Below are 141,118 nucleotides of genomic sequence, written 5' to 3' on the forward strand. Positions count from 1 at the left end.
ACTTGAGAGTGTGTGAGTAAAAGAATGTTTAGCATTTTTCTTCTAAAAATACTTGAAGGAATTATTTGGTGTTGTGCTGCCTCAAAAACATGTACACGTATCAAAATGTGAATGGATATAACGTGCCATATGCCTACATATCATTGCTTTCCATATGGAGTGATTTGATAACAGTGGATGCCTTAAAAAGTGATTTGATGAGTTTTAAACCTTAAATTGAAAATTTGATAAAGGGTGAAAACACAAGAATCTGTTTAGTATTTTTTTGCCCCAACCCTTTTTTTTTTTTGAGCAATACAGAAAGGAGGGAAAAGAGGTACAAACAAGAAGAAAAAAAAGAATACAAGGGAGAGCTACAGGGTAGCATCTATAAAAATTATGAGCCGCAGCCCAATATGCAACTAGATGAGCTCTCTGGTTGGCTTGTCTTTGAGACTTTCTCTGCTTCCCAAACTAGAATTCAAGCAAGATTAAGAAGAATTCTGTGTGTGATAATTGGGACTATTTGCCAATCAAAGATGAGATTTGGCCTATTGATTTGCCAATATAATAGTAAGGGAGACAATCTCCTTTCAGAATGAGATGCCTTGTATCTAACGAAAGAGCCAAATTTGAGTGGAATTTGCTTCTGTTTTTTTTTTTAATCCAGGCCCAACCCATACTTGAATGACATAGAGACAATGCATGCCTTCAACTTTCTAGTATTTTGTTCTCTTCACGGCATGGACCAGTTGCGTCCATAAAAGCGAATGTTCTTGTTCCAGTTTTCATATTTAAACATTGGATCCACATAGGCTTATGGATAATGGGACTTTTTCTTTTCTTTTTTTTTTTTTTATAATTTTTTGATTGGATAATGGAATAGCCAAAATAGTATATGTTATTTATGCCAATTCCGACTCGATGCTTCAATGGGTTTGAACCAATAAATATTATCCAAACAAAGTTTTCCTTTAAAATTAGGGTAGAAGAATTTCCTTCAACCCAGTAATATGTGTTTAAAATACACGTAATTCTCACATGCATTTTGAACAGATATAATGGATTGGAAGGAATTTCTCCGGTCCAACATGAAAGAAAACTTTGTCCATTATAATCAATGAAAGACAACACGAATCAAAAGCAAGAACAAAATAGCAACACCATGGTCCAGGGAATAGTTGTGGAGACACCTTTTTCTCTTTCCTTCACTTTTTCAGTGTTTCCAACATTTGCAAGTTGGAAGGCAGACTATGACAAACCAGACCAGATCCATCTATGAGAATCCTTGCTCCTGGACCAAGGCCACATGACTTTGTTATCAACTAAATTCTACCTTTAAGCATCTTTCCATGTTTCAAATAATAATAATAATAATAATAATAATAATACAAGAAAAGAGGGAGGGCTACAAAACTGATGCAGGAAAAAAGAACTCTATTTTACACGGGGGTGTCAATAATTTACATGTTAGTCGCTTTATAATGTACCAGTCGTCGCGGAAAGCTTCTCTCAAAAATGTGTCATTCTCGCATACTACAAAACTTAACAGGCAAGAGTCCTGCAATCCTTTGGATCAAGACTGAAACCTGTAATGCACAAAGATCACAGCATTTGGAAATCACATGCTCTATATTCATGCAATCCTCATTTAGATTGGGAAATCACAAGGCATTACCATTCAGAGAGTAGCTGGCACAAACTGCAGAATAGATTGCCAAAACCTGTGCATCCTTAGCCGGCCAGGAATCCTAGCAATTGACATATCATATCCATTGAGTATTGAAATCAACCATGACAAGCAACTTGAATCATAGCTTGTGACTAATATAGCTCAACAATTTTTTATTTTTTTTTATTTTATTTTCTTTTTTTTAAGAAAAAAGAATATATCCCAAAGCTGGAGAGGAGCCTAAATTGTCAAGAGAGCCTAAACTGTGTTTCTTAAAAGTGAAGGCATGAGGATCACGAATAGATAGTAGTGTGTGCTCCTCAATGCTGACAAAGAGCTCTGTACTTTCACTTTTTTGGTTTTCCTTAATTAGATAATCATCAAATCTTTTATCTAACCAGCCTACCTCATTGGTGATTGCCTAGATTTTCAGGTCCCTTATTGGTGCGTGGCTTGCTACTACTTGGCTGGCCTAGTGCTTCATTCTGCAAAAACGAAATGGACAGGGCATGCCCAATAAGCTCCAATCATGTGGTAATCTACAAATGAATTTGACAATTGCTACTATTTTTTGGTAATAAGAAACAATATCAATCAAAAAGAAAATGCAAGGGTAACTCAAAGCCTGAATGACAAATTGCTCTTAACAAGATAGTGATCAGATATTTTATGTATAACAAGGTATGGTCACATACGACAGATAGACTGCTTTTAACAATACTGTAACCAAATATTTTCCAATTCAAAAGTTTAGCTGACGCATGACAAGAATGCAGTGAAGCAATCTTTCAATTTTTTTTTTTTTTTTTTGGTTTGTAGCAACCATTTGTGTGAACTGATAGTGTTTTGCAAATAACATGAATCCCCCATGCTGCCTGATTATTATTATTATTATTATTTTTATATGAGGGGCCTATAATTGTATTTTTATGTCATTTATGTTATCCATTTGACACAAAATCTTAACGAAGGTCTTAATTTACAAATATTCATAGTAGGGATCTTAATTTCATCAAATTGAAAACTGGACTTAATGTCAAAACACACAAGCATGAAGAGTTTGTGATATAATTTCCCTTGAATATTATAAAAAGGTGTCAAAAAAGTGTCAGAGACGCATCCAAACATTAATTGAGAGGCACAATTACGAGGCTAAAAATACCTGCGGTAGTGGTACCTGCATCTGGTGGGCAGCAACATACTGTTGATAAGGATCAACAAAATTTGGGAACCGTGGCTGGCTTGGAAGTTGTGCGCCAAGTGAGTTTAGCATCTGTTCTGGCTGGTTGGCTGCTTGCATTCTGGAAGGATCAGGTGCTGGAACTGGTAACATATGAAAAGCAGGCAATGGAAATCGTGGTCCCAGATGAGCTGCTGCAGAGGGGGTTGGCAATGATGAACCAGCTAACAGATTGGGAAATGGCATCATAGGCCGATTGATGCCCATTTCCATGCCCATGCCCATCCCAATTCCCATCCCCATTGTTGGCATATACTGCTGGACACCAGGAAACATCATGGGGACCATGCCACATCCCATGGACATCATCTGCAGAAATTGTTGACAACCTAATCTTCGTTATAAATAACGTATGAGTCCACAATTTTCCTTGTGAGGATATATAACTCATGAACAATAATTAAAGTATTGAAATACTGTACACAACAAACTTGTACACAATACACAGAATGAACCAAATCATTTTACACATGCATGCTCTTGAAACTACATGGACCATGCTTCAGGCTGGGAAAAAAAAAAAAAACTAAAAATTCAAGTCAGCTTTGGATTACTTCTCAGACATGTTTATGGTATTTCACTAAATCAGCTTGGCTCAGGCTGATTCCAGTGTGAATGGAAAGAGAGAGTTGGGAACTTTTTGGTGTATGGAAGATTAATTCCCAGTCAAGGACTCAACTTTCATGAATGTAGAACAAGATAATTTGTAAAAACTAGTGGAGGAACACAGCTCCACAAAAGAGTAATTTAAATGAACTGTTGTTTAAAACAAAAATGAAATCCTTAAGCAAAACATAAAATTCTAGGATCTGAAATGAATTATCAAGTACTAGTGGAGCAACATGTTTCCTTCCAGAATGTAGTAATTTAAATGGTCTGTCTAGCATTAGGAACTTTTCTCCTTGGGTAAATGGCTCAATTTTCCAGGATCAGAAGCATGAATTGTCAAAACTATTGGAGCAACACGTGTACCTCCATAAACTTACTTCAGAAGGAATTCCGAGTGGGAGGCTCAGGTTTAATGTTAGAAAGTATCCAAATTTAAGGAATGATCAAAGACTCATGCTAGCTCTAGTGTTTGAATGACACCTAATTCAAAAATCATCTCTTTTCACTTTTTTATTGCAATCTAGTTGCTAAACATTTACTAGTGCATTTAGAGTCAATGGTTGAAACTGAAAAGGCTCATATGTTCATTGTCCGGTTAAAGGAGTTTGGAAGATGCAACTATCAAAATCGAGATATAGCTCTGTTGGTAGCAAGGGTTAATGTTCGGAATTCTTTAGTTCTAAATTTACAATGCGTCGTCTTCAGATAAGTGGTGGTGTCCCAGGTAATTTGGGTGGTGTACAGTAGTACAAGATCAGGTTGGGTTCACAGGCTTACGGCAAGATTAAAAAAGAGTAAATGTTTTCAAGTACATTATAAACACGTCATTGTGACACCAATAGAGTTCATTAGAGCTTAAGGTATTATTTGCAAATCATCTATAATTTCCAAGTAATAGCATGTCAACAAAAGCAACTCAAATCAGGGATTTAATGATGCTTTCAAATAAATTCAACCTTTCTGGGGAAAATTCAAGCCTAAGTTGTCTTTAAGTGGCAATATCTTGGCATTCCTAGGATACAAAGACCAAATAATTTCAGAAAATAAACAAAGTTCACATCGCTATGCCTGCTTCCCTCTGTTCTTTTATTGGAAGATAATATACAAAGGATCACAATGCAACCTTATGATTCATGTTACCATAGAGAAGGAAGGAGGAGGTCGCACATTTAAGCCTCATCTTTTTGGTTCTTTTAATGCTTTATTTGTATATCAAAGAAAAAGATAATGATGCAGGCATATTGTACCACTATATGGCTGTACTAACAGGATTATCACTCTTGTTTTGTCCATAAAACTTCTAGAATAAGCATGACGCCTACAATTAAGTGAAACAACAATTTTCTTTAGGAATGGAGTTATATCCTCAATAACAGGAAATGTACTTCAACCCGTTCACATATAAAAGTATGATCAGGTAGTAATACCATCTAAAGAAGCATTTATATCTGAGAAAAAAGATAAGAATGACATACATGTACTTGCAACTGAAGTGATTTCAAGTACTCAATCGCCTCATCTAACATTGAAGCTTTGTCTGACTGAAATTTAGAGAAAAAAAACAAATATTACACAAGTCAATACCATATGCAAACAATCATCTATATTAAAAATAAAAAATAATAATAATAATAAAAAAAAAATTAAAAAAAAAAACTGTGGTCTCTCTATAGCTGGGAAAAAAAACAAACTTAAAAAATAAATCATATACAACCTTGTTGCATCGGGGAATGAGTTCTTGCAATGCCCTCATCTTCTCATTTATCCTATCTCGACGTCTCTGCACATAAATGCAATACATCACCATTTGAAAGAAGATAAACACATGAAATAGAGAGTTTGTCAAAATTTCTACTATAATAGTAAACTAACCCTCTCTGAAAGATTGTGGACCTCTGCAGCACGGGATCTCTTCGTAGTTGTTGATCCACGAGCGTGTTTCTTTGTATCCACGGATTCAAATTCAACATCCTTTTACAATAAGAAAGAAAAAACAATAAGATTATATAGTCATACAGGATGAATAAAGAGTATTAAAAAGTGGCAAACGATTATTTAACATAAAATAAATAAATAAATAAACAGGAAAAAGAAGCTGCAGAGTTCTTTAACCCAACAACACAAACCGCAACATAATGAACATAAAAATAAACAACGTCTCCTCACATATGACCATTTAATTTCACTGACACCCCTTATAAAATAACTCTTTATGCAGCAGCGCATTTAAATTCTCTTGAAACTAGCAGCACTAAATTGGTAGTGCACTTGATTGCATAGTAAAGGCTTTCCTTTGGCTCCCATATTGTTCAGCTTTCCCACCATACCTACTCTACTATTTAATACCTTACTGTAACTGAAACTGTAAGGGTTCTATCCTAAAATTCAACCCAAGTAAAAATAGTGTGGTGAAAAAATATCGGCCAATGAAAAAACAAAAGTTAAAAAGAAAAAACTAACAGCAAGCAATGCTCCAAACTGGACCATGAATTTGGCAAACGTAGACTCACTTCCATTCACAAACTGGAATTATAATCTCAACATGTAGCCACCCACTACTTTTACTTTCTTTTTTTTTCATTTTTTCTTCAATTTCTTAGAGCTACGCATACGCAAAGTATTAACTGATTAAACTTAAACTTTTAGGATATATGATTATATATATAGCAGTTTAAAATTATATCTGCATCCATGAGTGATACCCCATCCTCCACTAGTGAGAGACTCCAATTCCGTTGCAAACTATCTTGATAGTACATAATATGTAAAGAGTCCTACTATGCGGGCTGCCTAACGTAAGACATATATTAAAAAAAAAAAAATTGTATTTTTGTTTTTTTTGGTTAGTTAAATTTCTATAAATTAATATTTAATTTTTAATACTTGAAAACTTGTTTTTGGATTCAAAACTAAAATCTAGAGGTGGAAGGTTAACTCTTTGAGGATTTGTATAACATAAAAGGGATTCGATCATCCTAAATTTGGTGCTAATGCCTCAAATTTGGTGTTCATACCTCAAATTTAGTACTAATATTTTAAATTTAAATTTTCCTTTAATACCTCTCAAATTGGCCACGTCAGATGCTGGGATGACCCCAGGCTGCTGAAAATCTCAACTCATATGTAAAATAATTAAATTAAAAAAATCTTAACTTATCAATTTAGTTAGCTAAAAAAAAATTTAAAAAAAAATTATAATAAAATATGTAGTTTCCAAACATTTTCCCACAAAGAAAATGTGTATAACGACCTGAGCTTGTAACATGTGGCGTAGTAAATGCCCGACAAGCGTATAGATCTGCTGCCGCCGAAATATCTCGAAAGCATTTAATCTTAGTCTTAATAAATGACTCTCAACGACGAAAATTTGGAAATGACAAAGCAGGCAACCGGACAGGAAAGCAGTCCCGAGATACGCGCCGTCAACGCCAAAATAATCATTTTAATTTCGATAAACCACACTGCAGCCACTCCAGCCTACATCACCCACCAATCGTCCTTCATTAAAATTCTGTCACAGAAAAGAAAAAGAAAATCTCCTCTGCTCATCACATACGTGGCGACACCCCACGTAGCCCGTCCCTGCCACGTGTACGATAGAAACGGAAAGCGAAACAACACCCCGTAAACGGCCAAACACCCAAACCAAAAGGTATCCCGGGGATGGGGTGCTAACGTTAATCCACGTCACCCCACCTGCGCACGATAGCCGAGACCACCACACAGGTACACAGAAAGCGAGAGAGAGAGAGAGAGAGAAGTGGCTAAACTGACCTCGCTGTGGCACTCGGTGTCGTTGGCTTCTCGTCCTTTGCGCTTGCGATCCTCAGCCTGCGGCTTCAGAGCCGGCTCGGCGCTGGAGCTGGAGCAGCCGGGTGATGACGACACGGTCACCTCACACGTCGACATCTCCTTCACACCACTTACACCGCCACCTCCGGCAGACGACGTGCCCGCCGACGCGTCGCCTTTTGTGGCCGCGCAGCCTCGATCGCCGACGTGCAACTTGTGCCCCACCGCCGGCGTATCGCTCGAGTCCACCACTGTCGATTCCCTCACTACCGCCGCGCTCCTCGAGCTCGACGGCGCGTTTTGATCGAGCCCTTCTCCTCCGGCAACCTTCGCCTTGTGCCTCGAGAAGTGCACGAAGTTCTGCGCCTTCGACTCCGCCAGCTCCGTCCTCCTCGCCGGCGGTATCGGCGGCAGAGAAGTCCCCACCTCCGACGTCACGGCCTGATGGAGCTCCGTAACACCGTTGGTACGGAGTGTAGGGTTAGTACAATTGCCGAGATTGTTACTCGGATAGAGAAGGTCGGCGCAGAAATTGTGGTCCAAGGCAGGGTCGTCGTCCACGAGAGGGTAGTGAAGCCAGGAAGCCATTTCGTCTTCTTGCATGAACAGCTGGGAGTTCTGGTTGTGAGCGGCCGGTTCTTGCTCCGATCGGATCTCCCTGGCCGCCGATTGCTCGGCGGGGATCACGGCGTCGTCGTATTTGGACGGCGGAGATCTTCTCGTCGACCTCTGGTTCTGGCTGTGCATCACCACCTGACCGTTCTGCCATAGCAGCTCCATGATCTCGTCCTCAGGCCTGCGTTCTCACTCTCCGTCAAAAACCATACTCCAATCCCTCAAAATTTTGAAAAAAAACAAAAAAAAATTGAAATCAAACAATAACAAAAAACTCACAAAGACGATTTTCTTGGGCGAGCAACGCCATTCGATGAGGGGATTGAGTAATCGTCGTCCATTTCGAAATCCGGCACGCAGTGATACATTTTATAATAACTGAAACTACAGCTCCAAAATCTAAAACCCAAAAAAATTCAAAAAATTCAAAAAAATCAAAAAGAAAAACACAGCGATTGGAGGAGCAAAAAGTAAATTAAACAAAAGCTTATCACCCACTCACTGTGAAAACTTGGAATTGGTTATGGTGTGAAGGACATAGCCGCCAAAGACCGCTCGGTGTGTTTGCTCTGTTCAAGTGGAAAGCTCTGCGATTCTCTTTATTCACGGGTATCCGTGCAAGGGGAGGAAGGTGGGAAATGGAGGAAAAAAAAAAAAAAGTTCAGAAGATATTCTGTTGGCTGTATGTGAGCATCATCATCATCTTTCTTGCACTTGCCTTTTGTGCTCTCTCTTCACCTCTTGCTTGCAGCAGTACAAAGATAAGGTCTCTCTGTCTCTCTCTGTCTCTCACCGAATAATATGAAAGGAAGGAGACGAAATGGATTTTGACTGTTTGTAGGCAAGGCAGTGTACTTGCTTTCCCGAGCCACATTTTTTTTGCTTTTTGGGCGTAATAACACATTTAATGGCTTCATTTTAACCCGAAAATGCTGGGAAATTTTGGCCTTATTCCATCTCGGCCGCTCATCGCCTGCCCCATTAGTGATAAGAGTGTTGCATCTGCCACCCCCATTGGTGACCAGGACTCGTCTTCTTGTTGGGGCCCGCACCTAGATATTCTACCCATGGTAAAACGTAAAAAGTAAAAAGTAAAAAAAAAAAAGTAACTTCACTTTAGACTCTTAAGTTTCCAGCCTCCAACCTTCAAAACCTCTCAATTTTAACTCTTAAACTTTTAATTACAGTCAATTTAAACCCATCTGTCAGATTTAACGGTTAACTTTTAACGACAATACCTAAAAAGATCAAATTGACTGCAATTAAAAGTTTAAATGTTCAAATTAAGACGTTTTGAAGTTTGGGGACTTGTCCAATCCCGTGGTAATTTAAGTGTTTAAAGTGAAGTTACTAAAAAAAAAATCTTAATTTTTCACTCTAAAAAATGTTTAGAAAAGCAAATCAAATCTTTTTTAATTTCTTAAAATAATCCTATATATGGTGGAGTTATTAAAATCATAAACATTTATTTTGAACTAATTCACTCAAAATTTGTTTCTAAAGATCCTGAACTCATTATCTACAAAACATGGACCATTTATTTTACAAATAATGATTAGAATTGCCTTTAAGAACTTCCCAATAAAGTTATATATATCCCTCAATGAGAGATTGATAATGAGACGATTTGGTTTTGGATGATTTTTATGTTTAAAAGTTTAAGCCAGAAGATTCTCATTCAAACTAGATGGAACATCCTCTAAATGAAAATTAGGTTTTTCTGAAGAAAATAAATAATACTAGACATCTTAACATTTTTTTCTCAAATTCATTTTCCCAAATGATCTGGTGAATTTAATAAATAAATAAATTTATATATTTTTATTATTATTATTATTAAATGAATGTGAGGTCCAGATCATTTGGAAAATAAAATTTATAAAAAAATGTTGGAATACCTAGCAGCTCTCGAAAAAAATAGTTTGTTTATTGTAGACAAGCACATGGTATGGAGTAAATGTTAGCAAAGGTTTTAATAAAACAAGTTAGTAAATATTCTACCATTTTAATTATTTTTACATGCATTGATAAGTAATCTATGAACCTATAGTGATATTAATGTTTTATCATGCATAGCTTAATTAAATGTATGTTTGCAATGTGATTTCAAATAAATAGCTTTTAAAAGAAGGTTTTAAGAAAAGTATACATAGTACAAAATATATTTTTGTAGGTGAGAAAAAGGTATAAAGTTTTTTCATTTCGTTAACCCAAAGCAAGCTCATTTTGATCGGAGTTTATACAATTGAAACCCGATCGATGTTGAGCAGGGTTAGTATGCTCAATGTACCTAATTTGGATAGAATTAATCATTTGAATTAAGGTGCATGACCAATCGAGGCATGTGATCGCGCGTAGTGGACTTGAAAAACAATTTTGAAAATACTTTTCAATTTGATTTTTTTTAACATTTTCTAAAAATTATTGACAAACAATTTAAAACACAAAACACGTTTTAATTGTGAATCTTACTCCCCCCCCCAAAAAAAAAAAAAACTATTATATTTATATCCCATCCAAATATTTTTTTAAAAAAAAATCAAAATATAAAATAATAGTTTTGAAAATCAATTATCAATCTTACAAACTCAATGACTATTTTAGTCATAAATCCTTTCTCCATTTTTGTAAACCCTTTTCTTTTTATCTCTATTTAGGTGGTCAAAACCAAGGTGACACTCTTATATCCACTTTTGACTTCCAACGTTAATAATGCCCTTTAAAATTGGGATTGAACTTTTTAATTGACGAGGGTAATGATTGTAAGTTACCCCCAATATAAAAAATACCTTTAATCAATTGCGCGCGTGTGGGATTGGGATTATGTGGGAAAATGACAATTAACGGTAAACCGTCTCCAAAAGAAAAAAGTTACTCCGACAGGCGACAGTAAAAACCCAACACCTTTTGAGATCGTACGCGCTACGCGCCGACTTCGTGTGAGCCACTGACATTGTTGGTCCAATGAAAGCCCTCAATTCCACTACAATTGTGGACCGGAGAGTATGCCATGTCCTTGGTCGGCCCACAGTGTGATAGGAGTGGAGTTCCCCTCACCTCCACATATTTTTTCTTCAATAATTATTTGCTTCCCTAATCCAAGAGAAAAAAAAAAAAAAAAGCTATACGACTTCTTTTGCACATGCTTTTTAAATGCCAAAAAAAAAAAAAAAAAAGTGTTTTAATATGATATAAAGATGAAAGTAATTTAAAAGGTTATTTTATGTTTTTGGCTGTTTGTTAATATTTTTGTTTAAAAAAAAAAAAGTTATCAAACAAAGTCAATTGTAGCTACTTAAAAGTCTTTCTCCTTCTATCTCGTGAGTTCATTTTTGGGTTTTTTTTTTTTTTTTTTTTTTTATAAGTACATTACAAACCCGCAAAACTACAACAAACAAACAGAAAGATTATGTTCCTCTCCGCTAACAATCGTAGAAGAATTGAAAGGGGAAGAGGAAAAGGGAATGCTGCCAGAGTGAGATCTGGCTGCGGCCCAACGTGCCAAATAGTCGGCACAGAAGTTTGCACTTCGGTGAACCTTTCTAGCTTCCCAAGAGGAAGCAAAGGGAATAGAGTCTAAAATATCAGAGATGACAGAAGAGATCCTCCAGTCTGGAGAAGAATCTAAATGACGAAGAGCTAGAATAACCACTTCAGAATCTCCTTCTAGTATAAAACGATCAAGACGAAGCGAAGATGCTAAGGAAACCGCAAGACGGGCTGCCAAGGCTTCTCCCAAATTTGGAGAGCATGATGGACTGATCTGGGAGATCATTGCAATAATATGTCCTTTAGAATCACGACAAACTGCTGCCTGACATGAGAAAGAGTCCCGGATGACAGTATCAAAATTAATCTTGAACCAGAGATTTGGAGGGGTAATCCAATTTTCTGTTGAAACCTGTGTATCTGGATGCCAAGCTTGATAATGCTCAAGTGAGATTTTATTAATATGAGCTGAGACATTCCGAACATCAAAGACAGAATTGTCATGAAAAGCTTTGTTTCTGTAGAACCATAAGATGTCACATGCCACAGAGGCAAAGATTTGGAACTTATGACAGTCCTCTCGAGGGATACCGAGATATCTGCCTGGAGAAATAATCAAATTTATCCATTCCTCCATTGAAGAGAAATTGAAAGCTGTCGAGTCCAAAGGCCAGAAAGAATTTCGCCAGACAACACGAGCAAAAACACATTTGAAAAATAAATGATGCATGGAATCTGTGGCCACTTTACAAAGAGGACAAGAAGTATCAGCAATGGAAGGAAACAATTGACTTAATCTCTCCTTAGTCGGAAGAATATTCCAAGCTATTTTCCACAAAAACAATTGGAGCCTGTCATTGATATTAAGCTTCCATAAAGATTTCCAACAAATAGAGGAAGGATCTATATTGGAAAAGCAGTCAGAAATAAAATGATAGGCTGATGAAGTCGAGAAACATCCTGAAGTGGAAGGAGTCCATATATACTTTGTCTCGGGATCTGATGAAATGCGAATTTTAAGAATTTCATGAGCTGAAACAGGATCAAACAAAGCATGAATGGAAGAAAACTTCCAATTACAGGAAAAAGGATTAATAAGATCCTTAATTTGAAGAGATGGCAGATTGCGATTGTTGGGGAATTTGGGCATAGGCTTGAAAGAAGGAATAGTAGGGATCCAATTTGAAGACCAGATAGAATTGGAAGATGACCTTGAAACCTTTAAACAAGCTCCCACTGAAATATACGGTTTAATTTTTTGAATACCTTTCCAGAACCAGGAGGCAGAAGAGGGATTGGGGGAGGAAACAAAATTCCCATACTTGATATATTTATTCTGAAGTTGCTTTACCCAGAGACAATCAGAGTTTGAGAGCAATTTCCATCCCAGCTTGGCTAATAGAGACAAATTAAAAGCATGCATACGACGAAATCCAAGACCTCCTATATTTTTTGGAAGACAAATAGAGCTCCATGATTTCAATGAGAGATTTTTTGCTTTATCCTTTGGAAACCCCCACCAAAAGTTTTTGAAAGACCTATCAAGGGAAGAAGACAAAGAGGCAGGAAGAAGAAAAGTGCTCATAGCATAAGAAGGAATTGTAGCTGCAATCGATTTAATTAGCACTGAGCGTCCAGCTTGAGACAAAGTTTTAGCTCGCCAACCCTCTATCTTGCCAGAAACTTTATCTAAGATATCCTGAAAAGCTGCTTTTTTGGATCTACCAAAGAAGAGAGGAAGACCAAGGTATTTAGAAGTAGCCGAAGCCGATTTGTATGGGAATATTCCTTGGATACTGGTGATAGTGGAGGCAGCAGTGTTTTTGCTAAAGTGGACCGAAGATTTAGAACTATTGATAGCCTGTCCAGACCAAAGGCAGTATTTATCCAAGCATGATTTGATAATAACTGCTTCTGCAGAAGTGGCTTTAGCAAAAACAATAAGATCATCCGCAAACAAGAGATGCGTAATTGGGGAGCAATTACGAGCAATTTTGATTCCTTTAAGAAGATCATGAGATTCTTGGCGAAGGAGAAGCCGAGAAATGACTTCTGTGCCAAGAATAAATAAAAAGGGGGATAAGGGGTCCCCTTGACGAAGCCCTCTGGCTGGGCTGAAAAGACCAAATGGGCTTCCATTGATGAGAATGGAGAATGAGGGAGAAGTAATGCAGATTCGAATCCAGTTGATCCAAGTAGAATTAAACCCAAGCTTTGCTAGAATATCTAGAAGAAATTTCCATTCCATTCGATCAAAGGCTTTTTCCATATCAATTTTTATAGCCATAAGTCCACCTCGCCCTTTCTTAGAGTTGAGAGAGTAGAGAAGTTCATGAGCCAAAATAGTATTATCTTGAATATTCCTAGAAGGAACAAAGGCAGATTGATAAGGAGAAATGAAGAGATGAAGCAAACCTTTGAACCGATTGGCTAGGAGCTTGGAGATGATCTCATTTTTGGGTTTATTGAATGGATTGATGCGATAGATTGCGTTATTTTTTGGTATGTTAAAATTTTTCTCAACTAAATGCGTGGTTGGTCGCTATCAATTCAAATCACCATGTGGGGGCGGTGGTTGAGATCACCTGATTTATGATTGTAATTGCTGAATTAGACATCGGAGTAATCACAACTCTCTCAAAATATTCGGTTACAATGACTACTATTTTCATAAGAAAAATTGAACAATCTTTTTTTAAAAAAAAATTGATGTGACAGTACTAAGTCTCAAGTTGACTAGTATTTCCCTGAACCTAATCCCCATGATCAGTTTAAACAGAAGTAAAAATTGCTTTCACACTAATATTAAAAATAAAAACTAGGGTTAAATACTCCAAAATCCCTTGGGGTTTCCCAACTTTAATTTTTCCCTCATGCGGTTTCATTTTTATCACAGGAGGTCCCTGTGGTTTTGATAAGTGACCAAATTAGTCCATCCGTTAGTTGACCGTTAGAACTGACACGTCGACCAATCAGACGTCGACACGTGGCATATATTTAATTTTTTTTTAAATAAAAAAATGTATTTTTTTTTTAATTTTTAAAAAATATTAAAAAAAAAAAAACGAAAAAAACTGGGGGTGGCTCTTGGCAATTTGGGGGTGGCCTTTGGCCAGGCCACCCCCATCTGGCCGGATGGGGGTGGCCGAGCCACCCCCTGGGCGGCCACCCCCAAATTGCCAAGGGGGTGGCTCGGCCACCCCCAGTTTTTTCCGTTTTTTTTTTTTTTTTAAAATATTTTTTTAAAATTAAAAAAAAAAACATTTTTTTAATTAAAAAAAATTAAAAAAAAATTAATATATGTGCCACGTGTCGACGTCTGATTGGTCCACGTGTCAGTCCGTACAGTCAACTAACGGTCAACTAACGGATGGACTAATTTGGTCACTTATCAAAACTACAGGGACCTCCTGTGATAAAAATGAAACCGCATGAGGAAAAAATTAAAGTTGGGAAACCCCAAGGGATTTTGGAGTATTTAACCCTAAAAAATAATAATAAAAAAAAAAAACTATAGGTTATGTTTGGGAAGAGGCCGGACTGGAAAGAGGACCTATGACCCAAAACCCAAAAAAAAAATTTACACTTGTTCTCTCAAAATCAACTCTAACATTCTTACTTTTTACATCAAATCAGTTATTTTTTATTACCATTCAAATAAAAAAATCACTATAAAATAACTTTTCACTTTTTTATACAAAATATTTTTACTTTTTTTCTCTCACATCAATCAAATCTACTATAATACGGATCCGCTTCCTAAGTCCATTCCATTGCCAAATATAACCTATATATATCCTAGAATCTTACCAAGAGTTCATTATCTTCAAAGAAGTTGGAGTGTTTGACATGTTTTCCGGGAGCGCGTGGGTATCTCACTGTTCTCTATACAGAAGGAAAGAATTGCGGTAAATTTATGACATTATAATACTCATAAAAAAAAAAAAAAAGGTAAATAATATTACAAACATGAAAGTAAATATAGAATAATGTTATGATGCAGTGGGCCCGATTACTGTTGTTGGTAATTTACGGATATAAGGATGTCCGAATATGGTTATAAATAGTCCACAGGCGGGTGGGTCGAGGTAGTTGGGTGGTGTGCTTGGATGAGGAACATAAGTCTCTTGCCACATATGGACTGTCCCTCCAGATTGGGGCAACTAGGTATGACTAGACTTCTCATGCTTCTCCATTTCTTCAATTTTTTGAATTCCTCGGCTTCTTTTATTTATTTATTTATTTTCTGTTTCTATTTCTTCTTAATCAATGGGTCCCAATGGTTGTTAAACCAATGGCTCTGTCTGCCAATTGCAAAAAATAAAAAATAAAAAATTATACTATTCTTCTCAAAATAAATCTCTAACATTTTTTTTCTTGGTACACCAGTCACTTTTTATTATTATTTAAATAAAAAAATTATTATAAAATATATATATATAAGTTACATGCATGGTGGCTTGCTTGGCTGCAGTTGTGAGAGGTGGTCGGACACGTGAGCGGGTTGGAAGCCTCTTTCAATTGCCTGTTCCAATTGCAGAATTCGAGACTTGTTCGAACTCGTACGCCGAATGTTGATTTCATGGGTCTGTGAGTTATATATATATATAAGTTACATGCATGGTGGCTTGCTTGGCTGCAGTTGTGAGAGGTGGTCGGACACGTGAGCGGGTTGGAAGCCTCTTTCAATTGCCTGTTCCAATTGCAGAATTCGAGACTTGTTCGAACTCGTACGCCGAATGTTGATTTCATGGGTCTGTGAGTTGATTTTGCAGCCTGCATGCATGCGTCCTATATATGCGTACAAAATAAAGGAGTTGGCTCGTGTTCTCATACCCTTCGTTAACGTGCATGTACCGATGGATCATGGCTAGCGATGGAGCAAGAGAGCCGTGGCGGTGGCGCTGTCACCTTTAACATGTGCATAGGAGTAATCAAACGTACGTAAGCCTGAGCTATCCGCATATATATATATATAGGCAGGAGATGGAGATTAAGGGACAGTCACGTAGTGACAAGGCTCATCATCTTTTGGCTTCTTATCTTTATTCTCTATCCAAAACAATGAGATGCAGTCACAGAGACAACGAGTGACACCCGATCTCTTCAAACCCAAACCTCTGCTGCCTCTGCATGAAACCATGCAACCACTCGATTCGAAAGGATATAAAGTTTTCCTTTTATTATTCTAAAAGAAGTTCTACATGCACATCTCAAATTTTTTTCTTGGTTCTCAAATGATGTACTTGTCACCATTTTATGAAATTTATTATTTTGAAAAATATGTCACAAACTCATGGGATAGTGACACATCATTTGAAAATCAACTCTTTGAACAAAAATTTGGGATATTTAGTATTTATCTTATTCTAATTGGGTTGGACTTTTGGACAAAATTCTTTCAATTTAGGTTTAATTAGTTTGTTTCGGTGTGATATATTCTCTCAAGTTTCATTAGTTTAGGAAAATAGCTTTTGCTTTTAAAACTCAGTTTTACCTAGTAATTAATTAATGTGGGGCTTAACACTCATAAGTATCTTTCTATGAACCGCCCACTTTATATATAAGGGCAACCCCTCTTCCCAATATGGGATTAGGGTGTTACAAACTCCATTAATCGTCAAACCCCTGACATCCTCGTTAGGGTTATGTCATGCAATGTTTACAGTACCACATAATGTGTTAGTAAATGGCTTTGATACCATTTGTAACGACAAAAAAAAAAAAAAAAAAAGTTAGTCGCATCTCCACTATCACCCCTATTGGAATAGTTCATTTGAAGCTTCCTTAGAATCACTTATAAAGTCTAATTTCACATAATAAGTAGTCAATGTGAGACTTAACACCCATAAGTATCGAAAAATAGTCAAACCGAAAATAATAGTCATATCAAAAATATTTTCGGTTTGACCAAAAAAGCTTCTTTAGTTTATAAAAATGTTTTTGTTTCTAAATTTCGTAAACTATTAATTTTTTCGAGTTTGAGTTTCTCATCGTCAAAACCGTCGGACCATTGTTATACCACCATTGGGCCACGGTTGGACCACCAACCATCAATCCATAGCCGAAAAACCACAATTCCACCACTGGACCACCCCTGGTCCACCGTTGAACCTCCGCTGGGCCACTCTTAGACCACCGTCGAGCCACCACTAGGCCTCCAATAGACCACCACTGGATCACCATCGGGACACCATCAACCATTGCCGGAATTCAAATTTTTAGGTTAATTATTTTATATTAAAATTTTTATGTTGTGAATAAAAATTGATTTTTATAGGTTCATATGATTGTGTGTGTGTGTGTGTGATTTTTCTTCAAAAATGATTTTCCTAAAAATATTTTCCAATAGAAAATATGTTACGTCAAAATAAACGGAGCCTAAAATCATCAACAAGAACCAATTGACAAGTGTAATAAATTTTGTGACAAATGATAGTTCCCGTTAATTAAATGAAGGAAAAAGTTTGAAGTAATACAATTTTTACCACGATCTCCTTGCAAATTGATACGGCAATTCACTTGACACTTACCATACTAGTCACAATCAAATTGAATCGTTTAATGCCTGATGTGATAAATGTTACGAAAAATTACAAATTGATCGACGTAACAATCTATGTGACACTTATCACTTCAGTCATAATTAAATCTAATTATTTAATGGCTAATGTGGTATTAACATAATGAAATTGTAGTACGCCTAACAACCTTTTAAATAAAAACGTATCACCGTAAATGGGAATATCATCTTCATTTTTAGTAAAACAAAAATGAATTCATGATTTCATATTATTATATTTAACGATGTAGATGATGCCAAATAATAAATATTTTAGCTGTCATTAAAAAAATTTAAATAATGTGCCAAAATTTATTAGAAGCAATATTATTAAATCTTAGCCATAAAATAGTTATTTTCATTTGAAGTCGTTGTCCGGTACAATGAGGAAACAACGTGCCATTAAAAGACGTGGCAAGTGCAAGCGTGCCATGTTGACTAGATTATCGACATTGTCACATTTGGGATACAAATGCCAAGGCTCGGGGGACCCTTATCTTCCATGTCATCCACTATTTTGCCTTTAATGAGGGGTGACCACGGACCAGGTGGCCTCAAACCCACATAATTTCGATTAATCAAACAACCTTATATGCCTACAAATCCCAACGTAAATGGATGCCATTCTTTACTCCCTTTTCATTTCTATTTAATTTTTCTTTTATTTTCTCCTTTAATAATGTGAAACTTGCCCGAATCTTTGTATATTTTGTATATTTTATTTTCTCCTTTAATAATGTTATCCCATTGTACTGTAATAGGATAACATATATGAGACTATGGGTAAGTTTCACTTGCTCGAACAAGTGTTTAGACAATTTAAACCGCATTTACTCGGACTGTTCGAACACTTGTCCAAGCAGATGGAACCTACCCCAGTTCTCCCATGAAATAACTTTATTGTCTTGCAATAGAACAACTCTACTATTGCTTCACCGACCCTAATCATTGGATGAAACATAAACAATCTCCGCTAGCCGTAAATGCTTACTTCAGAGTATGGCCTGTCACCAATAATTAAGTGGCCTAACTCTCTTATTTATTTAACTATTTAATATTTACTAATGTCACTCCACAAGAAACTTGATACAAATGCTTGAAACAAAAATCTCTTAGACAACCCCACACTCACATCACACACATGGAAAACTCCCCACTCTTTAGACAAGAGATGTCCCTATTTTAATATCATTTTTGCATGTCAGTCCCTTTAATTGAATATTGTAAATAAAACTAAACAGAATATCTATAAACAAAAGTAGAAAGATGTAACCTTAAAATAAATATATATAAAATCTGTTATTGTAAATGGCATCTTTCACTTTCAAATCAAGTGTCCGATACTGATATCGAGATCCCCATCAAATCCAAAAGCTTAACGAAGGAAAATGTTTAGGATTTCAAAACTTTTTTATTATAATTCTTTACAAATTCAAGTGTCATGTAGATTGTACCGTGACCCTTTATATTTTAATAGTTAACGTAATAAGTGTGATATAAACTATCACGTAATAGTCCATATTTTTTTTATTATTGATGTGGTAAATATTACGCTAATTTAAATAAAATTTATAATACATTTAGCACCACTAAAAATCCCGACACTCACATGTAGGTCCAAGTTCCCCACTAATACATCAGCACGTAATCATAAACACATGATGGAACATATTATTAATATTAAAACACAAAAACATTGTAATTTCTATAAACAGAAATCCTATGTAGTGGTTGAATTGACAATGATGCCATATTAAATTATAAAGAAAATATGATAAAAAGTCGAAGTGAAAAAAAAAAAAAAAGTTGATATCAAGGAATAATAATTATATAAAAGTCTGCAAAAGAAGGAAGTCAACATTCTTAAAAACAAAGATACTATCATTGTGTTTACGTGTCCAACTTTCTGAATAGATGTGTTTGATTAAAACTATGCCTTTCCTATATGCAGAGACTCAGAGAGACAGTTACATCGTATTTTTACTCTTATGTCGGCCACCATGTAATTAATTAGTATACTTTTCTCTAATTTAGCCTGTTTAATTGAAATGTGTATAAAATATATTTTCCACAATATCCATTTTAGAATGGTGATTTTGGGCCTCAAAATATCACCTTTTCTTTTGGTTTTAAGCTTATTACAGATCTGTGTAATGAAGTAAACACACCATTTGGAAGAGTCCACAAGGAATTGGGCCTTGGAGGTGGGAGCATTCTTGAAATGACTTTGATGAATTGGGATTTAGTTGAAGTTGAATCTGCTATTGCTACATTTCAACACATTATTGGCAAAAAGAAAAAGGGCTATCTATGCTATTGACTGCATCAAAATTCAAGAGGTGGGGGGTCCAACCAGCCTAAATAAATAATTAGCTATGTAGCAAATCTCATGTTTGTGGCATCAGCTACTTGCTGGGTGAGAGTTTCAATAGCCGAAGCCACCGCCCATTCCGCCGCCCATAGCTGGGGTTTCCTTCTCATCCTTGGGAAGCTCGGTGATAACTGCCTCGGTTGTCGTCAACAGTGACGATACGCTACATAGAATGTAGTTGAAGAATGATGAATAATAAGTAAATGGAAAGAATAAAATTAGATTATCTTAATGAGGATCTGTGAATTACCTAGCAGCATCAACCAAGGCTGTCCTAATGACTTTCACAGGATCAATAATTCCTGACTCTATCATATTTACATATTCACCTGATACAAGCAAAGAAGGAAGAAATGCTCAAGCAAACTAACGCATCACAGGATTTATGAATCAAACAACCCTAATTGCTTTCGTTTATTTGTGGGAAAAAGAAGACAAACCTCTAGCTGCATCATATCCTTGATCAGGATCGTTTTGCTCCAACAGCTTGCCAACAACAACTGCCCCCTCAACTCCAGCATTAGAAGCAATTGTGTATACAGGCATCTACAGCCAAATGTAGGCGGAAAACATTAAAAACAGATCTTCAAGCAGAATCACAAACTTTCAGGCAATTCCTAGAACTAAAATATAACTGCATGTGTCATTCTGCAAAGAATACACGAGGCACAGACCCTGTATCCGATATAATTGGTCAGGCCTTCATCTAAACTAGCTATATAATAATCAAAAGACCCTAAACTCAGTTTCTAAATTATTCTAGTTATTGACAACAACGCTACAATGTCAGTAATTTCTGCCCACAAACAAAAGGACTCACATAACTTCTCCGCATATCTTTGTAAAATCTCACTTTCAAAAGATATTTATCCCGAAAGACGAAGTTTCATAAAGCTTGAAGCACATTTCTCTGAGGTTAGAGAAAAGATTTCAAGATTCTGCATCGGATCTTGAACCCCATAAGGTGAACAATTATATAAGAGAACAAAAGGTTGATACCTTAAGAGCATTCTTAATAATCTGTACGCCAATCTTTTGGTCAAAGTTTGCTGTTTCCAACTTGTCCAGCTCCTTTGAGGCATAGAGAAGTGCAACACCGCCACCTGCACAGAAAAAAACTCTTGATTTACAATTTAATGGCCTGAGTCAAAAATACACTCTGGAAAACTAGTTTACCAGGTACAATCCCTTCCTCTACAGCAGCCTTGGTGGCATTTAGAGCATCAGTTACTCTATCCTTCTTCTCACTAACTTCTGTTTCGCTAGCTCCTCCAATCTACAAAGAAGCAATCTTGTTAGTACTATGTTTCAAGAGGCTGTGTCCCAATATTGTGCAAATGGAAATAATGAAAAGCTTGCAAGATGTTCCAAGTTAAATAACATTCTAATTTCTAGGCCAACAAGAAGGAAAAAAAAAATGAAAAACTGCAATACATATATTCAAAATGAAAGCTGACCTTTAAAACAGCAACACCGCCAGAAAGCTTTGCAAGCCGTTCCTCTAACTTTTCCTTGTCATAATCGGAAGTGCTCAATTCAATCGAGGATCTCAGCTGTCACAAAAATCCGTAGGTCAGGAATCAAGTAATATAAAAACAAAACGCAAACCCAAAAAAAAATGTAAAAAAGAAAACGAAGTTAAGGACTGCAAAAACAGAGCAACATAAACCTGTTCACATCTTTCTGTGATGGCTTTCTTGTCGCCAGCTCCATCAAGAATGACAGTATCATCCTTTGATACCGTAACCTAAATTGCAGCCCACAAAAGTTCACCATATAGCAAATGTGAAGCCAATATTTCTCTCTTTCAACATAACAAGTTTAAGTATGCAAAAGGAGTCAGAAATATATCTCACCTTTTTGCATGAACCAAACACTTCTGGTCCCACCTTTTCAAGGTTGAGACCAAGCTCTTCAGTTATTATCTATAATTTAATGCAAGGAAAAAAAAATTAGTATTTCATGCATTACACATTAGTGCAAAGTCTTAATAGAAAAACAAAATTACCACTTGAACTTACCTCGCCTCCTGTGAGAGTGGCAAGGTCCTGCAGACCAGCCTTCCTGTTTTCACCAAACCCAGGGGCTTTAATGGCGCAAACCTTCAAGAATCCATGAGCCATCAATAGTATAATTTAATATGCTACCTTGATACCAACAGTCAATAATTATCTTATTCTGGCAAAAAATTTGTAGATGATAAAAAATAAGAAATACCTTGATTCCAGCGCGAAGCTTGTTCAAAACAAGAGTAGCTAGCACGTCACTTTCCACATCTTCAGCAATAATCAATAAGGGCCTTTGTGTCTGAGAAACCATAAGTCAGTCAATCAAACATAGACAGATAGACTCTGCCTTTCATTATCTCCTGAATTAATCACTTACCTTCAAGGCCAACTCCAATACTTTAACTATAGCATTTAAGTTTGAGATTTTCTTTTCATGGATCAAAATGATTGGATCTTCTAGCTCCTGCCAAAATAACAAAGCAATGCTGCTAAGACCCATAATGAAGCAGTTCATACAAAATAATACCCAATAATCCAAGATGATTTACATTGACAGGCGGCCTATTGAACGACCACCAAACAGAGGTCAAGTGCATAATATAATAAGAAAAAGGGTTTGTAAGCAATAAAAGATAAATGCTTACACATTTTTGATTCTTCTGATTAGTGATGAAATAAGGGGAAATATAACCCCTATCCAGCTTCATTCCCTCAACAACCTCCAATTCGTTATACAAGGTCTTTCCGTCCTGCAATGATAACCGGGAAACAAATCTCAAATATAGCATAGATACCAATGGGAAGGGTGAGGGTGAAGTGCAGAGCTTATAGAAGAAACCAAGTGCAAAGGCCTAATGCAAACCGAAAGGAATATATAACAATATCACTAATGCAAAGAGCATATCACAGTCCCCTTGAGGAAAAGTTTCTGCATTTATCTCATGACAAAAATGGGTAATATACTCGACATGGAAATTTACAGCAGATATTTGTAAAGCATCTAAATGCTCATGCCATAATGATAAAGTACAATGCTACTTGAATAGAAAGAAAACAAAGAAACAAACTGCACCAAGCCAAAATCAAAACTTATCCACTTCACTTGGAATACTAAGAACTATATCATATCCTAATTCATGAGGGCAGAACAGATTCTGCCTCATCAGCAAGTAAACAACACATGCTGGTCAACTTAGCTTAAAGGATATAAAGTAACAAATAGAAATATTAAGCTTTTGAGCCACTTGATGTTCCCAATAATTTATGAAAACAAAGCAATATAAGTTAAGATCAAGAATCCAATAAGCAACTTACAGAGATAGTAATAACACCCTCTTTGCCAACTTTCTCCATGGCATTGGCTATTAGCTGACCAATCTCTCTATCTCCATTAGCTGATATTGTTCCAACCTTTATAGGGGAAAAAAATGTCATATTAGTTTCCATTTGATTTTCTAACATTAAATCGTTTCACAATCCACACACATAAACATGTAGATATATTCAGTATATATTTACATTACTGAGCCCTTTCATTTTGAGACAAGATAAAACTCAGTGAAGCTAACCTGCGCTATTTCTTCAGATGTCTTAATCATCCGTGCCCTACTCTTCAAGTTTGTCACAACAGAGTCAACTGCCATTGAAATTCCACGTCTTAGGTCCATGGCATTCATTCCAGCTGCCACTGACTTGCATCCTTCAGCAAATATCGCACGAGTGAGAACTGTCGCACAAGTGGTGCCTGTCAACATGCATAACGGGCTTCATATTAGTAACTGTACGCGCACCTCCAAAAGTTTCCATCATTATAAATAAGTATACGTGAAACTTATTCCGTCTTCCCAAATCATGCTATGTTTTTCCTTATAAAGATACATAACAATACCAAAGAACATTATTCCAAGTAATACACATATATGGTCCTATTATCTCCTAAAATAATCGATGAATCTTTTAACTTAAGGCATGAGACACTCACCATCGCCTGCAACATCATTTGTAGCATTTGCAACTTGTTTTACAAGACTAGCACCAATGTTTTTGACTCTGTCTTGGAATTCCACACTCTTTGCTACAGTAACCCCATCTTTCGTCACTTTAGGGGCTCCAAAACTTTGTTCTAGAACAACGTTGCGACCCTATGAAAAAACAAGCACCAAAACCAACAAGTAAGACAACCATCCAAACACTATCCAATTGTAAGAAGGCACTGAAAATTGAAGCGAGAAAAAAATTAGCTACATTTACAAATTCAATAATGTGAAAATACCAAAATTTAAGAGAAGAGAACAAAAAAAAAAATAGAAATCTAATATTGGAAACTTCTCACATAAAAGATGAAGCAAAGAAAGAAATAGAAGCTCAGCAGCTTTCCAACATGTTATAACATTTACCAAGTGAAAGTTTCCCGAATACTGCTTCCTACACCTACGAATGGTTAAACCACATTAGGTCCAAATGACTGCCCAACAGCATGAATTTATTGGAAACTAATATAATACTTTGAAATAGCCATTGAACTGATGGTGTGGCACGTAACTAGTTGGTTCTTATTCAGAGGAGAAAGAACTTTACTAAAAATTAGCTGCAACAGAGATATATGCTGGGGTTTGCAGACATGAACAAGGGTTTTTCGCCCTGATACAACCCTGGTGTGCCACAGACAGGGACGCCTAAAAATCCAGACAATTACATTTTGATGTCAGTTTATTTGTGCACGTATTGGAAAGCACAACTATTTACCTATTAGGAAAAGCGTGTTTAGAAAGCAACATACAGGCTGGCAGCCAATTGTCAAACCAATAGTATAACCAAACCAGTCAAGCCTAGACATGTTTACAACAAGAGGATTTAACACGTATTAAACAATAAACAGTATGAAGTTGGAGCTATAACAAACAATGCTGCTACATGTGGTATTTTCATTTTGTTGACTTATAATTATTAAAGATGAAAACAATTACTCAATTTCCATTTTTACTGAGATAATAAAACTGGATATAGGCTATTTTGATTCGACCTGAATAGCTGCCATTTGCCAGATGTCAAAAAATTCTTCATAAGATAATTGGATATGAAAAGAGCTAGAAGATGAGGAGCCATAGACACGCAAAATATAAAGAACATCATGCAAAATTCCAAAATCATATGAATGCCAGCTTCAACCTATATACTTCAATTATCAAGGGCCCCCAAGATCCTTATCAATTCAAATAGTCCATAACAATAGACTATACTACCCAGCCACATCCTCAACTCACAGTTCTTTAACCATATGGTACCTTGTGTTCCGTTTCGTAGAGGTAATCTTAAGGCAATAATATTCATACCCACTTCACATAATTCTTTGAAGTTTCAATCTTGTTTCGCATAATACGACAATGGCACACTACCCCAACCTACAATTCCAAATAACATTCTATTGTGTTTTTACTACTTGACCAATTTTATGTATTTGCCCTCAAGACCTTGATACTGAAAACAATTACATTACCACAGAAATCAAAATGATCATTAAAAAAGAAGAATATAATTAGTGGATCAAGAAAGATAAAGCAACTCACTTTCGGCCCCATTGTCACTTTAACTGCATCAGCAAGCTCTTCAACACCCCTAAGAATCAATGCACGTGCGTCGACACCGAATTTAATGTCTTTCGCTGCATAGTTTCGGCTCCAACTCGATCCACTGCCAATCTAACACCCCCCCCAATATACAAACAAAGCACATTCAAATTCACATTAAAAAAATTTATTTAAAAAAAGCACGTAATAACACAATCAAACATTTTAATTATTAAAAAAAATGAAGATGAAGATGAAGAAGAAGATAAGCTCACCTTATTGTTAATGTTCTTAGCCAACCTGCAAACCAGAAGAACCAGAAACAACAAAAACAAAAACAAAAAGAAAACAGAGATAAATAAGATTGACCCAGAGGATTAAAAAAATTGAAATTTGTCAGTCATTGGAGTTCTAGATGGAGAGAGAGAGTTTGAATACCTAGCTTTGGAGGCAAGGCCACTGGCAAAGCGGTACATGGTTAAAGGTTTGCAGAGTAGACTGGTCCTGAAAGAGAAAATGCAAGTGGAGAGAGACAGACAGACAGACAGTGAACTATAAATCGGGGAGCAGAGAAGGGTCTAGAAGAAGAAGAAGAAGAAGGAGGGGTTTGCGCTAGGGTTTAGGGTTTTGATTGCGTGGGGGCTAAAGGAATTCCATCCAAACGACACGGATTCTGCGTTTCGACCTTTGGGTTCGATATTGGGCCTTTCGGTACAGATTTGGGCTTTCTTTAGTTAATGGCTTTATATTTGTCACCTATGCAGTATGCACTATTTTTTCATAGAATTTTTTTTTTTTTTTTTTTTGTCAATTATTATTTCATGGAATTGATAAAAAGTCTGAGCCAAGTTTTCTTTCAGTATATTAAATTGATATTTATTTAAAATATATGTAATAATTATTTTCCTTATTAATTACATGCATTTTTAGAAATATTTCAATTTAATAAACTAAATTTGAAGAAATTTCTTAACTCAGTTTACAAGAAAACTTTGATCTAAAATTTTTGGTTGAAATTATACTTTCACTCCAAAATTTTCAATGATTTATATGAATTTCATAAACAAAAGTGCTCTTTTTTATTTTTCGTCAATGTATAAATATGTCAGTGTGAATAGATAGGTGGGTTTGGGGGGGGGGGGGGGGGGGAGAGAGACGAGAGGCAGCCTATTTTACCGAGTAATTATAGAAGTCACTCATTTGTCATTTTAAGAATGAAGTGTTTTTTAAATTATTATTTGATTAAAATTCAATAATGATTAATCACATGACCAATGGTAATTTTAGAAGTCACTTTATTTTGTTTTTATATAATGTACCGTTTCAAGCTTTTAATAAACGATGTAAATTGTTTTTTTTTTTTTTTGGGGGGGGGGGGAGGAGTGGGTTTTAGTGTTTATCCCTCCAGCCAGAAACTTTGTGTTGAAGTTATCCTCATGAAGCAGCTTTCTTGGATTTGTCGAAGAAAATAGGGAGCCCTAGGTATTTGGATATCTTAGAGGGGTTCTTTTGAAAGGCAACAGGTCCAGAACAGCATCTATGGAGGAGTTGCTTGAGTTCCTACTGCAATGAACAATTGTAGACTTTCTTGAGCTAAAACCTCTTCTTTATCACGTGTACTAAGACCAGGTACAGTTGATCTACTGGACGTTTTTGTGTTAGCAAGTTGAAAATATTCCTATTCCAAAAAAATGTCACTATCTGATTAGACCATCCACAGCTAAACCATGGGCTTTTTGTGTTGGCAAAATCCCTTGGTTACATAGCATGAAGTAAGCAAATGCTTGATAGAATAGACAGGTTCCCTAGCTTTCTTGTATTAGCAGATGGACAATTGATGCTTTACAAAGTATATTGTATCTTTTTATAGGTAAGTTATGTAAAGATTCACTGGATTTTGAATTTAACCTCATCTTTCATTATGTTCTAATCGGGGCAAGTATTAGTACTTGAAGGATTGGGTTTTTTAAAATAACTCGAATCGGTTGGGGCTTAGAATTTGTGTCTGTGAAGGAAACCCTTTTTCACTTTTTTTTTTTTTTTTTCTATCTACTGAATCTTCACAGTTTCTTTGGAAACTTGTCAAGACTTAAGTTTTTTGGGGTTTTCTTATTCTAAATGGTTTTATCCATCATTGAGCGCCGCAGCTTTAATCGGCTGCATTCGCTAGTGCCTTTCTCTTTGATGGCCTCTTACCAGTTCATTAAGGTGTTAGAAATCTGTCTGGTTTGGGTTTCCAAATTAGCTTGTAATTTGTTTCTCTCTTGTAATCTCTTTTGATTGAATGAATGTTATTATACCAAAAAAAAAAAAAAAAAAAAAAAAGAACTGGTATCCAATATTGGCATATAGTTGTAGCTTTTTATCCAGCAACTTGACCCTAGCTTTGTGTACAAACTTGTAAACCAAAGTGACCCACTTGGCATTACACAACTTGGAAGCTTTCTATTAGATCAACTAAGCTAGTGGGCATTTTCTTTTGATAAGTAATTTTTCACTCCAAGGGGGTGCGGGAAATAAGAGATTTGACATAATCATGACTTCTGTGGTCCTAATCAATTGAGTTATCTCTTAAAGTCATTTGACAGGCATTTTCAAGGAATATAGTCGTATAATAATATAATATACGACTAGGAGCCTTTTAGGGTCTCCTCTTCACAAGGAGTACAGTGCATCTCAAGTCAAGAGACCGATTATTTTCCAACACAGCATAGAAGAATCTAAACTTTATTGAACTCACTATCCCTTTTCTCCACAACCCAAAAGAAAGAATAAAATCTTTAACCCTTGGGATTCCATACTGCTTTTTCTCTTCAGAAATTATTCACTGCAATGCTAGGAAATAGACCATACTATGAATTAATTTATAAGAAAATGCAAAGTGTCTCCTATATATTATTCAAAGATTTTTAAGCTAGGGGGGGAGACATATGTTGCTAGCTTTCCTTTGTAGTTCAACCATCTTTTTTGACCTTATGGAGGATTGAAGCAAGCTTAGTGGTAGTCAAAGGCTTCTCTTGATAGTCATCCAGGCCTGCTTCTATGAACTCTTGTTTTTCTTTCTCTGTTGAGCGTGCCGATACACCCGCAATCAAACTACGAATTCCCATGGTGCGGAGTTTCCTCGTTGCCTATCATTACAGTAATTAAGGAAACAAATTATCAGTAATAATAAAAGTAACAACTTAATTGGTAGGATATATATAATGAGAAATACTATTTTTCTCCTGTCCAACTCCGGTCCAAGATCTATCTATATTTTTTTCAAGAGACATGCTATGGGTTCTCTCCATTGGTCTTCCCCTGTCCAACTCTTGCAAATCCACCATTAGATTTGTGGGCTATCCGCCTGTCCCACAAATTTAATGATGAATTTGCAAGAATTGGACAAAGATAACCAATAAGAAAGAAAAATAATCATTTCTCTTTTTTCAAATCTACTTTGAATCAGGGCGGAACTACATGAGGGTTTCGGCCCCACAAACTCCCATGTTTTTCCAAAATTTTTAAAAGATTTCCTTAATTTTTTTTTTTTAAAAAAATAGAATATGCCCTCTCAATTTTTTTTATTTTGTACTTCCCCTCCCCCCCAAACTATGATTGCTAGTTCTGCCCCTGCATTAAATCAATGAAATCCACATATCCAATGCTTAGGTATATATATATATATATATATATAGAGAGAGAGAGAGAGAGAGAGAGAGAGAGGGGCAAAACATCATGATTTGAATAATTTTCTGCATTAGTGAGCATACCTCAATCCCATTCATGACAGGCATATCCATGTCCATCAAAATGAGGTCAAAGTTTTTTCCTGAACAATGGACATCAACAGCTTCTTTGCCATTCCCGACCACCTGGTTTTGTATGCCTAGATTGTCCAAGAGTCTGTGGTGAATCGTTTGATTGAGAGTGTTATCATCCACAACAAGAGCAGTTATCTTAGATGATAGCTCCAGCAGTGCAGGAGGCCCAGCTTTAACGCTATTTAGAAGTCCATCTTTCATCCCATTTTTACTCTTCAACATGTTTTCTCTCCTTCCCTCCCAAGTCTATCCACTTAACGTGTTTTCCTACAACGCACAACAAACAATATTGATGAATCAGAGACAGAACGATGATAGGAGAAACGAAAGAAAACAAACTCTTGAAAACAGGGACATTAGGATCGAAGATTGGCAGTAGCTGATTACTCTTAAATCATGTTAAATCACTGCTTGGTCCCATGCAAAATGAAGAATATAATAACAATATTGTAACATTCATTTTATGTCTAGTAAAATGAACATTTGCATTTTCTTGAGTTAACTAGGAAGGTTAACAAGATCTAAATGGCATTGCATCCAAGTGCATGCAACTATACATATATAGTAGTATGATTCTGATTTCTGATATATATATATATATAAACAGAAAATTAAGATAAATACTAGCTACATAAAAGCATCACATGATCAGTAATGATCTTCAGAGACAAAGGTTGGTACCTTGAGATGCAAGAGTGAGAGTGGCCTAGATGAATATAATTGCTAGCAGTGAGCAACAATTCTCCAAAAGCAATGTTGTAAGAATAATATTGTTAGATGGTGGGGAAGATATATATATATATATATATATATATATATATATATATATATATATATATATATATAATTGATGTCCTTCACATGCATGACAGTAGTACGGTTCTGGTGTACAAGGCTGCAGCAAAAAAAAAGGAGAGTCTAGATAGTGAGAGATATGAGGAGAATCACTTGGATTATGTTAAAATTCACAGAATCCACCAATGTGATTTTATTTCCTTAAATGGGGGGCTATCCATGAAAAAGGGTGCTACTAGGGGCACCTCTTTTCATTAGAAAGTGACAAGAAAAGTTGCGACTTTGCAGGAAAAAGGAGAAAAGAACATCCAGCTTCAGACATTTTCATAATTTCAATTACTAGCATGGCATTTAGATCTTCTAACTGAACTTTAAAATAGTAGAAACAAAAAACCAGATATCATATGATCCTACACGATCCACAATTTCGTTTGTTTCCAAGTTTATGACCCATGTTATAAGGACATTATTAATTGTAGCTTCTTAATTAAGTGGTGATTTTGCACACAATCTAGTGCAATTAATTTTTAAACCATATAGAAAATAAACATAATTTACAATATTCAAACGACTCAAAAGAGTTTATGAGTGTTGAAACATGCAGAGAAAGAGAAAATATAATGAGAGAGCTAGTGGCAGCAGACTCTGGAAGCTTTGCTATCTCAATTTTTTTTTTTTAAATGATGTCGGTTTTACGTACACCACATCCTGACCGAAGGTAGTCTCGTATGATTATTATATACCAACATTTTTTTAACTGTTATTTATGATTTTAATTCTGCCACTCAAATATCAAAAGCTCGAAATTCAGTTCTATCTAATTAGAATGCTCTCATATATATGATATAATATATATATTAGCAAATCTTAGATGTTTCTTTTTGTTTTACGCCCCGGCCCTTTGTATTTACTATTAGCTTTGTTAATTTATGAGACCACTTGATGATCAGTAGCCCTTCTTTGATGGGTTAGGGTGACGAAGATAACTACAATCGTTTTGAACTCAACTTTGTGAGAGATTAACCGGTACTCAGGTAGATGGATAAAGTTTTTCTTTCAAATTAGGTTAGAAAAAATTTCTCAAATTCGATTAGTCTATTAAATTGGTATATGTTCTTAAAGCTCGTGATTCTTCTATGCATTTCACATGCTCTTTTAATCATAATCACAATCTCTAAAGATAGACGTTAGATTAATATATTGAGTTCGAAGAATTTCTCCCAACCCGACGTGACGGCAAACTAGCCTGTTTTCCTTTTTAAATTAATATACACATCTAAAAAGAAGCAAGGCAAGGACAAGAACACAGTTTTAAGGGACAAACATCTTTACTAGTTTTAATTTGTTGCCAATTAATTTGCCACTAATACTACAATTGTACCTCAATTGTGCATGACAAATGACAACATTATTAGCTCAAAAGAACAGCGAAGGAAAACATTACAAGGAAATTAACTTAGAATGGTCCTCTAGTTTGGAAGGCTTGATATTGACGGATCTAGTTGTCCAGCTCCCTTAGCATGGGGACCAACCAATTGGGTGATAGTGGCTTTTCCTTGAAGTCGTCAACTCCAGCAGCAACAAATTCTTCTTCATCTCCTTCAAAATACAATGCAAAAAGACCTATAATCTTGCTTTCAACGCCCATCTCACGCATCTTCCTAGCAGTCTAACACATGACATAATAAGGAAGACCACATTAATTATCTTTTTTTGGTTTAATATTCATGGAAGGCAAATGGGAAAGAAAAGTAATATAAAGATATAAATATATAAATATATACCTCAGGCCCAGTCATGGAAGGCAGAAACCTGTCAATGACAATGATATCAAAAGTTGCTCCAGAAGCAACGAGCTCCACTGCAGCCTCCCCAGTCTCCACAGCTTGTGTTTCCACACCACACAAACCCATAATTCCCTTCTCCACAATTCGACACAATTCTTCATTATCCACCACAAGCCCTCTCAGCTTCTTCTTCCAGCTCGGATACTGATACCCTTTGTTCATCTTGTTATTCCCCTCAGATGATTCAATTGCAGGTACCATTCCTTCAATTGCTGGTGCCATTCCTTCTTAAATTCCAATTAATAACCTCTGCACAAGAAGAAGGTAGCCATGAACAAATTAATTGATGAGCTAATTTAGACGTTAAGGGAAATCAAGCAGTAGCCTCTATATATAACCAAGTGATGTATATTATACAGAAGACAAAAATTACAAATCTCCTCCACACCTTTTTTTTTTCTTCCTGATCAACAAACTGAAGAGCTTCATTTTACATAAAAATACTTCACAAGCACATGCAATTATTAGCTATATGTAAAACTTGTAGCTAATTAGTAAAATATGGGCAAAAGCTCTTTTTGGGTTATTACTTATTTTGCTTTGATATTTGATTCCCTAAAATTCGTTATAGAGAAGATAGGTTTGAGACCCAAATGCTCAGGGTTGCCTGAGGTTTGGGGCCCACTTGTCCTCTTTGTCGAGTTGCTTGATTTGCGTGTAATTCGAACAACAAATTTTAGAGATTTCAATCCTAATATTTTTGGATATATCAAGCTTGAAACCCACACCCTTATATACAAGATTTCAAATTTAGGATTAATCTTTCTATCCATAAGCCCTGTCTATCACCACCACCAAGGGTGGTGATCTAGTGGCACATGGCATACTCTCAAGTGGTTTGGTAGGTGGTAGGTCTTGGGGTTGAATCAGATTATTTACACGCCACTAACTAGATGTTCATTAGTGCCTTCGAAAGGATGGGTTAGCTTATGTTGAACCGATTTAAGGGAGTGCTTGTGGTCTCCCTGTCTATCCCACTCATGTTAATTCACAACAAGTAAGTACTACTATAATCATGGCTAGGTAAAAAAGCCACTATGGTTGCTTCGTCCTACCTTATTAATTTGTTCAAAAAAAGAAAAAGAAAACTAGATATGCAAGAACTTTATGATATAAAAGTGTTGAAAACTACTGTCTACCTGCATTTCTATATATGTAGTGAGGAAACAACAGTATTAGAATTCAAATATAAGAGAGGAAAAAAAAAAACCCAAGAACAACACAATTATAAGGCTTTAGAAGGACAAAGCTATGTACTGAATGGGACTTAATTACCACCAAAGTCTTAAAAGTTTGATACTAATAGCAATGCAAGTGCCCGTAAATTAGCTTATATATATATATATATATATATATGAAGCAGGGCTGGCATTTTTCTCCTTCCTTCTCCTACCAAGAAAGTGCCAAAAACCCGAGATACGCGGCGAAGTAATTGTAGCATTTAAAACACGATTTAGGTAATCCAGTAGCCAGATTTCTTCTTTTTCAAGGTAATATCTGAGATTTTCTGGCATCTGTGCCGTTTTATTTTTTTTTAATAAATAAGAATATAAATATTAATGACCGAAGCCTTACAAATATATTATATATGCTAATTTGTGATTTTACCAATGTTGTATAGTTTGCCTTGCACACTACCTAAGTTAAAACTTGACTTATTTTAAATTACCATTTATCTCAAGTATTTAAGCTAAAATAAAAAATTATTAATTCAATTATTTACTTAATATTCTAATACTACTCTTCACATATAAGCAATGACGGAACTGGGGGGTGGCCGGTGTAGGCCACAGCCCCCCCAACACAAGAAAAAAAAAAAATTGAGGTAAAAAAATTATAAGTTTTTTTTTTTTTTTTTTTTTGCCTATTGGCCCCTACCCAGTAAAATTTTTGGCCCTTGGACCATACCCATATCAAACTCTGCCTCAATTCCAGCACATAAGCTAAAATTCTTCCTCAATAAGTGAGACCAAACCAATGTAATATTCAACTAAAATTGTAGGTGAACAATATTCAAGTTCAGAACCTTTGTTATGATACTATAAATCACTACTTATTTTAAAAGTTTAAGCTAGTAGAAAATAATAAAGTTAATTATTTAAATTAATATTTTAACAATCTCTCTAAAATATTTCAACCGATAAAGATTTAACAATATTCGCTACCAACATATTGCTTAATTAGAAACCAATTACTATAATGTTTGCACATATCATCCAAAGTAGCTAAGTAGGTATGTAACAATTAGATTAACCTCAATGGTTGTATCATATCTCTCATTTCATGAACCGAATTTAAGAGTGATATAATGCATTACATGTCCCGTACATATAGGCCAAGGTAGATAGAGTATGGCTCGTGTCATTTGTACGTGTTTTGTGCACAAAAGATGTAAGTTGAAAATGTCTCATTAGTAATTGGGGACGTGTGGCACCTTTGCTTGTTTTTCACGTGAGTCTGTAAGTTATCTAACATTTAATGGTTACGGAAAGCATGAGTTTGCTTTATTGCTTGAGGTAAAAAAAAAAAAAAAAAAAATCAGGTCGAAGTTTTGTCTTGAACAGAGGATATCAACTGCTACTTTGCCATTTTCCGCCACCTGAGCTTGTATGCCTTGACGGGCCAAGAGTGTGCGGTGAAGCATTCGAGTAACACGTTCATCATCCACAGCAAGAGCAGTTGCCGTCTTGCTGTGGATGACGGGCCAAGAGTGTGCGGTGAAGCATTCGAGTAACACGTTCATCATCCACAGCAAGAGCAGTTACCGTCTTGGATGATGTCTCACTACAAAAAAATAATTTTTTTCTCACTAGAGTTTTCTGACATAGCGTTTCTGACGCACGTTGATTGTCAGAAGCATAGGTGACAGGAAAATTTTTTTCCTGACGTGCCAGTGCGTGGGTACAACGTCAAAATTTTCTGACGTTCTACTGTCTCACACGTCAGAAAATTTTCTGACGTGGTAGTTCTGACACGTGTCAAAAAATTAAAAAATTAATTAATTTTTTTTTTAAAAAAAAATTCTGGAATTTTTTTTTTGAATTAAAAAATTTATTAATTTAAATTATTATTATTTTTTTTGAAATTCCTCTGCACGGCAGCTCCCTCTCGCTGCCGTGCAGATCTGTGTTTCTCGATCGAGAAACACAGCTGCACCATGGTGCAGAGATGGTGCACCATGCTCTTCTTCTTTTTTTTTTTTTTTGTTCTTCTGCTTCTCTTCTCCCTTTCTTTTTCTTCTGCAGCTTCTCTTCTTCTTCTCTTCTCCCTTTCTTTTTCTTCTTCTCTTCTCCTTTTCTTTTTGTTCTCCTTCTTCTGCTTAATTTATTCGATCTGCCGTGGAGAGAAGGGAGAGGAGAGAGAGAGAGAGTGTGGGAAAAATAAATGAGGAGGAAAGAATAAAAAGAGGGAAAATTTTCAAAATTCATGTTTTTTTTTTTTTGTTTCTTTTTTTTGTTTTTTTTTGTTTTTTTGTTTTTTTTTTTTTTTCTGACGCGCAATATTTAGCATGTTAGAAAATTTCTGACTCACCAAATTGACGCGTAAGAAAATTCTGATGTGGCAAAAATTATGTACTGTTTGCCACGTCAGAAAATAGCAATTTTTTTGTAGTGGCTCCGGTAGAGTAGTTTTCTCCATTAATGAAAGAAAAACAGAGTAACAAAAATATGAAAGAAATTAAAAAAGAAGATATGGATGGGGATAGTGATGATCAGTTGGATTGTGTTAAAATTCAGAAAATCTACCAAATGTGATTAATTTTTTGCTTAAATGGGGGCTATGCATGCAAAAGGGTGTGATTAGGGGGCATCTCTCTATTCATTCGAAAGTGATCGACAACAAAAGTTACATCTTATATTTACAAAAAAAAAAAAAAAAAAAAAAAGAAAAAAAAGTTAGATAGAATATTAATTATCCTAGATGACCCATAATTTCGTTTGTTTCCAATTTTATGATCCAAGTTAAGGACATTATTGTAGCTTTTTAAGTGATGATTTTGCACAAAATAAGTGCAATTATTTGCTCTCTAACTCCTCCCCCAACCCACCTTCGTGTGAAAAGGAAAAATACATGAAAATGTCTCATATTAGTTGCCTGATAGTCTACTTGATCATTAAAATCTTTGATGTGTCACGTTTCTAGTGAGACCAGGAGAAAGTAGTGTCGATAGTGCGTGAGACAAATATCACTTGGAATATTGTGTTAAAATTCAGAAAATCTAGCAATGTGATTTTTTCCTTAAGTGGTGGTATCCATGCAAAAGAGTGTAATGGGGCATCTCTCTATTCATTGGAAAGTGATCGACAATAAAATAATTTAGAGCATGGTTTATTTTAATCCCATACAGTCATACTACTATATTTTGGAACGACAGGAAGGAAGAGATAGAGAGATTGGTGGATGTCAAAAGAGGAAAAAGCAATTTGAAGAGTTAGGCAAGGTGATAAGGTCAAAATTTGAGGTAATTAATTTAATTAATTGAGGACAAAAAAAATATAAAAAGACAGAAAAAAGATGATGGGTCCAAGCCTTGTAAATTAGTACGAAATGAGTCATTGAGGAAAAAGATGAAAAGTGCACATAGGGTGGATTGATTATTAAAAGTGACCACGTGATTCTTACATGTATTAATTTCATTAAAAATGTGTGTAAGAATCACATGCTCTAAGAACATATGTCAATTTAGTAGACTGAATTGAATAATTTTCTTTAACCCAATATAGAGGAAAACTTTGTTCTAAATAGATAGGAAGGGTCTTAAGCAGTGACAAAGGAAGGGGGTGACCAGTATAGGCCATGACCACCCCCCAACTCATAATGAAAAAAAAAATAAATAAATAAATTGAAGGTAAAAAAAAGTAATTTATAAGGTAATTTTTATTTTTGTATATCGGCCTCTAACAACACAATTTATTGGCCCTTGACCCCTGCTCATACTAAACTCTATCTTCATCCCTGGTCTTACGATTGGAGAGAACATTAAGGTTGTAAGAGACTCTTGAGTAATTAGGATTGTATGCGGGCTTTATATAGTTTTGGTGATTGTTGGAATTGTTAAGTTAAATAATGAAATTAGTTTCCTATGATCAATTTAAGTTTTTAAAATAATTAGTGATTTAAGAGAAATCAACCCAATTAATTCATATACTATTTTTTAAAACAATTTATCCTTTAAAGTCTTTGACTCTCCAAACAATTTACCAATTTCCTCATTATATCGTAGCCTATATAGCACAAGATAAAACGTTGATTGGAATGGTAGATATGACTAATTAACAAAAATGATATATGCATTATCACTAACAAAAATAAATAAATAATAATTCAAAGGCCCACATCAACCTAATGAGACGGAGTATAGTATGCGGGGGCGGAACTACTTGGCGGGCTTCAAAACCCCCAAGCCCCATGTTTTTTCAAATTGTTTTAAAAATGCCCTTATAAATTTTAAAAAAAAATTATAATTTTACCCTCCAAATTTTTTATTTTTAAGTTTTGCCGCCTCCCTCCAAAAAAAAAAAAAAAACTCTAAATGCTAGCTCAACCCTAGATCATATGTAACATTACTCATACATTATTCTGCGATCAACACCGCATATACGCACATCAAATCAGAAAAGGAAATAGGTATCCTCCCACTTTGATGTGAGAATCCTAGGTATACCTTTGAGATTTCTTCATTGTGTTGTGACTAATTTCTTGTTGAAGTCTTACGTACTAAAAGTTCATATTTTATCTTGCTGTATAATTTTTATATTACAAGAAACTTCAATTGAGAATTATCATAGAGGTAAGAAACTAAGAATGTATATATGTAGTTATATTTTTTAATATTTTTAATCTAGTTTTGTTCAAACTTTATTTGTTAATCTTGTATCCCGTGAACTAAGATACCAACTTAGCGCGCCAACGATCTATACTCATCTAAAAGAACCAAGGCAAGGACAAGAACACATGAGTTTTCAGGGACAAACATCTCTAGTACTCCTCCTGTTGCCAATTTGCCACTAATTAATACTACAATTGTACCTCAATTGTGCAGGACAAATTACAACATTATTAACCCAAAAGAACAGCATAGTAAAACATTACAAGGAAACTAAATTGAGTTACGATAGCATGAGAATGGTCTTCTAGTTTGGAAGCCTTGATGATGGATCTAGTTGTCCAGCTCCCTTAGGATGGTCCCAACCAATTCGGTGATAGTGGCTTTTCCATGAACACGTCAACTCCAGCTGCAACAAATTCTTCTTCATCTCTTTCACAATACAATCCAGTAAGACCTAAAATCTTGCTTTCAACGCCCATGTTCCTAGCAGTCTATCATATTGCAAGGAAGAGCACATGATTATCGATCATTTGGCTAAAGAAGAAAAAAGAAAAAAGAAAGTTGAATGGATGGTGCATGAAGAAGCAAATGTAAGCTCAAATATAACGAATCGTGAAAATGCTAGTCGCATTTACTCTATAACTATTAGCCAAATTGTACTTAGAGCTTATCTCTAGAATCACTTAGATCTTTCTAATAGAGGACTCATTTTTTAGAGTGTCACAATCTCCCCACTTAAATCATTGATTTCCTCATCAAGACCTATATCATAGGGTGAATGAGTGATACATGGTGCTAAGCCACCATGTGGGCAATTTATCTCCTCAAAAGTGTTAGAATATACTTGTAAAAAGTTGATAATGAAAAACTAGATAATGGAGCTTGGCCCTTGTGTTAATGGAAGGGCATGGGAAGAAAGTAAAATATATAAATATATACCTCAGGCCCAGTCATGGAAGGCAGAATCATGTCAATGACAATGAGATCAAAAGTTGCTCCAGAAGCAATGAGCTCCACTGCAGCCTCCCCAGTTTCCACAGCTTGTGTTTCCACTCCACACAAACCCATAATTCCCTTCTCCACCATTCCGCACAATTCTTCATTATCCACCACAAGTCCTCTCAACTTCTTCTTCCAGCTCGGATACTGATACCCTTTGCTCATCTTGTTATTCCCCTCAGATGATTCAATTCCCGGTGCCATTCCTTCAATTGCTGGTGCCATTCCTTCTTAAATTCCAATTAATAACCTCTGCACAAGAAGAAGGTGGCCATGAACAAATTAATTGATGAGCTAATTTTGACGTTAAGGGAAACCAAGCAGTAGCCTCTATATATAACCAAGTGATATACATTATCTAGAAGACAAAAATTACAAATCTCCTCCACACCTTTCTTTTTCTTCCTGATCAACAAACTGAAGAGCTTCATTTTACAGAAAAATACTTGGAAAGACTTCAAAAGCAGTTATTAGCTATAAATAAAAGTTGCAGCTAATTAGTAAAAGATGGGCAAAAGCTCATTTTAGGTTATTACTTTTTCTGCTTTAATATTTAATTTGAATCAGGACTGATAGGATAGGTCTGAGACCCACATGCTCAAGGTTGCTTGAGGTTTGGGGCCCACTTGTCTTCTTTGTAGAGCTGCCTGAATTACGTATAATTCGAAAAAACAAATTTTAAAGATTCCAATCCTGATATTTTTTGGGACATATCAAGCTTGAAACTCACACCCTTATATACAAATTTTTAAATTTAGGCTCAATCTTTTACCACCACCCTCTAGTAGCACTTGGCTTACTCCCAAGTGGTTTGGTAGGTTCTAGGTCTCTGGGTTGAATCCCAAAATGGTGAACTTGGGATCATTTTCATGCCACTAGCTAGGTGTTTACTAATGCCTTCGATATGGTTGAGTCAGGTTATGGTTTAACCAATTTGAGGGAGCATTTGCATTTTTTTGGTCTAGGCCACTCGTGTCATTAATTCACAACATATAAGTGCTACTAGTATTATATATATATGGTCATACCCATATAGGAAAGCTACTATGGCTGCTCCCTATTACTCGAAGAAAAAAAAAAAAAAAAAAAAAAAAAAGAGGAAGGGGGGGGGAGGGGGGTGGTGGTTGGGAGGGTGCATGTTGTGGCTAGAAATGCAAGAACTTTATGATATAAAGGTGTTGAAAACAATTGCCTACCTGCATTTCTATGTAGTGAGGAAACAACAGTATTAGACTTCAAATATAAGAAAGGAAAAATGAAAATAAAAAGCCCAAGAACAACACTATTACCGCCAAAGTCTTCAAAAGCTTGATGTTGGCAACAATGTAAGTGTTGGTAACAAAAGCTTGATGTTGGTAACAATGTTAGTGTTGGTAACAATGTTGGTATATATATATATATGAACTTTATGATATAAAGGTGTTGAAAACAATTGCCTACCTGCATTTCTTTGTAGTGAGGAAACAACAGTATTAGACTTCAAATATAAGAAAGGAAAAATGAAAATAAAAAGCCCAAGAACAACACTATTACCGCCAAAGTCTTCAAAAGCTTGATGTTGGCAACAATGTAAGTGTTGGTAACAAAAGCTTGATGTTGGTAACAATGTTAGTGTTGGTAACAATGTTGGTATATATATATATATGAACTTTATGATATAAAGGTGTTGAAAACAATTGCCTACCTGCATTTCTATGTAGTGAGGAAACAACAGTATTAGACTTCAAATATAAGAAAGGAAAAATGAAAATAAAAAGCCCAAGAACAACACTATTACCGCCAAAGTCTTCAAAAGCTTGATGTTGGTAACAATGTAAGTGTTGGTAACAATGTTGGTATATATATATATATATATATATATATATATATATATATATGAAGCAGGGTTCACATTTTTCTCTATCCTGCCACATCCAGTTGGCAAAAAATGTTTAGACACTAGCAATAACTCGAGATACGCGGCAAAGTAACCGTTGCATTTATAATAAAATCCAGTAGCCAGATTTCTTCTTTTTCAAGGTAATATCTGAGATTTTCTAGCATCTACGACTTTTTTATTAATAACTAAGAATATAAATACTAATTAATGATTGGAACATTACAAACATATATATATAGTTAGGGCCGGGGAAAAAATACAGTTATGATTAGCGGTTATTGGATAAAACCCGAGATAGGCGGCAAAGTAACTGTTACATTTATAATATGATCTAGTAGCCAGATTTCTTCTTTTTCAAGGTAATATATATATGAGATTTTCTAGGATCTGTGCCGCTTTTTTTTTAAAAAAAAAATTAATAAATAAGAATATAAATACTAATTAATCATTAGAACATTACAAACAATATATAGAGTCTACCTTGCACACTTCCTAATTAAGATAAAACTTGACCTATTTTAAATTACTATTTATTTCAAAAGTTGAAGCTACTAAAAAATGGTAAATTCAATTATTTACTTAATATTCTAACACTTCTCTTCACATGTAAGCTAAAATTCTCCCTCAATAAGTGAAGTCAAACCAATGGAATATTCAATTGAAATGGTACACGAACTACAAAGACAATATTCAAGTTCTTGTCTTGATACCATAAATCATCATTTAACGGTACTTGCGATCAATATGTTGCTTAATTAGAAAACAATTACTATAATATTGGGTTACATATCTTGTACCCTTAGATTCATCTAACGGCTAAGATTAAGAAAATGAGAAACTCATTTTTCTAAGTAATGGGAGGGGATCCGAATCCCAAAACAAATTTCAATGAAATTTCCTTTTGACCAACTTAGCTTTGAGTCAAAAGTTTCCTCAACATTTTACAAACTCCTACATCAACAAAGACAAGACTAACGAAGGTCGGAGAGCAAAAACTTCCTCAACTAAATCTAGCTAACCAGGTAAATCTAGTGAGACTTAAATCCACATAAAGCAAAAACAAAACTAGAAAATCAATACAATCACATGGAAATAACATAAATACCTCAAATGAAACTACAACAATATTGCCCTGCAACAACAACTGCAACTTTGGGGAAGGGCGACGAATTGGCGGATGAGAAGAGCACACGCGAGCACATGGATGCAGAAGGGAGTGTGAAAGCAAGCAACGGAAAGCTGAGAGGCCAAGGAGAATGATGAAGGGTGGAAGTGAAAAATATGGCAAAACTAGTTTGAAATTGAAGCAATTTCTTTCGATTCAGTTCGAAGTAAAACTTTTTTTAAAAAAAAAGTTTGACAAACAATTTTACTGTGGACAATCTCTCTAATTTAATGTTGGAATAACTCGTAATTGATGGGGTTTTCATCACCATTTCCACCCCAATCGTGGGTATCAAATGTCGAAAAAAAATCCTCTCCATTTCATTTCCGGTTAGTATTTTTTAGAGGAGTAAAATTGTCATTTTAATTTTTTAGACAATTTACCCCTATAAAATACACTAATTAACTGGATACAGATCCTTATTATTTTATAAATAATTGATGACTTTATGTTGAGATTATAGAGGACTACATGCTGCAAATATGGAAACTGATTGGGACGGTAAAATTCAAAGAGTTTAAACAAAACATTGATCAAATTTGGATGGAATAAATTTCTCGTTATATTTATGATATTGTTTTGTTAAAGTAATATACTATATTTTTATGAAATGAATAAAGAAGAAGCATTGTTGTCAAATATTTTGATTTTGATGAGAATTTGGCTCAAGTATTGTAAAACAAAATTACAGGAGATTTTGTCTCCAATGGGTAGCTCAATTGACTGGAGACCATGCCTTATGAAGCGGAAATCACTAGTTCGAATTCATCCTCCCCTCTCTTGTGTGGAAATATCAAAAAATAAAAATAAAAAATTACAGGAGATTTTTATAGTTTTTAAAACAGTCTATTTTTAATTAAGGTTAAATACTCTAAACCCCCCTGAGGTTTCCCAACTTTATTTTTTCCCCCATGTGGTTTCATTTTTATCACAGGAGATCCTTGTAGTTTTGATAATAGACCAAGTTAGTCTTCCGTCAGTTGACTTAACAGAATTTCACGTGGACCAATCGCATGTTGACACGTGGCACCTACTTAATTATTATTATTTTTTTAATTTAAAAAAAAAAAAAAAGTATTTTCAAAAAAAAAAAAAAAAGATTAAGGCCACCCCCATGGAGCCTTGGGGGTAGTTTCGGCCACCCCCAATCTTTTTTCTTTTTCTTTTCAGAAAATACTTTTTTTTTAAAAAAAAATTAAGTAAGTGCCACGTGTCAACATGTGATTGGTCCACATGGAATTCCGTTAAGACAACTAACGGTCAACTGACGGAGGACTAACTTGGTCTATTATCAAAACCATAGGGACTTCCTGTGATAAAAATGAAACTACAGGGAGAAAAAAATAAAGTTGAAAAATCTCAAGCGGGTTTAGAGTATTTAACCCTTTTAATTATTGATCCAGGTCCTGTCTGTTGACCTAAGCCTAGGTCAACAAAGCCCCTTTTCCTGTTGAGATGGAAAAAAGACATCCAATGAATCAACAAGTCCAAGCCCAAATCTTTTATTGAAGGAGGAATTGGGTCACCAGTTTGGTCAATTGGAGAAATGGCCAAAGTTATTGCCTGCACATGAGAAACCCATGACGTTGACGTCTCATATGCCACTACCTTCCATGTGTATTAGGCTATGTACTAAACATGTAAAGTGATGCGCAATTTACCTTATACTTCTCTTCTGTGGACATCTATCTAAAACCATCTTCGCCAGCTTTTGGAGATCATTATAGTTATACACTTTTTTTTCTAGATCATGTATTGTTACAACGTTAAAAACTTAAAATTGCCTTTTGCTCTTTAACAAAAACCAATATATATATATAAAAGCACAAAATACTCAAAATTATTTTCATCTTTATATTACATAACAACCATTTAGCAAAAAACACTATCTAAAAAGTTTTGTCAAACCAACACAACATACATGATCATCTTATGAGTATCAAACCAATAGCAGTGACTATGAAGGTCGAGGGGAGTCCAAATTTGAGATGGGTCCAAAAAGATAAATTGAACCCACGTGGAGCTTTGCGAGCCTGTTCACACACTATTAAGTTGGCAGCTGATCCCAGTAATGAGAGGTTCCCAGCTACCGTGCTAACCCAAGCTAAGATGAGCCATGCCTTCTTCCTATCAGCTGCAGAAATTGCGGCTGCCGATGCTGCCACTCGTGCTCCCAGCAACAAAACTACACAGTATAAGCATGATTTATATATAAGCGACCCTCATCCTCATGTGTTGGAGCAAAATCCTCAAAGCTCAAAAATTCATATCAATTAAGTAATTTAAACCACATCTAAATGCAGCCTAGGTTATTTTTATATGAAAGAAAAAACAAATCTAATCAGAGATGTAGATGGAAAGGAACTTTAGATTGCAGAGATATGTGGATGGAAAAAATCAAATTTATTCTTCTAGTGAGGGATGCAGTTTATTGAGAAAATGACCCAGGCGGGTGCCAACTTTTGTACAAAGGGCAGTTAAAGATACTTGTCAAACTTAAAGAACTGTTCAGTATACGATGGTGCAATCTCAACTTGATTAAGATTTGACCATGCATGAGAACAATTAATATCAAGTTGTCTCAAGTGCAGAAAGAAAGCTTGAGAACAAGAAAAAACCCATACTGGTTATACTTTGACATACCTAAGAGATCATATTCTGTATTCAAAGTCCAAACCATACCAAAATATATAGCATCCAGAAATCTTAATAAACCATAAATGCCAAAAAATGTTCAGATCATATGCATTCCAAATCTGCACTGCTAGCAATTTCTTGGCATCCTTGCAATTGCTAACATAAAGCTGCATAAACAGACTTTACAGCTAGGTGTTACTCTAGGAAGCTAATTTTATATATATGATAGATCCAAAAAAGAAATAGAATGATGACATATAATAGAAAAAGACATGGAAGAAATACACTAACATACCAGTTGGTACGTTTGAAGCCAAATTTGACAGGCCAAGAATGACAATGGCAAGAACTGCTATCCCGCTAACATGATCAATCCGTGCATAAGGCGCCATGAGGTCCCATAGAGTACTTGGGATTTCAGTTTTGTTAAAGCCAGCTACTGAGATAAACATTCCGCAAAAGAAAATCAAAAGCGAATAGGAGACCTGGCAAAGAAGAGAAATCAACTTAAGATATTTTAAACTCTCCAACAAGCCATCCATGTAATTCATAATCTCCTACAAGGTATGCTTTAGAGTTTTGAAGTCCCATTGATAGACAAAGGGGAAAACTAATTGAAAAAGGAGAAGAGCAGCATCATGTAAATTTGCAAATTATACCTTTTCAAGGCAAGGCCTAGCATCCTTGAAATCAAGAACCACAAGAGCAAGTGCAGCAGTAATTGTAGTCCATGACAAATTCAGCCCCATGAGCAAAGCAATCAACATTCCTATGGTAATAAGGTAAACACACGGCTTCCACAACATCCTTTGCCATCTAATGATCAAATCTTCCTTTCCTGCTGAAGACTCTATAGAAAGTGCATCTCTTAGTCTGTCCATTGATCTAACAACAGTCTTTGAAGGAATGATCTCCTCCCTTTTGGGAGAAGATACAACATCTTCCAGCTCTTTCGATGCACTAGAATTCCCTGCAGAATCCAACGTGCCACCAGGGACCCTGTGGATTTCATTTTCATTTGAACTTAACCGGTTTCTAATGGTCTCAACATGACCCATGTTCCCATGCACATTTGGAGAGCCTTGCACATTTATAGTTTCCAATCTAGAGTTACACTCCTGAGGATCCAAGGATGTGGCATGTGACATCGTGGCTGGTGAAAAGCGATGAGAATCCACACCCTCCTCTTCAACAACATCTACAGCTGCATCTGTTTCATCCTTCTGAATTGATAACAGCCTCCAATACATGGATAGAAGAATTAGAGCATTGACAACCACTCCCACTAGCATTGCAGGGAGAATTCCACTTAGAAAACTCCCAAAAGATATCTTACTCTGAACAGCTATAACCAAATTTTGGGGGTTGCCAATTGGAGTCGCTGAAGACCCAATATTTGCACTAGAGGCCAGGGCAAGAAGGAAAGGTTGAGGCGGGAGATTATGATGCCTTGCAATTTTTAAGACAAATTCAGTTAATACCACACAAGAGGTATCATTAGTAAAAAGGGCACTTGAAATGGCTGAAATCAGGCAGATTCGACAAAGTAAGTCCTTTGCTCCTTTACTCTTCCATGAGAGAAGATTTCCCAAGTACTTGAACATGTCTGCTTTTTCTAGATAGACACTGACAACCATTGTCCCAAAGAGAAGACCAAGGATTGGTAGATCAATTGCAGCATATGCTTCATCTGGAGTTAGGACTCGGAATACTACCATTAGCATAGCACCCAAGAGGGACCCAGCAGTCCTCCCAATTGGTAGAAAAGGAACGGCTGGGAAGACTGCCAATACCCAGAAGATTGCGAAAGCAAATGATCCCAGAACCACTTTTACAGAAGAAGCCAAGGCCATCTTTGCAGCTTAGTAAACCGTAGTCTTATTGTTATACAGTCCTTAGGGCTCAACGTATTAATGAAATTCCATAGCTGATGCCATATTATCATAAATCTACTTGACAGAAAAGTAACCTGGCCAAGAAAAACCAATTAAACATTATAATTGTGTGGAGATTCAATCTTCTGAATCTATCATAGATTTGATACAAAATTGTGATACTTGAGCAACATGATAGCAAAATTCATTGAAGCACAGTGTCCAACTGCTGGAGGGCAAATAGTAAGCATATAGCAAGTGCTAGGAAGATAGCATGCAGAAAGTTGTTGCATCTTTGGATTTATTATAAGGCATAATAAACTAACACAAAACAAGTACATAATCAAAATCAAGTAATATAGGGATTGACGAGTTCAGCTAACACTAACAATTAATCTAGTTTTTCTTCTTTTTCTTCTTCTCATTTTTCTTCTCTTATCTAGAACTCCCTAAGAGAAGAACCAAGATTGACATTAAAAGCAAAATGCAGCCAATATGAATTTGTTATTTTTATCTTTGCAATACCCATTAATATTGACATTAACAGAATGAATGATTAACTATTGTCAATAAATGTCACTTCCACAACAATCTCAGTATTCCAAACTAAATCTTAAAAAACCGAAAACCCAGATTCAGAAATTCTCTGCATATACAACAGATATGAAAACATACATAAGAACTGAATATCAACTTCAGAGAAGGTGTCAGACGTACCGCATGACCCCACAATCTTTATGAAGGTGCTACTTCAACAGTCATTTAATCCAACAGTCATTAAATTTAGAAATAAATATTCATAATGACATATGTGAGAATAACTTTTATAGTCAACGCATAAATCAAGGCCTTTATGCCCTCCGATAAGAAAGTGACACATTAGCGTGTAACACTATAACAAAAATGAGAAATGATAGGGACCCAACTTTTTTGCCCAACAAAAGTCCAACTTTTGCCTTATTTATTTTTAAAAAATAAAATAAAATAAAAAATGGAAAAAATGTTTGAAGCAACCCTATCTATTTTTTGTCTTTCTTTTATTTGGTATTTTTAAAAAAATGAAAAATGGTATTTTTTTCATAATAATGTCATTTTTTTCAAGAAAATGTCATTATTATGAAGAAAAATACTATTTTTCATTTTTTAAAAAATACTAAATAAAAGAAAGGTAAAAAATAGATAGGGTTGCTTCAGACATTTTTTTCATTTTTCATTTTGTTTTTCTTAGAAAAAAAATAAAGGGTAAAAGTTGGACTTTTGTTGAGCAAAAAAGTTGGACCTTTAGCATTTCTCAACAAAAATATAAGAGAAATGCTAAAGGCCCAACTTTTTTGCCCAACAAAAGTCCAACTTTTACCCTTTATTTTTTTTCTAAAAAAAACAAAATAAAAAATGGAAAAAATGTCTGAAGCAACCCTATCTATTTTTGGCCATTCTTTTATTTAGTATTTTTTAAAAAATGAAAAATAGTATTTTTCTTCGTAATAATGACATTTTCTTGAAAAAATGACATTATTATGAAAAAAATACCATTTTTCATTTTTAAAAAAATACCAAATATAAGAAAGACAAAAAATAGATAGGGTTGCTTCAAAGATTTTTTCCATTTTTTATTTTATTTTATTTTTAAAAAATAAATAAGGCAAAAGTTGGACTTTTGTTGGGCAAAAAAGTTGGGTCCCTATCATTCCTCAAAATATAATGTTCCACCTAATTTTTTTTTTAGAATACCTAAAACAACTCTTCGAATAAACTTTTCATATTTTTCTCTGCAATCATTCCAGCCACCAACCTGCCACCGGAGACAACAACGCCGGAGACGATGCCGGCCGGTACAGAGAAAGCCGGAGATGACGCCGTCGGGTACAGAAAACGCCGGGTAAGAACGGTGCTTCTCCTCCCTCTCTCTGGTGCCCCTCTCTCTCACGGGCGGTAGATAAGTTACGCCGGACGTTAGATGGTTAGAACCCCCGGCTCAGCGGAGCGGCCCCAGCTGGGACCTGACCATTTCCGTAATTTTCACCACCTTCGTGAGAACTCATTCAAATCCCCCAATTTAGTTGCCGGGAAGGTATCAGATAACTCAGGTCCTCTGCTTGTTTGGGCGTCGAGAAAATATAGCGAGAAAAAGCAACAAGACAAAAAAGACCCAACATTGAATGAATTCTATAGATTTTGATCAAAATCCAAACAAGTCACTCAGTACAACTCGAGAGAATTCTCTCTTCTTTTCCGTTTTTACTCGGCAACAAATTAAACATCTTTAGTCCCCAAATCTTTCCTTTCTCATCTTTCCTTTTCCCATCATTATCCAGGGAAAGAAACACAAACCACCCACATATAGAATCAAATAAATAAATCCAAAACTGGAGCGAAAACAATCAACAAAGAACAAGTATTGCACCGGGAGAGGGAGAGGGAGCACCGGCAGCAGAGAAAAAAAAATTTCTCTGTTGCCGCCGGTGAGAGAGAGGGGCACCGGAGAGAGGGAGGAAGAGCGCTGTTCTTACCCGGCGTTTTCTGTACCGGACGGCGTCATCTCCGGTTTTCTCTGTACCTGCCGGCGTTGTCTCCGGCGGCGTTTCCTGCGACCAACCAGTTTTGGGAAAAAATATGAAAACACCGCAGTGAAATGCTTCAATGCATTCTGTGGACCATCTCCCCACCATCTTCTCCCTTTAATTTTTATTTTTTTATTTTTTTATTTTTTTTTAGAATCAAAAAGTTAAAGGGAGAAAATGGTGGGGAGATGGTCCATACAATACATCGAAGCATCCCTCACTTTTATTAGAATATTACACGCCCTCCATATTTGGCGGAATGAAAAGGCCAAAAACTTAACACGTCAGGGACTCATGGTAGTTGGGTCAACTACGTGACCCTCTTACTTATTTACTTACCCCGATAAATACGTCAGGGACTCATGGTAGTTGGGTCAACTACGTGACCCTCTTACTTATTTACTTACCCCGATAAAGTATATATATATATATATATATATATCATTTTATTTTTTTAGTACCCTCTTCCTCTTGCAGTCTTGCTGATACTTGAAATTATACAGTTAAATTTATGACGGTTCCCTTCAATATCACAAAATCTGAATAAGTATAAACTCTTTAATAGACTCGCAAAACTCTCACTGATTTTATTAATGAAATAAATGAGAGTTGATAATATTTATTAAAAGAAAGAGTCATAATGATAACACCGTGGGACTATGATTTATGAAAATGATGAGTCATGGTGCAAGAGCATTCATATTTATTGAGCTTAATAAATAAAATTTAGTTACATTTTTTATATTCTAAGTGGTGAAAACGTGGGATTAATTAGTATTAAAATGTAAACGATAATAAATATTCAAAATTCGTCAATTGATTCCCATTCCATTTTTTTGTTTTTTTTTTAACGAATTATCTCTTCATTGATATAATAATTAAATTTGGTAAAATGCTCCATACAATGCGAATGATATAATTTAGAATCTTCACAACTCAAACATTATCTATGACATACACAATTATAGCCTCTCGAACTCTTATAAGATAATATTTATAAAAAGTTACTCTCTCAATCAGTTTCAGATCTATAGCAAATTTCAACGAATCACATCTCTATCCGTTGTCAGGTTCTTGATTCCCTGGCATTTTTATCTCCGCTACTAGTACTTTATCAATGGCAATCATCTTCATTGTCTTTACCGTAGTAACAATTTTTCTTTATACTTGATAACATATCCATCATCGGTCTATGGTTTGCTTTTCAGAAAATGTACCATAAGAAAACAAAAGATTGACCGAAAACCAAATCCGTTATTCTTAAGGATTCGTGAAAACAAAATCTAAGAAACGAACAAAATTTCACCTCATAGGTCACTACTAAAAGCAGATCTAGAGATAATACATTCTTATTTAAAAACAACGAAAATACAATAACAAAAACTCAATACACCATCACGCGTTCCACGCGCCACTGTCAGCCAACCACACGCCGCTAAAAGGCACCTTGAAGACCATTGTCACACGCGCCCTGATCAATTTACAGTGGAGGCGAGAAAAGGGAGATGGAAGGGGGAAAGAGAAAGGGGGCGGGGAGGAGGGAGTCGTAATTCCCTCCCCCCACTCTGCTATATCTCCTTGTGCTGTTCTCTTTTTAGGGTATGACGGCTCTCTTGTCTTGTCTCCTTTTATGTCTTAGGATTTTTATTCCCATTCCATTTTAACATTAAAGCAAAGACAGGATCGATGTAAGCTTCCGCATGTATTAAATATTGTGAAACATTATGCAAATGAAAATTCTATACATCATGATTAAAGAAATATTTGCAAAATCTATGGAGTCTCTTATAATATTGGGTAGCCAAAGGTTAATTTCGTTACACTTGAAGCAAGTTTGAGTGAAAAAAAACTCCTATACATCCCGCTATACTGCAATGCTTTCAGCAATGAAAGTCAACTAGTATATATAGTGCTTATAATTAGCTGGGTTGGCTCTCTCTCTCACAACACACATACATAGCAATTAGTAATTAAGGATAACAAAATAATAGAAAAAAGAAATTAATTTATGTCATCACTTATTCTATCAAAGTTAAGAAAGAAGGAAGCTGTGAAAAGAGTAGATACCTTGTATGCGCGCAGATGGTGTTAATTAGGGGTTGGTGAAGAGATGCATGTTGAGGGGGAAGAGATCAATGGGCATGCACCCATTTTGAAATTGGATAGGAAGAGGAATATCGTATGTAGACTGGCTGGGAGAATTGCAGAGACGTTGCCCACTTGCCCTATTTTGATAATAACATAATTTGATGGTCTGTAGAGAAGAAGTGCAGAGTTGCCCCCTTGTCCTGTCATAACATTGATGGGATATTTATGATGCATGTAGACTATGTAGTAGTGATTAATGACTAGGATTTCACTACCGCATTTTATTTCACTACCATGCATTTTCCATGAACGCATCCTCTCAATTTTAAATTAACTAGATAATATTTTTATTTTTTAATTATAATGAAAAGGTATTTTTGTTTTTTTACTTTTTGAGTGGACAAAATTATTTTTCCACTATAACTAACTAAATATTATCTAATTCATTTGAAATGAAAATGATCATAATTCATTGATCATGGAAATAGACCGACTATTCATGTTTTTTTTTTTTTTTGAAGGAATCAGTTCAGTCTCATTCATTGATAAATGAGCATAAAGCTCAAATAATACATAGCAAAAGCTCTGAAGCAACCATAGCCGAAGCTACGAGGTTACAAGCGTCAAAGATGACGTATTACATTCCAAACTCAAACAAAAACAGCTAACCTATGACTAATTTCCAAATTAAACAACAGATCTGCGCCAAACAGACTCAAACTAATGCATAAATAGCTCTTATTCCCCGGCACTGAGGGTAGAGAACCCCAAGCCAAAGCTCATCCTCCTCAACCCGAAAGCCAGGTTAATATTCACATCCACAACTCCAAAGATCTAGACCAAAGCAACAAAACCGAAGGACATCAAGTAGGTAGATCGAGAAAGAGGATTGAGTATTATTACAAGCAAAACAAAAACGATTATTGGAAAACAAAACAAGACAGAAAAAACAAAAAAACAAAATGAAAGCCAGACAAAATTACAGGGAAATAAACAACATAAAAAGCACACAAAGAGGATGACAGCAGCCGGAAAGAAGAGCCGATCGCGCCCTCGCCGGAAACCGAAAACAGAAGAGGCGTTAGAAGCTCATCGTGGTGGGGGAGTGAGAAAAGGCCTAGCAGAGGACGGTGGGCGGCGGAGCGCGCGGAGGAAATCGGCGGCACACTCAAATGGAGGGGGAAGTTTGAGTGAAACTCCAAGAGCATCACCCACAAAGTATACCTAAACAAGTAGAAAAAAACAACAAAAGTAAATACAGAAAGAAACAAAAACAACTGGGGACCAAAGGAGGGGGAAGAGGCGGAGAGGAAAGGAAAGGAAAAAAATCGCCCAAAGAGCTAGGGGCATCAGGTAAATAGGCTAGTTCGCTAAGTGAACGAGGACGATGGATATTAGCATGGACATCTGACCGACTATTCATGTTACCTTAAGGAGGGGGAAGAGACGTAAAGGAAGGAAAAGGAAAAAAATTGCCCAAAAAGTTAAGGGCATCATGTAAATAGGATAGTTCGCTAAGTGAACGAGAGTGATGGATATTAGCATGGGCATCTGACCAACTATTCATGTTACTTTTATTTGTCTGCACGCGCGCGTACACGCGCACACACGCACATACCCTTTTTCTCATTATCATATTCGTCGCACTAATGGCAATGGCGCATATACCCTTTTTTCATTATCATATTCGTCGCACACACAGTACCCTTTTTTCATTATCATATTGGTCACACTAATGGCAATGGCGCATATACCCTTTTTTCATTATCATATTCGTCGAGCTAATGGCAATGGATCAGTGGATCAAGCAAAAGCCAATCATTAACTAATCACTCACATGATGATGAGCTGCAATCTAGAATTTTACTGCAAAATGAATTTGAAACAATAATCTAAATATAACCTGGAAGAGTGGAGTTCATTTTAAAACACACATTATGGCATAATGGCTGGAAAGAAAATTAAAGAATGGAATATTTAAACTAGAAACTTTTTTTTTTTTTTTTCCCACTATTTCATCTGGTCAGTGTATATAGTAGTGTCAATTAACCTTTCATTTTTTTTTTCTTTCTTTTAATAATGTCTGGTTAATACTACCACGTCACACTTGTGAAAATGAATAGTTAAAATAAAAAGTGAGATGTAGGTATTTTGAAAAAATTAAAAAAAAAAACTGAACCGGATGTAAATACCCTAAGCTTTTAATTAACTTCAGATTAACTACATTTACCCTCTTCCAATTACCTTCTTTTTTTTTTGCAACGTCTCCACAATATTTTAATTTTTGCAATGTCCCCTCCCAATACCATTGGGCCGGAGTTGTATTGCTCTCCTTTTGTGACACAAAATGACAATAATATCCTCTATAAAATAAAAAGGAACTTTACTTTCTTTTCTTTCTTTTTTTATTTTATTTTATATATATATATATATATATATATATATATATATCTTATTGAGGTTTTTTTTTTCGGATGATTAACATTGCAAAAATAATAATAGTAGTTAAAGGGGGTTAAAAAAATGTAGTTTTCGTAGAGTTAAAGATTGCCTTATATATGAAACTGCTATCTTCTCTTGATCGAAATGAATTAAAACTGCTGTTTACTCTCCCTCGCATGAAAGAAAGAAGAAGAAAAAAAGGCCCGTGCAACACAAATTCGCAAGGAACGAGTTCACATTGAAAATTCAGAACATTAATTCACTTGTCTGAAGACTGCATCGATCCGATCGATCCCAATTAAGTTGATCAATCCACTAGCTGGGTTGATTTAATTGTTTTTTCTTAAAAAAATTATATATATTAATTTATTTAAAATCTTCAAACCTGCCCAAGCTACAACCTAACTACTGGCAATAGTCTGGCATATATCTATCCACGAAGGTGGAGGTGACAGATATATATATATATCTAGGGGTGCAAAGGCGGTTACGGTTAGCGGTTAGTGGCAATAACCGCTAACCGTAACCGCCCTAGCGGTTAGTGGCCGGTTAGCGGTTAGTGAAATAGATAACCGCCCGCTAACCGCTTTTTTAAAATTGGGCTTTTTTTTTTGGGCTTTTTTTTACCCTCATTTTTTTTTCTTGTATTTTTAATATCTTCTTGGGCCCAATTGCTATAAATATTTGAATTGTCATTGGATCATATGATTAAGTGTTGATCTTATAAACTTACAAACAAACAAAAATACTTCAATTGTAGTTATAAGTAACACATTGTTTAATCCAATGTCAATTACTTAATTTGATATTATATGAATCACATTGTCATTGTCATTGTACATGAATAATTGATTAAGTATTGGAATTGTAATTGGATCATATAGTTAAATATTTATCTTATACATTTATATTATTCAATATGCATATAATATAACTATATATATATATATATATATAATTCAAAATTGTTCAAAATTGTTAATTTTCTTTTTTTTTTTTCTTTCAAAAAATGATTAAATTTCTTTTTCTAAAAAATGTTCAAAAAATACATTAATACTTCAATTGTGATTATAAGTAACACATTATTGAATCTAATGTCAATTACTTAATTTGATATTATATAATCATATAGTCTCATTAAATTATATCATATGATTCATATGATTAATTATTTAAATTCTTATCATATTTACTTATAATCTTTTTTCTTTGAATTGAACTTAATATCTAATGGTAAATGGTAATGTTCAAACTCCTAAATCCTAAATTCCTAAAGTATCTAATAATGCTTTAATTAAATTGTAGACTTGTAGTTATAAGTAACATATTGTTTAATTCAATTGAATCAATTGTGATTATCATTGTACATGAATCATATGATTAACTTGTAGACTTATGACTTATGAGTTATGTCATATTATATATGTATTATTTATTATTATATAATCATATGATTTAATGATCAAGTCATCATGTGATATAATCATATCAATTATAGTGATAATATGTAAATTACTAAAATTATAATGATAATACATTAATACTTAAATTATGTTTATAAGTAACACATTGGTCATTGTTTAATCCAATGTCAATTACTTAATTTGATATTATACGAATCATATCATCATTGTACATTAATAATATGATTCACTTGAAGTCTTGAATAAAGTATTTGAATTGTCATTGAATCATATGATTAACTATTGATATTATACATTTATATTATTCATATACATATGTAGACTTATATAGACTTATAGGTTTATAACATACATTGGAAATAAGTCTCTAGATATTTAATTGTTGTATTAGTATGAATTAGTATACTTATGAGTTATGTCATATTATATATGTATAATTTGTTATTATATAATCAAATGATTTAATAATCAATCTCATGTGATATAATCATATAAATTATAGTGATAATATATTAATACTCAAATTGTGATTTAATTATTTTTTTAAAAAAATTGTGATTTAATGATCAAGTGATTATATGATATAATCATATAAATTATAGTGATAATATATTAATACTCAAATTGTGATTTAATTATTTTTTAAAAAAATTGTGATTTAATGATTAAGTGATTATGTTATATGTATAATTATAAAAATATATTATATAAAAAGGCGGTTAGCGGTTAGCGGTTACGGTTAGTAGACCCAATAACCGCTAACCGCTAACCGCTAGGCGGTTATGGCGGTTAGGCGGTTAGCGGTTAATGCGGTTAAACGGTTAGGCGGTTAGGCGGTTGGCGGTTATAGCGATTAGCGGTTAACCGCCTTTGCACCCCTAGCTTTGAATTATGATTTACGTTTAATGCCAAAAATTTAACTTATTAGAGTTCATGTTCAGAAACAAGTATTAGCATAACCGTTGCACTTGGTTTTTTTGTTTTTTTTACATGTCCCCACAAAAGGAGGGAGATGAGAAATTCGAACTAGTGACCTTCGTTTTATGAGGCGTGATCTCCAGCCAATTGAGCTACCCATTAGGAACTACACTTGAGTTTTTCATGTGTTTGCAAATGTTATTCCCTACTTTTTTTTTAAAAAAAAATAATAATAAAATCATAACTTCATTATTATTATTATTATTATTATTATTATTATTATTGAAGAGGAAACAGGGGGGATCATAACTTCATTAATAATCAAGAAGACTAAGTTTTCTTGGATGGTTAACAGATCGACTCGGCCTTGTTTGTTTGGGAATCTTCTTTTGAAAAACTCCAAATGTATTCAAGAACCACTTGCTTAACAGAGTTCCAGAAGGTTTTGTAGAAAAGGACAGTAAAACCATGGGGACTGAGATTTCTTCTTCAAAGAGAATGGAGCAGCCGGAGACCGAGATAATTGTCTTCCTCATTACGATTCCCATTTATACATTCAAAAGTTGTTGTTCAATCCCAATTGAAAGGTTCGAAGGATAAATTAAGTCTATTAAATTGATATTTATTCTTTGACCATGTAGTTTTCACATGAAATTTTAATAGGATTACTAGAAATATCCGGGGGTGCACAAACAGGGCGGTTATAATTACCCAGTAACCGTTAACCGCTTATAACAGCTAACCGTACAACAATGATTATAAAAAATCGCTAATCGCCTAAGGCGAGGCAGTTAGTGGTTTTAGGAGTAGGAAAAAGTGGTTAATAACCGCTAACCACCTACCCTTATATATATAATAATAAAAATATATATTTTATATTTTATATTTTATATTCAAAATATAACATTAAAACGACGACATTTTGGTGTTAAACACAAAATCATTGTCATTTTAAATACGAGTTAGGGATAGGGTTTCATCATATTCCTTGTTTTTTGGAACACTTTGACCCAAAACTATTTAAAATAAGCCCTAAAAATAGGCACAAAAAGCCCAAACCACCTCAAAAAGCCTATATTAAAATAGTAATAAAAAAAAAGGTTATAAAACCGCCGGTTATTCGCTTGTACACCCTTAGAAATATATATATCCATCTCACATGGTAAGATATTTTGATATGGGTCCTCATATAATCTGGATATATACTCCGGACAACTTTGGACGGGGTAGTGGCAACGATGGCACCGACAAAGTGATCATTTGGTTAAAAAAAATGCTGATAGAAGAATTTTGAAAAAATCTCTATATTTTCTGAGGTTAAAACCCATCCATATTATCTTGCTCCCTTATCACGTGTACTAATAATACCAAGTAAAATTTATGATCTACTTGACGTTTGTGTTAGCAAGTTGAAAATATTCCTATTATTCCAAAGAAAAGATCACTATAATGGTTGGTGTGGATGGCATTCAAAGACAACATGAGCAAAATCCCATGCATATATGGTTACATATATAACATGAAGTAATTGCAAATGGCATGCTTGATAGAATAGACAGATCATATATATATATGCACAATGGATGCTACAGATCAGTATTTATTGATAAGTTCTTATAGCTTTTTAACCAGCAACTTGACCCGGACACTTGGCATTATCAAGCTAATGGGTATTTTCTTTGGATGAGTAATTTTTGAAGTAGTGACGACCTCAACTTCATGAGCCGATTGAATAACCCGACCCTTGGGGTCATCAAATGGCCATTTTTAATGAATCTAGCTATAATTGGCATATGCAGCTAAGAGCCTTTAATTACAAGGGATAGAGTAGAGTGCAATTAATATCTCAAGTCCAACACAGGCATATATAGAAGAATCCAAACTTTATTCATAGAACCCAAAAGAAAGAAAGAAAGAACGAAAGAAAATCTTTAACCCGTGGGATTCCATACTATACTAGCATCCATGGGTGCATCATGCATGCATGCTTTTTAATTGTCTCTACAAAATTGCACACATGTAGTGCAATATTATTTTGCTAGGAATTAAGGAAAATGCAAACAAACAGTACTAGTCTCCTATATTATTATGCTGATGAGATCGATTTTGAAGGGAACTAACAAAGAGACTTAATTTGTAGTAGTTAATCAAGCAATATGGTTTTTGAACATCTGGAGGATAAAAGTGAGCTTAGTGTCATCCAAAGGCTTCTCTTGAAAGAGATCCAAGCCTGATTGCTTGAACTCTTCTTTGCCGCCCGCTGATGAGACTGCCGATAAACCAGCAATAAAACAATGAATTCCCATACTACGAAGCTCTTTGGTTGCCTATCATTAATTAAATATAAAGAGTAATTAATATAATTAAGTAAGTAAACAAAATCATGATTGGCATATAATTTTGGATAAGTGAGCATGCATTGCACACACACATATATATATATATACCTCAGTCCCATCCATGACAGGCATTTCCTTGTCCATCAAAATCAGGTCAAAGCGTTGTCCAGAACGGATGAAATCAACGGCTTCTTTGCCGTTCTCCGCCAACTGAGCTTTTATGCCATGACCGGCCAAGAGATTGCGGTGAATCAATCGAGTAAGCAGTGTATCATCGACAACAAGAGCGGTTAACTTCTTGGATGATGGCCCCGGCAGAGAAGTCCTCTCCATTGAAAGAAAAACAGAGTAACAGAAATATGAAAGAAAGAAAGAAAGAGAGAAGAAGAAATTAACAAGAGTGAGAATGAAGAATATGAAATCTTGTATTGCGTGATCGTTTGATAGTAATTACAGTGAGTGTATCAGTATTTATACAAACACAGAAATGAATGAATCAAATAGCAGCATCGATCGAGAAATCAAACAGAATAACAGAACTATAACCGAATACATGCCACCTCATCTCACTCACAATTTAACGAACACGTACAATATATATAAACATGATCTAAATTTTAGTGCATGCAAATATAATATATATATTATATATAGTATGATATGATTGATAGCATTTCATAATTATAAAAAAGCATCGCTTAAAGGGCAGAGGTACTGTTCTTTTATCTCATCATATATATATATATATATATATATATATATATATATATATATATATTGGTGTCATTTACATGCATGTGTCACGTTTCTAGTGAGGCCAGAATATCAGTTGGATTGTGTTAAAATTCAGAAAATCTAGCAATGTGATTTTTTCCTTAAATGGAGGTATCTATGCAAAAGGGTGTAATTAGGGCCTAGCTAGGGGCATCTCTCTATTCATTAGAAAGTGACAACAAAATAATTTAGAGCATGGTTTATTTTGATCCCATACAGTCATACTACTATATTTTGGTACGACACGAAGGAAGCGATAGAGAGATTAGTGGATGTCAAAAGAGGGAAAAGTAATTCGAAGAGTTAGGCAGTTAGCGGTTAATGATTTTTTCAAAACTTAAAACCGTAATCGCCTATGCAGTTAGCAGTTTTTCCTAATTGCCTTTAAATGCAGTTAATGCAGTTAGCGGTTACCGGGCAGTTATTCACCCCTACACATATACGCACATCAAATCAGAAAGAGAAAAAGGTATCCTCCTACTTTGATGTGAGAATCATATGTATACATTTTGGATTTCTTTATTGTGTTGAGATTAATTTCTTGTTGAAGTCTTACTACTGTATAATATTTATATATATTACAAGAAATTTCACTTGAGAATTATCAAAGAGGTAAGAAACTAAGAATGTATATCTATGTAGTTATCTTTTTTAATATTTTTAATCAAGTTTTGTTCAACTTTATTTTTTAATCTCGTCTCCCGTGAACTAAAATACCAACTTAGCGTGCCAATGATCTATGCTCATCTAAAAGAACCAAGGCAAGGACAAGAACACGAGTTTTCAGGGACAAACATCTCTACTACTCCTGTTGCCAATTAATTTGCCACTAATACTACAATTGTACCTCAATTGTGCAGGACAAATTACAACATTATTAGCTCAAAAGAACAGCATAGGAAAACATTACAAGGGAATTAACACTTAGAATGGTCCTCTAGTTTGGAAGGCTTGATATTGATGGATCTAGTTGTCCAGCTCCCTTAGCATGGGGACAAACCAATTGGGTGATAGTGGCTTTTCCTTGAAGTCGTCAACTCCAGCAGCAACAAATTCTTCTTCATCTCCTTCAAAATACAATGCAAAAAGACCTATAATCTTGCTTTCAACGCCCATCTCACGCATCTTCCTAGCAGTCTAACACTTGACATAATAAGGAATATTATGTTTTGGTTTAATATTCATGAATGGCAAATGGGAAGAAAGTAATATATATAAATATATATACCTCAGGCCCAGTCATGGAAGGCAGAAACCTGTCAATGACAATGAGATTAAAAGTTGCTCCAGAACCAATGAGCTCCACTGCAGCCTCCCCAATCTCTACAGCTTGTGTTTTCACACCACACAAGTTACAAACTCATAATTCCCTTCTCCACCACTCGGCTCAATTCTTCATTATCCACCACAAGCCCTCTCATCTTCTTTTTCCAGCTCGGATAGCTCGGATACTGATACCTTTTGCTCATCTTGTTATTCCCCTCAGATGACTCAAATTGCTGGTGCCATTCCTTCTGAAAATCCAATTGAAGGTGCATAATTTTTTAATTCATATTTGATATATAATCCAATGTGGTTGTGTTTGTTACGTTTTTGGGTTTTGATATTGAGTTATATATCTTGGACCCTAAGTAAAACTTAGTTATAGGATTAGCATTTGTTAAAAAAAAATCATAAGGTTGATTTTTATTGACATGTCATCCAAGTTATATGTACTAAAAAGCATTACTCAAAAAAAATAAAAAAATAAAAGAAAAAGAAATCCCAACCCTTAATTTGATGGTGCTTTATTTATTTATTTTGTGAAAACATAGCTTAGATAATTATATAGAAAAATCAAAATTGATGGTGTTTTAATCATTCACGTGTTTTGAAATTACTCTCTAAATTTTTTTTTAAAAAATCAATTAAGGGTATCGAATTTTTAATTTCTTTTAATTACTTAATTTCATTAAGATTTTTCATTAAATCTTGTCAAAATTTCTAAAATGTCTTTATTTTTATTATTTGGCGCCGAGAAATTGATGGTGTAGTATAAGTCTTTCACAAAAATTTTGATGGAAAAATATGACAAAAATTTTATCACTAAACAAAACTAAATTAAAATTCAGACCTTTAAGATTATCAAAATAGAAATTCAGACCTTTAAGATTATCGAAATAGAAATTCGGACCTTCTATTTGTTTACAGGGAAAAGCAGGGTTATTTTATTTCAATATTAGAACGACGTCGTTATCCTTCTCAGTCTCGAAATGTTTTTCATTTTCCTCTGCGCCCGTGCGCCGGTTTCTTCTTCAACGGGATAAGCCTGCAACCACCGCGCAAAGCTTCTGAAAATTTACCGGTGAGTCATACTTTATCCCAAAATTAAAAATTAAATTTAAAAAAATAAAGTCGGACTTCATTTATTTATTTATTTATTGAAGGGCAGCGATAAATCCAAGCTTAAAGAATGAGAGAGGTTCCATCTTTGATATGCTTATGCATAGAGGTACTCAAGGAAGGGCTCATCCTGCACGGTAATTTAGTGTTGTCAATCAACCGAATACGATCTATTTAATATTATATGATTTTTGTTTTAAATTGGGTGAATTCTGCGCTTAATTTGGGGTATGAAGGTGATAAAATCGACGAAAATGGCTGATTTTGATTGGTTAAGGAGTTGCAGGGGACATTGATGTTGTACCGGCTGTTGTCTACGAGCTTCCGTGCGATTTGTTCGATACCTTGGTTTCGAGGTTGCCTCCACTGGCCTTGCAAAAGTTGCAAACACACATGTACGACGAATTCTAGCTGTGAACTTGTTAATAATTACCACACGATGTTCATTTGAGTTCAGCTTTGTTGTTTTGATGGGTATACGTTTTTGTTAGTAAACATAAGAAAGTGTTTGTTAGTTCAGATGGTAAAGTGTCTTGGCGCAGTAGTAGAGACCTAGAATTAGTGTATAATAGTAAACTATTTTTAGTATTACTGTCATTGTTATTTTTAGAATAATAGTTAAGCAATTAAATTCACTGTTTCTCAATAGTTTAGACTTTTGGGATAAATGGTAATCAGTTATCTTAAATGTAAGAGTGTTTCTGGTGGGATAGGGGGCACATGCGTGAATGTAGTTATTTCACATGTTGCCTACTGTAACTAATTATTGACCTTTTTATGTACTGTTTTCTTTTTATTATTGCTTAACTCACTTCTTGTTTGTACAGGCCATTTGAGGATCCGAATGACCATGAGTTTACTGATGATTGCTTTAGAAACGGAAGAAAACGTGGAAGGTTTGGAAGAATTGAGAGTTGTGGTTTTCTTTAATGATGTGACATTCTATGGAGTCTTTATTTGATGTAGAGACATGTAGAAGAGCATAAATGCCTGAGAATGGAACTGATTTTTTTTCATAGGTATTGTAAATTCAACATGGCATGGAGGGCGTTATTCAAATTGCGTTGGCCTGACCTTGTTGACCGTATCAAACCAGTTGACTGGCAGCAGATGTATTGGGAAGTGCATTTGCAAAAGTATGCCCATTTGGTGACACAAACATCTGAGTGTGTATTATTATTTGTTCATGGCTTCTACTCATGATTTAGTCCTTTTGTTATGTTGAACAGTTGCCTAGATGAGGCTGCAGAGATAGCTTTGATTCCATCTTTTAATGGATGTATCGGTGACATACAGATTCCAGGTACTAAGTATGATGCTTTCATTTTCTTTTGTTAATATCTGAATATTCTGAGTGAAGGTGGATTCCTGCTTAGGTCATAAAGTCTCTTGAGCCTTGTAATACTAAATTGGGTTTAGTTTCCACCTGAGCTGGAATGGCATCATCACCTGCTTCCTTTCATATACATACAAAATTGTGTCTGCTATATCTTACTGGTGATAATGATTATGAAATTACTTCTATCACTTTGACGCAATCTATTTCACTTGTAAAGTAATTCGAGATTCTTTTGCGTGTTGGAAGCATATCTCAAACGAAATTGTTGAGAAACAATGAACAAGGTGATTTAGGTCTTCTTCCAGAATTAAATTTTGTTGCCTTGATATTGCATGGATGCATTCTTGCAGAAAGCTCAAGGGATGAGATTTGATGGTTAAGAAACTCCCCCCGCCACACACCTTCTGATTCCATTGCAGAACTGAGCTTTTGAATCCCACGTTACTAAGTTTCAAAAAGTGCACTTATGTTCAGTTAATACACATACATCACAACATCGTCTGCTTTGTTTGTTTTCTTTTGCAACTGGTAAAAAGAATCTACATATTACAAAGATTGAAATAAGAACTTTCTCCTTCTTCATGACGTTCTATTTTTGGGTATATTTTTGCATCTGCTGGTACCTTGCTAAGTTCGTAAACAATTTGTTTTTATCTTCTTCTTTTTTTCTTTCTGTGCAGACACTATATTGAAATGCATTGGTTGTGATGGACATACAAATCCTTTAACTTATGAGTATTCGAAGTTATCCGATCACTGCCAACATTTTGGTTGCTACATTAGGTAATATGTTACGTTAGTCTTTACATCATGAGAGCTTATGCAATATTCTAAAATGATTAGTTTGAACTTAGTTGCAATGTAACATATGTATTCAGCTATCTATCCCTGTGCATATTTATGCTCTTTTTGCCTCTACTTATGCTGATTGTATTAATAGATTTATTTTTGATTGCACTCCACATATTGCATCATAAATCTTTTCTTGTAAATGTGCTTAAACGAAGTCATAGTAATGTTATTTATGTTTGTTTTAGTTTAAATCTTTATTTCTCATACCTATTATTATTTTTGAATTATACTAATGGTTTAGGTGTTAGAATATGAATTAAATGATTAAATTAATCATTTCCTATTAATTTAGACTCTTGGGATACTTGATGATCTAACATGGTATTAGAATAGAGATGATGAGTTTTAGCCTTAACTCTACTAGTTACCCTCTAATTCATTAAATATTCTATGTGTTGGGCCTTACTTGTCAAGAGAGAGTTAGGCCTCATTTGTTTCGGTGTAAAACATTGGTCAACCTGAAAATGTTTTCAGTTGACGAAGAAAAAAAACATTCTCAAAGTGTAAAATGGTTTACGCTTCTTATCTACATAAACCATTTTATGTTGCTCTCCCACACCTCCAAGCAAGCAATTGTGAGAGGTTCCTTATGGGGCCTACCTGCCTGAGCAAGTCCCAAGTTTCCTGAACAACTGCCCGGGTAGGTGGGCCCCACAATGGTCCTCTAACAATTGCATGCACAAATTGCAAACAATTTGGGCAGGCAATTGCACTAGATCTCAATCACCCCCTCCCGAAAGTTTTTTATTCTCACACTCTTTTTCTCACTGCTCCTCGGATTAGATGAAAATATATGATCATTGGTAGTCAATATTTGTATATTTTAGTTTACCAATTACCATCAAAAAAATATTTGTATATTTTAATTAAACATAATTTTTAGGTTGATTTTTTTTTAGTTTCATATTAATATTTTTATGTTGTGATTAAAAGTTTTATTTATAGGTTAATATGATTGAATGAAAATATAAGAATATTTATGATTTTCCAGATGAGCCAAATGCCGGAAAGTGCAAAAACATGATTTCAACTAAAAACATTTTTCAATAGAAAACATTTTACGCCAAAACAAATGGGGCCTTAATGATTACTGCAACATTTCCTATCTACTTATAAGATAGACAAGACACTTGGTGATGGAAATCTTGAACGTTCTTGAAAATGAAATCTCACAGCTCCATAATACTATTCGGCATTGTTTCATAACCCAGATAATTTTTAGAAGCTGGATTTACCCCTTTAGTAAATCGTGAGTAGTTCTGGTGAAGTTTAAGGAATTGGTATCATAGGTGGTGGTGGCATGTGGGGGTATTCCACCCAAAAACAACGGAAGAGGTGCCCCCATTCTTTTGGGATGATTGATGATTTAGCTTAGGTTTTTACGTGATGTTTTTTCTTCATGCAGATGTCTGAGACTTCAAAATATACTTTGCACGACAGAAACTTGTGTAAGTTATTCATTTCATAGTTAGAAGGAACATTGTCTGTGACTTTCTAAGAGTTGGTTTTAGTCTCTAAATCTGAAATGAATTATCCCTGTTTCATTTGGTTTTTGACTAAATGTATGAGTTACATTCATTCTATAATTAAGGAAAACGATAACTGCGAAATTGCATTTCTATAGAGATACAATGAAATCTAAAATTTGGGAATTATCTATTTTTTTCTTTTCTTTTCTCTTTTCTTTTTTTTTTTTTTTTTTTTTTGAAAAAAACCTTTTTAAGAGACTTCTTCTTTGGGTCTGGGTAAAAGACTCTATGAACATCAGTAAAAGATTAGCTTTTCTTTAACTCGTCTCTTTAAAGATAAAAACATGCTTTTTTGTACCTATTTTAAGTTTTATATTGCCAAAGCATTGCATAGCATGTCATCTCTAGGAATCTAGTTGTACTACTCATCTATGGATATCCTTGTCTTGTTTGCTTGAAATCGTACAAGAAAGGTGACTTTAGGATCAATATAATGCTTGACCTCAGGATTGATTATATGTGGGAAAGGAATTTTAGCATTTTCTCTCTTCTTGTTAAGAATCGATCTTTGTTCGTCTTTGTAGCATATTTATTATAAAGCCAAGTTGGCAGCTTCTGCATCTTATCATGAATTATTTCCCTGTATTTTCATATTGCGTAACATGTAATAATATGTGAAATAATCTGAAAAGGAAATATCGACACATCAACACATTACTTACAACAATTCCCCCCACCCCGCCCGCCCAAAAATAAAACCTTACTAGTACCGTTCTTTTGTGTGGAGGCTGAGTTGTTTTATAAATTAGGTTATACTGTGTACCACTAGTATCATAAGAATTGGATCTAATTGACTTTTGGCATACTAACGCTCCCTTGAAGGCGGCCTTTTTTGCTTGGTCGGCGACCTTAAGAAAGATCCTTACCATCGAAAATCGTAGGAAACGACATGTCATTGTGGTCGATAGGTGTTGTATGTATAAAAGGAATAGAAAGTCCATTGACCATCGTCTTCTCTATTGTGAGATTGCTAGTGCCTTATGGAATCTTTTTTTTCCAGTTGTTTTGGGTTGTCTTGGTTATGCCTTGACGAATAGTTGACTTGTATGCTTGTTGGTGGACTCTGGAAGATGATGCCTCGTTCATTTTATGGTGTCTATGGAGGGAAATGAATGACAGAAATTTTGAAGACCGTGAGATGATATTGGAGGAGCTTAAGTCTTTTTCTTCAATACTCTATATCTTTAGACAGTTGCATTTGTTTCTCCTTTGGTGCTTAGTTATCATAATTTTCTTGTTCTTTTTTCTCCTTCTAGTTAGGTGTTTTCTTTTATATACTTCATGTGTACATGGGGCGCCTTACGCTTTTTTGATATCTCATTTACTTACTAAAAAGAAAATTAAATTGATTGTGTGTGTGTGTGTGTGTGTGTGTGAGTATGGTCTCGTACACATGTATTTATATGCTTACATAATGGCTTGATATTTGTTGGCACTTTAGAAACCTCTAATATTATTCTCATGCAGCATTTATTGAGAACTTGCAAGTTAAAGAGCTTGGTGCTAAGGTTGATCAGATCCAAAGAGCATGTAAGATCAATTCTTTTTCTATGTATTTTTAAGTTAATAGAAAACTTATATTCTTCTAATTATAGAGGTAGAGTGTGAGACTAATAACTTTGTTGCTAAAATGATGAAACTACTTACACGCATAGAAAAGAGCATATTGAAACAAGCACAACAGAGATGAAGAGAGTAAGCTAGCAACTTTTACCTTTTTGATTTTTGTTTGTTCCTTTTTTCCCGCCTTGTTTAGACTGCTTGTGCCACCATTATTGGTCCAAGCAACATTAGGTCATGTTTGCTCCTAGGCAGGGGCGGGACCAGGTTTTGTTGTGCAGGGGGCAACCTACGTAGGGTGGAGGGAAGAGGGTGAAAGATGACGTGGACAACAGAGAAGTGATAACATAGCTCTGCCACTACATGTGTGCAGTCCATTTGCTTCTGGCTTACCATTTGGAGGACTTACAAAAACATATTTTCGATCACTAGATGCACTGGACATCAAAACACATGCGTTTAAATTACTTCTATCTCCAAAAATGAATACCTTTAAGTCATAAAGTATATCGATGGTTGTGTGCTCACTCACTATATCGTCACGCCTAATTTTATTTTACTTCATATAAACAGTATTTACTTGTCCTGTCTGAACAACCAAAATTTCCAGACAGAGAAAACAAAGAAATTTATTGAGCTTAGTGCAGTATAGCAAGTCAGAAAGCATTTACATATTAAAAGAAGAAAATCTATATTATGGAATACAACTGCTGGAGGTAGTTGTTTCTTTACATTAGAGAATATAAAACCTTCCAAAGCTCACTCATTTACCTCTCATTCTCACCCACAAGCGCTCCCAAACTCTGCTCTTCGCTTTAGCCAAGGAAACCTAAGTTGCTTCACTTGAACCGTCCTCGGAGGTGGAATATATGCAACATTCCGAGGACGCAGATAACACTAAGCTCAGCCGGATTGTCAAGGGGGACAGTGCTATGGAGAAAGCTAAGGTATTTTGTGTCAGAAAATTAGGATATTTTAGAGAATCCATGGATTTTTCTCTTAGGTGAAAGTTCCTCTGATCCGTTTTGGGGGTAATAAGGCAATTTTTAGGGTTACTTCATATCAAACCTACCTACGCTATATAAATTTCAAAAAAAAAATTTGACCCCCCCCCCCACCCCCCCCCCCCCCCCCCCACCCCCCCCCCCCCCCCCCCCAACATAACTAGTTCCGCTCTTGCTCCTAGGTAACTGAGTAGAGATAAGGTAGTTCTTCTTCATTTCCTCTCTGACAGATCTCCTCTTTCTCTCTCCCCTATCCCTATCCAAAAAATTTGGGGACTTGTTGAACACCTATGCTGTAGCATCATCTTAGTGAGGATTTGTCACTTTCAACAAGCCTTTTCAATGAAAATGCATACATAATTCTATCCACCTGCAAGTTTGTGCGAAAGATAGACTAAAAGCATGATAAGAAAACATGCGGAGATAAGATCAATCCACCGTGTTTAGATAACATGGAAGGAACATATCATCCTAGAACATGGAGATCTCAAGATGAAATAAAAGAAAGGGAGTTGTTTTTTTAGAGTACAAGTAAGCTTAGAAGAATGACTAGTGGGGCTATAGGACACCACTTTCAAGGCAAAATCATCTTAGTGTGCACTCAATAACATGAGGGAAAAAGTTATTTTCTTAGGGTGGAGCACTCTCAAAGAAAATATAAATGGAGTCCACAAGAAAATCTAATCATTGCTAAGTTTTTTCAAGCTACTAGTCTTAGTAATGGCATGTGAGAATCTTGGTGGACCTGAAGATAGCAATCTGCTTCTTTTCCACGAGTTTGTAGGGGTTATGAGATGTTGGCTAAGTTGGTAACTCACTGTTAAAACAATTCTGGTTAAAATCCTAGAATTGCTGTCAACTTATTCAACAAAATTCATTCTGTATTAACCATGTATAGAAAAAAAATTTTTGATAAGTAACCATGTATAGAAAAATATAAAGTTTTGTCTTCATATAATGCTCGAGCTCCTTCCTGGCTAATGTTTTAGATGTTGTTACCAACTGCCAGATTCAATTTTTTATCATTGAAGGTTTTGGTTTACGTGAATGCTAAATGCTTCCTTCCAACTGCTAATATGATAATTTGCTACTCACAACTTTTCAGATTAATGGGATTTGCAAACTTCTGAACCAGAACAGTGAAACATTAACATCACTTGAATTCATTGACTGCAAACTGTCTTCAGATTCTCTCAATGAAATTTGTGATTCTCTACTCCTAAAGAGTACACTGACCCATGGGATACAAAATTTCTCATTCAATACGTCAAGCTTTCTTGAAAACCGCCTAGTTTCATTACCTGTTGGACTTGAATCATTTTTATCATCAGGAAGGTACCTCTTTTCTAATAATTGTTCATTTTAACCAACTTGTATACATATGTATTGTTTGATTGATTGAGGTGCTCAACATACTTATCAACATTGAAACCATTGTATCGTAATTACAACAACTGCTCCCTGCCGTTTTCAAAATTATGTTTCATTTTTGTTTTCTTTCCATCTTTTTCTTTTGGGCGGGGGGAAGGCTTTGCAAAATTCAGTCTTAAGCTTCCAGTGGCTAAGGAGCGTAATACACCTAACAAGCTCCTTTCGAGCCTTAAAAGTCTTGAACTCAATCCTGCAGCATCACCCCACGAGTAGAAAGCAAATAATCAGTTTCCCATTACCCTTGTGGGTCGATGGTGTTCATCTATAATGATACTTGGATTTCTTCTTGGTTTTTCAGAGAGCTTGGATCTAATTTTGTTCACTGAGATTTGTCAATGCCTTGCCTATCTCTAGTGCACTACACATGTCATTCTTGTGGGCTTTATATCTTTATTGCTTTTTTTTGTTGGGGGGGGGGGTGTTAAAAGAGAAAAATTCTTGTTTCACCAACGCTACAGAAGTTATATTGTACCTGGGAAGAATAATGCAAAAATCGGTCAGCTACTTCAATGTTTAATCTCTATGAGTTTAGATGAAGTCAAACATATGCAATTATTGTTACGTCACTTACATGTTTAATGTCAGACATTAAATTGCTCCAATAGTGTCTGCTCTCACTTGTGAAGTCTCTGTTATTTTTCTATTAGGTCCTTGTGTTCATTAAAATTCAGTGACAACCAACTTGGCCGGAATTTTGCAAATATGGTTTTTTGTACTCTTCTTGATGTTTCATCCAGCATATGTGTCCTTGAAATTTCGGAAAACAATGTGAGTTGTGCATTTCTATGTGATCTTTTATAGAGTTTGCATTCTTTTAAAACCAACAGAAAGCTTCATTAACACTTGCAGATATCAGGATGGCTTTCTAATATTAATCGGACATCCTCACGTGGCCCCTTCTCATCCTTTGGAATTGGCAAGTCCTTACAATCTTTACGCGTGCTCAACCTAAGGTACCACACTAGCACAGTAAAGTTATGACTTCTATGCAACACTATTATCCCCTGCAAGCAATTCATGGCGGTTGTAGTGTCTTGAAAAATTGGACACCACATGTTCTATCCCTTGGGTTTGTGCCCCAGTGCCTTAGAGGATGTGAACTGCCACACAAAAGTCACTGGTAAGGTTTTAGGGAAATTCCAAATAAACGTTTATGCACTGAGAGTTACTTCTCTGATTTTAGAGGTTGTAATCTACACAAAGAGGACGCGGCCTTTCTAAGATATGCTCTGGTTCAGATGCCTAACTTGGAAGTCCTGGATATAAGTGACAATTCAATTGAGGATGAAGGAATCAGGTGAATTGAATTTCCTTTCTCCACGTGTTTTGGATACAGTAGGCATTCATTCTCACATGCTATCTTTAAACTTGCAGGAGTTTAATCCCCCATTTTGTTGAAGATTTTGAAAGATGTTCTTCCTTGGCTGACTTGAATTTGGAGAGTTGCGACCTTTCTTGCGATGGCGTAACTGAACTTCTAAATACCCTTTCAACCTTTAAAGGACCACTAAAGTCTCTTTCTCTTGCTGATAATTTCCTTGGCAGGTTTGTCTGGTTGACACTGGTGTAGAAATTACTCTTTATCACTTATTTTTCATTCTTCAAATGTGTTTGGTTTGTTTTGATTGTCCTCCAGCCAGGTAGCAGTGGCTTTGGGACAATTTTTGCACACATCCATTGAAGTACTGAATGTTGGAGGTATTGGATTTGGTTCATCTGGTTTTCGGGAATTACAAGAAGGCATCATGGAGGAGAAGTTGAAGCTAGTCAAAATCAACATTAGGTTCCAATTCATACCTATATATCTTTTCTGTAATTTTTGTTGTTGCTCGTGGTAATATATTAATGAATTTCGTACAGCGAAAACCGTGGTGGGATTGAAACTGCCAAGTTTTTGTCAAAACTCATGTCATTGGCTCCTGAACTTACTGAAGTTAATGCAGCATATAATTTTATGCCTGTGGAATCCTTAACCATCATCTGTTCTGCACTGAAAGTTGCAAAAGGTAATTATTGTAAAACACCTTGTCATTTTAGAATAGATATCAATTTGTCTTGGTACTGCTAGTTTCATCTATTAGTATCAACATTACTAGATAATTTCAGAATATGAAATAGATCAAATGCTATCATTTGCGGATGTGAATCATGCCACCTAAGGTAAACTGCGTTTGGATTTGCAAAGCTTAAAACAAAGTTCTATTTACTCAGTTATGCTTCATATAGACTTCAGAAAAAACTTCTCGCTCAACCTTACATTAATTGAATTTAGAAAGATGATCAATTTGAGTTGTATCTTTCATTGCAATTTTGGTAGCTTTGTTGTACTTGTAGCTTTACCTCATTAAATAACATGCCAGTGTGATGCAACAGACTAATATGAAAATTCCACTGTTCAGAAAACAGTATATTATCATTTCCTTAATTTGATATTGACCACGGTACTGAAGAAATTTCAAATGCTGAATAAAGCTAAATATATTGTCCATTTGGAATGCTATGTAATGCAAAATTGAACAAATATTTGCTCTAATGTTGCAAATTCTTCCTCCCTATAGCACATCCCTACTATCCAGGAACATTTTGAAACTTTGACTATATCGTACTTGTTATTTAGGTAATCTTCAGCTTTTGGACTTGTCGGGAAATACTTGGTCCAATCAGCCGGCTCACATGGCCATGCTTAGTGGAATAAAGCCTGATGTGCGGTCCATTTTAATTCTTCCCCCATCATCAGCCTCAGATGCACCTTATGATGATGATCCTTAGTTGTTGATGCTTTCTCGTATTTACTTAACCAATGTGGCACTACATGTTGAAGTTGCCAGGTTTGCTGATCACTGCATTGAAGTTATGCCAGCATCAAGCATATTGAATGTAACTATGTGCATAACACTTGTTGGCTCTTTTTTCTTGCACGCTACACAATAGGTTGCAGTTGTTCAATACTCAACAACTGGTTTGGTTAGTCCTACCTCCATTATATATGGCCGATCGCTTAATCCCGTTCATCTTCGGCACAAGAGCGCTCAATTAGTGAGTTATTACGCACTCTTTCAAGGGTAACTGCTTCTAAGCAAACCTCCTAGTGATCTATTATGGTAGAAGATGCGAGGACGTGTAAAGGCCAACCCATATAGGCTGGCGGAGAGTCGTCTGGTAGAATCACAAGTGTACGATCAATGGAGGCAGTTAATTTGATTCAAGTTGTGCCAACCTTTTCAGCCTGTTGTAGCTGTATGAGATTTCTTTCTCTGGCATTCTGTTGCTATAATATTTATTTTCTTGTAGAGCCCCTCGGGATTTATTTATTTTCTTCTTCTTGCTGTACTTTTTGTCTTGGGTGATGATACTATTGGCCAAAGTGAAGCCCATGGGTTCAAAATCCTGATCTGCCTATATATATATATATATATTCCTCTTGATTGGATGATTAATTCATTTATTCTAATTGCCTTGATCTATTAATCTGCTGTGTAAACAGTGACTCAATGAGCGAAAATGAATTTTGGTCTGAGGACCAAGAGATGAACTGACTTTTTTTCCCCTGAAAAAATAAAACTTACAAGGCAAAAAACACAGAGACCTAAAAACAACAAGAACAAAGAAATCAGAACTAAGGGGGACGTCCATAACAGGAGGAAGAGACAACAATGAGAATACTTCCGCTTCGATCAGTACAAGCAACTCACTTGGCTAAATTCTGCACTGGCTAATTAGCATTTGTGATATACTTTTCAAAAAGGCTGGCTTGAAACAAGTTCCAAAAAGGCTCCAATTGCCAGTCAAGTAGAGTTGCTAATGATTCAGCTTGGGTAAGACATGAATCAGATGACATTATTATCACAATGTTTTGATATATTGTGATAATAATGGCTTAAGATGCATAGAATATTGTTAGCAATTCAGATAGTAAATGTGAGTGAAGAGGCTCACCTTTTTGAGCAGGTCTTGAACAACCCATCATCTTGCTCTGATATTTTATAGGAGCTCTCTCGTATTTACTATTAGATTGCTAACAATCCATTAAATAGTTGCTCAATTTCCAATTTAAGACCTTTCTACTTCAACCACATGCCTGGACGTCCCATTAAAACCGGGAGGTTTCGGTGTCTCATGATGAAGGCATGTAGATGTCTCATGATGAAGGCATATAGCAATCACATCGGTCACTGAAAATGAAACAAATTAGAAAAGCAAATTTGCTGCCAATGAGATAAGATGGTTACCTCCCTTTAGTTCTTTAGCCTTTAATGATGGCCTTTTGTGCATGAAATTGAACACCCACACGAGTGGCTTAAGGAACACCCCAATTGTGTTTGACTCCTTGACCTCTGCTCTGCACCATTCATATGGTGGATGGAGTTCTCCCCCATCATAGTTGTGGGGATAAAGGTGAAAAAGACATCCCATCGTTGAGGAGTTAAGACAAGATGGGGTTGTGATGGAATGCAAAAGGTGGCTTGTGCATGAAGAATGGTACTTAGAATCAAGTTGCATTGGTTACACGATTGCATTTACTTAACGCCTGCTTAGATGTGCGTTTGAAGGACTTAAAAGTGCGTTTGAAGGACTTAAAAGTGCGTTTAACACTCAAAAAGTCTGTTTGAAGAAAAAAGTATCAGTTTGATAAAAAAAATTGAAAACGCTTTTAAGTGTCTAAAAATGACCAAAACACACTTAAGCTTTTGCCAAAAAAGCGTAAAAGCTCTATTTCTCAAACACAATCTCAAACATGCTCTTAAGGTTTCATTCAATTACTATTAATTACTATATAACTTCTTTAGAGATTACATGATAATCTACGTAACACTGACTACGGCAACCATAAAATAATTAAAAATCAGGGGTTTTTTAAAAAAGCACATTTCAAATAGTTAAAAGCCAAGTGTTTATAACGCCTAACAGGTATAACACATATCAGTTACATCTGACAAAAGTTATGCATGACAGATGATCTGTGAAGTAACGCTTCATGTATCTCGCTGTACTATTTCATTTTTCTACCTAATTGTAAAAGGGTTATAGTAAAAGCAGGAGAGATGTTTCAATTCATTATTCTTTTAAAAAGGAGGCTTTGGTACTCTAAGCACAACCCCCTTTTTGCTTAGATGCACAAGTCATCCGAACAAACCTAATCTGCCACCCTGTAAAGATCATCAAACTATTCCTCACATTATGCAAAATCCAATTAATTATATATAATATAGTATTACCATAATCCTGACATTATCAAACAAAAGTGAAAGTGGGCAAGTCTTTTTTGTTCTTTTCATTTTTTCTTGAGTTGTGTCCAAAAGGAGTTGTTGGGTTGGCTTTGTCATGAAGTTACCCTTTTCATTGTTTGTGCTATGCCCAATCATCTCCTTTTGGAATTTATTCTTTCCCTAATCTAATTTAACAAACATTTTATTATGATGACTTGAATGACCTTTGAACAAACAATTTGTTAGCAATTTTTGTCTGGTGGAACTTGTTATCACTGTTGATTTTGGAGGATAATGCAATCATTTTATGGACCAGAAATTTCAATATGCCAAATAATGGGGGCCCATTTTCACTACTCATCATAATAGTAACAGTAACATATAATCTAAAACAATGTAGAAGCACAAGAATTTGTGATTTTCTTTGTCATTAGCACTTCATATTTTTCAAAATTAGTTCTTGTAGTTTACCTAATTTACAATTAGTTCCATGTGATATTAAAATAAACTCAAACACCCTTGAGTTATGCAAAAAAAAAAAAATTCCTTATAGTCAAATTGTGTCCACTAATTTAACAAATTGCATTAGTGTGATACTTATATAAGACACATGTAACAATTTTATTGGCTCTAACATTTCACGTTATCGAAATCTATTAAATCAATAGACAGAATTTGGCAGTAGGGACTAAATTTTGTTTTTGGCTTACCTTAGGAATCTCTAACTTCATTTTGATACCACAATGGGCTAATTGCAAATCAGATAAACTACAATTATTGATTTTACAATTTTTCCTAAAATAGGCAAACCAGGCTTGTTTTAAGGTCCTAATTGCGTACTAATAAACCTTAGACTCTTCTATTACTTGTATTTGTCATAATTATGACTAACAATCATGAGTCTACCATTTCATGTTAAATTATTTGTTGTTTCAAAAGTTTAAGTTGATATAAAGATGTAAATTCAATTATTTAATTGAATATAGGTGGGTTGAGCGTGTTGGCCTCACTTTCCTTTTTTTTTTTTTTTTTTTTTTTCATGTCTGCACAAGAAGAGGGGGAAGGAGATTTGAACTAATGACCTCACCTATTGATTTTGAGCCTACACTCGATGGAGAATGTTATAATAAGATTAAATTTATCATTTTTCTATTAACTTAAGTTTTTTGGATAAACAACGAATTTTAATTTTTACGCATTTACACAACATGGAAAAGAGTAACATCGAGAACATTGAGGAAATAAAAAAGAAACATAGATAAAAAACCCCACTATATATATTTTCAATTTTTGAAAAATCTAGTATGAGTTTGTTGTGTTAATTCAAAGTCGGGGTTCACGATCTCTGTTCTAATATCATGTTAAATTATTATTTATTCTAAAAACTTAAACAGATAAAAAATGATAAATTTAATCACTCTCTTAATACTTTAACACTTCGGGCACCAATTGTGATAACTAATTCATTCCTCAAAAAGGCAAAAAAAAAGCCTTCCGAAATTATGAAAAAAAAAAAGAAAAGAAAAATGAAGCTTATAGTTTGATGAACTCGTGGAAACAAAAATTCAGAAAATTTGAGAACAATTAGGAAAAATCGAGGATGTACTTTGTATGAATATTTTCCATATAGACGTTTCTTGTAAAAAAAGCTCATGAGAAAACAATTGAAAGTGGGGTGGGGAGTAACATTGATAAATACATGTGAATTTGATAGAATAAACGTTTCTTCTTGCTTTTGATTGAATATAAGAAAATCTACTATACCATTTTCCTTTTTAAAGTTAAAACTAGGTAATGTGTGATATTCAGACGTGACAAAATTATTGCCTTTAATGTGATTGAATTTCTCTTTCAATTTTAATGTAAAAATTGGGATTTTTTTTTTGTTTTCATTTCCAACAAATAATAGAATTAAATTTCAATAAAAGAACAATGGAAAACTATTTTTCGTTTTTGTTTTCAATAATACTTTTAGGGAAGCTACCTTTTGCCCCCATAAACTATAACACCTTGGTACTTCTTCTCATGAACTGTGAACTGTATTATTTTGCCCCCATGAACTACCATTTTGTGTCCAAAACCCCTTTTTGTTAGTTAAAGCTGTTAACTCAAACGGTCAATCTGTCACTTTGCCCCCATAAATTACAACGCATTGTCACTTTGCCTCCATGAACTACAACATATTGTTACTTTGACCGTCTGAGTTAACGACTTTGATTGACTCAATGGGGTTTTTGGTACAAAATGGTAGTTCATTGGGGCAAAGTAATATAGTTGACAGTTTTATAGAGGAAAAGTGCCAATGCATTATAGTTTATAGGGCAAAAGGTAGTTTCCCCATACTTTTAAGAGTAACAAAAAAAAAAAAAAAAAAAAAACTTCTTCAAATGTTCATTCTCGAAAAGACTCCACATTTAGCCCAATAAAATGATTAAAGATTTGCTGAGTTGTATTTGAGCAATGTACGTAGCTTACAAATTCTTAGCTATATTAGCAAAAAAAACAATCGTATTATATATCTTTTTTGGGAATAGGAAAAGTAGATAAATGAATAATATTTAAAATGGAAAAGTAAAAGTTGATAGCTAAAATGCTGAATTGAATGTAAGTACTTATAAAAATAGAGTTGATTAATCACTCTCTTAAGTTTCTTAAAAGTCTATTAGGGATTGCTAAGTGCTAACTCATGTTAGCGTATTAGGTTAGAGTAATGTCGAATCAAAGTACGAGTGTAAGACTATATAGGTTAACTTTAACCCAACTCATTTAGTTCAGACCATCAACCCTAAGGTGATGTATATAAAATTATATAGATTAATTATAACTCAATTTATTTAATTAAATGAGTCAAATCCTTTAATACTAACATTAAAATCCACTTCTCCTTTCCTTTTTCCTATTCTGAATTATAAAAAATAAAAAATAAAAACCCTTAAAATCCTTTACTTGAAAGACTCAATTACACTTCACTATCATCACCTGAAATCTGACGCTCTACAAAGACGTTAATTGGACCGCTAGTAGGTAAACTAATGTCGCATTTGTACAAAAGGCGTGTCTATTTCACCATTTGACTCAAATACTAATTAAATTTTACATATTTAATAAAAAAAATTATAAAAATACTCATTAGTGTTAAATTTTATGTTAATGTATTATTAGGTGAGACTATATTTTATTAGTGATTATAAAAAGTTCATATTATAATTTAATTAGTCTTTTTAAAGTGACAGTGCATGTGTAACTAATGTTTTCGCTACGATTTCCTACAATTTCTTTTGTTCTCAAATTACAAAATTTAAGCCGTTTCTTTACATTAAAACGCTCGAAAAATGTCACCTATTAAAAAGGAGACATGTTATCGGGTTATTGCTTTTTATGTTGTAAAAAAAAAAAAGTCTTTTGATTAATTTAAGAATAAGCGTCTCTGTCAAAGTATAATATGCAACATTTTTAATATGTGACATTTTTCAAGCGAATTTCATAATTTATAATCGTAGAGGATCTTAGTCCGTTGTTACATACGTAACAAAACAAACTTTTTGATTGTTAAATGAATGTTTTCCATAATTTAAGTTGGAGCAGTGATTTATATAACACCGGCGTGCATGAACAGTATGCACGCGGGTGTTATAATATTTTTTTTTACTGTTTAAATATTATTTTAATTATATTTTATAATATTATAACACCGGCGTGCACACTGTTGATGCACATCGGTGTTATATAAATCACTGCTCTTTATCTTGAATTAAAAATTTAGCAAATCCCAGTAGTATGCACGCCAGTGTTATAATATTTTTTTTTTTACTGTTTAAATATTATTTTAATTATATTTTATAATATTATAACACCGGCGTGCACACTGTTGATGCACATCGGTGTTATATAAATCACTGCTCTTTATCTTGAATTAAAAATTTAGCAAATCCCAGTACTTTCTCATTGATTGAGAATCCTCAAGAAAATATATTAAAAAATTAAGAACAGATTAACAATCTTCCTTAAATGACATTATTTTTATGCCATAACCACCATGCAGCACATGATATGAAATCAATATATATATATATAGCAAAAAACAATTATCATTTTTATATTACATCAGAAATCAAAATTGTCAATCACTTTTTTTCCCACCACATTTATAGATTTCATTTTTTTTTTTTTGGGTTATTCATAATATTTGGAGAAAAATACATATATTCCCTCAAATTAACGCTCAATTTATAAAGTCCTTTGAATTAAAGATTATATCAATGTTTCTCCAAAACTACTGCAAATTTGTATTATACCCTATAATATAAAACTATTAGATAAACAAAACTACAAATTTAGATAACCATTTTTTGCCCTCTTAATGTATTTTTTGTCTTCTTCTGTGCAATACACAAGAGAATTGAGTAAATGGTGAAATGACACTAGAGCTGAATATGAGAGGATGAGCCATAAATAGGACCCACAAAAAGTACCACATTCAGGCAATCGTTGACTTAGGGTCTGTTTAGAATTACGTTTGAGGGGCTTAAAAGTACTTTTAACACTCAAAAAGTCAATTTTAGAAAGAAAAAAAACTCGTTTGGTAAAAAAATTAAAAGCTCTTTTAATGGTCTAAAAAACTTAAAAATAGAAAAAAAAAACATTTGGTAAAAGCTTAAAAATAAAGTTTTTGCCCAAAAACTCTTTTTGACTTAAAAGCTTTGTTTCTCAAACGCAATCCCAAACATGCCCTAAAAGAAGACCCGTGAAACTTATAAACTCTTCCATCAACAAGGCCTTTTTTTTTTTTTCCTATGCCATACACAAGGAAACTGGATAAGGAGATAAATGACACTAAAAGCTAAATAGGAGAGAATGAGCCATAAGTGAAACCCACAAAAGAGGACCCGTAGAGCTTTTATCAATTATTCATCTCTCGTTCTATGGCCAATGTGGGACAAGGCCATTTTTTTTTTCTACGCAATACACAAGGGAATTGGGTAAGGAGGGTATCTCATTCAAACAATTGTTGATTAGAAGAGGATGCATAAAACTTATAAACTCATTTATCTCTTGCTCTTTAACCGATACGAGACAAGCCCTTTTATTTTTTATACTGAAAAACACAAAGAAATTGGGAAAGGGAAGAAATGCCCAATTGATGCATTAATAACTAGTATTATTATTCTTATTCTGTGCCTGCATTAATAACTAGTATTGTTATAACATTGAAAAATATGCCTTCGTATCTACTAGTACCTAACATAAGATAATCATTAAACAAAAATTCAATTCCTTAATTCCTAATCTTTAACTAAGCATTTCAATCCCTTTTAATCTCTAATAATCATTATGGAAATTGATTGCTTAATTCATTTCTTGTTTTATACTTCAAAGCCTTTCACAATTAAGTTTTCAATAATGCCTCATAAATATCAAAATAAGGATTTCCCTACAAAATTGCAATTACCTCTAAATTGAAACCAAAAAAAAAAAAAGAAAAAGAAAAAGAAAAAGAAAGGAAAAGACCGTACTAACAGGCTAACAGCACAGTGGTACAACCCGTAAATTCGAAGGAAATAGGTGGCGAATTCCACAACCACCACCTCCTCCAACCACATTAGTCTCATCATCTTCCTCCCCCGTCAATCCAGTAAAGCAACCTTCACTCTCTCGCTCTCTCCCCTCTCTTTCTCTGCATTTTTCGCGTTCACACACTCACTCACTCAAAACTTTGCAGTATACATTGAAGCATCGCAGTCGCACTGTCTCCTCCGTCCATTTCCCCTCTCTACATTTCTCTCTCTCTATGCCCCAACGTTTAGGGCTCGATCGCGTTCAGATCTGAGGCGAACCTGACCAGATCCGAGCGGCAATGGAGGAAGCATTGGAGCTGGCGCGCGCCAAGGACACGAAGGAGCGGATGGCCGGCGTGGAGCGGCTGCACGAGGTGCTGGAGGGCTCGCGGAAGAGCTTGAGTTCGGCGGAGACGACGGCGCTCGTGGACTGCTGCTTGGATCTTCTCAAGGACAATAACTTCAGAGTCTCGCAGGGGGCTCTGCAGGCTTTGGACTCCGCTGCCGTGCTCTCCGGCGAGCACCTCAAGCTCCACTTCAACGCACTCGTCCCCGCCGTTGTCGACCGCCTTGGCGACGCCAAGCAGCCTGTCCGCGACGCTGCCAGGCGCCTCCTGCTCACTCTCATGCATGTACGAAACCTAGAGCTAGATATGAGTGTGTAATGTGCATGTGTGATTGATTTTTTTTTTTTTTGTGTGTGATTGTTTCTCCTCTAATTTCGTTATGTTTTATGCTTTCATTTTCTTTTGCTTCGGTGAATTTGTTTGTTTTGAATCAAATTGAACAAAATCTATTTTAAGCCAATTTAAACGGAATTCCTAAGCGTCCGATTGTAACTTATTCTATGTGGTATACTTTGCAATCTTATAGAAAGCTATGTTAAGTCACGCTTTTGTAAATAGCGTTAATTTCTAATTAAATGCATTTGTTAATGTCGTAATTATTCCAAGTTATACATATGTCCACGTACGATTGAATTGTTGTGATTATAATTTCTGCCTATATTTTTGTTGTGCCTTGTGGGATTTTTCTTTATTTTGCTTTGATAGTTTTGTTTGGGTTATTATCAAATTAAAGTAAATCTATTTCAAGCCATTTTAAGTGTAACGAATGCATGGTAGGCGTATAATATGTTATATGTGGATTTGGCTTATGTGCTGTAGTTTTTTCAGCTCTTCAGATTTAATTCCAAGTTTTCTATGAGAGAGAGAGAGAGAATAAAAATAAATTTTACCGTTGAAAAAATTACAATACATATGCTGTAGTTTTTTTACAGCACTTGAGCCAAATCCATTATGTGTAATAGGCGGAGGAATGGATGCCTAGGCAAGGTTAGGCATAAAAATGTATTCTATTTGCTATTATTGCAAGCTATGCAAAGACACACTTTTGTAAAAAGCGTTAATCTCTAATAATGCATTTGTCCTCGTTTTTTTTGCAATGTATTTGAAGAAGATAAGAATGTTTAGGGAGACTTTATGATAATGTAAACTGGGTAGGTGTATATAGCTAAGATGAAGGGCTTAAAATTGTGCCTGTAGGTTTCATCTCCAACTATCATTGTTGAAAGAGCGGGGTCGTATGCTTGGACACACAAAAGCTGGAGGGTTAGAGAAGAGTTTGTACGTACTGTCACATCAGCAATTGGTCTTTTTGCATCTACCGAGCTTCCTCTGCAGCGGGCTATTCTTCCCCCGGTATAAATTGCAACAAAAACCTTATATCTTTCTAGAGTGGTACAAGTTTTTCAAGGAAAATTGACTAAGTTTATAAGTTATTCCACTATCAGATTTTGCAGATGCTTAATGATTCCAATCCCGGTGTTAGAGAAGCGGCTATATTGTGTATTGAGGTTGGTCTTATCCTCTGGCATTTTTTTTTTTTCAATTTTTATATGTTACTTGATCTTAAAGATCAGCTCCATTCACTACTGGGTTTAATTATTATAGTGAGTTTAATTTGTTAATATAGTACACAATTAGAATTGCTGCTGACATTGAAACTTGTTATCATATAAATTTAAGCTCTTTTATTTTTTCCCCCTTCTGCCTATAATAGATATAATAGGGTGGGAGACCACTAGGCCCAATCTTAATAAGGTTGAGCTTCTCACTTTTTAGAAGGTCAGCTTGATTTCTGAGGGGCTTTGGTCGCACCTTTTTGTCTGTAGATTCTTTATTGAAGATAGCATGAGAGACGTACTTAGGGAGCCTTAAGTGAGTAAATGGTATAGGATTAACAGTGGTTTCATTTGTGGAAGCTTGCTTTTACTGTATGTTGGACTTTGTTCTTACCCAACAATTTAATTATGTCAAGATTCACCATGAGTACCTGAAGTTGCTTAAATGCATCGCCAAATTCTCATAGAATGACTTCAGTTATTTTTCTATTTCAATCATGATGACATAATGTGACACAATAGAAAGTTAGTTACACATTAGGTGGATGGATTGCCCACATTAAGTGGATGGATTATAAGAGGTGCTCATGAGGGCTAAGTCCCCTATTGGTTCTTAACTAGGTAAGACTGGACTTAATAAGTGCTTTTAGGGAGCTCCAATTATAACTTGAGTAGTCATTTTGGAGTAAAAACGTAGATGTGACCAGCGCTTTTGTGATATGTAACTTTTTAAGGATAATGACTTCAAATAGGATGTGTGCTATAAAATGGAAAAAAATGATAAAAGGTTATGGTATTGGAATTAGGGGTGGTGTTTGGGGTTCAGGTCATGTCAAAGCATGTGTATAGATCATATAGGTGAACCCTAACTCTACCCATTTAATTAAATGGGTTAAACTATTCAATCCTAACCTTCTAATTATGTATTGAATTCGTGTCGAGTTCATGGATCATGTTAAAAATTGCTTGCTATTTTGTTGCATGTCGGGTTTGGGTTGTGTCAAAGCATAGATATAAGACTATATAAGTCAATCATAATTCGACCCATTTAATTAAACGGGTTAGACTCCTCAACTCTAACGCTTTAATTTCGTGGTGGGTTCGCGAGTCATGTAAAAAATTGCCGGCCCGAACTGGAATAGATTAGAGAAAGCTCATATATTTGAAGAATGTTTTTTTTTTTTTGATAATTTTTTTAAAAACCTTCTAACCACCTTAATGTCCCCGTACTGGGTCACAAGCCTGTGGTACCAGGCTTGGCGATCATATATTTGTAGAATGTGTGGAAGATTTAGCTTGTCAAAGCCATTATCATTTGAATCAAGGGAAAAAAAGGAATAGTTGCTAGGGCTATGTAAACTTGTTAACTGTAAACGGATCAGTCCCTAATTCGAGCAGCTATGATATTAGCTTAGATATCTTTTTTTATGCCAGCCATTGGAGTAATAGCTGCCCAGAAGATCTTGTTGCATCAACTTAATATGTATGTGCCTTTTTATTTGAATGAGTCCTATGCCATTTACTAGTTGCCTGGCTTAAATCATCAAAATCTCAGAATTCATGGCCTTCACCCCTCTTTAGTGTGCGGGCTTGAGTGGGGAGTTAGGTGTACATGTATACAAACTAATAGAAAAGATGATTTGGGTGAATTGGGGATTGGATATATTTTTTTAACTTTTGACTTTTGGAGTTTCACCCCTGGACGTTTCATGAGCCCCCATTGAGTCTCTGTGTTTGTTAAATTATTTGGATGAGGTTATGTTTAGTTAGTTTGCTGCAAAGTAACCAGGGAGTCCCTTTTGCTTTTTAATAAAATTCGTTTACTTATCAAAAAAAAAAAGGGTAAGCAAGGGGTCTCACTTGCTCCATCTCCAGTCTCTTCGGCATCTGTCAGCTTTTTAGGTTTTAGGGTATCTTTCCTCCTTCAATTACTCAGATTACCATTCATTGAGAGAATTAGAGGAGTTTTTTGTAACATATACGTTGGATTCTTGTCACTTTGAGTGAATCCTTTGTCTTTGGTGGTTTGACCTGGATTTTATTCTTTTATAGGGAAAATATTTGTGACATGGGTCTGTTCGAAGACCTGTAGTGTAATGACTCAGGGAAAAGCGCTAGCTACATCTTCATATTACCCCAAAAGGACTAGTCAATTTGGAGCTTCCCTATAATTCCTTATAAAGCTCAGTTTCACTTCATAACTAGGCATTATGGGACTTAACACCTATGACTATCCTTATAAACCATCCACTCTATGTAGGTTACTCCTTATCTTCCCAATATGGGACTGGAGTGTTATAAACTCCTCCTTTTAAACTCTTGATGTCCTTGTTAGAGGCCACGTTATGCAGTGCTCTAGTACTACACGGCCTGATGTTATTAGGTAGAACTGTGCTTTATAAGGAATTTTATGGAAGCTTCAAATTGACTAGTCCTTTTGGGGTGATAGATGTTGCTAGCGCTTTTCCATGGGTTGTTACATGTAGTCTGTTGTATGGATCAATATAAATTTGATCTTTCTATGAATGTAGTGATGTGATCTTTGATCTTTGGAGCTTCTCTCTCGATGATTTACTTATTCTAGAAAATACAAGCCTTCTCAGTTGATGTGGTTTTCCTGGAAAGATTCATCTATTGATTTGTTGCATTATATGATTGAACTTAATGTTTTGGAAGCCATGATGCAAGTTTTATGAGATAGATGCATTCACTTGATGTGTAGCGTCAAATGATAAGGAAAATTGGTGTTTTGGAAGGTGTATTTAATGCTATAGTAATTGGTAGCACTATTGCTACGTAACTGGAAGGTCCAATTTTGTTGTACTTGAATCTCACGCTAGAGTTTTTACAGATGTTCTGCTAATCACATCCGAGTATTTTCAGTGGAACGATGTGATAGACTTGTGGACAAATCAATCTGATCTTTTCTGTTTGTTTTTTTGTAGGAGATGTATGCACAGGCTGGGACTCAATTCCGTGATGAACTTCAGCGCCACCATCTTCCAACATCCATGGTGAGTATATTCCCATCTTAATCTGCTGTTTCCCTCCTTTATGTTTTATATCTTGCACATGTAGGCTACTTTGTGTGCCTACAATTCAGATATTGTTGTATACAATAAAATTGTAGCATAGACCACTTGGTGTCATTACACTTACAACCTGAAAAGTATGTTATTACTTCTTTTAATTGTTGTCTTATGATACAATTTATAACTGCAGGTGAAAGATATCAATGCCAGGCTAGAGAGGATAGAACCACAAGTTCGCTCTTCAGATGGACTTGCAGGTAATTTTGCTGCTGGAGAGATTAAAGCCGCAAGCCTTAATCACAAGAGAAGTAGTCCAAAGGCCAAGAGTTCATCTAGGGAGATGTCTCTTTTTGGAGGTTAGGATGCTTTGACCTCAAATTTTGTGAATATTCTGACATTTATTCATATATATATTTTGAATTGTATGAAAATTTATGTTCTGGCACTTATGTACATACTTCCCTAGCTTTTTTCCTTTTCCAAATTATGGTCTGAAGAGTCCAACAATTTCAAAGTATGATGTCTTAGATGTTAGTTTGTCTACATTTTTGAAAGGAGCACTTATATAGGGTTTATCGCAAACCCTCATATTTTGACCACATATTGGATTTTCTATAAAAATATTTTAAGTTTTGTTTACTGTATGGGCATTTTGAAATTATATGTGAAGCTCATGGGCTTTTTTTTGAAAAATATTGATGCTGTCAGCAACAAACTTGGAAAGTTTAATTTTCATGGTATGAGAGCATTTCTTTAAGCATTGGTATATTCTGTCTTTGCCTTCTCTTTAGAATTAATGACATTTGATATTGAATGCAATTTCTTTGCAGCAGAAGGAGATATTACAGAAAAACCTATAGAACCTATTAAAGTATACTCAGAGAAGGAGCTAATACGCGAAATTGAGAAGATTGCTTCTATCCTTGTACCAGAAAAAGATTGGTCTATCAGGATTTCTGCAATGCAGAAAGTTGAAGGCCTTGTTTCTGGAGGTTGGTTTTCCCTCCTCTATGGGTCTGTCATGCTTCTGTTTTCCCTCCTCCTCCTCGCCTTACCCACTCTCTCACTCTTTTTTTTTTTTTTGTTTTTTCTTCTTTAATGTTGTTTGAGATCTGGGGATTCCAATGGTCATTGTTTTGTTCACTCCCATTATTATATTTTATAAATGCAATATTATATGTATGTGTTTATGGATATTTGTGTGTGAATGTCTTTGCATGCATGTATGCAAAATAGAGGTTATTGGTGGCATTGTGGACTAGGCTCTAGATTTCTCCCCCCTGTTTCTCACCTTCTTTTACTTTTTCTTTTGATAAGTAGATTAATCTCATTAAAGGCTTAGAGGGGCACAACTTAAGTACACATGAATTATACAAAAGAGACCCCAAATTAGGGAAAAAAAAAAGAAAGTAAGTACAGAAATTCTGCAAAACTAGAAAAGCGAGGACTATTGTACACCACCATCTAAGCATAAAGAGATTTGAACATTACGTCTTTTAACTCTTTAACACTGATATTTCACAATCTTCGAAGCTCTTTGCATTCCAATTTCTCTGAATGCTCCACATTAAGCATAGAGGAGCCACCCTTTAAACTTTTAAAATGAAATGAACTTTCCATTGACCTCTTTAGCCGGCCAACAACTTCAACACCCTTTTTGGCATGACCCATTCTTTTACTTTTTTATTTATTTATTTATTTTTATTTTTTTTTATTTTAGTTGATTAGTTTTTGGTAATTTACAAGGAATGTACTTGAAAACATGGCATTATATCGATCTTAAGAGGACCTTTCGATGGAAAGTGCTCGAGATAATTGTGGGTCATTATTTTTTTATTTTAAATTGCTAAATAGATGAAACCATTTCTTCCATACGTCAATCTTTATGACCATTCAATTTGTAGTGTAATGTACTTATGAGGTACAAGACTTGAGACTTCTGGAAGAGTTATAATGTTATACACTCTTTTATAAGTATCAACCTTTGAAGATGAGGTGATCCGCTATTAAGATGTATCAATGGTTTTGGAACTAGAAGGATATGATTAGTAGAACCCATTGAGGTTGATTGTCAACTCTGCTTGACTCTAGGATCTCAATTTATTGGAGATGGAACACTGAATTAATTGTGCTTGAAATCAGTTTATGTATTCATATAAAAGATTGCTACATTAAATGAATGCTTCTGTGAAGTAGAGATCGTCGATCTAGTTGGATGGGAAAACTCCCCAAAGCATGAATTCTGGGAAGTAGAATATTGATATTGGTTCTAGTTGGACTGAAAACCCTACTGAAGTACTAATATGCTGAAAGTTGGACCGAAAACTCCCATTAGCTTAAGTTTTCAACGTGAACACAAATGCAAGGAAGTTATGTCCTTTCCCTTGCCATTATCCTTGGTGTGCTAATTTGCCCCAGCTAACTTTATGCTTATCAAATTTGGTAAGGTAGCGAACATCTGGAACTCTTAAATTGAACCATCCGGTTTTCTTTAACTTGACTTTACAGAAGTAATATCATCAATTTGGTTGCGTTTTGGTCTCCATATGTTGGCAACTGCTGAAGGGTTCATTTTGGGGTTCCATCATTTTGGTTTCATTTCTCAAACTTGACCTCACAGTACTAATATCTTCAATTTGGTTGTGTTTTGGTCTCCATATGTTGGCAACTGCTGAAGTTGCCAGCAGTTTTAGATCCCTCTTTTCTATCTACCTACAATTTCACTTTGTTCTTTTGGGTTGACCATGTGTTATTTTTTCCATAATTCCTCAATGATAGACGATTAATTATTTTCCTATCAGGTGCTGCTGACTATCCGTGTTTCCGGGGACTCTTGAAGCAACTTGTTGGCCCTCTAAGCACACAATTATCTGATCGGAGGTCTAGCATAGTGAAGCAGGTGTGCTAGCATTTTCTTGTGTTTCCAGAGCCAGTTGATAGGTTGCTTCCTCCCCCTTTCCTTTGAAGGAGATTGGATCGAAGTTGCTATCTATGGCTTTTGGTTGTTTAATGTTGTTCAGACTTGTTTTTATTGTTCTAAGTGGGGATGCCTTACGATTTTTATTGTTTGCTAAAGCCCTTTTTGAACAACTATAAATCTTTCTTTCCCATCCATGCTTGGTCGTGATCTTTGTCTTATGTTGGGAAATGTCTTTTGATTGCACTAGCTACTATATAAGTCAAACCCAGGAGTGGGGGAAAAAACGATATTATGTAGACTAAAATATGTGTTTTAGAAAATATCCATGCTATTCCCTGGCTGTAGTCTTGGTGAAGTTTTTAAAGGAAGAAACTAGGAATTTGGTTGTATTAAAGTGTGAAAAAAATGACTGATAAATTCCACTGCAACCAAGAATTACCTCTACTCCAAATACTTATATAATTCGTCCATTCCACTTAATCTCTGTGGTTGTATGTAGCTCTTGATATATTTCTTTCCTCTTCTTTCATTCATTTTTTCTAGGCGTGCCATCTATTATGCTTTTTGTCAAAGGAGCTGTTGGCAGATTTTGAGGCATGTGCAGAGACGTTCATTCCAGTGAGTTCAACGTTTTCTTCCTGACAATAGCAATGTTTATATATTGAAAGATTTTAATAATTTTATGATATGATAATCAGGTGCTTTTCAAGCTGGTTGTGATCACTGTACTTGTAATTGCAGAATCTGCAGATAACTGCATAAAAACGGTAATGCTAACCTTTTCTTTTTCTTTTTATTTTATATGTGCTTTCATCTTATTCTTTTTGGTTTACAGATGTTGCGTAACTGCAAAGTTCCCCGTGTGCTCCCTCGTATTGCCGATTCTGCAAAAAATGACCGCAGTGCAATACTCCGTGCAAGGTATGACTGAACCATTTCTTTTTTAGGATATAACTCTGTGTCATTGTTTCACTGACTGTTTATATTCTTTTGTACTGTAGGTGTTGTGAATATGCACTATTGATATTGGAACATTGGCCTGATGCGCCTGAAATACAGCGATCGGCAGATCTTTATGAAGATTTTATAAGATGTTGTGTTGCAGATGCAATGAGTGAGGTACATATATTTTGAGTTCTAATTTTTGACGATCTACGAACTTGGACCTGTTTTGCATGTTTTTCGGCTTGGCATTCATTATAGGTTATGCTGACCCTTGTTAACCTACATGCATCTCAGTTATAGTTATAATTTTCCTTTTGCCTACACAATTAGATTTTCAGTGGAACTTGCCATGCATAAGCTGAAGGTTATGCTTTAGTGACTGTTGTTTTTCTAGTTTTCTGTTTCTTTGAGATCATCCTTCCCTTTTTAGATTATAGTTCCTTTTTCTAAGTCAAGTGTTTCTCTTCTCTTTAGTCTAATTTTTTTTTTTTTTTTTTTTTTTTTAAAAAGAAACGGAATTTTGAATGAGAATCTTGTTTGTTTGACATTTTTCTTTTCTGCAATGCTAATCTTCACCTTTAGTGAAGAACTCATCGTCATCATCATCTTCTTCTTCTTCTCTTTATTGAGTTCAATAAATATTTTCTTACTCAAAGTGATTACAGACAATATGTAAGTACAATTGTTCAATGTTTTCAATTGACAGGTACGATCAACTGCAAGAATGTGCTATAGAATGTTTGCAAAAACTTGGCCAGAGCGTTCCCGGCGGTTATTTTCATCCTTTGATCCTGTTATTCAAAGGGTACATGTTTCTTTTTCCCTTGAGGATGTTTTCTGCTTTTTTTCGTTGGTGAAAAATCATTGCTTGAAGTGAACCTTTTTTTTTTTTTTTTTTTTTTTTTTTGCACAGATAATAAATGAAGAGGATGGAGGCATACATAGGCGACATGCTTCTCCTTCCATCCGTGATAGAGGTGCACCGACTTCATTTACCTCTCAATCATCTGCTCCCTCAAATCTATCTGGATATGGAACATCTGCTATTGTTGCAATGGACAGAAGTTCAAGTTTACAGTCAGGGACATCACTGTCTTCTGGACTACTACTGTCACAAGCAAAGTCACGTAGTAAAGTTACTGAACGTAGTCTTGAAAGTGTGTTGCATTCTAGCAAACAGAAGGTCACTGCAATTGAAAGCATGCTCAGAGGTTTGGACTTGTCAGACAAACATAATTCTTCAATGCTCCGATCATCTAGTTTGGATCTAGGTACTAAATGACTTCGCTTATTAATATTTTTCTTTCATTGCAAAATCATTGTCGAGTCTCGGTGCATGAAATCATTGAGTGAGGTTGTGATGATTCTCAAAGTAGTTAAAAATTGAACAATGTGTTAGTGGTAAATTCTTCTCTTATTGCCCCTAGTGCAGGAGTTGACCCTCCATCATCTCGTGATCCACCATTCCCTCCTGCTGTCACAGCTTCTAATCACCTGGCAAGCACTTTAATGGCTGAATCAACTGCCTCTAGTATCAGTAAAGGTAGTAACCGAAATGGTGGCTTAGTTTTTTCTGACATCATCACCCAGATTCAAGCTTCCAAAGATTCTGGTAAATTGTTGTCTCAAAGTAATGTGGCAACTGAGCCTTTGCCAGCATTTTCATCATACTCAGCTAGGAGGGCTTCTGAAGAGATTAATGACATGAGGGAGGCTAGGCGACTTATGAACCCCAACATTGATAGGCATTATGTTGATACGCCTTACAGAGATGGAAACTTCAGGGAATCACAGAACAGTCACATTCCCAATTTTCAGAGGCCGCTTTTAAGAAAGAATGTTGCTGGACGGATGTCTGCAGGCAGGAGAAAGAGTTTCGATGACAACCAGCTGTCACTTGGGGAGATGTCAAATTATGTGGATGGTCCGGCATCACTTAGTGATGCTCTGAGTGAGGGACTCAGTACAAGTTCTGACTGGTCTGCTAGGGTTGCAGCTTTCAATTATCTTCGTTCTTTGCTGCAGCAAGGCCCAAAAGGTATTCAAGAAGTAATCCAGAATTTTGAGAAGGTAATGAAGCTGTTTTTCCAGCACTTGGATGATCCCCACCATAAAGTTGCACAAGCTGCTCTCTCAACACTTGCAGATATTATTCCATCTTGCCGAAAGCCATTTGAGAGTTACGTAGAAAGGATGTTACCCCATGTTTTCTCACGGTTAATTGACCCAAAGGAGTTAGTTAGGCAACCATGCGCTACAACCTTGGAAATTGTAAGCAAAACTTACAGTATTGATTCTCTCTTACCTGCTTTGCTCCGCTCACTGGATGAACAGCGATCACCAAAGGCCAAATTAGCTGTTATTGATTTTGCTATCAGTTCCTTTAACAAGCATGCAATGAATCCTGAAGGCTATGCCAATAGTGGTATTCTTAAGTTATGGCTTGCTAAATTGACTCCCTTGGCCCACGATAAAAATACTAAGCTGAAGGAAGCAGCTGTTACGTGCATTATATCTGTTTACTCCTACTTTGATTCAACAGCCGTCCTGAATTTTATTCTTAGTTTATCAGTTGAAGAACAAAATTCCTTGAGACGAGCCCTTAAACAATATACTCCTCGCATTGAAGTGGACCTAATGAACTTTTTGCAGAACAAGAAAGAGCGACGACCGAAGTCTTCTTATGATCCATCTGATATTGTTGGAACATCTTCTGAAGAAGGATATATTGGTGCATCAAAGAAGAGTAATTTCTATGGAAGGTATTCTGCTGGTTCCATTGATAGTGATGGTGGGAGGAAGTGGAGTTCTACCGGAAATATTGGCCAAGCAGCTTCAGATGAAACTCGGGAAAACTTGTATCAGAATTTTGATACTGGTTCTAATGCTGATGGTCTTTCTTCCAAAACCAAGGATATGTCTTACACGGTCAATTCTGCAGGTCAGAACTTGTGGTCTAGCCGGCTAGAAAATGTTAACAATGATGTAAATGGGGAAGGTTTGTCTACTCCTCATCTGGACGTTAATGGTCTGATGAGGTCAGACCAGTTGGCGGTTGTAGAAGTCTTGGCCCATGCTAATGAAGCTCCGACTGAGTTGGACCTTAATCAGTATAAACCGAAAGCTGTAAATATGATTGCTATGCCTGATGCAGGACCAAGCATTCCTCAAATTCTCCATCTGGTGAGTCCTGTGATATCTGAAGTTTGAAACTTTTCATTAGGTTTTGTTAGTTTTTTTCTCAAAATTATTTAGAAAGATATACTTTAACCTCTTTTTAGATAATTTCATTGGTATTGAAGGCTTTTTTTCATTTTTCTTTAGATAAGCAACGGGAACAATGAGAGCCCTACTGCAAGTAAGCGCGGTGCACTTCAGCAGTTACTCGAAGCTTCCATGGCTAATGATCACTCTATTTGGTCTAAGGTATGTCCAGTTTCCGCATTTTCAAGCAATCATTGTGCACTTCAGTTGTCAATGTATGCAAATTAATGTACCCATTTATGAATAGAATGAAAGCTAGATTGGATGATAATTTCTTTGTGATGAGGTAGAGGTTAATTGTATTCTCAAATGACTTCCTATCTGTATTGAGTTAACCCACTTTCTCGTTTTAGTTAATTGTTTGTAACTTTAGCTGCCCAGGCACTAGGATATACAACTAAACCACTTTTGAGCTCTTACTTTCTGACTAATTTGTTTACCGTTCTGTTTAGTATTACAATTCTAAAGACCTTGTTTCTTGGCCATAATTGATCAACCTAATTCATTAAGGTTGCTTACTTATGATTTCTTCAGAAATTGTTTTACGAGGACAGTTGATTCAACTGTTGTACCCAGGCCGGCTCTATGGTCAGGTTGATTAGGCGACTACCTAAAGCACCTAATTTTTAAAAGGCCCCCAAAAAAGGTTTTTAATATTAAATTTATTAAAGAAAAAGTAAATAAAAAAAAAAAGGTAAAAGGCCTCGAGAAAAATAAAATGAGAGGAGGCAATTTGACATGCTATGAGGGTTTTAGAAAGAAAAAAAAAAAAAAAAAAAAGCTAAAAAAAAGGTGATGTAGCATGTTTAAAATCTTAAAAAATTCCCAAACTAAGCACAGCCCACTTTTTTTTTTTTTTAATATTTATTTTTCTTTTATTTTCTTTTATCACTTCTAATATTTTGTTTCTTGGTTCTATCATTCTTTATTTCTTTGATTTTTATATGTTATACTTGTGTAATGCCATTTATTTTGGTTGGTTGTTGTTACGAGTTCCCATCGCGTGTCGTTGATTTTTGTACACAACTAATTAAATCCTACTTACAATTGTTTATCTTACAAGGAAGATAAAATATATTAGTCATATTATCTATTAAGAATAATATATTAACATAACTTGAGCATGAAAATCTGATTAGTAATTTTACATATCAATTAATACAAATTTTCTATATTAATATTTTAAAATTTTAAAGGCCTTATTTTAACTTTTTGCTTTAGGCCTCAATTTTTATTGAGCCACCCCTTGTTCTAGCAGTAACTGAGAGCTGGTGATATTTAAGAATGAGAATTATTTTAGAAATACAAGCTTGGTGCGCTATCATGGAACATTTAATGGAGTTCACTTGTTATATTTTTATTAGATAAGTAGCACTGTACGTTTTAAGTGCTTTCCTACACTTTGACACCAACCAAGCAAATGTTGTGTTATTACTTGATTTTGTTCTTATGTGCTTTACTTTTTAAGAAGTGGTTATGTAGTTAGCTTATATAAATTATTAATTAAATTCTGATTTGATGCTGTGTGCTTGTTCTTCTATTTGAGCAGTAAATTTTGAATAGTTGTAGAGTTGTGGAGTTGGTTGTGAATTTTCTGTGTTAGTGAAGAACAAATTTTTTGCTATTAGGGAAAATATTATTTTGCAACATTTTAACATATATGCAATGTGATAATTAATGATATTTTTATGCTATATTTGCAGTACTTCAATCAAATTCTGACAGTTGTACTTGAGGTGTTGGATGATTCTGATTCCTCTATTCGGGAACTTGCTCTTTCATTGATTATTGAAATGCTTAAGAACCAGGTTTGTTATTTATATAAATTGTGGTTCTTTGCTGGGTGCTGTCCACATTGTTTTCAATATCATTGCACTTTTTCCCACCTGCTGATTGGTATATCATGCTTAACAAATGTCTTAATTATTTTTCTTTTTGCCTGCCCCTTCCCTCTGGTTTCCTGCTTTCAGAAAGATGCAATGGAAGATTCCGTTGAGTTAGTGATTGAGAAGCTGCTTCATGTTGCTCAGGCTATTGTTCCCAAAGTAACTTATTTCTGTAGAAATAATCCACTTAGCGCGCTCTTGCTTTGTTTTCCATGTCTTATTCTTTACATTTTATCTACAGGTTTCAAATGAAGCAGAGCACTGCCTGACTATTGTTTTGTCTCAGTATGATCCTTTCAGATGTCTAAGTGTATGTGGTTCAGAATCTCTCTCTCTCTCTCTCTCTCTCTCTCTCTCTATATATATATATATACATATTAATTTCTGGAGTATTTCCTTCCCTCCATATTTCCACCCCCACCCCACAAACAAATAACATAGAATGAGTGTTGGCTTTGTGTACCCCATATTTATCATAATATAATGTAGATGTTCTCAATTAATGATGTTGCAGGTTATCGTGCCTTTATTGGTTACCGAAGATGAGAAAACTCTTGTTACTTGCATAAACTGTTTGACCAAGGTATCCCTATCATCAGAGTTGTACCATTTATCAATGTCAAGCTTGTAGTATCTCAGTAGGAGATTGGTTTTAATTGTAGCCTTATAGAAATTCTCTTAGCATATTCAACTCTTTTTTTTTTTTTTTTTTCAAATGAGGAATCAAGTGAGTTATTTCCTGCAAGGTGTTTATCTTCAGTTATTTTGCTATGTTTATCTACACTATTTTGTTAAAACCTTTTTTATTTTCCAGCTTGTGGGTCGGCTGTCTCAGGAGGAACTGATGGTTCAGCTACCCTCCTTTTTGCCTGCTCTTTTTGAAGCATTTGGAAATCCAAGTGCGGATGTTCGTAAGGTACTAATGTTTTTATCTGCACTTGATAATATGTGTTTAGCTTGCTTGGAATGAGAAGTGGAGAGAGAAGAAGTGAAGGGTGTAAAAATTTTAGTCACTAGTCATGTTTGGATATTTATGGAAGAAATGAAGGACGATGAAGAAATTTTTGCCCATGTTATACTTATCCCCACAACCGGAAATATTTGGTGAGAGATAGAAGTGTTCATGTACAACTTTTAAAGAACACTGTACAAACTTATCACAACACAGCCTCAGCCGGCCCCATACTTTTCTATGCTTCCATACTGTCACCTTCTTTCCATTACCAAAGAAGTGTAAAAGCAATGAACTTCCTCTTCGTATGACTTCATCGCTAACTATAATGGCCCAAACTTATTGAAAATCTGTTGTTAATCTGGTTTTAAAATGTATGTTTAATCCAATATTACCATAATCCACCTTAGTTTTGTACTCTCCTGCGCGGTATATTTCTTTTTTAAGTCCAACAATTTTGTTTATCCACGTGGTGATTACACGTGCAAATGTTGAAACAATGGAGATTAAACTTTAGAAAAGTACCGATAATTTGTGAAACACACTAGTACTTTGAGACTAAAGGAATGCACACAAAAATTTTGCTATGTCCTTGTTTTGGCCTCACTAGGTTCTTTGTCTATACATCGTGTTCATAATTCATAATTTAGAAGTTGGTACAGAAATGAGAAAAGAAGTTGGACCTAATAGATTTGCATATGAATCAGAGAATGAGGGGATGAGAAAAGCTTACTCGTGTAGTTCGCCCCCTCCCCCCGACACCTCACCTTCGTCTTTTGGGAACAATATGACAATGATATTATGATATACTCCTGAAATATATCTTGCTCTCAACATGTTGATCAGCATGCTTACATGGATGCAATTCTTTCTTTCCCTGGTCTGATTCTAATATGGTTTTGTTGTATGTGAATATTGGGTGGTACAGACTGTTGTTTTCTGTCTAGTGGATATTTATATCATGCTTGGAAAAGCATTCTTGCCATACTTGGAGGGGCTTAACAGCACACAACTGCGGTTGGTCACGATATATGCTAATCGAATCTCACAGGCTAGGACAGGCACTTCAGTAGATGCTGACCATGATTAGCCAGTTTGATTCTCTGAAGGATGATGTTGTTGGTATTGGGTGTTGTCTTATTCATTGTTGTGTATTTTGTATATGTGTGAAGCATTGCAGAGGCGGGTTTTCTTTTATTTTTTCTATTTTTTTATTATATATTTTCATTTTCTTGTTTATTTGTTTGGGTGGTTTTCTATTGAATTTGTACTATTGTGCAGCTATTGTAATATACATTTTTAGAACACTATCCGTAGTTTGGAAGAAGGTTTTTGGAGAAAAAAAATTGGCTACTCTTTTGCAACTAGTTGTTTGAGCGAGGGACTGGATCGTTATATGATGACAACCCAGTTTTTCTCAAATGATATCAACACTTTCTTGTTTTCATGATAATTACTTTCTATAACTACCATAAAATTGCATCGTGTTCGGTCTAGAATGAATATTAAGAAAGCCTTTTCCAAGTTTTTTTTTAAGACTAGAACAACCCACTTTTAACAACTGTAGTAGTTACTTTTACCTATGCTAAATGTTTCTGAAATTGTAGCAATGATGGATGATGTTTACAGAAATTGCCTCAAGCATTCAATTGTAATGGTCCTGCGTTATGGTCATTGTTAAAATGCTAGTTATGGCTTGTATTAGCATGGTCTCATTTCCATCATTGTCAATGGACAACAAAGGGGGACTATTATTCCATTGAGACCCTGTTATCCCCTTATCTTTTATTCTGAGGCTCGAAGCTCTCTCCTTCACCATGTAGAGTACATATTGTACAAATGGTGTGGAAGAGCCCTCCAATAGGAATAATAAAAGTCAATTGGGATGCGGCTGTATACAAATCAATTGAACGCGTAAGCATTGTCATTATTGTGTGGGACTGTGAAGGTTATACTTGCTGCAAGGAGTACAACGAAACCCATTATGTTAGAGCCAGTAGCACGGCAACGTTGCAGAAAACCCTATTGGAGGGAGATTGTGAATGCGGTAAAAGCGAATGACAAAAATTGGGGTAGATTTGGATAACTTGTGAATGTTATTAGAGGTGTTTTGAACACGTTGCAAGATTGCTGGGTTTGCCATGTAAAAATGGAAGCTAAAGCTGTTACCTATGGCTTATGGGTAGCCAAAGTAGCAGTAAAGCAGATCATGGATCAAGTTTGGGTCGAAGAAATTCTTAATTGTATCTATCACGTTGTATTATTAGAACAACATGCTCTCTCAATGAAGTTATGATTTACTAAAATGAAAAACTAGGAAATAACATACTTCAGAAATTCAAGTGTAAAGTTGTGCTATATATTTACATTTTTGGCACGAAATGTAAATCAAATTTCAAAGCTAAGTTGGTGAAAAGGAAATTCCAGTGAAATTCGTTTTGACCTCAAGCAATAAACTAGCTAGACTCATGCTTTTAAGTCACCGTTAAATGCATGGTAACTTGCATACTCGAGCAATAAACAAGTTGGGCCACACGTGACATAGGGTTGGCAAAACAGATAATCGGGTCGATCCGATTAGGACATGCGACCCGATTACCCGAAACACCAACATGACCCGTTTAGCTAAACGGGTTAGCGGGTCTGACACGATTATAACACGAAAAATATCTGGGTAACCCGACACGATCCGCTTAACCCGTTTAGCGTAACCGGGTCATATCGGGTAGATACGACTCGCACGCTAAACAGGTAACCCGACCCGTTTTAAAAAAACCTTAATCAAAATTGAAAAAAATAATTTAATAAAGGGATCTCTTAAGCCAAAGGACTAGTCAAATTTATCCTAACCATCCAAGAAGAATAAAAAATATTAAAAGAGAATGTTTTAATATATAGACCCACATAGAAAAAGTAACGGAAAAACAAGGAATAGGCCAGTGAAGTGAAGATTGTGAAGTCGTGAAGTGAAGAGTGAAATGAAGCCATGAGTGAGTCAGCAAGTGTTAGGGCTAACTTAGTTAGAACTTAGACATAGGTTTTTTTTAAAAAAATTAAATAAATAAATGGGTCTGGCAGGTCACCTGAGACCCGTCAGACCCGGTTGACCCACCAGACCCGACTAACCCGCCAGACCCATTTATTAAACGTGTCTGGCGGGTCGACCTGCAGACCCGCCGGATCGACCCGCTAGACACGAATTTAATCGTGTCTTAATCGGGTAGACCCGATTAAGACCCGAACCCGATAAGCCTAAATCCAATACCTGTTAACTTCGTGTCGTGTTCATGTCGGATTCCCAGGTCGTGTCAAAATTGTCAGCCCTACACATGTCCTCAGGTATTGATGTGATAGCTTCAATTTGCCGGTTTTTTTTTTTTTTGGCACATTGACTTATATGTACGGGACATGTAATGCAATATGTCACTCTTAAATAGGATATTCATCTTAACTTTCGGTTCATGAAATGAAATGTTACATACCTGGGGGATGATATGTGCAAATATGATAGTAATTGTTTGCTAGTTAAGCAACATATTGATCCCGAGTGTTGAATCTTTACTAATTGATATTTTTGAATTTTGAGTGAGGTTGTTAAAATATTAATTTAAATAATTAAATTCATTCATTTCTATTAGCTTAAATTTTTTAGAATAAGTGATGATTTAATATGGTATTATAACTATAAGGCTTTGAACTTGAATATTGTTTCTGTAATTTACCTACAATTTCCATTGAATATTCCACTCATTTGGCTTCACTTATTGAGCGGGAATTTTAGTTTATACTTGTGCTAGAATATTTAATTACATAATTAAAATAGGTCATGTTTTAATTTAGGGTAAATATAAAATAAATCCCTATGTCATTTGTGATCACTCCCCGAGTTTTTAAAAATTGAATTTAATTGCTTAGATTTTTCACAGATTTCAAATGGGTCATTTCGTGTGTTTCCCATCCAATAAAGTGACTCGTGTCAAGACATGTCAACATTTTTTTGCCATGTTATATTAAAACAGTAATGATTTATTTTATTAGAAATTAATACTCAAAAATTTTAAATTTAAAAACTAAAAAAAATTAAAATCTTAGAAAAGGAGAGAGGTGACTTTGCCACCTTTGAATCCCCAAGGAGGGGGAAGGGGGGCAGAGCCACCCCATTGCTGGGGGTGGCTAGAGTGGAAAGGGGGTGGCTCACCATCCCCAGCCATTAGATGGGGTAGCTCACATGCATGTCAAACACCACCCACCCAACCCCCCCCCCCCCCCCCCCCTTTTCCTGCTTTAGGGATGCAGTAGCAGTTGTGACACTCTTGTGGTTGAGCCACCTCTCCCTTTATTTTTAGATTTTTTTTTTTTTAGTTTCTTTAAAATTTTAAGTTTTTAGTATTCATTTTTAATAAAATAATTTATTATCATTTGAATATGATGTGGCAAAAAATGCTGCATGGCTTAACGAGCATCATTTATTGGACGGAAAACACATAGAAAGACCCATATATTTGAAATTCTCAAAAAATCTTAGTAGTCAAATAATTTTTTTATTTTTTTTATTTTTTTTTTATTAAAAAAAAATCAGGGAGTGTTCGCAAATGGCGCATTTATCGTGAATTTATTTTACATTTACCCAGCAAGGCAGACTATACAAAAATGGTAAAAACACAAATTAGCACATATATATTGATAATGTTGATATCATTGGTATTTATATTCTTGGTTAATAAAGAAGGCATAGATGCCAGAAAATCTCAGTTATTACCTTTAAAAAGAAGAAATCTGGTTTTTGGATTACCTAGATCGTATGATATCCTATGCTACAGTTACTCTGCCGCGTATCTCGGGTTTCTCCACTTTCTTCTTGTCAGTATCTGAACATTTTTTGCCTACCGGATGTGGAAAAATCTTAGCCTGCTTCATCTATATAAACTGATTTACAGTCACTTGCATTGTTATCAGCATCAAGCTTTTGAAGACTTTGGCGGTAATTAATTAAGTCCCTTTAATTAGTACTTAGCTTTGTTCTTCTAAAGCATGTTGTTCTTGAGTTTTTTATTTTCATTTTTCCCTTTCTTATGTTTGAATTGTTTCCCCACAACATAGACAGTTGTTTTCAAAACCTTTATATCATAAAGTTCATGCATATCTAACACTGCTGTTTTCAAAATATCCTTTAGCTTCAATATTTTCAGAAGGAATGGCACCGGGAATTGAATCATCTGAGGGGAATAACAAGATGAGCAAAGGGTATCAGTATCCGAGCTGGAAGAAGAAGTTGACAGGGCTTGTGGTGGATAATGAAGAATTGTGCAGAATGGTGGAGAAGGGAATTATGGGTTTGTGTGGTGTGGAAACACAAGCTGTGAAGACTGGGGAGGCTGCAGTGGAGCTCATTGCTTCTGGAGCAACTTTTGATATCATTGTCATTGACAGGTTTCTGCCTTCAATGACTGGGCCTGAGGTACCGTATATATATATATTACTTTTCTTTCTCATTTGCCTTTCATGAGTATTAAACCAAAAAAAGAAAATTAATGTGGTCTTCCTTATTATGTCATGTGTTGGACTGCTAGGAAGATGCGTGAGATGGGCGTTGAAAGCAAGATTATAGGTCTTTTTGCATTGTATTTTGAAGGAGATGAAGAAGAATTTGTTGCTGCTGGAGTTGACGACTTCAAGGAAAAGCCACTATCACCCAATTGGTTGGTCCCCATGCTAAGGGAGCTGGACAACTAGATCCATCAATATCAAGCCTTCCAAACTAGAGGACCATTCTAAGTTAATTTCCTTGTAATGTTTTCCTATGCTGCTCTTTTGAGCTAATAATTATATTGTAATATGTCAAGCACAATTGAGGTACAATTGTAGTATTAGTGGCAAATTAATTGGCAACAGGAGTAGTAGAGATGTTTGTCCGGTTGTCCCTGAAAACTCATGTGTTCTTGTCCTTGCCTTGGTTCTTTTAGATGAGTATAGATCATTGGCACGCTAAGTTGGTACTTTAGTTCATGGGAGACAAGATTAAAAAATAAAGTTGAACAAAACTTGATTAAAAATATTAAAAAAGATAACTACATATATACATTCTTAGTTTCTTACCTCTTTGACAATTGCCAAGTGAAATTTCTTGTAATATATATAAATATCATACAGTAGGATAAAATATGAACTTTTAGTACATAAGACTTCAAAAAGAAATTAGTCTCAACACAACGAAGAAATCCCAAATGTATACCTATGATTCTCGCATCAAAGTGGGAGGATACCTATTTCCTTTTCTGATTTGATCTGCGTATATGTGGTGTTGATTGCATAATAATGTATGAGTAATGTTACATATTATCTAGGGTAGAACTAGCATTTAGAGTTTTTTTTTTTTTTTCGTTATAAGTTGGGGGGTGGCCATAGCCTATACCGGCCACCCCCTTCCTATGTCACTGCTTAAAACCATTCCTATCTATTTGGAACAAAGTTTTCCTTTATATTGGATTAGAGAAAATTATTCAAATTCAGTCTACTAAACTGACATATGATCTTAGAGCATGTGATTCTTACACACATTTTTAATGGAATTAATACATGTAAGAATCACGTAGTCACTTTTAATAATCAATCCACCCTATGTGCACTTTTCATCTTTTTCCTCAATGACTCATTTCATACTAATTTACAAGGCTTGGACCCATCATATTTGTTCTTTCTTTTTATATTTTTTGGCCCTCAATTAATTAAATTAATTACCTCAAATTTTGACCTTATCACCTTGCCTAACTCATCAAATTGCTTTTTCCTCTTTTGACATCCACTGATCTCTCTATCTCTTCCTTCCTGTCGTACCAAAATATAGTAGTATGACTGTATGGGATTAAAATAAACCATGCTCTAAATTATTTTATTGTCACTTTCCAATGAATAGAGAGATGGCCCTAGGCCCTAATTACACTCTTTTGCATGGATACCACCATTTAAGGAAAAAATCACATTGCTAGATTTTCTGAATTTTAACACAATATTCCAAGTGATATTTGTCTCACGCACTATCGACACTACTTTCTCCTGGTCTCACTAGAAACGTGACACATCTAAGATTTTAATGATCAAGTAGACTATCAGACAACTAATATGAGACATTTTCATGTATTTTTCCTTTTCACACGAAGGTGGGTTGGGAGAGGAGTTAGAGAGCAAATAATTGCACTTATTTTGTGCAAAATCATCACTTAAAAAGCTACAATAATGTCCTTAACTTGGATCATAAAATTGGAAACAAACGAAATTATGGGTCATCTAGGATAATTAATATTCTATCTAACTTTTTTTTCTTTTTCTTTTTCTTTTTTTTCTTTTTTTTTTTGTAAATATAAGATGTAACTTTTGTTGTCACTTTCTAATGAATAGAGAGATGCCCCCTAATCACACCCTTTTGCATGCATAGCCCCCATTTAAGCAAAAAATTAATCACATTTGGTAGATTTTCTGAATTTTAACACAATCCAACTGATCATCACTCTCTCCATCCATACCTTCTTTCTTAATTTCTTTCATATTTCTGTTACTCTATTTTTCTTTCATTAATGGAGAAAACTGCTCTGCCGGAGCCGTCATCCAAGACGGTAACCGCTCTTACTATGGATGATGAACGTGTTACTTGAATGCTTCACCACACACTCTTGGCTGGTCAAGGCATACAAGCTCAGGTGGCGGAGAATGGCAAAGTAGCCGTTAATATCCTCTGTTCAGGACAAAACGTTGACCTGATTATTATTATTATTATATTTATTTATTTTTTTAATTTTTTTTTTTACCTCAAGCAATAAACCAAGCTCATGCTTTACGATACCATTAAATGTTAGATAACTTACAAACTCATGTGAAAAAGAAGCAGAGGTGCCACGTGTCCGCAATTATTGATGAGACATTTTCAACTTATATCTTTTGTGCACAGAACACGTACACATGACACGAGCCATACTATATCTACATTGGCCTATGTGTATGGGACATGTAATGCACTATATCACTCTTAGTTTCGGTTCATGAAATGAGAGATATGATACAACCATTGAGGTTAATCTAATTGTTACATGCCTACTTAGCTACTTTGGATGATATGTGCAAATATTATAGTAATTGGTTTCTAATTAAGCAATATGTTGAGAGCGAATATTGTTAAATCTTTATCGGTTGAAATATTTTAGAGAGAATGTTAAAATATTAATTTAAATAATTAAATATATTATTTTTTACTAGCTTAAACTTTTAAGATAAGTAGTAATTTATGGTATCATAACAAAGGTTTTGAACTTGAATATTGTTCACCAACAATTTCAGTTGAATATTACATTGGTTTGGTTTTACTTATTGAGGAAGAATTTTAGCTTATATGCAGGGATGGAGGCAGAGTTTGATATGGGCAAGGGCCAAGGGCCAAAAATTTTAGTGGGTAGGGGCCATTTTTTTTTTACATAATTTTTTTTTTTTTTTCTTATGTTGGGGGCTGTGTTAAGTGCCAAAATAGATATTTGCACAACACGCTATGGCCTACACCGGCCACCCCCCAATTCCGTCATTGCTTATATGTGAAGAGTAGTGTTAGAATATTAAGTAAATAATTGAATTAACATTTTTTATTTTATTTTTTATTTTAGCTTAAACTCTTGAGATAAATAGTAATTTAAAATAGGTCAAGTTAGGTAGTGTGCAAGGCAGACCATACAAAATTGGTAAAATCACAAATTAGCATATATAATATATTTGTAATGTCTCGGTCATTAATATTCATATTCTTATTTATTAAAAAAAAAAAAACGGCACAGATGCCAGAAAATCTCAGATATTATTTTGAAAAAGAAGAAATCTGGCTACTGGATTACCTAAATCATGTTTTAAATGCTACAATTACTTCGCCGCGTATCTCGAGTTTTTGGCACTTTCTTTGTAGGAGAAGAAGGAGAAAAATGCCAGCCCTGCTTCATATATATATATATATATATATATATATATATATATATATAATTAAGCTAATTTACAGGCACTTGCATTGCTATCAGTATCAAGCTTTGAAGACTTTGGTGGTAATTAAGTCCCTTTAGTACTTAGCTCTGTCCTTCTAAAGCCTTATAATTTTTTTTTTTTTCTTCATTTTTCCTTTCTTATATTTGAATTCTAATACTGTTGTTTCCTCACTACATATATAGAAATGCAGGTAGACAGTTGTTTTCAACACTTTTATATCATAAAGTTCTTGCATATCTAGTCACAGCACGCTGCTTTTTTCTTTTCTTTTTTGAGCAAATAAGGTAGGAGGAAGCAACCATAGTGGCTTTTTTACTTAGCCATGATTATAGTAGCACTTACTTATTGTGAATTAATGACATGAATGGTCTAGACAGAGTGACCACAAGCGCTCCCTTAAATCGGTTCAACCATAACCTAACCCATCCTTTTGAAGGCACTAATGGACATCTAGCTAGTGGCGTGGAAATAATCTGATTCAACCCCAAGACCTACCACCTACCAAACCACTTGAGAGTATGCCAAGTGCCACTAGATCACCGCCCTCGGTGGTGGTGATACACAGGGCTTATGGATAGAAAGATTAAGCCTAAATTTGAAATCTTGTATAGAAGGGTGTGGGTTTCAAGCTTGATATATCCAAAAATATTAGGATTGGAATCTCTAAAATTTGTTGTTCGAATTATACGCAAATCAAGCAACTCGACAAAGAGGCTAGGACAAGTGGGCCCCAAACCTCAGGCAACCCTGAGGTGGGTCTCAAACCTATCCTCTCTATAACGAATTTTAGGGAATCTTGAGTCAAAATAACAAAGCAAAATAAGTAATAGCCCAAAAAGAGCTTTTGCCCATCTTTTACTAATTAGCTACAAGTTTTATATATAGCTAATTATTGCATGTGCTTGTGAAGTATTTCCAAGTATTTTTATGTAAAATGAAGCTCTTCAGTTTGTTGATCAGGAAGAAAAAAAAAAAAAGGTGTGCAAGAGATTTGTAATTTTTGTCTTCTGGATAATATACATCACTTGGTTATATATAGAGGCTACTGCTTGATTTCCCTTAAAGTCTAAATTAGCTCATCAATTAATTTGTTCATGGCCACCTTCTTCTTGTGCAGAGGTTATTAATTGGAATTTAAGAAGGAATGGCACCAGCAATTGAAGGAATGGTACCAGCAATTGAATCATCTGAGGGGAATAACAAGATGAACAAAGGATATCAGTATCCGAGCTGGAAGAAGAAGTTGAGAGGGCTTGTGGTGGATAATGAAGAATTGTGTCGAATTGTGGAGAAGGGAATTATGGGTTTGTGTGGTGTGGAAACACAAGCTGTGGAGACTGGGGAGGCTGCAATGGAGCTCATTGATTCTGGAGCAACTTTTGATATCATTGTCATTGACAGGTTTCTGCCTTCCATGACTGGGCCTGAGGTATATATTTATATATTTATATTACTTTTCTTTCCCATTTGCCTTTCATGAATATTAAACCAAAAAAGATAATTAATGTGGTCTTCCTTATTATGTCATGTGTTAGACTGCTAGGAAGATGCGTGAGATGGGCGTTGAAAGCAAGATTATAGGTCTTTTTGCATTGTATTTTGAAGGAGATGAAGAAGAATTTGTTGCTGCTGGAGTTGACGACTTCAAGGAAAAGCCACTATCACCCAATTGGTTGGTCCCCATGCTAAGGGAGCTGGACAACTAGCTAGATCCGTCAATATCAAGCCTTCCAAACTATACTCTAGAGGACCATTCTAAGTTAATTTCCTTGTAATGTTTTCCTATGCTGCTCTTTTGAGCTAATAATTATGTTGTAATTTGTCATGAACAATTGAGGTACAATTGTAGTATTAGTGGCAAATTAATTTGCAAACCTAGAAATGTTTGTCCCTGAAAACTGTGTTCTTGTCCTTGCATGCCTTGCTTCTTTTTAGATGAGTATAGACCATTGGCTCGCTAAGTTGGTATTTTAGTTCACGAGAGACAAGATTAAAAAATAAAGTTGAACAAAACTTGATTAAAAATATTTAAAAAGATAACTACATACATATACATTCTTAGTTTCTTACCTCTTTAATAATTCTCAAGTGAAATTTCTTGTAATATATATTATACAGTAGTAAGACTTCAACAAGAAATTAGTCTCAACACAATGAAGAAATCCCAAATGTATACCTATGATTCTCGCATTAGAGTGGGAGGATACCTATTTTCTTTTCTGATTTGATGTGCGTATATGTGTAGGAGTGAAAAGACGGTTATTAACAACTGTCCTCACTAACCGCTTTTGAAGGCGGTTAGGAAAAACCGCTAACCGCCTAGGCGGTTTCGGTTAGCGGTTTTATCTTTTGAAAAAACCGCTAATCGCCTTTATGTATATTATATAATATATATTATATTTATATATATATATTTAAAAATCTAGAAATGATGTTGTATGTAGTATGATTTTATCATATTACCATAAATACGACCTCGTTTTTTTTTTTTTTTTTTTTTTAATTTTTTTAAAAAGGTAGTTAGTGATTATTAGGATTACTAACCGTTATGCGGTTACGTTTAGCTGTTTTTTTTTTAAAAAAAAATTTGGCCCCCTCGTAATTAAATTACCTCGCCTAACTCTTTGAATTACATTTCCCTCTTCTAACATCCACTGAACTCTCTATCTATTCCTTCCTGTCATACCAAAATATAGTAGTATGACTATGGGATCAAAATAAACCATGCTCTAAATTATTTTGTTGTCACTTTCTAATGAATAGAGAGATCCCCCCATTTAAGGAAAAAATAACATTGCTAGATTTTCTGAATTTTAACACAATCCAACTGATATATGTCTCACTATCGACACTACTTTCTCCTTGTCTCACTAGAAACGTTACACATGTGAATGTCACCAATATAGATATGTTCCCCACCATTAACACTTGCATGACAATCTTGCAGAATTGCTTCTACTTCCTCTTTGCATCTCTCAAGGTACCAACCTTTGTCTCTGAAGATCATATTTTATATATATATATATATATATATATATATATATATATATATATATATATATAATGAGATAAAAGAACAGTACCTCTGCCCCTTTAGGCGATGCTTTTTTATAATTATGAAATGCTATCAATCATATCATACTATATATAATATATATAATATATATATATTATATTTGCATGCACTAAAATTTAGATCATGTTCATTAATTTTGCATGGGATCACCACCATAACACATAAAAACTAGTTTCTTATATATATGTGTTCGTTAAATTGTGAGTGAGATGAGGTGGCATGTATTCGGTTATAGTTCTGTTATTCTGTTTGATTTCTCGATCGATCCATTAGCTGCTATTTGATTCATTCATTTCTGTGTTTGTATAAATACAGATACACTCACTGTAATTACTATCAAAGCAATACAAGATTTCATATTCTTCATTCTCACTCTTGTTAATTTCTTCTTCTCTCTTTCTTTCTTTCTTTCATATTTCTATTACTCTGTTTTTCTTTCAATGGAGAGGACTTCTCTGCCGGGGCCATCATCCAAGAAGTTAACCGCTCTTGTTGTCGATGATACACTGCTTACTCGATTGATTCACCGCAATCTCTTGGCCGGTCATGGCATAAAATCTCAGTTGGCGGAGAACGGCAAAGATGCCGTTGATTTCATCCGTTCTGGACAACGCTTTGACCTGATTTTGATGGACAAGGAAATGCCTGTCATGGATGGGACTGAGGTATATATATATATGTGTGTGTGCAATGCATGCTCACTAATCCAAAATTATATGCCAATCATGATTTTGCTTAATTACTTACTTATATTAATTACTTTTTATATTTAATTAATGATAGGCAACTAAAGAGCTTCGTAGTATGGGAATTCGTTGTTTTATTGCTGGTTTATCGGCAGTCTCATCAGCGGGCGGCAAAGAAGAGTTCAAGCAATCAGGCCTGGATCTCTTCCAAGAGAAGCCTTTGGATGACTCTAAGCTCGCTTTTATCCTCCAGAAGTTCATAAACCATATTGCTTGATTAGCTAGTACAAATTAAGTCTCTTAGTTAGTTCCCTTCAAAATCGATCTCAGCATAATAATAATAATATAGGAGACTAGTACTGTTTGTTTGCATTTTCTTTAATTCCTAGCAAAATAATATTGCACTACATGTGTGTAATTTTGTAGAGACAAAAAGTATGCATGCATGATGCACCCATGGACACTAGTATAGTATGGAATCCCAAGGGTTAAAGATTTTCTTTCTTTCTTTCTTTCTTTTGGGTTCTATTAATAAAGTTTGGATTCTTCTATATATGCTTGTGTTGGACTTGAGATATTAATTGCACTCTACTCTATTCCTTGTAATTAAAGGCTCTTAGCTGCATATGTCAATTATAGCTAGATTCCTTGAACATGCCCACTCGATGACCCCAAGGGTCGGGTTACTCAATCGGCTCATGAAGCAGAGGTCGTCACCACTTCAAAAATTACTCATCCAAAGAAAATACCCATTAGCTTGATAATGCCAAGTGGCCAGGTCAAGTTGCTGGTTAAAAAGCTATAAGAACTTATCAATAAATACTGATCTGTAGCATCCATTGTGCATATATATGTATATATATGATCTGTCTATTCTATCAAGCATGCCATTTGCAATTACTTCATGTTATATATGTAACCATATATGCATGGGATTTTGCTCATGTTGTCTTTGAATGCCATCCACACCAACCATTATAGTGACCTTTTCTTTGGAATAATAGGAATATTTTCAACTTGCTAACACAAACGTCAAGTAGATCATAAATTTTACTTGGTATTATTAGTACACGTGATAAGGGAGCAAGATAATATGGATGGGTTTTAACCTCAGAAATTATAGAGATTTTTTCAAAATTCTTCTATCGGCATTTTTTTTAACCAAATGATCACTTCGTAGGTGCCATCGTTGCCACTTCCCTGTCAAAAGTCGTAGCCGGAGTATATATCCAGATTATATGAGGACCCATATCAAAATACCTCACCATGTAAGATGGATATTTCTAAGGGTGTACAAGCGGTTGCAGCCTAAGGTGCAACTGCTCCGCTTAGGCAGTTAGCGGTTATTCAAATCAATAATCGGTGGTTTTATAACCCTTTTTTTTTTTTTTTTTTTTAACTCATATTTAAACGACAACGATTTTGTGCTTAACACCAAAATATTGTCGTTTTAATATTATATTTTCAATATAAAATATAAAAAAATATATTTTTATTATTATTATATATATAAGGGTAGGCAGTTAGCGGTTATTAACAACTTTTTCCTACCCCTAAAACCGCGGTTAGGTTGCGGGGCAATTATAATTGTACACCCCTAGATATTTCTATTAATCCAATTAAAATTTCATGTGCGAACTATATGCTCTAAGAACAAATATCAATTTAATAGACTTAATTTATTCTTCGAACCTTTCAATTGGGATTGAACAAACAACTTTTGAATGTATGGGAATCGTAATGATCGAGGAAGACAATATTCTCTGTCTCCGGCTGCTCAATTCTCTTTGAAGAAGAAATCTCAGTCCCAATGGCTTTACTGTCCTTTTCTACAAAACCTTTTGGAACTCTGTTAAGCAAGTGGTTCTTGAATACATTTGGAATTTTCCAAAAGAAGATTCCCGAACAAACAAGGCCGACTCTGTTAACCATCCAAGAAAACTTAGTCTTCTTGATTATTAATGAAGTTATGATTTTATTATTATTTTTTTAAAAAAAGTAGGGAATAACATTTGCATACACATGAAAAACCCAAGTGTACATAGTTCCCAAGGAGTAGCTCAATTTACTGGGGACCACGCCTCATGAAGCGAATGTTACTAGTTCGAATCCTCCTTCCTCCTTTTGTACGGACATGTCAAAAAAAAACCAAGTGTAACAGTTATGCTAATACTTGTTTTTGAAAATGAACTCTAATAAGTTAAACCATAACTCCTTAGGTTCCTTGAGTTCATGTAGTTGGTAGACCTAGTTATGGTTGAACAGGCGGGCAGTAACTTAACCACAACTAACTGTTATCCGTCCACCGCTATTAACATATGCCGATGTGGATGTTATAATAATATATTGTGAGATTTGATATTATGGGAATATATATATTAGCATTGATTATAATCCCAAATTATATACATTCAATTCTGATTTGATTTGATCTTCCATATCATTTTGTATTATCTACACCTCCTTACAAATAGGAAGCATTTGTATTGTAAATTCATCAAGTGAATAAGAGCAATAGTGTAGCCCTTCAAACTTTATCATCCATACATGAGTAATTCTAGGTGGCCTACTTGTGTATTACTAAGAATAATGTGGCTATCAAAATCACTATTTGATCAAAATTCAATAATGATCAATCGCAAGCCCAATGGTAATTTTAATAGCCACATCATTTTTAGTATGATACAAGTAGGCCACCTAGAATTACTCTGTGTACATAAGTCATAGACCGAACCACATAAAATTATGTGTCCATTTTATTTATATTTTGATCTTGTTTACATCTACCATTTTCGTTGTTTTCTTTCTCCAATGGCCATTGCAGATTTTAATCTTCTGCAGAAATCTTTTAATCTTTTAATCTTTTATACATATGGACCCCAATTGTCCATTGTCCGCTGCATTATGGCATTAAATCGTGGTCTTATAGCAAAAGATGTTAGCTGTTTTGATGTTGCAGTATTGCAGAAGTTTTGATTTTCTATTAAAAAAAAAAAAAAAAAAAAGAGAAAAAAGACTAAGTTGCCCATATTATTTTGGCGATTTATTGTTCCATTATTTAGTTTATTGTTGGTCCAGTTGTTGATCCAAACCTATATTGGTCTTTGTGGTATTGTTTAAAAATATCAATGTTGTTAAATTAAATTTCTTCGAAGCAATGGTATTATGGAAACAAATTGGTCTCCATCCTCAAGCAATTATGACTATCATACTTGAACGTGAACATAGTAGCATTTATCCGCTGGGAGCTGCACATAAGGGAGCCTAAACGATGGGAACCACAAGCGCTCATGCAAATCCGGCTTTAGCTATAGCTTGACCCAGCTTCACTAGAGCATTAATAGAAACTAATATAGTTTACACTAATCAAGCATGAAGATTCCCATTGCGTGATTCGATCTCATGCTCTAATGTGTGCCTAACCACTTTGAAGATTCTCTTGGGCCATTAAACCCCCACCCTAAATAGTCAGATGTAAGGGTTTAATTAAAGGCAGTGTAGTCACTTTTAGTACGTACTTGGATATTTAGTAATTAACTTTTTTTTCATTTAGAAATATTAAAAAACAAAAAGTAATGTACTCATTAAGTTGTGAAATAACAATTAGTAATATGTAATTTATTATATATGATTAAGGGAGAATAATAGGAAAATATTATGGGAATATTGCAGGATATTATGAGGGTCATATCATAATATTTCATAAGAAATAATGATCTTCACTCTTCAGAATTACAGTTCTGGTTCCCAATTGACAATTCTTTCATCATTGTTACCTGGGATGTTCTGCAAGTAAATTCCGTCATCTTTTGCCTTCCAAATGCAATTGCATGTATAAGAATAAGCGCGGCCACATCTACGATCAAGGAACTCATAATCCTTCCAATACACTTTGAATGATGTATGAGCGTTGTCCTTGCGCAAGTAGCACCAAAATAGAGTCGTTGCCGCAAAGTTTAGATGGAATTTCCATAACAATTCAGCCCTGACCCGAAGGTCGTGCCCGCCCAGATCATCGTCTTTGGACTTGCAATGAAGAAACAAAGTATTTCCGCTGCTCAAGTTATTATAAACATGCACATATATAGATAACTTCAGCAAAATAATCTTTAATGTCTTGTGGACCAACATCGTGAGAAGAGGGGCTGATCATGGCTGATGCCAAAACAAGTAAAAAAAACATTAAGCCGATGTAAGTTTTCATTGTATATATATATGTTTTTACTCTGATGGATCGGACTTTAATTAATTGCATTTATAAGGGTATTTATACGAACAAAATTTAGTGATTTAATTACTTCTTGTTGGTGAAAAATCCTTTCTTATTTTGGAGGTTAGTAAGGTTTGCTAGTGTGATTGATGAGATTTCCTTTAAAAAAAAACGTGTTCTTGGTGGGATGAACTAAAAGACTCGAAATTGTCATCTTACTTGTTCAACTCATACTGACTCTAAGGTCGTTCCTTCTCCGGTAACATGTGTACAATTTCTAGAGCATCACCTTCTAAATAACATTTTGTATTCTTAAATCTTTATCAAATTCCACAGCCTTCCATGCTGCAAAAGTCTCCACGATAATAGGGTGAGTCATGTATGGTTTGGACGAGCACATTAATGTTGTCATTACCTTCCCCTCGTGATCTCTAGCTAACAGTTATGTCCACACCCATCTTCCCCATCTTCTTTCTTATTTTATCAATCGAGCATCCCAATTGATTATAATCACACCACATGTGGGAAACCATCCATTTTGGTGCAAATGTGTTAAGGCTAAGCTCTAATATTTTTCATCTTTTTTTTTTTTCTGCTTCATAAAATTCCTCCATTGCTTCCATTTTGCACTTCATACAAGTTGGGCAGGATGGGAGAAATCTCTATCAAAAAGCTTTCTCCCTTATTTTCTCTCTCTTGGTGGTGATTACTCCAGGAAACAAATTTACCACTGAAGCCCAAGTCAATTAACCAATTTGAGTGAGCAAAATTTCAAACAACTGATGAGATTGTGAGCCATAAGGTCTAACTCCACTCTTCTCCATAGAATAAACAATGGAATTGAAATCTCCTAACAATAACCAAAGGAGTTTCCAATACCAGTAATTTGCTCCAAATGAGGCGAAACTGATAGTTGTCTATTGCTTCTCTATTTAAAGGAAAATTATCACGGCTCTCTCGAAATAGCTAATTTATCATTTTCATATGTTTTGTTACTAGTTGGCTCGCACCCCAGCTTCCCATTTCAACGAAACTCATCCTCATTTTTTTTTTAATATCTCTTACATATATTCCATCATAATCTTTTGCAGTTCAAATGTATGACGAATAAATAATCTCAAGTAAAATTGCCAATGCCAAGACAAGTAAAATTGCATGGTTCCTAATAAGAGCACTCATTGTTTCAATTGTGTTCGAAATTGCATCATAATATTTCACGAGAAATAATGATTAATTTTCAGCATTTACTGTTCAATTTCCCAATTGAGAATAAATTCATCACGGTTATTGGGATGTTTTGCAAGTAAATTCCATCGTCTTTTGCAATCCAAATGCAATTGCAATCATCATACCAAATGCAATTAATTACATCTTTGAGCAATCCAAAGACTCATCCGAAACACATCAAATGTTGCTTGAGCCTTGTCCTTGTGCATGTAGCACTAGAAATGGGTTGTTCCCCAAAAGTTTGGTCTGAAACCCCAAGAGAATTTCTCCCTTAATTACCCGAAGATTGTGCTTGCCCAAATCATCGTCTTAGGACTTGCAATGAAGGGACAACATATTTCCACCGCTCAACTCATTCAAAATAATCACATGCCATTCCACTGTAAGATAATCTTTGAAGTCTTCTCGACCAACATCCTCAGAAGAGGGGTTGCTCATGGCTGACGCCAAAACAAGTAAGAAAACCATTAAGCCGATGTAAGTTGTCATTGTATATATATATGTTTTTACTCTGATGGATCGGACTTTAATTAATTGCATTTATAAGGGTATTTATACGAACAAAATTTAGTGATTTACTGAGTTATGGTTGGTGGGATTGGATTTCATTTTTCAGTTTACTCCCCTCAAGCAATCCGATTAGTTTAGTGGTTTCAAAAATTGCCATTTCAAAACAAAGTTAATGAAAACGTGATATTTATAAACACAAAACAATGGATTCATTTATGTAGACAAACAATTTAATGGAGACGTTAATTGTTATAGAATTGTAGCATGACATGCCATTCTCCATCCTCGAGTTTGCCATACATTAATAAATTGTAACAGTGGATGGGTAGAGTGACAGAGCCAGTTAGCTAGGACTCTTGCTCAGGCATAGCATTCATTTATTCAATTGTCATTCACGAGTCTTCATATTTTGAAATTGTTGCATAATTTCATCATTGCCGATAATCTTGAATATATCATTCTCAATTTACGTAATTTAAATTATTTTTAATGCGAAAACACATCGTTTTTAATTTAACATCTCATGGTTTTGGTCCTTTTGGTTCTTAGTATTAAAAAACGCACTTCTTGATCTCAAAAAAAAAAAAAAAAAAAAAAACATGTGTTTTTAGGCAAGTTATATATATATATATATTGTTTCTTATGAGTGATTGCCTTGTTTATAAAGAGCCACCGTACCTAATTAGCGGCTCAACTAGTTAGTATGGTAATATTAAACAGTTAATTAAAATGTATTGTTTCTATTGAAGTTTGACGCATCTTTTTGGTCAGAGGAACTAAAAGATCTAGACTTGAAATATTTGTCGTCTTCCTTGTTCTTTATCCCTAAAGCTCTAAAAGCATGTGGTTACCTAAATCATTGTCAAAAGATCATTGGCAATGGGTGAACAATGTCTTGTTGTTGCTCAACCCATTTCCACTAGATTTGATCATTAAACTTTTTTTTGTTATACCAGTTCCTAGAGTAGAAAACAATATCCACGTAGTACTATGAGGAACGGGATATCTTTCATTAGAAATGACAGATCTTCCACATTTACTGTCCCGGCACCCGGCCATTTGTGCATAAACTCATCACAATTTGTTTGGAAATTTCGCAAGTAAATTCCATCATCTTTTGTAACCCAAACGCATTTGTAGAAGTCGCATTTATAAGCAAGCAAGCAGCAAAAATGAAATATAACCACTCTAGCTCCCAAAATATGAGCACTTTTCTTAATTATATATATGAGCCTTAATTAATTCCACTATATGAGCACTTTCTTAATTATACTCTATCCCCTCTCCTCATGTTCATTATATTCAGTTGTTATGTGAAATCAAGTTTACGAATATATATGCTAGAATTGCGACAATTGTGGCAGCATAAAATATATTACATTTTAATGTATCCTTATAATGCTTATATATAATGTAATATATAAGGAAAATTCTAAATCAAATATGAATTTTTTTAATTGGTATCCTAATATATATATTAATAGGTCAAGTGTTATTAATGTCCGAATCAAATGAGGAAACAAATAAATAAATACTAATCAAATCATAAAATATTTATGAAGAACATAATCTTTTATTTTTGGCTAAGTATATTTATAATTTTTTTTATTAAATTATATTTGATGAATAAAGGAATTGAACATATTTCCATTCACAACAGCAAATTAACAAGAGAAAAAAAAAAAAAAAAAAAAAAAAAAAAAAAAAAAAAAAAACCAACGATTTTGATTTTTTTTTTTTTTTTTTTTTTTATCTTTTTAATTTCTGGTGTTAAGTCAAAGATATTAACAAATAATCAAACACACAAAACACTTCAATTCTCAAAATACAAAATACATTAGCAACCATTCATTTAAATTGGATCTGCTAGACAACCAATTATTACAAGAACATAAAAATTTATAGTATATATATATATATATAATATAATATAATATAATTAGTGGTTGGAATGCATTGCCAAAAGAGTGGTTAGGTTCATTGGGTTCATGTAGTTGGTAGAGCCAGTCATGATCTGCTCGACGATGAGGCGGTTTGCACGTTCGGATGGATGAAAAGCGTCCCAAAATGCGTAGATGCTCCGGTTAGGGCAGAGGTTTGACAATGGTTTGCATTGCCCTATCCCATTGTACGGCCCTTGCCCACAACATGCTACTTTTGATGTTGCAAAACCTGTCATCATCATCATCATACAATTTTCACATCATTTTGTGAAAAATCATTTCTCTAAGGAAAAAGAAAAATAGAAAAAGTATATTCCCCTTACTAATAACAAAGGCGGGTTTTTAATCCCTAGCCTCCAAATTGGGTTGAAATAATTTTTTCAATCCTGTCTATTAAAATTTGATATCTATCCTTAATTAAGCATCTAATTCTCACATATGTCGGTTTAAATTACAAATATATATAAGAATCATATACTCTAAGAACGAATATCAATTTAATTTTTCTAATCCAATTTGGAACAAAAATTCATCTGGTTTTTCGAACGGTTCTCAATGTTTCTCTTTAAGAGCCACGCCAACGACTACATCTATGATATATATAAATGTACGAGACATACTCCTTCTCAAACCATCATGCAATTTGCAAAGCATTCTCAAACTTTTGATTGAAGCAATGTATCCTTTTGTCCAGTATAAAGACAAAAGTTTGAAAGGACTTTACAAATTGAAGGATAATTCGAGAGGAATACGTGAAATTTTCCGTAAATGTATGAATAAGCAAGCAATATGAGCAGGAATATATATATAGTGCAAAACAAACCAAATGCTTGGGGGTTGTTGATGAAGTCCATGTTCATCTGGAAGGCATTGGCAGAAACAAAGACATCTGCTCGGAGCTCGATGTTGAGTTGTTGAATGAGTTGGGCGAGCTCCGGGTTGAAAATGATTGCTGCCTGTTGCAACTCCGACGCACACTCCCCGTTCCTGCTCCTCAAGGCTAGCTCACCCGGCGCACACCCTAGCGGCCCAGTTCCCGTCACCATCACTCTCCGGCCTCCCAGCTCGTAAACCCTCTATATACATCACAAATGGTACTTGCCTGATGAGAAAAAACTCAAACATTTTTGTTTGGTTGGATGGAAAATTTGAAAGGAATTATTACCATTAGGATTTTCCGGTACTCGGAGATGAGGTAGCGGCAGTAATCGGGGATGGAGAATTGGCGAGACCTTGCTGAGAAAGGTACCAAGAAATAGTTGTTAACAAAGTCGTTGCCACCGAGTGTTATGAGGACAAGAGCATTGTTCACCAGCCGCTGCGCCTGAGCTTCTCCGATGTGCTCTCTCAGCCTTCGCTGGTACTCTTGGAACAACTCCAACTGCTTCCAGATTCTTATAATGTTTATCTGCAAAATGCAAAAGTAGGGCTAGAAGTAGGAAAAATGGTGGAAAAGGAAAAAGTATCACCCAACTGAAATGTGGTTCAGGGTAAAGGAAATTAAAGAGAAGGGAACACGTGAAGCTGGCTACGTAAAAATATTTTTAGTGAGAAAAATGATTTCCGATAAAAATATTTTTCGATGTTTGGCTCATACAAAAAATAAGACAACTAGATCGATAAAGGACGTGCAACAAAGAATTTGGGTGGTATTGTGAGTTGAGAAGGCGAGAAGTTGAACTCGAAAAATGATATATATATATATTTACCAAAATGTTTTCTTAATTTTTCTGCCTTTTTTTCCTCGACCAATTACCATGAAAATAGTTAAGTTGGTTTTGGACTTACAAACTGGATTCCTGTATCGTTGAGGATTCCGATGCCGGCAGAAGCAAAGTTGGCACCGACTAGTAATTTTTGTCCGGTGAGCTCGGGGCTCAAGTATGGCAACGTGGGCTCTGACCCAATTTTCTCACCTAAAATGGACATGTTTTATAATGTATGTTAATGTTAATTAGTTGAATGAAACACAGCATTAATTAAGGAAAAATGATCAACTCACTGATAATGTCAGGGAGGTTGAGGCCATTGGAGAAGCGGCCCGTCGGTTGGTGGGTCGGATAATCGATGCCGTACGGCGGAGAGTTGGCTCTTGCGGTGGTTAATAAGTAGTTGTTGTTGCCATTATCTACAAGGGAATCTCCAAACACGAAGAAAGCACGAGGTGCCTCGGCTTGATCAGGTGCAACTCTGCCCATTGTCACTACCAGGGCAATAGCCAGGGCGGTGACAAAAACCCTAAGACTTGACATGGACAATAATGTGTGCATTCCTCTCTCTCTCTCTTCCCTCTTTTGCACTCTTCTGCTTGTAAATGGCGGAGAGTGGAGGGAGGTTTTATAGGGCTTAAGTTGTGAACAACACCTAGGGTGACATAGCAATGCACCCGACACAAACTTAACACAAATGGATAACTTTACTTTAAATCCCCTGAATTACTACGCGATTAATTTGATAAGCTCCCGAACTTCAAAACCTCTCAATTTGAACTCACGAACTTTCAATTGCAGTCAATTTGAACTTCTCTATCAGATTTTTAACGTTAAAAATGAGACAATGACGTTTATACTCCTGACATTTTTATAAAATTTCAAATTTACCCTTAATTTTAAATTAAAAATTATAATTAAAAAAAATAAAAATCCACAAGGTGACCCATGGTTAGGCCACCTTGTGACCTTTTTTTCAACTTTTTTTTAATAAAAAGAAAATTGAAGGGTAATTTTGTCTTTTCAAGGGTTTTAATGGCAAAAATTGACGGCGGGCATAAATTGACTACAATTGAAAGCTCAAGGATTCAAATTGAAAGAGGTTTTAAAATTTGAGGGGAACTTGTCAAATCGCGTGATAATTCAGTGGCTTAAAGTGAAGTTACCCCTAACATAAAATTAATAAATTAAAATAGATTAAAGACTATGACCCGAACCAAATATGCGGCGAATTCTAATTACCCTCAACTCTTTTTCTTTTTTCTGTTATCATATTGTAAAGTTACTTTTTTAAAGAAAGAAGGCTAATAAATGGGCCTTTTCTGCCTGCATGCATGAGAACAAAATGTACAAGAGCAAAGGTTAATTAAGAAGAAAACTTAATACTATAGGTGGAAGTTGTGTAAAAGCAAGTGGAGTTAATTCCATGTACGTGGGGTTGTTGGGCATATAATAATAAGTATCCGCCATGCATTTACAAGATGATGTTTTCGATCATCAGAAAATTGTTTTGGCAATTTGAGCATTCAGCTGAGTCCCATGATTTCATCATCTGCATTTTCTTTCTTATCAAGAAAGTGAATGACGATGGTGACACTCTTTCTACCTTATAATTTCTATAGCCCAAAAGGCTGTTGAGTGTTGAGCTCTGCGTTAATTCTAACTCCATCATGTATATCATGTCGGCGCCCGTCATGATGCATGCATCGATCTTCATATCATTATTCTATACGTTGGAGACTTTGAAGAGATAACAAAAAGGTCAAAAAAATTATGTGTTTGGAGATGCAGGGGATCGAACCCTGTACCTCTCGCATGCAAAGCGAGCGCTCTACCATTTGAGCTACATCCCCACTCTTGGCATTAAATCCTCACATTCAGATTAGATATTGTTTCGACTTATTTAACCGCCATGTGAATAACATAAATGGGTAGGCTATGAGCCTATGACTATGACTCAGTGTCTATGAGTCCTTGAAATCCATCTTTTTCTCGCATTAAAAAAAAACACCCCCAAGATATCCGTCCTCCAAAAATATTTATTTTATTTTTTTTTTTAAAAAAAAAAAAAACATATATTTTGTTTTATAAAATACACCTTTAAAAATTAATTTTTTCCTCGCTTTTTTTTTTTTTTTAAGTTTCACCCCCAATCTAAAAGTTCTAGTTCCGCCAGATCCCCTCGTACCTGTCTACTAAAATGTTACATGTTTTTTAGTATGCATTCTTATTCTTATATATTATATATTAACGGGCATATGATACTTTTATAAATTGGGTTTGACGAAATTCTTCAGAAAACTTGTTGTCTATATATCCTTTCTGAAATACATGTGAGAGTTACATACTTTATTAAATATGCATTTGGGAATTATGTGCTCTAAGAACGATGTCAATTTAATACATTACTGTAATGATAATTGATCGAGATTTGTTAGTATTCTTAAGATATTCTACTGAGAATATTTTTTCATATCTCAACTATTGTTTATATATATATATATATATATATATTAGTTTAAGTTTTTGTTGCTTATTGAGGAGTGTATTCTTTTTGTTTTGCCAATAGAAGTCTTGAAAAAAAAAAACTTTTCGGCCATTAAAAAAAGGACCGACATATTTGTTCTTCTCCTTTTAGGGCCTGTGTCAAAGCCCAGGAGACCTCACAAATTGCAAAACCACATTAAATCCAAGCCCATCTTGGAATTGAAGGCCGCAGTCTGGCAGCCCATTCATTGGTTCTTCACTTCAGTATCAAGTTCTAACTTTGATCATTTTGCAAACCTTCAAATCTTGAAGGAAACTCTACAACCTGCCTGCTTCTTAAATCACCAGTTATTTTTAAAAAGTGTTTTGAATTAATAAAAAATAATAAAATTAATTATTTAATTAATATTTTAATATTTTCTTTCACGTGTAAGACCAGATAACACATGAAATATTATAAAATTTTAGTAAATTGTTTATGTCATGTATCAATTTACATGACGATTACTACATCAATTACTGTAAGATGAGATTGGCAAAATATTGACACCAATCATTTCTCTTACTAAAATACAGACTGATATGTGGCAATTTACATTCACTTACAGATTTTAACAATTGACGGGACACTTCACATGACACTTATCATATTAGTTACTGAAATGTAGACTAAATGACACTCATAAAATAAGAAATGTCAAATGAATTTAATAGAGAATACATTTGACAACAAATAGAATGGACTCTTGAGGTGCTTTCATTCCATTGAGAATATCCAATTTGAATATTCTTCTATGCATCCATAAATTGTAAACAATAGAAGCCCAAGCAACCTTCCAAATGACTCCTAAAATAGGCTTTTACCCCTTCTAAGCAACAAGATATTCTCTCAAGATATCATCCCACAAGCAGCAAAATATAGGAAAGAATTCTCATTTTTGCACAACTTCCTTTCAAATCCTCTTGCTAAAACCACAACCAAAAAATAGGTGGTCTCTACACCATGATCTATATAACAAAATAACCAAATATATGAAAAATATTATTTTGTTGCACAAGCATATCACATAGATTTATAAGTTTATTTTGAAACCACTTAGATTATTTGTTATAAAGTTAAACCGCATAACCAATTTAATAAATTTTTTTTTTTTTTAACATGTTTGCATAAGATGGGGAGGAGGGGAATTCGAAGTAGTGACCTCCACTTCATTAAGCGTAGTCCTAGTCGATTGAACTAATTCTTGGAGACAATTTAATAATTTTTTTAACATATGTAGATCAATCCTAAGACATAGAGATTATCATATAAAGTTTCGAACTCTCAATTTACATTTACAATGAAATACTCATAAAAACTCGGCTTGTCACCGTGGGGCTGTTAGAAGTTCATGGCAATTTTGTTTGGACAAAAATTTCCTCCAAACTGATATGGAGGAAATATTCTCAAACCCATTTAAAATAATGACAAGTGTCTATAAACATTTAAAACGTTAGTCTAAATTAGTAAACTGTTATTAATGACCTTAAGAATTTAATGTGCGTTTTAAATGTTTATAGACACTTAGAACTATTTTAAATGGATTAGAAGATATTTCCTCCATACCGGTTTGGAGGAAATTTCTGTCTATTTTGTTTTTAAGAAGTGTTTTTTATTTTAAAAAAGAGTTTTATGGTTCATACCCTAATTTTTATATTTATTAATTTAATTTATTTCTCCTCAAGAAAATAGTTTATTCTATCGACAAAAAAAATACCAAATCAAAAGCACAGAAAGAAAAGAAAAGAAAAACAACAACAAAAGCAAAAAATTCAAACACAGACACGTAACCCACACTGTACACTCTCTGGATCCTCATTAGCGTTAGGGTTTCGAATTTCAGTGCCAAATTTCCCATCTGAATTCTAAGAAGGGTTAGGGTTTCAAGTTTCAATCCCAAATTTTTACAAATGCGACCTAATTGTTGTCACATTTCCTTGGCATTCGTGCTCAAATTCTTCAACTTTCTTCAAGCTTTCATTGGGGTTTCGATCATAGTCTACTCAGTATGGATGCTCAACCAGTGGAACGACCACGTTCCCATATCTCCACCACCACCACTACCACCTTCAGCTCCGTCCCCAGCTTCTTCTCTGTCCCTTTTCTTGAGTTCTGAGCCAGCTAGGGTTTCCAACCACATCCCAACCGTCGATCTCCCGTCCGATATGGTCTCCGGGTTCGATGGCGGGTTTGGCTTAGAGGTTGATTTGAATTCGTTCCAGCTTCCCGCTCCTTGGTACTAAATTTTTTAAAATTTGTTTAATTAATTAATTAATTAATTAATTTTCCTTTTCTGTTGGTATTGAGTTTCAATTGGTTTGGGTATTAAATGAAGTTCGTACGGATGTCTTTGAATTTAATGCTGTTGCAAATATTAATTATTGGGTGAAATGAAAGTTTGAAATTAGGAAATTAATTTATTAGCTTCGAATGATTTTTTTTTTTTTTTTCAACTTCTGCCATGTTTTGTGAATGTTTGCTATTGTAGATATTTTGGGTCTTCTTTGTTTTCTTCGAATTAGAATTGTATGAGTGGTGTTGTGCTAGGCTTTTGGTGAATTTTATACTATTCATTTAGCTGCTGGTTAGTATCCACTGCAGTCTCCAAGGGGTAGTTCAATCGGCTGTGAACCATGCCTTATGAAGCGGAATCCCTCCTCCCCCTTCCCTTGTGTGGACATGTCAAAAAAAAAAAAAAGTATCCACTGCGATTTAACTAGTTGCGGTCTGCTATTGATTGATTTTTGGTGTATCCTTGTGGCTTCCATGGTTCTTGTGTGGAAGTTTGGCCCCTATGACTATTAATTTGGTGCTTCTTTTTGGTGGCAGGTTCATCTACTCTTTCATGGGAGTGGGCGTCCTCTTGTGTTGCATTACTTTGATAGGTTGCATTGCTGCTGAAGTAATTCATGGCTGCTGTCTGTGTTTTGTATCCTACATATATGAAACTCTATAGTTTTTCTCTTTTCCAGCTTATGTTGGTTGAGAAATAAATCTCTTGTATTGTTGTGAACTAAACTGTTTTTATTCTTTGAACTTGATATAGTGTCGTAATGTATCTACTTATCAAACAAATATATATATAGTGTCGTAATGTATCTGTCCCATCCATTTTGCTAGTTGAATTGAATGCATTTTAAGCACTTAAATTTGTGGTTTTTGCTTATAATCCTATTTCTCTTGGCTTTTCCTTTAACCTTTTGAAAATGTTAGTATACTGTCCTCATAACTGTACTCGTACTACTAGAAGCGGCTCTGGTGGCATTCATTGCAATTGATCGTCATTGGGAACAGGTGATTTTTTATTTTATTTTTAATGTGTTTCACTAGGATGTGGGTGCATTGGCTTCATCCTCCGTGCTTATCCTAAATAACAATAAATTATGTTCGCTACCTCTATAGGATCTTCCATTTGATCCGACTGGTGAACTTGAGAGCCTTCGGTCTTTCATTGAAGTCAATATTGATATCTGTAAATGGGTTGGTATTGCTGCGGTTGTAATTCAGGTATGTTGTACTCTATTCTCAGGATGTCATTCATCAATCTGTTTTTAATTTCTTTATATCAGATTGAGAAATCACCAATGAGCTCTAGCTCAAAAAATTATTGCTATATTTTAGGAGACAAATTTTCCTATGTTTGACTTGCAACTCTTGTTATGAGATAGAAGCATGAATGTGAACATAAAGGGATAATACTACTGGAGTAGATGGAAACATATATCACCTTTGTTTGGGGATACCTGAAATATTGCTTTGAGCAAAGAACATTTTATACTGTTTCTGGACACTAACTTTCTTTGTTGCCTCAATGCTTTATTGATAAGCTGATTACAACAGCTACTGACACAAGAATGAACAAATGAGGATCATATTAGAAGCAAAAAACAGATAGTATGAGTTCCGCCTCTTAGTTTGGTTGTCATTACGCAATGGTGTCCTCTTACAACATAAACCTTCATTATTAGAAAAGTATCATCTCACTTCCTGTACCCATACTGCAAAGCAAGGTATACTAGTTTCTGGTTAGCATTGAATGTGAATATCTTGAGGGAACAGCAGCTCTTCATTTGATGACACCTCCTGAACTCCAATCCTCCTTAGCCCATAAAGATCCTTAGATTCTAAGTTTTGATTGCTTGAACTCCATCCCTAAGTTCATTCTACCCGTTTAGAGTCTTCCAGCCAATTTGAAAAAGGTGAACACAATTGTTCCAAGTTCCAACTGTGGTTTGAGAAGATGCATCCAGTGCCTTGTTAACCAGAGTTTATGATATTGGTGCTTAATATTCAATTTGAAGCTGCTAATTCCATAGGGTTCTAATGATGTTGGGTTAAGGATGTTACCATGTCAAATGAATTGGGTATCTGGAAGCCTAGAATAAGAGATTATGAAAATGCTTATTTGTTTTGACTACTTTATTATAGAGAAACACATTTTTGCTGCCCTTACATTAACCTAAATTACCAATGCAAATATGGATTGCTGCAACAGACCTTCACACCCCTTGATAGCATTTTCTTGCATCTCTCTTCCTTACATGTTTATAGCAGTATCATTAATATTCCATTGTTTCTATTTCTCCAATAAAGATGCCTATTCATTAGAGATTTTTGCTTACCAGGTTTCATTGCATGAAAATAACCCCAACAAGCAAGGGTGCATTTCTCTGTCATATGTTAATTGGATCTCTCTCTTTTTTTTTTTCCTCTTACATATATCTTTGTTGCTAACAATTTCAGGCATTATCTCTACTACTATCGATAATTCTGCGAGCCATGGTTTCTACTCGGAGAACTGACTTGGACTGTGAGGATGACTATGATGGTAGAGGTAGAGGTTGGGAGCCACTGTTAAATTCACAACCAAGCCAACCAGTTGGGTCAAACAAGGGTGATGTCAGAGGGGCTCATTCTGACATCTGGAGCTCACGGATAAGAGAGAAGGTGTCTTGTTTTTAATAGTAACCATAATTTAATCATTTATAGCTTTATAACTAATCTTTCTGATATTAACCAGTCTAAACTTCGGGGTTATTTATTAATGTTGAAGTCCATTTAATGACAAATTAAGTATAGGTTCTAATTATTGATGGAAGAAGAATGTTAGAAGAACCATATCATATGAAATGGAGTAACCATGCGGATTAGATGCTAGTTTGAATAATTACAATTTTACATGCGGGCATTGTACCTTGAAGTATAAATTACAGTAACTAGATCTGATTGAGGAAACAATACGAGCTTGTAGATATCCATTTCAAAATGATCACTACAGATTTTGTGCAAGCATGTTTAATTTGTGACTGAGATTGGCTTTGCACGAAGATGTATGACCATCTTGGTAGCCGGTAAGAATTGAGGAACCCTTTATATCTCAAAACCTAAAAATTTCTCAAAAGAATTCATTGTTATGACCCAATCTTTCCAACTAAGCAATGACATGCTTGTCGACAATGAATTTAGTTTGTACTTTAATACCTGTGAACAGAACAATGTTGAGCTTCACTACTGCTCCTTAAATATTCCCGATTTTGTCATTATTTGTTGTTTGTGGAGCCTCTCTTGTGATTGCCAGTAAAATTAGAGATAATCATGCCATTTTGTATTTTCACCTGCAGTATGGACTGAGCACGAATCAGAATGCATCAGTGAGCACAAACTCAAGGCAGTGAAGATCAGAGAATGTTTTCCATCTCACAGGGCAGAAAAAGGCCGGCAGCATACTCTCCTCTTAAGTTGATACCTGAATATATATCATTGATGTGTAGATTTTTCACTCTTTTAAAAAAGTTTGTGATGTATATAGTCATTGAAGGTGTGCTTGGTAACTTGCTATTGTTGTCTGAGGGAAAGTCTTGATGACGTGATTGTTAACAAGAAAAGTGGTTATGGTTAATGCTGTGTTTTCATTGTCTTCCAAAGTAATTTGTGAGTGGTTCTAATGTTATGCTGTATAGACCCTGTTTTATTGGTTTACTGAAATAAGAAAGATGACTTCAAAAGACAAAGGAAGATGACTGTTGCAAGATCATCAAAAGCCTTGCGACCCGGAGATATCAAAATCTTCAATTTCAAATTCACAATGCTATTATGGTATTGATTGAAACTATATATATATGCATATTGATTCACTGGCTGGCAATTTTTTACACGGCCTGCAAACCCAGCACAAACTCATAACAAATTAGTGGGTTATAGTTGAGTTATGATTGACCTATATAGTCTTACAAATGTTCTGACACGAAATTAGTGAGTTAGGGTTGAGATGAGTACGCATGCAATGCGAACCTGGCTCACACCATCCACGAGTACGCATGCAATGCTCTCTCAGTGTGCTATAGATTTTCTTTTGCTGGGGCTCTCCTACAAGAATTTGTTCGTTTCATGTTGTCTCCGTGGCTTCCTTCAGCAGTTAGAAATCCCATGATTATCATATTCGTTGATTTCGACAGCACGAGTGCTGAGAGTCACGAGATCTCTTGTTGCCTGTGCTTGAATTGAACAAAACAGCTACTGCCTTGGATGGTAATGGCTAATTTCCACTTGAATTTTGTAGCTACAAATGCTTTCTTTCTGCCATCTGCAATATTCTTATTCTCTTCTGATCAGATGGCCCAAGTTTTGGTGCTCTTGTCCCTTGTAAGAAATCTGTGTTCTTGGCATTATGTTTCCGCTGTCATGATCACACTCTTGAAAACTTTTAAGGGACACCATTTTTTTCTCTCCAAATTTTCCTAGAACCAAGATGTCATAGTTCTTTCCGTGAAGCTTCTTTGTTATTAGGATTGATAATTTTTGATACGATCTACAAATTCGCCACAAACTTAATATAAAATTAGCGAGTTATGGTTGAAGAGTCTAATTCCGTTTAATTACATGGGTCGGATTAAAGTTGATTTATATAGTTTTATATTTATGTCTCGATATGACCCGAACCCAATACACAAATACAAATTGCCATATGTTATACAGCTCTTGAACTAGGACATCTTGCTTCTATCGGCTTTCTGGTGGGTGAGTTTTGTATCGTAGGTTGTTCGGAGCAAGTAGATCTCACAACTCTCTTTAAGTTAAAACTTGGGTAGAAATTCTTACAACTTAATAAAAACAAAATCTTCAATCTTCGTCCCGAAAAAGTGTACAAATAATTGTAAGGACGGAAAGGAACTCCATCGTATTGGAATTTTTTGATATTAAGACCACACATATCTCTTGTCCCTCTCTTTGTCTTTCTCACAGGACCACACAAACCTCTTGTTCCAAACTGAATGACTTTGATCTCACACACACACACACACATATATATATATATAATAGGCTACTCATCGGAAGTCACGGGCCGTGCCTTAATTTTGGCTGGTGCTCTTTCTACTACCAATATTCTATACTTCTTGAGAAGTGCACCCCCCCTTCTTCTTCTTTTTCTTACATGTTTATTCTCTTTTGACTAAAGTTACCGGGAATTTCTATCTTCATGGGGGGGATTTTTTTTTTTTTTTTTAAAAAAAATTATAATCTAAAAATTATAGAAGAGAATAGTACTTAATATTGATGCTGACGAATAACTCTGGATCCCAAAAGATAAAGATCTCAACTAAATTCGAATCATAAGTAGACTAATCTCATATATTTATATAACATAAAACTGAATTCTATGTTTGTTAAATGTTTTGAAATTTATTTTTATAGAAAAAAAATATATATTGTGACACAAAGTTAGTAAGTGTTTTTGAGACGGTTCACATTTGAAAATAATTTTTTTGAAGGGGATTCATAGAAGAAAATTGTTTTGTAAATTTTTTTAAAAAGCGTTTTGTGTTTTCAAATAAACATACCTAAACGTGTTTATTTTAAGAAAACACATGCTTATTTTTTCCAATATGAAGCATAACTTCTTAGTTATAATTTTTTTTTTTTTTTTTTTTGAAAAATATGGAGTCGTCCATGTAGCTACCCAAAGGAGGGAACGGGTTGCTGCGTAGCCACCCTCAGAGGAGGAGAGATGGGCTAGCCGCTCAGTCACCTTTGCCCCATTAAGGTGGTCACGTGACCACCTCTGCTCCGTTAGGGTGGTTATGCAGTGTGCAGCAACCTCTTTAGGGCTATGATATTGTTACTCTCATCATCCTTCTGTTTTCCATTCACTGGGCAATCACATTTCTTCATTTGGTTAGTAGGGTGAATCACTGCAAGGGTCAATAAAGTTTTGGACCACATTTTGTTTTTAAGCATTTGTGGGGAAAAAAATAGTATAACATAAAAACGACAAGAAAGAAATTTATCAATGGGACAAAATGGAAAGGTAGCTATTCATTATCCATTCTTTAGCTACTTTAATTGAGAAGAGGAGTCGGCAAGTAGACCTAAGTTCTGTCTGATTATCTGCCAAGGCTGCTGAATCTTATTTCCATCTCAATTTGCTTTCATGAATTTGGACCAGGCAATAAGAAAGGACTCTCCTTAGGCAATAACCTATAAGGACCAATAAATCATGTACAAATGTAGGATGTGGGTAATAGGATTTTTTTTAGGATTACAATAAAACATGAAAAAAGGGTTACAATATGAAAAGGACTCTCATCATGATTTTCGTTTAGGATTTTTTTTTTTTTTAATTTTTATCATCAATATGAAAAAAGGGTTACAATAAAACAAAATAATAAAAGGTTGGCTCCTCAATAACAACGGCCAAACATTGAATATAGTGTTGTATAAAATAACTAAAAATTGGTCAAAAATTGACACAGTATAATGTTTCTTAAGCTAGAAGCTAAGAAGGGCGCTGTACATAGCAGTTTCTTATGCAAACTGAAGACAAGCCTGCTTGAAACGCCTTCTACAACAGCAATCAGCAAAGATGAGATCACAGCAGAAGGAAAAACACTTAAAAACCAAATTTGGATCTGATGGAGAAGAGTTCCATTCCAAAGTCCCACAAGAAGGTGCCCCGATTGCTAAAGCTTAAGGGACTATAGTAAAACTTGTTTCCACAACAAAAAGATTGACACTTAAAGAGAGGAAACTATAACTCACAAGAAAAGTTAAATTTGAAAAGAAAAACCCACTTTTAAAATGAATCAAACATCAAATTCACTATATCTTTCTCTACTTCAGTTACATATTACTTTTTTTTTTTTTTTTTTTTTGGTAGATGAGATAGAGGGAAGGAAAATGAATATATAAGCTTTAAAAACTAGATAACTTTCACTTTTTGGCTCTTGCTATTTGGAGAGCCTTGTTGATCAAAGTTGAATTTGAAATAGAGTAAAAAACTTGTTAAATGACTATTTTTATGAGTTTTTTTTTTTTTTTTTTTTTTCTTTTCTTTAATTTTTTAAGAAGTCAAATTTAAAGAGCTCAATAGGAATGCTCTTATAGATCAATCGTAACAAAATGAAAAGAATATGTTTGATAAAGGTTTTGAAAAGTGCTCTTTTTTTATAAAAATAAAATTGAAAATGCAATTCAACATAAAAGTGAGTAATTTATTATTATTATTATTATTTTTTTTAAGTGTTGTGTCGTATTTTAATTTATTTGTTAATGATTTTAAGAAAAGTGACTTCTATTTTTATTTATTTATTTTTATTTTTTTAAAATGTCACCAAACTAGTCGACCAAATTAATAGTCAGTTAACAAACCCTTGCAGGAATAATAAATGGATTCAAGACCCAACAATTGATTCATTTGACTAAGTTTGGAGCAGGTGATCAACTCTCCTAATGTGATAGAAAATTCAAAGATTTCATTCAAAATCTTCCTTTTTTACCCAATTATTGAGAAATTATTTGTACCTTCAACCTACCAATTAACTGATCTCCAATAAATTAGAAGAAGAAAAAACTTCTCCCCAACCAACCGGCTCCACTTGACATGCTAGATCTTCAATAGTAGAATAATTGTGCAGTAAACTTAGACCACAATCCCGCCACTATGATGTGCAAAGACTTGAATCATTCAAAGGCAGTGGGTCAAAGAAACAAGGCCAGAGCCGGGTGTTGCTCCTCACATGCAAATAATGACTCTGGCCATGAACACCTTGACTAAGATTGTCAGCCATGACTCGTGTTATTGCATGGTATGGTTAATAGACTTTACAAACAAACCAACAAGCTCTGAATTAGGATGTCAACCCACCCATAAGGCTATAAATATTATAAAAGACAGACAGATCTGACAGTAAAGACAACTTGAAGTAGCTGATCATACATTTACACAAAAGTAATCAGAAAATCAAAATACTAATTAAAATATTAGCAAATACTAAACAGATTAGGTGAGTAGGACCATCATAGTCGAAAATCAAATACACAAATAATAGAGTTACAATAAATATATAACAAAAAAAAGAAAAGAAAAAAAAAAAAGAATGCAAATCCTCTTCACAGTTCACACCCTACCTGTCAAATCAACCACAGCCTCTTCCACCAGCTCTTCCAGCAACTTGCCTTCTATTTCTTTTCCTACATTATCCATTTCCAATCTCAAAAGCTCAACCCACCCTTTTCCTACAACCTCCTTTCTCACCAGCCTCTCCACCACCAGGCTGTTGCTGTCCCCACCATCACCCAAAACGTCACTCTCCTCAGTGGAAATCCATTCCTGCATTTGGGTCCACACCCGGTCCACCAGCATGGGTGACGCATCCTCTAAGAGCCTGCTGTTGGCTCCATCGCATGGCCTTCTCACCAGGCACTTGTCTGACCCATGACCTGTGATTTCCATTAGTGCAGCATTGACACAATCAAATACAAGCTTCCGATTTGATCTCCGTTGCCTTCGTTTAGCCTCGTGCAGATAATCCTTGTCATGAAGGTTGGCGAATTTGTCTCTCAATGAAGGGTCCAAGGGGCTTTCAAGTGAAAGCCATCTAGCAAAAAATATCTCAGATTGAACCTCACTATCAAGACCAGCCACTGATAGTAGTGATTGGACAAGGGTGAGCCAATTTTGTTCTTCCTCGACGCATGGGGAAATTAAAGGTTTTACTGTATATTGAGTGGCTGTCTCTGCACAAGAATCATCCCAGGACAGGGTCCGAGCAATTGATCCTATAGGTGGTGATTTGTCAATTAAGTTAGACTTAATAGGCAACTGTCTTCCTGTTTAAATGAAAGAAAACTCAAATAAGTTAATGAATGAGGTCAAACAAAGTAAAATCGTTAAAAGCGTGTGTGAGAGAGTGTATACCCTGGTGGTCTGGCTTCATATTGCCATAGGCCTCTAAAGACCTGTTGTCATCTTCAAATGGTGGTTCCAAAACTGAAATCGGACTTGGCTGGTCCTGATTCTCACTTATATACCCAGGCATTACAGGCTTGGTTACTGACAACCCTGCCTGCAAATAATAAAGATAGCTCTTGCTAAATGATATAATCACAGGATTCTGGGTTGAAAAACAAATAACAACAAAAAAACAGTACTAATTTGATTTATAAGTAGCAACAAAAACAATGATAATACTTATACAAAATTTAGGGGAGCCATTAATAAGGTGCTAAACTCACTGTATTGAGTCAATTGTGTCCTTGTTACATATATTCTACCCCATGGCAGTCTACAATCTCTGTTCACCACTGGCCTCCTATGAATATTTAGGATTTTATACTTTACTCATTAAAAGGGAGTATTGCTATAAGTAGGACTTCTATCCCCCCAAAAGTGATGTGACTTCTAAAATTATCATTAGATAATATCTCTGTAGTTTGTTAAAATACTGTTCTAGAGAGGCTACCAAACTTTAAAAATCCGGAAAAAGGTTAACAGCAATCAGACTCAAACCATAAAGCAAAGCTTGGGGGGGGGGGGGGGTTGGGGTGGGGGTGGGGGGTGGGTTTGGGCGTGTGTATGTAACTACCATTAAGTCTAAAATACACTTCAGGAAGCATGAACCATTGAAAAAAAAAAAAGAGATTGTATACTACCTCACAAGTTGCTGTGCCTTGATTTTGTCCCATGCTGGTCAAATCTGGAGAATTTTTGCCTGATGATCCATGTGGAGCAGGACAAAGGCTCCCGTCATTAATGTATTGAGTAGCATCATTGTTCAATCCAAGAAAATGTAATGGAGATCCTGGTGTTTCAGAGCTGGCAGATTGAGATTCATCTGTAGACTGGGATGCAGCAGATTTATCTTTACTTGATTTCTTATTCCTGGAGAAAAATAAACTCGAAACTTTCCCTTTGAACGATGATTTCGTACTCTTTGCCCTTGTCAGCTCCTTCGGAACATGTGTTTTGCCAGCCTCAGGATCAGAAACTTCAATACTGAGCCTGGCACCATTCATCGTAGAAGATACAGGGACAGATTTTGACCTCGCAAGATTTTTAGGAGAATCAACTAAGCTTTCTTCTTTATTTAATTTATTAGTTAAGCACGAAACCGATTCCCCTGGTTCTTGTTCCTCATTACTATCCTTGTCATCTGATCTTACTAACTTCTTTGTATCTGAGAGAGCTAGCATCTCACCTAAAGTACTTGAGCTTCTCCGGGCATGTCTTTGTTCTTGAGAACTGCCATTTGATGCCATCATGGCCCATCTTTCAGACAGTCGCTTCTTTGCTTCTCTACAAACTGATGACTCTGGAGAGCATGATGCACGACTAAAGGAGGAAGAAGAATAAGGGCTACCAAACCTATTGATGTAATCCCATGAATGCCTAGGAGACGGTGACATGACCTCCGAATCACTAAGATTTCCCACTGCATACTCATTCTCTGATTTGTTAAATGAACTCTCATCACCAGTATAGCCATTGGAAAAAACAGAAGAAACCAAAGTCTCATCCCCACGGTGACCCATGAAATTTTCACGCATCTGCCGGGTAATCTCCTTTGCCACTTCCCTTGATTCTAGTCCCTCATCATCTTCAGCTTCCTCATAAAAGCTTTCACAATGTAATATTCTAGGTGATACGGAAGGTGAAGAAGCAACAGCCTTGATGTCATGTGACCTGCCAGGGCTAGGTTTCAATACCACTATTCGAGTTGGTTGAACAGGATAATCATCAACTTTCTGATTGGTGGAAGTAGGAGAGTATCCAGTGTCCATTTTGTCCCGCACAACTGCCTGGCCCACTTGGGCTGGTTTCTTTATTTGTTTATCACTCTTCTTCCCTGATCCTACAAATTTGTCACTATCAACCATCTTTGAAGGTCTAAGAACAGTGATACGCTTTGTCTCAGGAGGTGTAGGAATAGACTTTAGATCATATAGATGTTGAGAAAATAACGAATTTGGTTCTTGCAAAAACTTAAGGAATAAATCTTTATTGGAGCTTAAAACTTCCAAAGCATCTTGAAATTCCTTAGACTGGCGAAGTTTCTCATCTGTAGCCAGACGTTTTGCTTCCACAAATTTCTGACGAACAAGAGCCATCTTTTTCTCATTCATCTTTTCATTGTGCCTTCCTTTCTGAGGCGATTCATCTCTTCCAAAATTTTTCTTTTCAGATTGCTGCCAGATTTCATAAACATCTTTATATTCGTTCTGTTCTGGACACTGATAAACTTCACATAGCATTCCCTTGTCAGAAAAGCCATCTTCTTGCTGCCAAGATCCGAATGGTATCCCTGAATGACTTAGGCTACGTCGTGAATAACCTTTTGCATTGTTTCTTTGAGCAGCGGAATCAGGCTGCGCCCGTGGGAGGGTGTCAAGCCCCATCAGCTTGGCAACCACATTGGGTGGATTATGCTTAAACTCCCCTTCTTTTGACATTTCTTGGTCTATAAGCATCTTCATGGGTGTTCCATTAACTTTCCTGCTCAACATTCTCCTTGGATCAGACACAATCTGCACGTTCCACATAAATGCAACACAAATAAGGTCATCGGAGCTTATTATGATTCAGAACAAGAATGACAGAGACAAGCATAGAAACTATTTCCTAACTGATCTATAATTAATTACAGTAAAGCATCCCCAAAATTTACCACTTTATCCTCTATCTGATCTCCCAAAGGTGGACTCCATGTCCTTGCCACATCTGATCTACTCCTTGAGAGTGAAGAACCTGCAATCAACCACCACCTCAACAACAGCTAGAAAAATATAAGAATAAAATATTCAACCAAAGAAGCCATTACCACCATGATTGCCAAGCATGACAAGAAGAGCTAGGAATAGATATTGTAAAAGAAAGACAATTGTTAAAGTACAAGCTTCAATGGAGCAAGCCAAAGACGGCAGTCAACATGAAGGGATTTAAGCTCTATGCCAAAAATATAAGCAGACCAGACAGATGACAAAAAATAAATTAAATTTCTTCACGATTATAATTAAAATTGTTCAAGAACCTGGAAGCACATAAGGCAAGTGAAAGTAAGGTCCTGTAATTAACTGTGCCAAATGGCATTTCACATAGTATTACAATGGTCAATGGGCGAAAAAGAAATCTAAAAATAGGTGGACTAGAATGACATCAAAGAAGTGAATCTAACCTAAGGGGAAGTATCAAAATAAATTTAATATCATGGTTAACATGCCAATATGCCCATATCTTCTCAAGAATTTGCAGATTAACTTATAACCAAAAGAAAGATCAGCAAAGATTTTTGGTTGAGAAATTTTCATTTTGAATATGAACCACGAATCTAACCAGACAACTTTCACGGCAATAAAATAAATTAAATAAATAAATGAAGAAAAATATGAGAAGGGAATCCACCATCACGATGAGGTTTATCCATAAGCAGCCTGTTTCCAGCAATCCCTGAATTCAAATCAAAGAGGTTGACCATTCTTCCCAGACATCCTGGAAAGGGTTTCTCAGCTGTGTGAGCTTTTCCGTTTTGAATCCCATTCATTTTAAACACCTATAATGACAATATTTGAGAAAATTATTCCCAAAATACTATCTTTCCTTCTACAAATAAATATTAAAAAAACTACTCCCAAAATGCTCATCAACAGCAAAGCTGCAAACGTAATAAAAAATACAATTACAACTAGAACACTCATACTTAAAAAAAAAAAAAAAAAAAAAAAAAAAAAAAAAGTATACATACACATACAATTCTGCACAAATGAAAAAAAAATAAAAACAAAACAAAACAAAAACAGAAGATTGTAGTTCTTATCACACATATCTTGCATAAATACAAAAGAATCCTGCACTCCCTTACCAAAAACCTTTAGAGCTTCAAGTTTCAAACTCAAACCCAGGTGTTATATTTTTTTACAAAAGGAGGTAGGACTCATAAACATCAAGAGTCAAAGCTAGAAAATCCAAGTGAACAATAGTCATAGCAATCTAGAGAGAGAGAGAGAGAGAGAGAGAGAAAGAGAGAGGTGGTTGTTCAAATACTAGTTTTGGCCTAGATTCATGTGAAAGTGAGAACTGAAAAAAAACCGTCCATTTCTAGGCAGAGAAAATTCAGGCATATGCACATGAAATATCACATCAATTCACGCGTCACCAGATTCCCTGATCAAACTCAAAGTAGCTTAATTAAAATATTCCGTTGATTAAAAAAAAAAAAAAAAAGTAACTTCTTTTTAGAGGGTTCGAGGAGGGGTAGGCTAAGCAACACTGATCAAAGCCTCAAAGACCCTACATTGAATCTGATACAAACCCACTTGGTAAAATTACCATTAAATGCTTAAGTGCCCAAGATTTCATTCAACAACGAAGACCCAGATCAGAAATAAACCAAAATTATGCATTTCACACTCTAAGCGACAAATTAAAACATACCCCAAAATAATCCAACTTTTTTTTAGATCCCCAATAAAAAGCGAAAAATAATGACGGAATAAAAGTAGACTGAAACAAAAAGCACTATTTTTCAGTTCTTAAAAAGCTGCAAGCTTGAGCAGCAAAAAAGCAAATCTAAAAAGAAAGTGAATTAGATTCTATTAGCAAGAGATCAAAAAGTATATATAAAAACCAAAAAAAAAAAAAACAACAACAAAAGATTCACACTTGGAACCAAAAATATACACACGCAAACAAAAAAAAAAAGGAAAAAACTTTTAACACAAATTGAAGCATTCTTAGAGAGAGAGAGAGAGAGAGAGAGAGAGAGAGAGAGAAAGAGTTTCATAGAGAGAGGTGGGACCTGGAGTGGCTGGAAAGTGGCATTCCGGTGGAAATGTGCGGCGGATAGAGGTGGGGATCTGATGTGGCACGACGGGATCGGCTGCTCTCTGGATGTGCGTGTGAGTGTGTCTCTGTCTCTTGTCTCCCTGGTGTATGAGAGAGGGAGAGAGAGAGAGAGAGAGAGAGGTTGTTTTGATAGTATTATTTGTGGGGTTCGTGGTCTTTGTGAGAAGTTTGGAGTTGGTTGTATGGGTCTCCCACCGACTGCATGTGGGAGACTTGCTAATGGGTTTTTTTATTTTTTATTTTATTATTTCTGATTATTTTCACAGTTTAAGACAAAAAATATATTATTTATATATTTTAACTTTCATGACAAAGAAGGAAATAGCTGATAATCAGGGCAATATATTTGGGATTTTTGTCTGCTTATTCAAAAAGGAAAATATAAATTCTCGGGATATTATATATGCAATAATGCCTTTTATGATTCTGAGTTGGTATCCAATTTTTTTTTGAATTTTATGGCTTTTAAGTTAACATGTCAAAATAAATTATATCTAATATCTCATCTATTTTTTTTTATATATATATAAAGAAGATCCATGAATTTATTCTAACATATCAACAATAAAAGAATATAAATGGAATATTTTGATCTCATTATTAAATGAATCGTATGGGGTTGAGTATCAACAAACATATCTCTTTTTACAAATTTACTTGAATTCTTCCAAAAACAAACTTACCCTTTTCTCGCATTTAAATTTGTAAAAATATATATTTTTTCTTTTTTTGACATGTCCGCCCAAGAAGGTGAGAAAGATTCGAACTAGTGACCTCCGCTTCATTAGGCGTAGTCCTAACCGATTAAGCTACCTCTTAAGAAATATTTGTAAAAATGATTTGAGCAATACAACTTTGACTACAATTTTTTATAGACTAGCTTGCCGACACTATCGCATAATCAACAATCAAATTTAATTGTCTAATATAGCTTATGCGATAAGTATAACGTGAACTTACAAAAGTTTATCATTAACATATGCATTCAAAAAAAATAACTTGCACAACAAGTACAATATCACATATAAAATTTGAATAATATTCCATCCAAATTTGCTCCATAGATTAGTTAATAGCCACCTCAGCTATTTGCCTCATTCTTAATATATCACGTGTCAAGATTGAAAGCTCTTAAAATATGTTTGAGATTATGTTTGACAAATAGAGCTTTTAAGTCAAAAAAACATTTTTTTTACAAAAGATTTATTTTTAAGCTTTTACTAAAAGTGCGTTTTGACCAATTTTTTTACCCTTAAAAGCGCTTTCAATTTTTTTTTACCAAACGAGTATTTTTTTTTTTCTTCAAACGGACTTTTTGAATGTTAAACGCACTTTTAAGTCTCACAAATGCAGTGAACGCACACTCAAACAAGCCCTTAATCATCTTTGTGTCATCAACCAATTGCTCATACCAACAACGGCATCAATCTCCCTTCCTCGACTTTTGAATTATTTCATATAGCATCTCCCTCAATTATTACATTTTTTAAGACGTAGTATAAATTATGGTACCCATAACAACATTCTTAAGTTTAAGCTATGCTAATAACATGTATTTAACATGTTTTAAATGGATTTGTTTTTTTTTTCCCACTATTTAAGTATAAAGTATTCTATGAAGGTGGGTGTGAAATTAAATCATTTTTGGCCCAACTCTCATAGTACTGTCGTATTGGGACCATATATGTAGTTGTCTTGGCTGGCAGGGCCATATCTCCTAATTGGTACTCTTTGGAGTACGAAAAAAATATGTAATGATGTACAAGGGAATCAAGTTTAACTTTATAAGGAAGAAGAGATGCATGTTTCTTCCAATTTCCAAAACAAAAAAAGATACATGTGTATTTATATCTCTAGACTATAGTGTTTGTTCTTATTATTAGTATGGAATAGTTCTGCTCAAATAAGTCTAACTTCAACATCATGATTGCATCACGTTCATGAAATTCATAACTTTCAATTATTATATCCACAAAAGAAAAAAATAATAATTAATGGAAAAGCACTTCAACTTTCAATTGAATTTATAATTACCATTTGAAAAGATTTATTATATTTTCATTTGACTATAACAACTACAATTAAAATAATTACAATTCATATTGTCATAGATAATGTTGTTCTTCAAACTAGTTCTGATGAATTTTTAAGATTCAATCTATTAAATTGATATATATCTTAAATTGAAAGAATTTCCTTCAATCCAATTTAGGGCCGTTTGGATTTGCGATTTTAAAAAGTCCAATTTTAAAAATGTGCAATTTAAAAATATGATTTTTTGCCAACACAGTTAGACGTTTTGACAAAATCGCAGTTTAACCTTTCAAATTGTGTGTTTTTTTTTAAAATCTCATTACCTGGGATTTGAAAATGTAAATTTTCTACGTTAGACATTTTTAAATCGCAATTTTTTAAAAAGAGAATTCCAAACAACTTATTTTTTACGATTTAGTTTAAAATTTCACTTGATGCACTATATATATATATATATATATATATATATATATATACACATATATATATATATATATATATATATATATATGTGTGTGTGTGTGTGTGTGTGTGTAAGTTTGTCGTTTTTGATCAACCCAGCATTCCAACCCATAGAGCATATATAGGCAGAAGATAATAATTAATAAGAATTTGCAAGCAAAGCAGACAATCACACACCTACTCATCATGCAGGAAGATATTTTACAACACTAAACCAAACCCTCGTGGATAGAATCATCATTTTATAATTCCACCCATCTTCAACTTGCTCACTTTCCTGCCTCTTAAGTAAGCAAATCAGGAGGAATCTCCATATTTTATTTTATTTTTTCTGCCATGGCTAATACAGAAAGGATGCAGCCCCTTTTTATTTAAATAAATGCAAGTAGAAAAGCATTAACATTATATGGTGGTGCAATAAAACAACAACGTATATATAATAGTCTAATGCAAAACTAATTAATAAAATTAACCTCTATATATATATATATATATATATATAGATCCTAAGTCGTATTGTGATTAGCTTATTGGGTATTTGATTTATAATTCCAAACTCTTTTCACTTTTATATAACGCCAATCAATTCTTGACATTGTCGAATTGCAACAATGAGATTGATGACATTAACGAATATCAATGGATTTCAAATTTTTAAAGTTATCATAGTCAAACAAAAACATAAGATTGATCCATGCAACATATATGAGAGTATAAGAGCTGTACATCTCTTGTATGGTATCAGAGACATCTCTCGATTTTTTTTTTTTTTTTTTTTTTCTCTTCCGCTTTTCTCATCCCATGACTACTTAAACTTCAAACCTTGTCACCTTCACCAACTTTAACCATGTCAAATTGACTAAGGACAACTACCTAATCTGGTTGCCTCAAATTGTTCATCAATGGCCTCCGAGGTGGGAACGAATGGCTCAATTTCTTGCCCTCCAACCGTCACTACTACCGAAGATGCCGTTACCTCCACTAAGCCCAACCCCGCCTATCTGGCAGGGTAGGCGCAAGATCAAATTGTACTACTAATTATGCAATTTCTGAAAAATTGTTGATTCATGTCACTTGTTGCACTACCATGTGCCAAGCCTAGACGGCTCTAGAGATGATGTTCATGTCTCAATCTCGCGCACGCACCATGCACGTGCATCTTCAATTAATTAGCACACCTTGCATATCAAGTTCGTTGAGGGGATGACCCACGGTAGCAAGGGTGTCGATGAGAGTTTGGAAGCGGTGATGATATCCGCTATGGAGGAGGAGCCTTTCTTCAAAATGGTTAATTGAAGATGCACGTGCATGGTGCGTGCACAAGATTGAGACGTGAACACTGTGCAGCGAGTGACATGAATTAGCAATTTTTTAGAAATTGTAGAATTAATCGCACTCAAAATAATTTGATCTTGCATCTGCCACGTCATGTTGTCCCTAGTCAATTTGACAGGGTTGAAGTTGGTAAGGTGATGAGGTTTGAAGTTTGAGTAGTCAGATACCATGTAAGAGCTGTGAATATGATATATTTGCTGCCTTACCAAATCTTTGTATTTATAGAGTAACACTTTACATGAGATTAGAATACTTATGTATTGTAAACACTATTAAGATAAGTTATACAAAGAGATAAGTTTGTTATCTTTATCTTGGGATGTTGATATCTGTAGTCAATTTGAGATTATCTTGTGTAGAGTTCTCATTGGAAGAGATGTCTCTAAGAGAGAAAGGAAATGAAGAAAATACTGTCCCTCATTACAATTGGTTGAGCATTATCGTGAATCTCATGGCAATGAGCAGTACTTGTGAAGTTGCCAATTGAATCCACTATCCAGCAAAAGATCCAGAAGGGGCCACAAAAGTCATTGTTCTTCTTCTTCTTCACCCAGCAGCTCATAGAGACTGCACAACTGCACATGCAAATGAAAAGGACTCCCTGTGTTGTCTTTCACTATCCTGCCATTTTTAACTATTTAAGTCTCTCTGTTTGAATTAAAATAACCCCAACAACAAAAAACAACAAAATGATGTAATTTTCTTGAAATTTGATAGCTAGACAACTAGAAAAGGACACCATAAATAAAATAAAAATGCTCAGTTGAGTGAAAAATGAAAGAAAAATGTCACTTTCCATTCTTTTAATTTTGGCACCATTAGCTACATCCTACATCAACATGCAATGCAATGAGGTTTAAACTCTAAATTCTACTTAATTTCTCTTTTTTCTTTTTGGGAAAATAAGTTACATTTAAATGCCTACACCTCAAATAATGCATAGAAAAGACAAAAATACGTGTGAAAAATAAAATTATAAGAGCATTTGTGTAGGGGTGCTGGTTTCGTTTGTCAGAGCCCGTTTGAGAGTTTGATTTTAAAAATTACGTTTTTGAAATTGTCACTCTTTAAAATCGTATAAGCGTTTGATAAAACATGTTAAAATCGCATAGGATTTTTTCACGATTTTAAAATTTGCATTTTTAAAATCGCAATTCCAAACAATCTAAAATTACAATTTACTTTAAAAACCTAGAATATTTTTTTAAAAAATTATGTTTGAAAATAAAT

At 34.9% G+C, this 141,118-nt stretch overlaps 13 protein-coding genes, 1 non-coding gene and 3 pseudogenes across 22 annotated transcripts; 6 read left to right on the top strand and 11 right to left on the bottom strand.

Annotated features, from left to right (window-relative positions):
- Positions 1-830: 830 nt before the first annotated feature.
- On the bottom strand, positions 831-8,757 carry PIL5 (phytochrome interacting factor 3-like 5). 4 transcript variants are annotated; one of them, XM_059576900.2, is made up of 11 exons: positions 8,410-8,756; positions 8,187-8,306; positions 7,275-8,088; positions 5,373-5,471; positions 5,215-5,280; positions 4,976-5,041; positions 2,814-3,200; positions 2,058-2,136; positions 1,658-1,730; positions 1,447-1,568; positions 831-1,273 (listed from the first exon to the last, which is right to left on the bottom strand). In XM_059576900.2, the coding sequence occupies exons 2-8, from the start codon at positions 8,273-8,275 to the stop codon at positions 2,059-2,061; spliced, it is 1,599 nt and encodes a 532-aa protein (XP_059432883.2). In that variant the 5' UTR covers positions 8,276-8,306; positions 8,410-8,756; the 3' UTR covers positions 831-1,273; positions 1,447-1,568; positions 1,658-1,730; position 2,058. The 4 variants fall into 4 exon arrangements, with proteins under 4 accessions (XP_059432883.2, XP_059432884.2, XP_059432882.2 ...); XM_059576901.2 differs by lacking the exon at positions 831-1,273 and having other exon boundaries at positions 1,346-1,568; positions 2,829-3,200; positions 8,410-8,757; XM_059576899.2 differs by lacking the exon at positions 831-1,273 and having other exon boundaries at positions 1,346-1,568.
- An 11,392-nt stretch (positions 8,758-20,149) lies between these two features.
- On the bottom strand, positions 20,150-26,512 carry LOC132165631 (chaperonin CPN60-2, mitochondrial). The gene is made up of 18 exons (XM_059576272.2): positions 26,343-26,512; positions 26,180-26,204; positions 25,905-26,036; positions 24,320-24,479; positions 23,907-24,082; positions 23,653-23,748; positions 22,983-23,087; positions 22,715-22,801; positions 22,547-22,636; positions 22,351-22,431; positions 22,186-22,254; positions 21,999-22,076; positions 21,787-21,882; positions 21,506-21,605; positions 21,329-21,432; positions 20,770-20,875; positions 20,580-20,658; positions 20,150-20,492 (listed from the first exon to the last, which is right to left on the bottom strand). Exons 1-18 carry the CDS (start codon positions 26,378-26,380, stop codon positions 20,384-20,386), a joined length of 1,731 nt encoding a protein of 576 aa, XP_059432255.2. The 5' UTR covers positions 26,381-26,512; the 3' UTR covers positions 20,150-20,383.
- Positions 26,513-28,858: 2,346 nt separating this feature from the next.
- Positions 28,859-29,932, bottom strand: LOC132165832 (two-component response regulator 24-like). The gene is made up of 2 exons (XM_059576512.1): positions 29,660-29,932; positions 28,859-29,035 (listed from the first exon to the last, which is right to left on the bottom strand). Exons 1-2 carry the CDS (start codon positions 29,930-29,932, stop codon positions 28,859-28,861), a joined length of 450 nt encoding a protein of 149 aa, XP_059432495.1.
- Positions 29,933-31,823: 1,891 nt separating this feature from the next.
- On the bottom strand, positions 31,824-33,679 carry LOC132165630 (two-component response regulator 24-like). 2 transcript variants are annotated; one of them, XM_059576271.2, is made up of 3 exons: positions 33,628-33,679; positions 32,290-32,601; positions 31,824-32,174 (listed from the first exon to the last, which is right to left on the bottom strand). In XM_059576271.2, the coding sequence occupies exons 2-3, from the start codon at positions 32,572-32,574 to the stop codon at positions 32,004-32,006; spliced, it is 456 nt and encodes a 151-aa protein (XP_059432254.2). In that variant the 5' UTR covers positions 32,575-32,601; positions 33,628-33,679; the 3' UTR covers positions 31,824-32,003. The 2 variants fall into 2 exon arrangements, with proteins under 2 accessions (XP_059432254.2, XP_088368104.1); XM_088511978.1 differs by having other exon boundaries at positions 33,610-33,633.
- Positions 33,680-38,260: 4,581 nt separating this feature from the next.
- LOC132165831 (two-component response regulator 24-like) lies at positions 38,261-39,508 on the bottom strand (annotated as a pseudogene). Its single transcript, XR_015909501.1, has 2 exons — positions 39,122-39,508; positions 38,261-38,673 (listed from the first exon to the last, which is right to left on the bottom strand). The product of XR_015909501.1 is annotated as a two-component response regulator 24-like (transcript).
- A 4,535-nt stretch (positions 39,509-44,043) lies between these two features.
- Positions 44,044-49,415, bottom strand: LOC132166909 (silicon efflux transporter LSI2-like). Its single transcript, XM_088511815.1, has 4 exons — positions 49,247-49,415; positions 45,522-46,831; positions 45,158-45,347; positions 44,044-44,410 (listed from the first exon to the last, which is right to left on the bottom strand). Exons 2-4 carry the CDS (start codon positions 46,713-46,715, stop codon positions 44,151-44,153), a joined length of 1,644 nt encoding a protein of 547 aa, XP_088367941.1. The 5' UTR covers positions 46,716-46,831; positions 49,247-49,415; the 3' UTR covers positions 44,044-44,150.
- Positions 49,416-58,316: 8,901 nt separating this feature from the next.
- On the bottom strand, positions 58,317-58,841 carry LOC148583183 (two-component response regulator 24 pseudogene; annotated as a pseudogene).
- Positions 58,842-60,226: 1,385 nt separating this feature from the next.
- Positions 60,227-60,820, bottom strand: LOC132165828 (two-component response regulator 24-like). The gene is made up of 3 exons (XM_088511605.1): positions 60,748-60,820; positions 60,511-60,641; positions 60,227-60,419 (listed from the first exon to the last, which is right to left on the bottom strand). The coding sequence occupies exons 1-3, from the start codon at positions 60,818-60,820 to the stop codon at positions 60,249-60,251; spliced, it is 375 nt and encodes a 124-aa protein (XP_088367731.1). The 3' UTR covers positions 60,227-60,248.
- A 705-nt stretch (positions 60,821-61,525) lies between these two features.
- LOC132165603 (RNI-like superfamily protein) lies at positions 61,526-72,695 on the top strand. 3 transcript variants are annotated; one of them, XR_009438515.2, is made up of 18 exons: positions 61,526-61,626; positions 61,709-61,801; positions 61,951-62,059; positions 62,492-62,560; positions 62,684-62,800; positions 62,894-62,967; positions 63,684-63,786; positions 65,261-65,303; positions 66,852-66,914; positions 69,054-69,283; positions 70,027-70,147; positions 70,229-70,332; positions 70,563-70,676; positions 70,754-70,924; positions 71,016-71,162; positions 71,240-71,385; positions 71,997-72,207; positions 72,311-72,695. XR_009438515.2 is itself a non-coding variant. In XM_059576234.2 (17 exons), the coding sequence occupies exons 2-17, from the start codon at positions 61,735-61,737 to the stop codon at positions 72,146-72,148; spliced, it is 1,830 nt and encodes a 609-aa protein (XP_059432217.2). In that variant the 5' UTR covers positions 61,526-61,626; positions 61,709-61,734; the 3' UTR covers positions 72,149-72,695. The 3 variants fall into 3 exon arrangements, 2 of the variants coding, with proteins under 2 accessions (XP_059432217.2, XP_059432218.2); XM_059576234.2 differs by having other exon boundaries at positions 71,997-72,695; XM_059576235.2 differs by having other exon boundaries at positions 61,714-61,801; positions 71,997-72,695.
- A 7,478-nt stretch (positions 72,696-80,173) lies between these two features.
- CLASP (CLIP-associated protein) lies at positions 80,174-96,351 on the top strand. 2 transcript variants are annotated; one of them, XM_059575816.2, is made up of 21 exons: positions 80,174-80,773; positions 81,686-81,841; positions 81,934-81,996; positions 84,990-85,058; positions 85,267-85,432; positions 85,907-86,068; positions 87,878-87,975; positions 88,540-88,614; positions 88,695-88,763; positions 88,832-88,917; positions 88,998-89,115; positions 89,648-89,746; positions 89,855-90,212; positions 90,374-92,124; positions 92,266-92,367; positions 93,909-94,013; positions 94,176-94,250; positions 94,333-94,401; positions 94,606-94,674; positions 94,906-95,007; positions 95,972-96,351. In XM_059575816.2, exons 1-21 carry the CDS (start codon positions 80,441-80,443, stop codon positions 96,131-96,133), a joined length of 4,287 nt encoding a protein of 1,428 aa, XP_059431799.2. In that variant the 5' UTR covers positions 80,174-80,440; the 3' UTR covers positions 96,134-96,351. The 2 variants fall into 2 exon arrangements, with proteins under 2 accessions (XP_059431799.2, XP_059431800.2); XM_059575817.2 differs by having other exon boundaries at positions 85,910-86,068.
- A 3,411-nt stretch (positions 96,352-99,762) lies between these two features.
- Positions 99,763-101,008, top strand: LOC132165318 (two-component response regulator 24-like). The gene is made up of 3 exons (XM_088511695.1): positions 99,763-100,024; positions 100,218-100,506; positions 100,614-101,008. The coding sequence occupies exons 1-3, from the start codon at positions 99,934-99,936 to the stop codon at positions 100,774-100,776; spliced, it is 543 nt and encodes a 180-aa protein (XP_088367821.1). The 5' UTR covers positions 99,763-99,933; the 3' UTR covers positions 100,777-101,008.
- A 3,052-nt stretch (positions 101,009-104,060) lies between these two features.
- Positions 104,061-105,761, top strand: LOC132166794 (two-component response regulator 24-like). Its single transcript, XM_059577680.2, has 3 exons — positions 104,061-104,114; positions 105,173-105,484; positions 105,591-105,761. The coding sequence occupies exons 2-3, from the start codon at positions 105,200-105,202 to the stop codon at positions 105,759-105,761; spliced, it is 456 nt and encodes a 151-aa protein (XP_059433663.2). The 5' UTR covers positions 104,061-104,114; positions 105,173-105,199.
- A 1,810-nt stretch (positions 105,762-107,571) lies between these two features.
- LOC132165827 (two-component response regulator 24 pseudogene) lies at positions 107,572-108,094 on the top strand (annotated as a pseudogene).
- Positions 108,095-115,681: 7,587 nt separating this feature from the next.
- LOC132166314 (GDSL esterase/lipase LTL1) lies at positions 115,682-118,000 on the bottom strand. The gene is made up of 5 exons (XM_059577113.2): positions 117,710-118,000; positions 117,496-117,623; positions 116,873-117,115; positions 116,531-116,783; positions 115,682-115,936 (listed from the first exon to the last, which is right to left on the bottom strand). Exons 1-5 carry the CDS (start codon positions 117,975-117,977, stop codon positions 115,704-115,706), a joined length of 1,125 nt encoding a protein of 374 aa, XP_059433096.2. The 5' UTR covers positions 117,978-118,000; the 3' UTR covers positions 115,682-115,703.
- Positions 118,001-119,196: 1,196 nt separating this feature from the next.
- Positions 119,197-119,269, bottom strand: TRNAA-UGC (transfer RNA alanine (anticodon UGC)). The gene has a single exon. It is a non-coding gene; the product is annotated as a tRNA-Ala (tRNA).
- A 2,428-nt stretch (positions 119,270-121,697) lies between these two features.
- Positions 121,698-125,935, top strand: LOC132165973 (tetraspanin-18). Its single transcript, XM_059576694.2, has 6 exons — positions 121,698-122,179; positions 122,773-122,872; positions 123,157-123,237; positions 123,346-123,450; positions 124,687-124,890; positions 125,565-125,935. Exons 1-6 carry the CDS (start codon positions 121,854-121,856, stop codon positions 125,616-125,618), a joined length of 870 nt encoding a protein of 289 aa, XP_059432677.2. The 5' UTR covers positions 121,698-121,853; the 3' UTR covers positions 125,619-125,935.
- A 4,128-nt stretch (positions 125,936-130,063) lies between these two features.
- On the bottom strand, positions 130,064-136,214 carry LOC132165449 (uncharacterized). The gene is made up of 6 exons (XM_059576021.2): positions 136,011-136,214; positions 134,618-134,765; positions 133,884-133,963; positions 131,872-133,743; positions 131,138-131,285; positions 130,064-131,049 (listed from the first exon to the last, which is right to left on the bottom strand). The coding sequence occupies exons 2-6, from the start codon at positions 134,754-134,756 to the stop codon at positions 130,337-130,339; spliced, it is 2,952 nt and encodes a 983-aa protein (XP_059432004.2). The 5' UTR covers positions 134,757-134,765; positions 136,011-136,214; the 3' UTR covers positions 130,064-130,336.
- Positions 136,215-141,118: the final 4,904 nt, after the last annotated feature.

Source organism: Corylus avellana, chromosome 11, assembly GCF_965113065.1.
Source record: "Corylus avellana chromosome 11, dhCorAvel1.hap1.2, whole genome shotgun sequence".
Classification (NCBI taxonomy): Eukaryota; Viridiplantae; Streptophyta; class Magnoliopsida; order Fagales; family Betulaceae; genus Corylus; species Corylus avellana.

What these genes read in the sequence shown, in the direction of transcription:
- LOC132165828 (XM_088511605.1), bottom strand. Translation starts at nt 60,820, where the DNA reads ATGCACCTTCAATTGGATTTTCAGAAGGAATGGCACCAGCAATTTGAG. An exon ending in TGAGGGGAATAACAAGATGA is followed by an intron (nt 60,642 to 60,747) that starts GCAAAAGGTATC and finishes GGGAATTATGAG; the next exon opens with TTTGTAACTTGTGTGGTGTG. An exon ending in CTTCCATGACTGGGCCTGAG is followed by an intron (nt 60,420 to 60,510) that starts GTATATATATTT and finishes GTCAAGTGTTAG; the next exon opens with ACTGCTAGGAAGATGCGTGA.
- LOC132166909 (XM_088511815.1), bottom strand. Translation starts at nt 46,715, where the DNA reads ATGGCCTTGGCTTCTTCTGTAAAAGTGGTTCTGGGATCATTTGCTTTC. An exon ending in CTAGGCCTTGCCTTGAAAAG is followed by an intron (nt 45,348 to 45,521) that starts GTATAATTTGCA and finishes CTTCTTTGCCAG; the next exon opens with GTCTCCTATTCGCTTTTGAT. An exon ending in GGCTTCAAACGTACCAACTG is followed by an intron (nt 44,411 to 45,157) that starts GTATGTTAGTGT and finishes TATACTGTGTAG; the next exon opens with TTTTGTTGCTGGGAGCACGA.
- LOC132165630 (XM_059576271.2), bottom strand. Translation starts at nt 32,574, where the DNA reads ATGGCACCAGCAATTGAAGGAATGGTACCTGCAATTGAATCATCTGAG. An exon ending in CTTCCATGACTGGGCCTGAG is followed by an intron (nt 32,175 to 32,289) that starts GTATATATTTAT and finishes GTCATGTGTTAG; the next exon opens with ACTGCTAGGAAGATGCGTGA.
- PIL5 (XM_059576900.2), bottom strand. Translation starts at nt 8,275, where the DNA reads ATGTATCACTGCGTGCCGGATTTCGAAATGGACGACGATTACTCAATC. An exon ending in ACACCGAGTGCCACAGCGAG is followed by an intron (nt 5,472 to 7,274) that starts GTCAGTTTAGCC and finishes TTATTGTAAAAG; the next exon opens with GATGTTGAATTTGAATCCGT. An exon ending in TGCAGGTACCACTACCGCAG is followed by an intron (nt 2,137 to 2,813) that starts GTATTTTTAGCC and finishes TCGTTTTTGCAG; the next exon opens with AATGAAGCACTAGGCCAGCC.
- LOC132165973 (XM_059576694.2), top strand. Translation starts at nt 121,854, where the DNA reads ATGCGACCTAATTGTTGTCACATTTCCTTGGCATTCGTGCTCAAATTC. An exon ending in TTGATCGTCATTGGGAACAG is followed by an intron (nt 123,238 to 123,345) that starts GTGATTTTTTAT and finishes CTACCTCTATAG; the next exon opens with GATCTTCCATTTGATCCGAC. An exon ending in GCTCACGGATAAGAGAGAAG is followed by an intron (nt 124,891 to 125,564) that starts GTGTCTTGTTTT and finishes TTTCACCTGCAG; the next exon opens with TATGGACTGAGCACGAATCA.
- LOC132166794 (XM_059577680.2), top strand. Translation starts at nt 105,200, where the DNA reads ATGGCACCAGCAATTGAAGGAATGGTACCAGCAATTGAATCATCTGAG. An exon ending in CTTCCATGACTGGGCCTGAG is followed by an intron (nt 105,485 to 105,590) that starts GTATATATTTAT and finishes GTCATGTGTTAG; the next exon opens with ACTGCTAGGAAGATGCGTGA.
- LOC132165603 (XM_059576234.2), top strand. Translation starts at nt 61,735, where the DNA reads ATGAGAGAGGTTCCATCTTTGATATGCTTATGCATAGAGGTACTCAAG. An exon ending in AACGGAAGAAAACGTGGAAG is followed by an intron (nt 62,561 to 62,683) that starts GTTTGGAAGAAT and finishes TTTTTTTCATAG; the next exon opens with GTATTGTAAATTCAACATGG. An exon ending in TCATTTTTATCATCAGGAAG is followed by an intron (nt 69,284 to 70,026) that starts GTACCTCTTTTC and finishes TTTTTCTATTAG; the next exon opens with GTCCTTGTGTTCATTAAAAT.
- LOC132165449 (XM_059576021.2), bottom strand. Translation starts at nt 134,756, where the DNA reads ATGAATGGGATTCAAAACGGAAAAGCTCACACAGCTGAGAAACCCTTT. An exon ending in GGATAAACCTCATCGTGATG is followed by an intron (nt 133,964 to 134,617) that starts GTGGATTCCCTT and finishes GGTTGATTGCAG; the next exon opens with GTTCTTCACTCTCAAGGAGT. An exon ending in ATCAGATAGAGGATAAAGTG is followed by an intron (nt 133,744 to 133,883) that starts GTAAATTTTGGG and finishes TGGAACGTGCAG; the next exon opens with ATTGTGTCTGATCCAAGGAG.
- LOC132165318 (XM_088511695.1), top strand. Translation starts at nt 99,934, where the DNA reads ATGTGGAAAAATCTTAGCCTGCTTCATCTATATAAACTGATTTACAGT. An exon ending in AGCTTTTGAAGACTTTGGCG is followed by an intron (nt 100,025 to 100,217) that starts GTAATTAATTAA and finishes AATATCCTTTAG; the next exon opens with CTTCAATATTTTCAGAAGGA. An exon ending in ATGACTGGGCCTGAGGTACC is followed by an intron (nt 100,507 to 100,613) that starts GTATATATATAT and finishes TTGGACTGCTAG; the next exon opens with GAAGATGCGTGAGATGGGCG.
- CLASP (XM_059575816.2), top strand. Translation starts at nt 80,441, where the DNA reads ATGGAGGAAGCATTGGAGCTGGCGCGCGCCAAGGACACGAAGGAGCGG. An exon ending in ACCATCTTCCAACATCCATG is followed by an intron (nt 85,059 to 85,266) that starts GTGAGTATATTC and finishes TTATAACTGCAG; the next exon opens with GTGAAAGATATCAATGCCAG. An exon ending in AGTGCAATACTCCGTGCAAG is followed by an intron (nt 88,918 to 88,997) that starts GTATGACTGAAC and finishes TTTGTACTGTAG; the next exon opens with GTGTTGTGAATATGCACTAT.
- LOC132166314 (XM_059577113.2), bottom strand. Translation starts at nt 117,977, where the DNA reads ATGCACACATTATTGTCCATGTCAAGTCTTAGGGTTTTTGTCACCGCC. An exon ending in CAACCTCCCTGACATTATCA is followed by an intron (nt 117,624 to 117,709) that starts GTGAGTTGATCA and finishes TGTCCATTTTAG; the next exon opens with GTGAGAAAATTGGGTCAGAG. An exon ending in AGTACCGGAAAATCCTAATG is followed by an intron (nt 116,784 to 116,872) that starts GTAATAATTCCT and finishes TGATGTATATAG; the next exon opens with AGGGTTTACGAGCTGGGAGG.
- LOC132165832 (XM_059576512.1), bottom strand. Translation starts at nt 29,932, where the DNA reads ATGTTGAAGAGTAAAAATGGGATGAAAGATGGACTTCTAAATAGCGTT. An exon ending in CTGTCATGAATGGGATTGAG is followed by an intron (nt 29,036 to 29,659) that starts GTATGCTCACTA and finishes CTGTAATGATAG; the next exon opens with GCAACGAGGAAACTCCGCAC.
- LOC132165631 (XM_059576272.2), bottom strand. Translation starts at nt 26,380, where the DNA reads ATGTACCGCTTTGCCAGTGGCCTTGCCTCCAAAGCTAG. An exon ending in CCACTCTCACAGGAGGCGAG is followed by an intron (nt 22,255 to 22,350) that starts GTAAGTTCAAGT and finishes ATTAAATTATAG; the next exon opens with ATAATAACTGAAGAGCTTGG. An exon ending in TCACAGAAAGATGTGAACAG is followed by an intron (nt 21,883 to 21,998) that starts GTTTATGTTGCT and finishes TTTTTGTGACAG; the next exon opens with CTGAGATCCTCGATTGAATT.